Source organism: Hyperoodon ampullatus (genome assembly GCF_949752795.1).
Source record: "Hyperoodon ampullatus genome assembly, chromosome: 11".
Lineage (NCBI taxonomy): Eukaryota > Metazoa > Chordata > Mammalia > Artiodactyla > Ziphiidae > Hyperoodon > Hyperoodon ampullatus.
The window spans coordinates 84,684,863-84,829,041 of NC_136924.1; the positions used below are offsets into that span (position 1 = coordinate 84,684,863).

The 144,179-nt window shown below is 36.8% G+C and overlaps 1 protein-coding gene and 1 pseudogene across 2 annotated transcripts; one reads left to right on the forward strand and one right to left on the reverse strand.

Annotated features, from left to right (window-relative positions):
- Window positions 1-28,860: 28,860 nt before the first annotated feature.
- On the reverse strand, window positions 28,861-96,188 carry ETNK1 (ethanolamine kinase 1; the record flags this gene model as incomplete). The annotated part of the gene is made up of 8 exons (XM_079714278.1): window positions 28,861-28,933; window positions 29,264-29,337; window positions 43,626-43,786; window positions 45,559-45,642; window positions 54,635-54,777; window positions 59,201-59,341; window positions 68,746-69,005; window positions 96,033-96,188. The coding sequence occupies 8 exons, from the start codon at window positions 96,186-96,188 to the stop codon at window positions 28,861-28,863; spliced, it is 1,092 nt and encodes a 363-aa protein (XP_079570404.1).
- A 4,031-nt stretch (window positions 96,189-100,219) lies between these two features.
- Window positions 100,220-101,254, forward strand: LOC307059986 (S-phase kinase-associated protein 1-like; annotated as a pseudogene). Its single transcript has 3 exons — window positions 100,220-100,511; window positions 100,844-100,981; window positions 101,193-101,254. The product of its transcript is annotated as an S-phase kinase-associated protein 1-like (transcript).
- Window positions 101,255-144,179: the final 42,925 nt, after the last annotated feature.

Here is a 144,179-nt window from a genome sequence, read left to right on the forward strand (position 1 = left end):
GATGCTAAGAAACCTAATAGGAAAGTAAAAAATCTAAAAAGCTAATCAAGATAGAAAGAGATAAGCAAACTCTCTTAAAACCTTAACATTTTCATGTCCCTCAACTTTAAAGAAAATAAGAAAATAAAGGTGGCACTAGCTTATATTTTACTTTAGTAAATTTGGTAAAGCATCCATGAAGTATAATCTAGAAGCTTAAAAACTACACAGGACTTCATGAAGTTCTTTTTTATTAGCCTTCCAAAATTTATGAATTGTAGCTAAGTATGTCTGTCTGTCCTAGGAAAGAGAGCAAGGGAGTGGAAATTATGACGAAATATCCTTCCCTCCCTCCTTCCTTCCATCCTTTCTCTCTCCTTCTGTATTAATTTTAATTTTCTAATACTGTATAACAAATTACAAAAAGAAGAAGGAGAAGAAGAAGAATAAAAGAAGAAGGAGAAGGAGATGAGGAAGAAGAGGAAGGAGAAGAAGAAGAGGAGGAGGAGGGGGAGGGGGAGGAGGAGAGGAAGAAGAAGAAGAAGAAAGAAAAAGAAAACCACACAGAAGCTTAAAACAAAACAAATTTATTATTTCACAGTTTCAGGTCAGGAGCCTGGTCACCGGTCAACTGGGTCCTCTGCTCAGAGTCTTGCCAGGCCAAAAATCAAGGTGTGGCCAGAGCTGTGATCTCATCTGTGACTCAGTGTCCTCTTCCAAGCTCATTCAGATTGTTGGCAGAATTCAGTTCCTTGTGGTCGTAGGACTGAGGTCCCAGTATTCTTGTTAAGTGTTGGCTAGGGGGTCACTCTCAGCTCCTAGAGGCTGCCCTCTGGTCCTAGCTATATGGCAGTCCTACAACCTGCAGCTTACTTCTTCAAAGCCAGCAGGAGATAGCTCTTTCATGTTTCAAATCTAACTTCTTTTAAGGGCACACCTGATTGGGTCAGGCCCTTCTGGGATAACCTCTTTTGATTAACACAAATTCAACTGACTAGGGACCTTAACTGCAGCTGGAAATCACAAGTTATTTGAGATGTCTGAAATACAGAGTGACTTGTGACACTGAGGGAGAGAAGACTAAAGAAAAAAGCTCAGTCACATAAGACATTGTAAGCCAATTGTGGGATGTGGCCCTTATCTTAGGAACAGTTAGAACCCATGAAGGAGTGAAGGTTTTTAAGAACAAAAATGTGAGTAAGAATGACAAAGAGGACAAGTCATTTGAGCAAGTATTTGTGGAATGAAAGGGAAACCTGTGGCAAAAATAACTCTAGAAACTACCCCCAAAATAAAACGGCATGCTCTCAGAAATGCTTGAATTTGAAAAACAATTATTATAACCAGAAAAAAAGTCATATGCCCTTCCTCCTCTAGCCTACCACAAATAGACACATATGGCTTTTGATAAAATAGCTGAGAGAGAGAAAAGGCAAAATGCAAAGAGAATAACCTTTAGGGGAGAAGCATACTGCAATCCATACTGTATCTTCATCTACTGTTGCTGGGTAGGGTAAAATTTCATCCTTAAATATCCTTGAAGTCAAAGTCAAAGGGATACAGAAAACTTGGCCAGTTACAAAAGTCATTGTGTCCACAGAATTAATTGTTCAGAAGAACGAACATGCCTGATGGTGAGATTGAGTGAAACTTTTCCTCTGTTATTTTAAGTAATACACCAAGCGTTAGGAGAGGTCAGAACAGAGGAATGACCAATGCACAGGTGAGTTTGATGAAAAATGTCTCCTGATGAAGGGAAGAGAGAATATGGCTCTGCAGAGAGAAGGGGCACATCCTGATCATAAATTTATCTCCATCTGTGGCATTCAATTACTTCTCATTCGCTGTGTCAAAGGCCTTATTTTGTGACTGGAGTATCCTGTGTGTATAATAACTTGCCAGCGTCATCTCTTGGTTCTTTTCAGGGATTAACTACTTGCTAAATTCATTTATCAAAATTAAAACTACGTTTGCAGAATGTTGCCCTCCAAATCCCAAGAAACTATCAAAGATTAACCTTTTGCAGATCCTTCCAGACTGAACACCACTGGGTGACATCAATGCAAGTGATTAATAAGAGCTTTCTAAGGTCCAGGGGAGATGCTGACAGACATTTCCCTCAGATGACAGCATAAGTCATCTCCTAATCAACCTATGAAAACACACACCCTGATACTCTCCATACTAATGGAACACCTCCAATTAATATTTAGAATATCCATAGGAGTTCTGTTTTACGTTAGTACCAGAGGTTTTTTCAAGTGTATCAGACCACCTCGATGCTGTAAAACAGAATTCATTAACTCAGTCTCGTTTAATCATTCTAGAAGCAACAGTAGCAGCAGCAGAATGAAAGTCAAATCCTGAGTGAATTAGTCATAGCTTTTCTGTGATGCTGTTTTTTTTTTTTTAAATGGCATTAGCTAACATTTTTATCCCACTGACCCCTGTACCGTCCGAGTTGTATACAGCCTGTATACTCACCACGGAGAAGCACACTCCTCTTCTGTCTTATTTATTCCTCGTCTCTTTACAGCCCGTGGTGCTATCTTGGGGCCTTAGAGGCATTTCATCCAAATATCCACATTTGCACAAAATGTTCCAACACCTTCCCAGTACAATCCTTGACATTTTCCCTCCCCTCCCTGAGAGGCATGTGCTGTGAACCTGCTCCTTCTTGCATGTGAAATGGCAGCTGGGCTCATTAATGGTTCCCTCAGATCCTCTACGGACTTTATTCCTCAAAACAAACTCTTTGGCTCCGTTCATAACAGGTCTGATAGCACCCTAAATAAAGTGCCAAGACTTTGCTTCCCATTAAAGGGTACGGGTTAGACCTGGATGGAGGTATAAAACGGTACGTCTCCTATCAAAGTATTCCCAGGTTCCTTTAATTACACTTAGGGAGTTGTTCCCTTTGAATCCCCTAAACAGGTGGTGAGTGATGTTTTCTTTTTCCCTCAGGGGCTACTAGCTTACAATATAATCATTTAACTGGGAAACACACGGGTTATGCTGAAGTCATTCATTTTATATATATCTGGTATACCTAGCATTACTGAGCATATATGGTTACCATGCACTGTGTGAAGTGATTTATATGCATTATTTCCACCAATCTATATAACTCTGTAAGTTATGTTTAATTACCAATATCCATTTAAACATAAGGAGACTGAGGTACAGGGAGTGTATTAATGTGTCCAAAGTCACTCAGCTAGCAAGTGGCCAGACCAGGAGTCAGACCTGGTCAGTCTGGCCCCAGAGCCTGAGCCATACTCACTGACTGCCTTCCCCTTCACCCTGGGTGAAGCTCTGCAGTAGGTCCTAGAGTCATGTGGATGGATGCTGAAGACAATATTTCTGCCCCACATCCGCCCAGAGCGTAAATTCCAAGAAAAACACCTTAAAGTCTATTACAGAGCTAAGAACAGAGTGGTGGTCCAGCATGGAAAATGGAATAACTAACTCAGCCTAGAGGATTGAAGAAAGCTTCCCCAGGGGAGTGACATTCAAGCCACAAATGTGACAAAGAATACCTGAGGAAGAACAGACAATATACTATAAAGTACAATGTTATAAAAGGGGATGTACCAGGAAAGGCAAGAAGCTTGATATGATGGCATGAGACATGGGACCATGGAGAGAGGAAGAGGATGAGAGTGACAAGAGACTGAAAGGTTAAGTTAGGCCTTAATTGTGATGCTAAAAAGTCTGCATATTATTTTCAGGTAAGGGAGCCAACTGCTTTTAAGCAAAAGGATTACATTATTAATGTTAACTCTTGGGTTGCTTTTTTTTTTTTTTAAAGAACATTAGCCAAGTTAAAGTACAGATAATGGAGTAGAGAGAAAGACCAGAAGAAAAGGCACCTGTTTGGAAGTCAAGACAATAGCAACAGCAAGACATAAAGAGGGGCGGCTTCCCTGGTGGCACAGTGGTTAAGAATCCGCCTGCCAATGCAGGGGACACGGGTTCGAGCCCTGGTCTGGGAAGATCCCACGTGCCGCGGAGCAACTAAGCCCATGCACCACAACTACTGAGCCTGCGCTCTAGAGTCCATGAGCCACAACTACTGAGCCCGCAGTGCTGCAACTACTGAAGCCCACACGCCTAGAGCCCGTGATCTGCAAGAAGAGAAGCCACTGCAATGAGAAGCCTGCGCACAGCAAAGAAGAGTAGCCCCCACTCGCTGCAACTAGAGAATGCTCGTGCACAGCAACGAAGACCCAACACAGCCAAAAAATAAATAAATAAAGTTAATTAATTTTTTTTAAAAAGCTTAAAAAAAAAAAAAGACATTAAAAGGGCCTGAGCCAGACCAGTGGGAAGGAAAGGCCAGCACAAGACACATGAAAAAATTTCTCCACACTACTTACTCCACCATTTTCATACCATATAGTTACTTAATAATTTGTTTATTTTCTACCTCTCACTAGATTATAAGTTCCATGAGAACTTACAAGGATTTTTGCTGAATCCTTAGTGCCTAGAACACTGCCCCACAGAACCTCCATAAATATGTTTAGAATAAGTGAAGTAAATTCAAAGGAATTGAGGGATAAATTGGATTTAAGAGATGAGAGAGTTAAATGACTGAAACTTCTAGCTAAGGAAACTGAATGGATGGTAATAGAGATCAAGAACCCACAAGTCAGTTTTAAAGTGTCTACAGAATTCAGATTGATGTATGTTGAAGGCTGTTTAACGTTTGGAACTGGAACACCAGGGAAAAGTTGAGACTGGTTTTAGAGATTTTGGAGTCATCAGTATAGAGTTAGAAAGAGTCCTGAAGTCATGGAAATGGACAAAACCAGGCAGAGCCTGTGAGAGGGAAGGAGAAGAGAAGTAAGGAAACCATGAGCAACCACAAAATTTAAGAGATATTATAACCAAGATGGACTCTATGGGGCTTTCTCAGGAAAGACCCCCCACCTCCCCTGCCCATGTCCCCTCTGCCTGCCTCTTGTCTGTAGAAAAACTTTAGCCAAAGAAAAATAAATTTAAACAGAGAAATAAGAAAATGCAAAAAGCAAAGGAAAATAGTCAAATAAGACAAAATAATAATAGTTCAACCATTAAGTAAAGTCAAGGACCTTTAGTTCCTCCTCAAGGGCTATAGATAATATTTTGAGCCATATCCTTTGAGCTGGTTTGCAGATTCTGAAACCCCCACCAGGTGGAAGGAGTTAACTACATGATGACCAGACTGTAGCCATGACATGAGTTGCTCCATCTTACACAATTCTGAGAACAGGCCTCAAGGGAAATGGGAACGAACCAGCCCTGGAACTGAAGATTAACTGTACCTAAAACAATCAAGATGACACTGATCAGACCACCACATGACCAATTTCAAGATGATTGTTGGAGCTGACTGTGCTGTTCTGCATGTAACCCCCTCCCTCTGTCTATACACCCTTGAAACTCCCCTTTAAAGGCTCCTGCCCTGTGATTGGCAGTTGGGAGTTGGTCCTTTGGGACATGAGTCCATCTTCTCCCCAGGTTGCTGGCCTCCTGAATAAAGCAACCTTTCCTTTCCCAACAACACTTATCTCTCGAGCATTGGCTTTCAAAGTGTGAGCAGCCGGACCTGAATTTGCTGACAATAGGAGAGCCAGTAACAGAAATAAAGAAGAAACAGTGAGAAAGCTAAGAGGAAAACTGGGAGAGAAGGGTGTTCTGGAAAAACCAGAGGGGAGAGTCTTGAAAAGCAGAGCCTGGGGATGAGTTGTGCCATTAACCTTATCTGAGTAAAATCAAATGAAGATAGAAATCAACTATACTTCAATAAAATATTGTTTTTAATAAAAATAAATAAGTAAATAGAAAAAATTGAATGAAGATAGAAAATAGGACTTTCTTTCCTTTATTAAAAAAAAAAACCGGGCTTCCCTGGTGGCGCAGTGGTTGAGAGTCTGCCTGCCGATGCAGGGGATACGGGTTCGTGCCCTGGTCCGGGAAGATCCCACATGCCGTGGAGTGGCTGGGCCCGTGAGCCATGGCCGCTGAGCCTGCGCATCCGGAGCCTGTGCTCCGCAACGGGAGAGGCCACAACAGTGAGAGGCCCGCGTACCGAAAAAAAAAAAAAAAACCACAACTTGCACCAGAGCACATGGACTGGCAGGCAGAGCAACACGTCCCCTTGAGCCGAGGATCTTTGTGCAGGACAAAACCTGCTCGACCTCCAGGAGGTGGTCCTTGCTAGGAATTAGGCAAGGAATTATTTCAGGGTAGTGAGACCAGAATGCAAGGACCAACAGAGTCATCCATCTAAGATAACGGAGAAAAGAAAAGTAAAGGAGAACAGGGCAGGAGATGGAAACAATCCATCTTTGAGTTTAAGGAGCATGGTGAAGGTTTGAAACAGAGGAAGATAAAACTTATTAGAGGTTAGAAAAAGGGTGATCTGATCTGTATTGATAGTTCACCTGAGGTTGGATCCTAGTGCCACAAATTGCACAGGTGTGTAATTTTTTCCAACAGGGTTCAGAAGCTCAGTAACAGGAGCAAAGAAAGCAAGTGGTTAGCTTCATCTTAAATTTCTGTAGAAATTTACATAATGCTCTACTACCCATTTTAAAAATTGACAGCAATCACAAAAGTCTAGACTGTAGGAAACTATAGGAAAAATAACTTTAGTTCGCTCAACAAATAAATCGTAAGTTGAAAGAGAGAGAAAGAAAGCAGGAATCTGTACATTGAAAAAATATGAAGAGAAAGAGCAACGCATCACAATGTGGGGACATATTTGGATACTGAGTCCAGCAGACAAATTATAAAGTAATATTTAAAAATCGGCATGGCAGGCAGTAGAAATGTGAACATTAACTGGATTTTGTGCTATTAAGGAATTACTCACATTTTTGGAGTAACGTTGCCATTGTGGTTTTGCTTAAGAGTCCTCAGGTTTGAGAGATTGATACAGACACACAGATGAACTTGGTACAGGGCTGGAGCTTGCTTCAAAATCATCTGGAAAGTGGGAAAGTGGGTGGGGACATAGGTAAAGTAAGATTGGCTATGAATTGATAACTTTGCAGCTGGGTGATATGTACATAGGGATTCATTATACTATTCCGTGCACTTTCATATAGGTTTCAATTTTTCTATAACAGATTTTGTTTAAGGACAAAACAAGATTCTATTCAGTGAATAATGGAAAAATTGCATTACTCCTAATCATGGCCAGTTAGGGAGATAATGAAAGAGAGGGGAAATTTTTAAAGGGAGGATACACAAGTCAGAAGAAGGCAGAAAGACGAAAAGGACTGGAACACAGAGAAATAAAGGCATAAACACAAACAGAAAAAGAGGAAGCAACCAAGTGAAAGACAGACTTGTGAAATGACATTACCACCTTGTGGTCTTTTAGGATATTGCCCCTAAATACGCCAGCCATGATGTTTTTTCACACCTGTAGGCATTTGTGGGGATGTCATGCCTACACTTGCACCAGGTGTAACTGAGGTCATGGCCATACCTAAGCTTCTGTCTGGAGGTTTCTTATTTGTGACTGAAATTTAGTTGACTCTCCTAATATTATCAGACTGTACTTCCACTCATTCTCACAAGGTTCCCACATTTACTAAGTTTTATCATCCTGAATGTCCCACCTTATTTTCAAGGTTAGCTTCTAGTTTGGTATTTCAGGACTTTGTGAACAAATATTTGTTCACCTTATCCAAACCCTTAGTGCATTTTGTTTGTTTGTTTGTATTAAAAAAAAAAAAACAGGGCTTCCCTGGTGGTGCAGTGGTTGAGAGTCCGCCTGCTGATGCAGGGGACACGGGTTCGTGCCCCAGTCTGGGAGGATCCCACGTGCCGCGGAGCGGCGGGGCCCGTGAGCCATGGCCGCTGAGCCTGCGCATCCAGAGGCTGTGCTCCGCAACGGGAGAGGCCACAACAGTAAGAGGCCTGCGTACCGCAAAAAAACAAAAAAACAGTTTTATCGAGATATAATTGATATCCAAAAAATTGGACATATTTAATGTATACAATTTGGTGACTTTGGAGATATGCCAAAACCATCAGGACAATCAAGGTAATAAACCTATTCATCACCTCTATTTGTCATATCATCTATTTGCCACTCTAACTCCAGCCTAATCTTAATTTCTAACTCCTCCATCTCCTTGTGCAGTCTACTCACGTTTCTGTAACCTTGTCCAACTCCACAGAAGTTACTTTTCATTGCAGTATGTGACAGAGCAGCATATGGTATTCATACAGTGTGGGAGTGCCCCACGAGACAAAGGAAAGGATTGGGAATGTGGAACCAAAGGGATTCTATAGCTAAAGTGGCCCCACTAGTCAGCCAGATGACCCAAAGAAGAACGTTCCATCTCATACTCAACAGCCCAAATAGCCCCGATGCGATTGCTATCACCTGGTATTATCTTTTAAATTCCTCCTCCTCTCCATCCACATTCCTCCTGTGTGAGCTCTTGCTGGCCTCCCTGGCATGGACTATGCTAGTCTCCAAGCTAGCTTCCTTGCTTCCTTCCTGTAGTGCCCTCACCTGACCCTCCACACTGCATCTGCTTCTCCAAGATGCAGATCAATCCTGTGATTCTCCGCTTAATACCTTCCAGGATTTCCTAACATCCACGAGAAAAAAATCCTAACTGCAGACCGCCAAGCTCTTCCCAACACAATTCCTTCTTTCTAGACTTATCCACTGCAGTGTCCCCAACGTACACACTCCGCTCCAGCCATGCCAGGCTGCTTGCTATTCCCAACAAGGCCACTGACTGTGTCACACTCCCTTGCCTTGGCACAGATTGTTATTCCTGTCTGAAAACCCATTTTTATGCCTGGTTAACTCCTAATCTTGGTTTGTCTTAACTTAGACACTGAGTTAAGACTCAGACCTAACACAGCTGACCTCACTTCCCACCTGAGTGTTCCCATAGCACCTTAACGCTATTACACTTAACTTATTGTGTTGTGATGATGTGTTTACAGGTCTCTCTACAGCCCTGCCTCTAGCCCCCTTAGACTCAAATGGAAGGCAACTGGAACTGTTCTGTACTTATTTAAGCTTTCCCAGAACTTAGCACAGTGGCCCGCAAGGCGTGGGTATGCAATAAAGATTGGCTGCCTTCTCCTCTGCAGCTATTTGTGGAAATCTGATCTCCAAAGTATAGAGTGGGTGGCCAGAGCTTTAATGAAGAAAAGAGATACCATTTGGGGCTGATTGGGTTGGGTATTTTTTAATGATACTTAGCCAGTGTTAGCAAGGATTCTCTCTTAAACTTCAGCGAGGAAGTAAAAATGTGTTCAAGTCTTGCAGAAGTAAATACAACAAAATATATCAAACATATGTATATCATTAAACCCAGAATTCCACGGGTAGGAACTGAAACTGACAATATGCACAAAAAGCTTGATACAAGAATATTTGTCACTTGACAATATGCACAAAAATCTTGATACAAGAATATTTGTCACAGCAGTATTGATACAGTCTAAAAAAAATCTGGGAACCCAAAATGTCCAGAATAGGAGCTTTAAAAAGCAAATTGCAGTATAACCATATGATGGAATTCTAGGCAGTCATTAAAAATTATATAACATGAAATATAAAATCATTCTCTTGAAAAGCAAAAAACAAACGCTGGTTATAAAACAACTGTGGCCAACTTAATAGTGCATGCGTGTGTGTGTGTGTGTGAGTGTGTGCACACGTGCATGCATGTGTTTATTTCTATCATGGACTAATGCAATAGACTTATGCACATACATACACTTACACACAAACATAAGATACCCATGCATAGTGAAAGTTTGGGAAATATATATAACCGAAATGAAAATAGGCTTATAAATAATGTAATTGTTGGCTCCTCTGTACTTTCTTTTCTTTTCCCCTGTATTTTATTTTAGTTATTTATCTTTTAACATCTTTATTGGAGTATAATTGCTTTACAATGGTGTGTTAGTTTCTGCTGTATAACACAGTGAATCAGCTATACATATTTCTCTGTACTTTCTGATTTTTCTCCAGTGAACAGGTATTGTCTTTAAAATAATAAGAGGAAAAATAAGGGTTGTTTTTTTTTTTTTTAAGAGAAGAGGAAGAAGAGAGGAAAGGCGGCGGAGTCCCTGAGGCCATCAAGAGAGAGCCTAGGAAGCTCACCTGAATCTAAACGAGCATCTGAATCTTTTTTTTTTTTTTTTTTTGAGCATCTGAATCTTAATAACACAAAGACCAATGGAGTTTTACAGAAGGTTAAGCCAATTGGTCATATGTGCCTTAGTGTCAAGTACTCAGATCAATATGTACTTGAGGTCAGTGTCAGTGAATGGAAATGATTTGAAGAGGAGGGAACTAGAAAGAGGAGGTGATACCTGTCAATATTATGGGTCGGACTATTCACATAACCCTTCTTTCCCTGGTTGCCCCAGCTCACCCCTTCACTCGCCTCCATCCTTACTACAGGGACTTGGAGAATACTAGAAACTTCCTTTATTCATGGAGAACAGGAGGGATATCTGTGGAAGTAGTGCACAAAGAATATCTAGGCCAAGTGTCTGCCCAGACTATCTGGATCTTCTTCACTAGACTTGGGCATCCCTCCCCTAACCCAGAGCTCAGTGGACAGAGCTTAGTGCTTGGAAATTTATTAAGTTTAGGTTTCATCAAAAATGTCATACTGTTTGATTTACAAAGAAAACCAATAGGGAAAATCTCCTGTCTCACTAGAATGGATATCAAATATTCATTTTGAAAATTCTTTTGTTCTGACCAAAAAACCCACTAAAATCATACTAGATGAAAGAGGGAGTTGAAGGTTGTGATGGTTAATTTTAGGTGTCAACCTGACTGTGTCAAGCGATACCTCGATGGCTGGTTAAACATTATTTCTGGGTGTGTCTATGAGGTTGTTTCCAGAAGAGATTAGCATTTGAATTGGTGGGCTGAGTAAACCGGATGGCCCTCCCCAACGTGGATCGGCATCATCCAACCTGCTGAGGGAGGCGAAGGAAGGGAAGCTGTGCTCTCAGCTTGACTGTTTGAGCTGGAGCATCAGTCTTTTCCTGCCCTCAGTGCTCCTGGTTCTCAGGCCTTCGGACCCAGGCCGGAAACTACACCATTGACTCTCTAGCTCTCGGGCCTTTGAACTACACCATCGGCTTTCCTGGGTCTCCAGCTTGCAGACAGCAGACCATGGGACTTCTCAGCCATATGTATATGTATATATCTCCTATTGGTTCTGTTTCTCTAGAGAAATCTAACTAATAGAAAGATGAAGAAGTAGAGATAGCAAGAATACACTAATTTTAAAGAACTTTTTGGCTGTGAAGTCGAGAGAGAAGGGTGGAGGTGAAGAGAGGTATGCATTGTTATTTTGTTTGCTTTAAGGCAAAAAGAGACTTTTGCATTCTCGTGTCTCATGAGGAAAGCTATTAGAGGGGAATATTGAACATAAAGGAGAGGACACAGAGGGAGGCCCTGGGATCGAATGACATGGAGAACATTAGAGCATCTCTACTTCCGAGGTTGCAGAAAAGTAAGTTATGGGGATGCATAATATTTGAAGCTTTGAAGATGTAGTGTGGTGGGACTTTTTATTTGATTCTTTGTGAAATTAGAGGCAAGATCAACTGCTAGAGGGAAAGGAGTGTACAGGGGGTGGAATAGTGGTTTTAAGAGCATGATATATTTTTGGATAATGTTTTCTTGGAAAAGATACTTCATCACAGGTGGTGTTCTCTGGGAAGCAGACACTGGGACAGAGTTGGGGGTACAAAGGATCATTAGAAAGTAACACCGGTGAAAGAGGAATTATGCCGTACCAGAAGCTCAGGGTTGTTCTCTATTGTTGGACATTCAGAGGAAGCAGACCCGACTTGGTAGGTAGGAATTCATGCTATTAAGCTCATACATCATAGCCTTCATCACTGTTAATGTGCTCACATCATCTATGTGCCCGTCGTGCTAGCCCTAGCGTGGCCACTGATATAGGCTGGCAACATCAAATGGCCAAGCCTTTTTTTTTTTTCTTTTTGCAGTACGCGGGCCTCTCACTGTGTGGCCTCTCCCGTTGCGGAGCACAGGCTCCGGAAGCGCAGGCCCAGAGGCCATGGCTCACGGGCCCAGCCGCTCTGCGGCATGTGGGATCCTCCCGGACCGGGGCACGAGCCCGCGTCCCCTGCATCGGCAGGCGGACCCCCAACCACTGCACCACAAGGGAAGCCCGGCCAAGCCATTTTGACTGCTTATTTGTTTAGTGCCTCTCCCATGGTGGATTCTATCTGGGGCATGGTTAATGTAAGAATGATCTTTACACATCATATCCACTCCCATACATTCATCCATATGTCTCTTAGATCTTGTCACCAGTCTCCCGATCTTTTTTCCTTCTATCTCTGACCAGCTGTCACTGCCGTTAGTCCTCATACAGTGTAACTTCCTTCCACACAAAGTGGATAGCCTAGTGTACCACCCACTGGGAATATTTTCCTTCACTGTATTTTTTTCAAGACCACCCTGAGTGGAGCAGTAATTCAGCTGCTGCCCACATCAAGCTTACATCTACAAAACAAGCCAAACCGTCTATCAACCAAGCTGAGGATTTTCCGCCTTCCTTCAGCTGGTCCTACAGGCCCTCCCACGTGACCACAGGTGTGAACTGGAAGAGGGGCAGTGGTGCAAATATGATGGATAATGTAGGGGGTGGGTTATCTGCTCATTCATTCTGCTTGAATCTTTTGGTCCTGCTCATATTTGGTCCAGATGTATTATTTCCAACCTATAATGGACTACCACTGAGCCCACCTGACTTTATAACCTGGTATGACCAACATGATCCAGATCATGATGGCCATTTTAAGACACATGGTTACTTGGGGTCCCATGTTCAACTGTTCCATCTCTATTGGGGACTAGTAGCACACTAACAGCTATTTTTCAAAAGGCAATTAATTCTCTGCTGCAGATGCAAGACTTTACTCCCAAACCTCAAGGGGCCAGTTTGTGATTCTTCCACTAGGAGAAACTCCTCATTGAATCTTTCTCTACCATTGACATCTCCAACACTGTAAGGTCTATGAAACCATACAGCCCAAGTAGCCGAGCTACTTACACCAAAGGCTCCATTTGTTGCAGAGGTTACCAGTTGTAAGCCCCACTCAAATCTGGCAGTCTCCCATATCACTCACTATATGGGAGAAAGCAGTATTCTTAGGTGTGGAATGTGGTGCCTCTGGAATCCAAACAGACCTATTATGCATTGTGATTCCTTCTTCGTAGTAAAAAATGCATAATATAGCATTTTCTCATTTCCTTTGGGAGGGGACATCATACCATATTCTGACTACTGGACTCCTAGAAACTTTACTTAAGAGGTAGATCTATGAATCATCTCAGGGCTTATCATGTATGTGTTTTACCAAGGCCTCCAGCATGCTAGCTACCCCTGACCCCGTTTATCTTGCCTCATCAGCAGAATGTCATTGCTGTAATGGATCAATGTGATGTTCCGGGGGATGTCCAGACTATATTATGTCAGAGAATGAGAAAGTTAAACATTTCCTGGATAAAATTACAAATATATATTGTTTTTCCTTCCGTGTAAATGAATACTCTCTCTGATCCCGGCATGGCCTAAGTGTGATTCATGTCAATCAGAGGCAAAAAAGGACATCAATCAGAAGTACCCATTTGCATCACAGAGCAATGGTCTTGAAAGCCCTCAAAGAAGAGAGGTGCAATGCAGTCACCCTGGGAGAACTGCCCAAGCCTAAGGAGTGGAGTAACCACCCTGGGTACCAGCAGAAGAAGGGCATGCAGAGTAAAGGATGCTAAAAACCATGCTCACTGCCCTTGGGTGCTGTAGACCAGAGCCAGTACCATGGTCAAAACATATAGTAGAGAATCAATGCATGGGCCTACAAGTAGTTCAATCCCAGGAGTCAGCAGTAGACCACTGGTAACCCAGAACCCTAAACTCATTCTGGTCATACGTAAGAGTCATTTCAAAAGCAGCACGTCAGAACCCTTCAGGCAGTGGTCTTGAATGACCCGTTGATGTGCTGTAGCTGGCTGATACCAGCTCATGAGAGCCAACTGTTAGCATCTCTTCCCAACTCTGCAATCAGTGACATCACATTAGTAGCCTGAAATTGGCCACGGTGAGAGTTTTTATACCATGGGAACCGGCAAACACTTCAGGGCTTTCTTGTGAGATAGCTGGTTGTTAAAGTGCTCTTAAAGGCCAAGCTACGTTGGAGACTATGAAACTGTAGGAGCATCAGCTAGCAAAATTGTGCCCCCCAGCAGGGCCAGCCCCAGAGGCAAGAGTGGATGAGGCATATGGTTGGATATATCAAAGCCTAAGGATTGGTTAGACAATGATGGGAGAAAAACAGAGGTGGCCAGTAGGTGAGGATGCTGGTAGGAGGGCCTGAGTTGACACACCAGAGTCTAGGCTGTATAATAATGACAGGCCAGAAGAGGGATGTTCGGACAGAAAAGGAAGAGGTCCAAGTTCTGGAGGTTTTAATGAAGGAAGAGAAAAAGTAAGGTGGAAGAAAATGAAAATCAAAGAAGTTAGATGAATAGGAAAGTGTAGCCAAAGACTGGTATAACAGTTTTATATTTCTGTGGTGCATTTTCAGATGACGACCTAGGCACAGACTATGATCAACCAGATAGGATGCTGATATGAAATGGAAATGTTAAAATTTGAAGAGGGTAAAGAACTTCCAGCCTGGGTTGCTGGAGGGACATTCTCAGGTACGGCTAAATTGTCCGTGGTGATGACAGCAGTGGGGATGAGAGAGGACTGTGACTGAGATCCTGAAGTCCCTCGTGAGCAAGGAGGCCTGACCAGAAGAATAGAAAATGACAGTAAGAAGAATAAGTTGAGTATGGCATAGTTCATGAACTTCACATAAGGCAAGTGTCTGCTGGAAAGAAACAGTAGTGGAAGGCTAAGAAAAAATCTACAGTGCTCTGGGCCCGAGGCACACGGATTAAAGAAAGCATGAGCAGCCTCTGCTCTGGGGACTCTGACTAAGTGGTATCCTCAGGAGAGAAGCTGTTCTCAGTTCTGGCGAAGAAGAAAATACCTTGTGAAACAGTTAATGTTTTTATACACTCTTTCCTTAAACCCCACCCGCTAACACACCCACACATACTACCTACTTGCCTTCCCTACGTACAACAGAAAAACCCTAAGATAGTCTGCGTTCCTGCCATCTGTATCAGTCAGCTTGGGCTGCCATAACAAAACACCGGATCAGGTGCCTTAAGCAATATTTATTTTCTCACAGTTCTAGAGGCTGGACATCCATGATCAAGGTGCCAGTTGATTAGGTTTCTAATGAGAACTCTCTTCCTGGGTTGTAAACCCTGTGTGCTCACAAGCCCTTGCCTCAGCGCATGAGCACTTGAAGAGAGTGAGCAAGCTCTCTAGTGTCTCTTCTTATATCGACAGTAATCCTATCGGATCGGGGCCCCAGCCTTAAGAATTCATTTAACCTGAATTACTTCCTTAGAGGCCCCATTTCCATGCTGGGGGTTAGGACTTCAACATATGAATTTGGGGGAACACAAACATTCAGTCCATAAAACCATCCAAATGCTAGGCAAAAGTGACCCTTATTTGGCAAGAACCTACATAATATTTCAGAGATAAAGGACTCAAAAGAAGTGAAACTCAAAGCCCGAGACCTCCAAAGACAAGGTACCTCCCTGCAGTAGCCAGTGTTCAGATAAGGTGAAGCTACGGGGAGAGTCAGCTCATGTACCAGCTGTGTGACTCAGCAGTTTAAGTAGGAGGCACAGCAAAGGAAGGGCAGGGATGTGCCAAAGTGCAGAATAATACCGAAGAGTCCCAGGTTTTATACGGAATCTTTCAAAAGTATTTTGGTTACTGTATTCTAGCATTTTAGAACTAGAAGGGACTCTAGCGGTAATCTCATTTAATCTGATCATTTTACAAATGAGAAAATGAAGCCCACAAGGCTCCTGGTCATTACTGGGAGTTCCTGCCACCTGAACAGAAGGATCTTTCTACTATGTGACACTTTACCTCTAGTTTCTGGCTGTCTCCAAAAAGATGTTCTGAGTTGACAAGGAAAAAGAACAGAAACTAAACTCCACTCAACCTATACAAAGACTGGTGCTATTAGCAACCCCCTCTAAGCTTTCATTTTTTTATTGCAAAAGACAAATGAGCTGCTGTTGTCAACATAGTATCAGGTAATATGAAGACAAAGGAAAAGAACGCTGCTCCTCTAACCTAGGAAGGAAACTCACTGGCAAATGTAGCCAAGTGGTTACTTTTCTTTCTTGTTGATTTTTCTTTTTAGACCATTTCAAAGCTGGAACTCAGAAATCTTTTTTAGCAGGATTGCTTTAAGTTGTCATAAAGACAGCCTTTTACAAGGCACCTACACAGCCTTCTGCTTCCATGTGAAAAAAAAAAAAAGAATAACTGCAAGAAGCACAATAAAATTTTAAATTCTTTTCAAAGTGTTACAAAGAGGAAAAAAGAGAACAGTTTGAGTTACATTTGTAAAATGTGGTGAGAATAAAAAGGCAATCCTTTATCGACTAATTACTAAATATATATAGATTTTAATAAAAGAGACTAAGTCATTTTCAACTATTAAGATTCACAATACAGAGACTTCCCTGGTGGTGCAGTGGTTAAGAATCTGCCTGCCAATGCAGGGGACACGGGTTCAATCCCTGGTCCCAGAAGATCCCACATGCCACGGAGCAACTAACCCCGTGTGCCACAACTCCTGAAGTCCGCGCGCCTAGAGCCCATGCTCCGCAACAAGAAGCCACCGCAAGGATAAGCCCGCGCACCACAACGAAGAGTAGCCCCCGCTTGCCACAACTAGAGAAAGCTCGCACACAGCAACGAAGACCCAACGCAGCCAAATAACTAAGTATTTATTAAAAAAAGGTTCACAATACAAAGAGTTGAGAAAAACAGTGAGAGAAACTGCAGTAGAAACCAGAATGTTTGATTCATAATCTTGTGTTGAATTAAAACAGTGCAGTAAAAATACCTGATATGTCAGAGTAGTTTTAGGTTGATTCCTCTTTTGTGATATTCTGGTTGGGTTAAGGGAGCAGAGGAGATAGTCCAATGCAACTGCCAAATCTTCAGTAAAAAGTAGATTGTTGCCTGCATAACAAGTTATTAATGATGGCCGCTTTAAAAAATAAAGTTCTGGTATAAATCAATCATGTTTGGCTTGGGTTTTATTGACACTTATGCAATATTATGAGAAAAACAATTACAGATTCTGACTGAAACTCATCTAGAGAGAAAAAAATCTTTCACTGCTTGTTTTAATGTTATGGACATACATTTTAAAAAATATACACTGGTTGAGGGGGCTTGAAAAGCTGCTGGGATGCTAGATTCTAAGAACACTGAATTCTGGTCATCTCCAGGAAATCAACAACAGTTAACAAAATACCTACAAACTTTTCCAAATTTGGGCTCAACTAAATAAACTAACATCAAGCCATGCAGAAGTATATGAAAAAAGTAGAATGGATTTCTAACTTCCAAAGTAGTGAAGTACAGCTCCCCTAATGAAATCACTTTTCAGGTATCACATCAACTCAGGAAAAGTTATCCTGGATAGCCATTTCCGAGGCTCATCTCTCTCCAAGACCAAATACTGCCTTCTGATTTTACTTGTTTTTTACTCGATTGGAAATATTTCCTAATTATTCAATACTTTGATTCATTCATTTAACAAACATAAAGTGAAGTCCCATTACATAACTAGCACTATGTAAGGTTATGATACCATAAAGATAAATAAGGCTCATGTTGTGAAGGCTCATAAAGTATACCTGGGGAGGCAAACTTATAGCCAGACAATTATGGATAAGTTCACTGATAAGAGGTGTTCCTGGGCACTGCAGTGAAGCAGAGGAAAGGGCCAGAAGGGACAATAGCGCAAACACGGAGATGGCTTTCTGGAAGCGATACTTCCAAAGTAGTTTGCACAAAGTTTTTAAAAGCTTTAACAAAGTCAAGAATTAACCTGGTCAAGAGGATGAGAAGCATGGAAAAAAGCACAGAGTTTTGAACAAGATTGACATGAACTATGTCCCAGAACTATAAGTAGATGGCTGTTGCTCTATCTGAAAGTATAAGGCAGTAGGTGAGAAGAATCTGAAGCTGAAGAGAAGAGCTGAGACCAAACCAAGGAAGGGAAGTCTTCTGTGCTTGGAGAACCATTTTAAACAGTGAAATCATCAACAAAAAGCACAAAAATGGGAAAACATGGTAATAAATACATAATGAAAACATTTACAGTATGAGAGCTAAAACAAAAGGCAGAACATCAGCTTGTTCAACCTCAGCTGGGAATTCACGTGTCAAGGGACTCAAATGTTTCATCACTCTGCACAGGCACAGGTCCACAAATGACCACAAAAGTGCCCCAAAAATTGACTTTGAAGTTATAAATAAATTTTAGCATGTAGGCGAATTCACAAATATGGAATCCATGGATAATGAAGATAAACTGTGTACTCACACATACACCCATAAATATATACATGTATAACACCACACATTGACAATAGAGAATATGCCTTCTTCAAGAACACAGGTTAACAGTGCCCAAAGTGAATCATGTATTAGGTCAAAACATCAATAATTACCATAAAGTAGAAATAAAAACACTGTCTGATCACAATGGAATAAATCAAGATATTAAGAACAAAACCAAAATTAAAAAGGTTCTTCCACCTAGAAATTAAACAACTTGGGTAAAAAGGAAAATATATACAAATTACACAATTTCTGAATAATTAAAACACTGCAAGTTAGAATATATGGTTTTTGTTAACATCTATGCCAATTTACAGTATCAGTTAAATTCCCAACTGAAAAAGCTACATTAAAGAGGTTTCACATTGAATGATGGAGGAATATCTCCTATTGGACCAAAGTTCTCAGATAACTATAAAATTGGGATATAAAGGCACTAGAAAGCAATCACTAGCAAAAGAAACCAGATCAGGATTTACATTTAGAAAAAGAGCATGTCACTGAGTTTCCCATTTTATTAACCTGAGGGCAAGCCACAAATCAGAGGTTTGTGGGGCACCTAAAACTCAAAAAACCTGCAGTCTTTACTTGAAGAGCCAGAGGACAGAGTTCAAAGCAACCGCAACAGCTGGAAAGTATGGAAAGAAACTGAGAAAGACCCAGAGATGACACTAAAATCTGCATACAGACCGACCAAATCTCTGGCTGACTTCTAAACTACACAGGTGTGGGGCACATTCCAAGCAGCCCAACTAAATCTAAAAACAAAAACAAAAAAACAAAACAAAAACAAAAAATTGATCAAAAATTTTAGCTGCTGTCCACCAAGGAGAGCCAGAGTTTGAGTACAGCCAAGTTACATGCCTGCTAAAACAAACAAAATCAATACTTTTCAGAGGATCATAACAGAATCAAGAGTCTCTACAACATATCAATCACAAGTCCCCGAAACAAATCAAAACTACTAGACATACAAAGAAACAAGAAGATACGAACCATACTCAAAAGAAACCAAATCAACAGATGGTCCCTTGGATGATCCATTGTTGAAATTCGTGGACAAGGATTTTAAAGCAACTATGCTCAAGGATGCAAAGACTATACTTACATTGAATAAATAGAAAATTTAAAGAAAAATAGAAACTCTAAAAACAATGAAATGGAAATTATAGAACTGAAAATAATATCCAAAATTTAAAAAGTCACTGAATGGACATAACAGTAGTTTGGAAATTAGAAGGGAGGAAAGAAGTCAACGAAGTATGAAGACAGATCAACAGAATAATCCAATCTGGAAAACAGAGAAAACAGACATTGGAAAAATAATGAACAGAGCATCAGTGACCTGCCGAACAACTTCAGTCTAACCATGTATAATTAGGGACCCATAAAGGGAAGAGAGAATGAGTCTGAATATATTACTTGAAGAAATAATGGCTGAAACTTCCCCAATTTGGTAAAAGACATAAATTTACAGATTCAAAATGGTCAAAATTCAAGCAGAATCATAAATACAAAGGAAATCACATCTAAATACATCATAATCAAATTGCTAAAAACCTATTAAATACAGGTCTTGCAGGCAGCCAAAAAGCAAACAAACAAAAACCCCAAAACACCACACTACAAACAGAGGACATTCATTTGAATGATCACCAACTCATCACAGGTCAAAACAGTGTTCTTAGGAAATATAAGTATTGAAATATTAAGGGGTAAAGAAGATTTATGTGTGTAAATTGCTCAAGTTAATTCACAAAAAGAAATAGAAAATGGTAAAGCAAAGGAAGTAAAATATTACTGGGGGAATCTGGAAGAGGATATATGGGAGTGCACTGAAGCATTCTTCTGACTTTTCTAGTATTTCCTAATTCTGTCAACTGATGGAATTTAGAAGCGGTAATGCCCAACAAAGAACAATTAAGGCAACCAGGCCTTAATTTCTAAATATTCTCTAAAAAAAAAACAACAACAACAATGTCAGGGATCTGTGAAGAAATAGCTGAATTGAGGGTTGGGGCAGGGAAAGTACAAATCTAGCCTGGAACACTTCATGTTGCCAGAAAAGGAAGTGCTCTAAAAATGAGGTGGGCAATGTTGCAAGAATACAGCAGCCAACTTGAAGGGGCTCTCAATCACCAAGCTGGAACAAACTGAGCCACAGAATGACTGTAATAGAATGATAGCCCACAGAATATCCTTGTGTCCTTACTGGTTGGATAAATAAATAAAGGTAAATAATAAAGGAACAGCTCTTCCTTACAGTAAAATTCCAATTTATGAATGTAGAAGGAAAGAGAGAAATAGAAAATCAACATCATGCAAACATCACAATATTGTTGCAGGAAAAAACTGCCAACGGATGCTAAAATTAATAGCAAAGGAACCGCACAACTTCCAAGTATCCTCTTCCACAAGCTAATTACCAATTAAAAGTAAAACGTGGGGAGAGAAACCTGGCAGACACTTCAATTAAGTAACTAAGGTTAAAACCACTAGTAACATGTATTAACATCTTACACCTCATATGATACACTGAAAAGGGCCTATTTCTATGGTAGTCTTGACAAAAATACATATCTATATTTTCAGAGTAAGGAAATAAGAAAAACAAATGTGAAATGGTAGAGGCAAGGAAGAACTCTGGAAAGCTGAATCAGAAATTGGAGGTGTCAGTAGGGACTCAATTTCTAAAACATACATGAATATGAGCATGTGTGCATGCACACACACACACGTACGTGCGCGTTCCCTTGCTCTGCCAGCTAAAAGGGCCTAAGATAAGTAATATCCCAGGAGCAATGAGCATCCCTAGTTCTCAGATCTAAATTTCTAAATACTAACACCCCCAAAAGGAACCAGGCTCCTTGGAGAAAATGCCTGATTCCAGGGGTCAGGAAGGGAAGTACAAAATTAGTCTGCAATTTCTTGTTTTACTAGAAGGTAAGGAAGTGCTCAGAAAATTTCGGGGTATATCAAAAGGACATAGGAACCAGATTTGATGGGGTTCCCCCAAGCCAAATCTCAGACAATTTAACATCAATATATATAAGTGTAGTAACAAATTATAATGCACTGAGGGCTTCCCTGGTGGCGCAGTGGTTGAGAGTCCGCCTGCCGATGCAGGGGACACGGGTTCGTGCCCCGGTCCGGGAAGATCCCACATGCCGCGGAGCGGCTAGGCCCATGAGCCATGGCCGCTGAGCCTGCGCGTCCGGAGCCTGTGCTCCGCAACGGGAGAGGCCACAACAGTGAGAGGCCCGCGTACCGCAAAAAAAAAAAAAAAAAAAAAAAAAAAAAATTATAATGCATTGAATAAAACAGAAACCCATGAGTATACACTTAAAATACAGTCACATGGATGGTAGATCAGAGAAAGATAACAGACAGATACAAGAGGATGATTCCTTACAGTAAACAGAGATAGATAGATGATAGACAAGAGATTCCTTACAGTGAAAGGTTGATATACGTGAAGCATGCAGCAGCACTAGAAGTGACTAATTTGCAGCCATCACAATATAGACTGGTTTAGATAATTATCAAGTATTGTTAAATCAGGGGAGGAGGACAGGAGATGTTTGACAAGGAGCAAAATACTTAAATCTTAAAGTATCTCCCCACAGACTGCTTATTAGTTACCGCAGGGAAAACAACTATACAGTGACGACACAGAACAATACTTTGACCAGGTGATCAAAATTAACAACAACATTGATTTCCTCAGATGTGATACTCTAACAAGGACAAATCACTTCTGCAGTATTTTGGCTGGAATACATAACCTCAATCTAATCACTAGAAAACACCAGACAAACCCAAATTGGAAGGCATTCTAATAAAACACACAAACACACACACACTGCTGACTATTTTCATTATGGAAAATTGATCTTCATGATAAACGTTATCTGAAGGTAGAAATCATATCTTACCTTTGTATCTCCACCATCTATCACACTACCTGAAAATTAGAAACTGAGCTTAACAAACATTAGTTGAATGGATAGTCCTTGCCTAGACTGTAAGATGCTAAGTCCCAAACAGTGTCTTTATTCCTGCTTCCAGCCCCAAGCACAGTGGAAACAAAAAGTATAGTGGCTAGAATAATGAATTTTTAAACTAAGTAAAGAAAATTTGTTCATAATTTATACAATATTCTACACTCTCATCTCAACCAAATTTTCAAAAGTAAACTTTTTTCAAAACTTTTAAACACTATATTAAAAAACCAGAGATTAGAAATTTAAAGACTCACTTCAAATATACAAATAGTTATACACGAACATTTAAAAGCTTTTTCTACAATAGGAAAACCACAATAATAAGTTGAAGTAACCAGATTTATGGATACAAGCAGTTAGAACTCAACTTTATTGTTACAACCAATTTTTATTTACAGAATATAAATCTCTTCAAAAAGATACATTCCTTCATTTAATCAATGGTAAAAGGCCTTATTAAACAGAAATAAAGCCTAAACATCACTTATATTTAAACAGAAATACAGATTCATTAAAAGTTTATGAACACGGGGCTTCCCTGGTGGCGCAGTGGTTGAGAATCCGCCTGCCAATGCAGGGGACACGGGTTCGAGCCCTGGGCTGGGAGGATCCCACATGCCGCGGAGCAACTAGGCCCGTGAGCCACAACTACTGAGCCTGCGCGTCTGGAGCCTGTGCTCCGCAACAAGAGAGGCCGCGATAGTGAGAGGTCTGCGCACCGCGATGAAGAGTGGCCCCCGCTTGCCACAACTAGAGAAAACCCTCGCACAGAAACGAAGACCCAACACAGCAAAAATAAATTAATTAATTAATAAAAAAAAAAAAAAAAAAAAAAAAAAAAGTTTATGAACACATAGCAAAACTGCATTTTTATTTAAGCAGTTACATGAATGAGGCTGTTTTTAATTTCCTTCACTGGTAACCCCATTTTAACCAGAGAACAAATTTTACTTAAATTAACAGTAGTAAAAATGTAAAAATTAAATTTTAAACATGAAAAGAAGCAACAAAAAACAGGAAGTATCTTCATTACCAAACAGATTAACAAGTTCCCAGACACTCAGATACTTTCTGAGGCATATCAAAACACCTACATCAAACGTTGCATTCATTTGAGAGGTATCAATACATTTTCAGTGCTGAGACTATTTGTAGCACTTACAGTATTTACAGAGCAGCATTATACTACTATGGTTCACATTTGAGAAACATAAATTTAACCTTTATGCCACAATTTCCCAATTCAACATACAGCTAATGCAATGACAATTATTCATTTTGTTTTTTTCTTCTGAAACTGATAAGGACATTGTCATTTAAGAACATGGAATAATGCCAGGTCTTCTTTCTTAAAATAATGGTATATTTTAAAATCCAAATACTTCAAATCATGGAAACTTCAACCAGCTATACAAAGGCTCCTAAATACAGCAGAGTTTAAAAGTTTCCTTTTTGCAGATTCTACCAATTTATAATTACTTTAGTACATGTAAGTAACAGGAAACTTCTTCAGATTGTTGAACAATAAAAATTACAGGGTGTCACTATATAATTTAAGTAGCAGCACAGCACAACCATGCAAGTGCTCTCATTTCCTCCACTGCTTTTGGGGGGTCTTTCCCAGTTCACAGGAGCTAGTTTAAACAGATACTATCAGGTCTTAATCTCTCAAAGTTCCTTTTGAAATTTAATGGAACAATTCAAATCAGCCACCTTTTTCTTACTCTTCACTAACTAGTTCAAATGTAACATGTAATGTTTTCAATTTGTATAAACACCTTGTGTTTTGTTAAAATGATTAATGGTATTAATACCATTAATGGGCAAGGTACAGACAAAAATATGCCTACATTTAGGGATTAAGAGCATTTTACAGAGCAATTTTTTCGTAACTAGAAAGCCATAGGATGCATAACGAACACAGATTTTATTTTAACTTGCTGTTTGATAACATCAGTAGCATAGTAAGTGCATTAAGTATAGGAAAGAAGAGAAAGCAGATTCCAGGACAGAAACCTACTAAAAACTTGAATTCTGAATGCCTCAAAGTCAAAAGGGTATTTTCTATAAGCACTATATTATTTTTTCTATTCAAATAGTTTAAATCTGTCCATTGCAAATTATGATCCAGAAAGGAAAATTTTAGTGTTAAAAACTGTTCAGAAAAGTCTAATTCGTCGTGTAATATATCTTATTAATTTCAGTTTTCAAGTATTCAAGTAATGCAAACTCAAGCATTTTCTTTTATAGCAATACATTTACGGACTAAACTTCAAAGATGGGGGAAAATTCATTTAAAATAATCGTTACACTTCTCTGTCTGAAGACATCAAACCCAAGACATAACATTGTAATCTCACAAGTGGTGTGTAGCAGAAAAAAAGGTGGTTCCATATAACTAATGTCTTTCGTTAAAAAAAGAAACAAAAACAAAACAGATTGCCTTAATATGTAACTAAGTTTCCAGTCAAAGACATTCTAAAAATCTAATGAAGAAAATTCAGAGCAAATCAATTTTGAAATAAAGATAAAGCTGCTTTACCACATACTTATAATTCACTTTCCTCTGTGCATAAAAACTACTAGCATTTGCCTTTTGTGTAAAGTAGTGCAAGTTGCTGCCAGTAACAAAACTCTCCTCCTAGCATAAAGCATTGTTAACTTTGTCTATCAAGTGAATGACTGACTAATATTAAAAGCTTAAGTCTATATCACTTTGGAATGCGGTATAAAATGCTTATTAAAAGCAATTTAAAGCAGAAAATCAAACTGATAGTCTTCTCATTTACATTATGAAGGAATTCAAAAATGGTACAGAAAGCTTTGTGTAATGTAAAAAAGAAATATCCATATAACTTTAAAAGTGGAGGTTTTTAACTTTTAATTGAGAGTGTTTGGGGGGAATTTTTCCTTTAAATCTGGAAGGTTTCATAATAAATATATTTATGAAGTTAAATATTTTTAGTTCAGCAAAAATGGAATTAGCAGTCATTAAAAGAACACATACCTTTTCTGTGTTTTACAATCCCATAATGAACAACTTTATACTTAGAGAAGCCAAATGAGACATGCTTAAGCTGAACTAGGAGCTATTACTTATCATCTCCCTTGTATATGTGGGACTTAAGATTCACACTGAGATATACAAAAACTCAAAGTTTTTTTTTGTAGAAAAAGGTTAACAGCCTTGAAAACAGAAAAGGATAACACTTCAGTCTGCAATCATAAAATTATATTTTTAATTTGCTTTAGCTTAGAATCATGACTCAAATAATGGAATTCTAACAATGTATTAATTTACTGCTTGCAGGAATCTAACCTCCAAAAACTAGTGGTCAACTAAAGATTGAAGAAAAGTCATATGAGGCACTGAGAGGCTAAATAAATAAGTACTGACATTAACAAAAACTGACAAACTCTATTTCCAGTCCCTCTTGTTATCCCACTGTGCAGCCCGATTTGTTGGCTATTTCCAGTCTAAAACCAAAGAGCTGGATCATGACCTTACAGAAAAATGTCTACAAAACGGAAAAGAATGCAAAACAATACACAATCTCATATGCAACATACAAGTCACACTAATTTACAAATTTTTATTTACACTGTTTTATATACATTCCAGGCAGACCTAGTTGATGAGTTTTGTGCTCATATTGATCTCAAATGATCATGTGAACAGTATGATTTACTACCACATCTCTTTAATTCCCAGAAAGTGGTGGTAGCATGGGGTCAGGAGGGAAAAAAAATCAAGTATTACTGGTCAGGTAAGATCATACAAGTATGTAAGGAACAAAGGGAAAACAAATTGTGGAATTTTGCTTGCTAAAGCATCCAGGCCACTATGGTCTATTGACTAACAGTGAGTATACATGAATGCCACTTCTCTAACAACCGTTTTCATATTTACAAAATGAGCTTACTATCAGTTGAGTTATTAGGTAAGGCATTCAAGTTCCCTAGCTTAACATAAAAAGGCAAAAGACATCTCAGCAAGCCACAGGACAAATTTTAGAGGGATGTTTTCCCTTTAGAATCCCTTAAATGATCAATTAAAAGGGAAGCAAATTTTGAACCCTATTATTAGGCTGAGGCATGATCCCAAAAACCTGTACAGGAAGTGGGAACATCGTAATACCCAAAATCTAGCCTAGAAGTGGGGGAAATATCTTAAATACCTTATTTTGTTCCCAAGATTCATTGCCTAGGGCTAAAGTGAGAGCCTTTATTCCCCTCTACATTCACTTCTATATGAATCTCTCTGAACCACTTACAAGAGTATCACAGCTAGCAGCTATGCACAATCTACCAGCAATGGCTCAGTGAATCTCTATTCAAAATAGTGTGAAGAATGTGGAGTAAGGTAGAAAAATGATCTTCTCTCTTCCCACAGTTCTCCAAGATATATCTGCACCTTTAAGAAGTCGGAAAGCAAAAAAAATCAAGAGTACTACATATTCTTCATTGTTCTAAGAAAATGTTCCAGCCCCAGAGGAAATTCCACCAAAAACAATTTTTCAAGTTCACTCTTAACATTATATAAAAAGCTATTCATTGTTTAATTGGTTCCTTTCATTTAGTTAATTAGGTAAAATTCTATTGATCCTACAGTAATACGGTTTATAAAAACAGAAGTGAACATGTGTAACATTGGGGAGGTAGAAAACAAATCTTGGTCTAACACTGTTATAGAGACACAAAACAGATTCTAAGATTCTATTCATGTAACTAGAATTTACCATTTTAAATGGCCTGTGTTTCTACTTACTTTATTAGCTTTAAACATCTTGAGATAATCCAAGTATTTTAAAGCACTTATCTGAGAATACAAGTCACTTGGAATATACATCAGACTCCCCAGAAGATTTCTCAGAGGATTAATCTGTAGCTGCATATTCTGAATATGCAGATCCATTAAGCCAACTTTGTACATGGGCACTTATGTGACCAAAGTGCAAAGCTTGTCAGACTAATTTTCTAAGCAAAGTTAACCATGACTGCTCAACTCTACACAGCAGTCTTCAAAACCGGATGCTTGCTTATCTATCCCAAAGATCTAAGTTCCTTCCAAATAATAACTGCTGTCCTCTCACTCTCAGACAGACAAAAGCAAACAAACAAAATCAAAAGAAATCAAACCAAACAGAAGCCCTCCTACCATGAGTATTTTTGCTTAATTCACATTGTTATATCAGATTTTAAGTGTACAAGATTCATGTTCTAAATGTTCCTTATTTAATTCTTTTAACCACCTCAACTTATTTCTCTGAAACTATTGATACATTTATCAAGTAATCATTTGCTATCATTCTAAAGACATGGAGCCAGACTAAAACATTAAAACCACAGTGTAAGGAATGAATCTGAAGAAGTAGAAAAGAATTAATCTAAATGACATTTTCTTGTTCCCAAGTATGATAAGCATTCTGTCTTTGTTTCAAAAATTAGCAGTTGCTGTACTAGCTACTATTTAATAACAAACAAAATATACAACATCTCAATAAGTAAAACAAAATTTTTGGTTAGAAACAATTTGATATAGTAAAATTTTAAAAACAAACTGTAACTTAAATGACCATATATAGTATATGAAAACATTATTTAATACAGATTTTGGTAACATAAAATCATCATATATCTATTCCAGGATTATATGGTAAATATTAATATTTATACTGCCAGACTATGTAGCAAGAGGGGAATTTAATTCTAAGATGTTCCCCCCGCAAAAATGCTTTCCAGTACTCCAGAAAGATGTACCACTAGCACAGACAGTGAATGTAGTTCACTCTCCTAAACAGATATTTTTCTATGAACATCTTAAGTTATCTAAACCAGTGTCCGGCATTCCAAGAGTAAATGATTCATTTAACTAACAGTGTGTCAAAATAAAAAGGTTACACTGAACACCTAAAATGTTTACTAAAATTAATCTTATTAAAGTAAAACTTAAAAAAAAAATTCTCTCTGGAAAATTTTTGTTGCTTACACTCAACAAACAGATGAAACAGATGAAAACAGTCACAGAATTCATGTTAAATTTATAATAAATAATTCACATATAACATAGATTAAATTATCAAAGGATTAAACTGACATCTTTATACCTTTTTGCTGATTTAACAAACTTCTAACCCACCACATACTGAGAGCAGTAGGTGTATCTCTTAACATCATTCAGACTATTTAAAAAATAAATTGGTTGCTTAGAAGCATAACTTGTAAAGCAAGATAACCAAATTAAAAGAATTTTAACATATACTGGCTTTTTGGAATTTATTAAAATATCCACAAGCATTGTTCAGCTACTTAAGAATAATTAAATGTCTTCTTTACTCAGGCACCTTTAATGCAGTAACCTCAGGCTTCATCTTAAAGTATTGGTTAAAACGAACAATTGCATACCTATTGAGAAAACAGAGTAACAACATAATTACAGCTAAAAACCTTAATCCTCCGTTTATTTCCACCCACCCGTTCTAAACTGATTTTTTTTAAGTTTTTAAATTTTCAAGGGACATATTTTTAGTTTATTGCACCACCTACTGGACACTTTTCTAATACTGAAATCATTTAACAGATTATACCAGATTTCCTTGCAGACCAATTATTAAATGTATGCAAACTCTGCAACATTTGACTAAAAATAATAACTACAATGTCCCCTATAAATTCTAAATGTAAATCCCAAAAGAGTAGAGACAAATGTAATGCATACAGTAAAATTAAACTTACCCAAGGAAATCAAACTCAATAGTGGAGTATTTGGCTTGAATCAAAGCCCACAATCCCCAAAAGAAATGTGAAGCCTAAAAAAAGGGAAGAAAAATCAAGAATTATGATAATGCATTTCTTTGTAAAACAAATATTAAATTGTAAGTTTTTTCCTTTTTCATCAACTCCATGAACAATACTTTCTTGATGCTTTTTTAACACAAAGTATCTAAAACACAGGTAATACTGAAGTGTACAGTTATCTGGATTGCTACAGACCACTTTTGTCCACAAAAGAGGTTATAATAAATTATAATCACTAAAAAAGAAACAGAGCCCAGTTCCCGTACCCTGCTTTGTGTGGGCAGAGTTCAGCATCAGCACTGATACATGTTGTTAGTTAAGTGTTTTTAATGGGTCATAATTGCTAACAGGATTTCCTATAAAATACATTATCAAAGGATTTTGTTTCTTAAAATATATACAAAAAGGAAAATTTAAATCTCAAAAATAAAACGTATACTGAAACCTGAAGATGTTCAGGGGGTGACAAATTTCTTAAATCAATTTTTATTGACCCAACAATTCTGCGCAATCAATGATGATATAAAGTTACACAACTTGACTTATGTTGGAGAAAAATGAGTCTTAGGACTTAAAGAGTAAACAGATGACTGGATAATTAGGAGCTACACAATAATTTTGTATGTGTGCTTTACAATCTATTTTCCTTTAAACACGATATTTTAAGATTCTGAGGGAGGAACCAAGATGGCGCAGTAGAATGACATGTTCTCACTCCCTCTTGTGAGAACACCAGAATCACAACTAGCTGCTGGACAATCATTGACAGGAAGAAACTGGAACTCACCAAAAAAGATACCCCACATCCAAAGACAAAGGAGAAGCCACAATGAGACGATAGGAGGGGCGCAATCACAGTAAAATCAAATCCCATAACTGCTGCGTGGGTGACTCACAGACTGGAGAACACTTATACCACAGAAGTCCACCCACTGGCGTGAAGGATCTGAGCCCCACGTCAGGCTTCCCAACCTGGGGGTCCGGCAATGGGAGGAGGAATTCCTAGAGAATCAGACTTTGAGGGCTAGAGGGATTTGACTGCAGGACTTCCACAGGGCCGGGGGAAACAGAGACTCCACTCTTGGAGGGCACACACAAAGTAGTGTGCGCATCACAACCCAGGGGAAGGAGCAGTGACGCCATAGGAGACTGAACCAGACCTACCTGCTAGTGTTGGAGGGTCTCCTGCAGAGGCGGGGGGTGGCTCTGTTTCACTGTGGGGATGGGGACAATGACAGCAGAAGTTCTGGAAGAACTTCTTGGCGTGAGCCCTCCCAGAGTCTGTCATAAGCCCCACCAAAGAGCCCAGGTAGGCTCCAGTGTTGCGTTGCCTCAGGCCAAACAACCAACAGGGAGGGAACTCAGCCCCACCCATCAGCAGTCAAGCAGATTAAAGTTTTACTGAGCTCTGCCCACCAGAGCAATAGTCAGCTCTACCCACCACCAGTACCTCCAATCAGACTTACACAAGCCTCTTAGATAGCCTCATCCACCAGAGGGTAGACAGCAGAAGAAAGAAGAACTACAATCCTGCAGCCTATGGAACAAAAACCACATTCACAGAAAGACAGACAAGATGAAAAGGCACAGGGCTATGTACCAGATGAAGGAACAAGATAAAACTCCAGAAAAACAACTAAATGAAGTGGAGATAGGCAACCTTTCAGAAAAAGAATTCAGAATAATGATAGTGAAGATGATCCAGGACCTCAGAAAAAGAATGGAGGCAAAGATTGAGAAGATGCAAGAAATGTTTAACAAAGACCGAGAAGAATTAAAGAACAAACAAACAGAGACGAACAATACAATAACTGAAATGAAAACTGCACTGGAAGGAATCAATAGCAGAATAACTGAGGCAGAAGAACGGATAAGCGACCTGGAAGACAGAATGCTGGAATTCACTGCTGTGGAACAGAATAAAGAAAAAAGAATGAAAAGAAAGGAAGAAAGCCTAAGAGATCCCTGGGACAACATTAAACGCAACAACATTCACATTATAGGGGTCCCAGAAGGAGAAGAGAGAGAGACAGGACCAGAGAAAATATTTCGAGAGGTTATAGTCGAAAACTTCCCTAACATGGGAAAGGAAATAGCCATCCAAGTCCAGGAAGTGCAGAGAGTCGCATACAGGATAAACCCAAGGAGAAACCCACCAAGACACACAGTAATCAAATTGGCAAAAATTAAAGACAAAGAAAATTATTGAAAGCAGCAAGGGAAAAATGACAAATAACATACAAGGGAACTCCCATAAGGTTAACAGCTGATTTCTCAGCAGAAACTCTACAAGCCAGAAGGGAGTGGCATGATATACTTAAAGGGATAAAAGGGAAGAGCCTACAACCAAGATTACGCTACCCGGCAAGGATCTCATTCAGATTCCATGGAGAAATCAAAAGCTTTACAGAAAAGCAAAAGCTAAGAGAATTCAGCACCACCAAGCCAGCTCTACAACAAATGCTAAAGGAACTTCTCTAAGTGGGAAACACAAGAGAAGAAAAGGACCTAAAAAACAAACCCAAAACCATTAAGAAAATGGGCATAGGAACATACATATCAATAATTACCTTAAACATAAATGGATTAAATGCTCCAACCAAAAGACACAGTCTTGCTGAATGAATACAAAAACAAGACCCATATATATGCTGTCTACAAGAGACCCACTTCAGATCTAGGGACACACTCAGACTGAAAGTGAGGGGATGGAAAAAGATATTCCATGCAAATGGAAATCAAAAGAAAGCTGGAGTAGCAATGGCAATACTCACATCAGATAAAATAGACGTTAAAATAAAGAATGTTACAGGAGACAAGGAAGGACACCACATAATGATCAAGGGATCAATCCAAGAAGAAGATATAACAATTATAAATATATATGCACCCAATGTAGGAGCACCTCAATACATAAGGCAACTGCTAACAGCTCTAAAAGAGGAAATCAACAGTAACACAATAATAGTGGGGGACTTTAACACCTCACTTACACCAATGGACACATCATCCAAAATGAAAATAAATAAGGAAACAGAAGCTTTAAATGACACAATAGACCAGATACATTTAATTGATATTTATAGGACATTCCACACAAAAACAGCAGATTACACTTTCTTCTCCAGTGCGCACACAACACTCTCCAGGATAGATCACAGCTTCGGTCATAAATCAAGCCTCAGTAAATTTAAGAAAATTGAAATCATCTCAAGCATCTTTTCTGACCATAAGGCTATGAGATTAGAAATGAATTACGGGAAAAAAAATGTAAAAAACACAAACACATGGAGGCTAAACAATACGGTACTAAATAACCAAGAGATCACTGAAGAAATCAAAGAGGAAATCAAAAAATACCTAGAGACAAATGACAATGAAAACACGACGATCCAAAACCTATGGGACGCAACAAAAGCAGTTCTAAGAGGGAAGTTTATAGCTATACAAGCCTACCTCAAGAAACAAGAAAAACCTCAAGTAAACAATCTAACCTTACACCTAAAGGAACTAGAGAAAGAAGAACAAAATAACCCCAAAGTTAGCAGAAGGAAAGAAAACATAAAGATCAGAGCAGAAATAAATGAAATACAAACAAAGAAAACAACAGCAAAGATCAATAAAACTAAAAGCTGGTTCTTTGAGAAGATAAGCAAAATTGATAAACCATTAGCCAGACTCATCAAGAAAAAGAGGGAGAGGACTCAAATCAATAAAATTAGAAATGATACAGACTGCCAACAAACACATGAAAGAATGCTCAACATCATTAATCATTAGAGAAATGCAAATCAAAACTACAATGAGATATCATCTCACACCAATCAGAATGGCCATCATCAAAAAATCTAGAAACAATAAATGCTGGAGAGGGTGTGGAGAAAAGGGAACACTCTTGCACTGCTGGTGAGAATGTGAATTGATACAGCCACTATGGAGAACAGTATGGAGGTTCCTTAAAAAACTGCAAATAGAACTACCATATGACCCAGCAATCCCACTACTGGGCATATACCCTGAGAAAACCATAATTCAAAAAGAGTCATGTATCAAAATGTTAATTGCAGCTCTATTTACAATAGGCAGGAGATGGAAACAACCTAAGTGTCCATCATCAGATGAATGGATAAAGAAGATGTGGCACATATATACAATGGAATATTACTCAGCCATAAAAAGAAACGAAATTGAGCTATTTGTAATGAGGTGGATGGACCTAGAGTCTGTCATACAGAGTGAAGTAAGTCAGAAAGAGAAAAACAAATACTGTATGCTAACACATATATATGGAATTTAAGAAAAAAAAATGTCATGAAGAACCTAGGGGTAAGACAGGAATAAAGACACAGACCTACTAGAGAATGAACTTGAGGATATGGGGAGGGGAAGGGTAAGCTGTGACAAAGTGAGAGAGTGGCATGGACATATATACACTACCAAATGTAAAATAGCTAGCTAGTGGGAAGCAGCTGCATAGCACAGGGAGATCAGCTCGGTGCTTTGTGACCACCTAGAGGGGTGGGATAGGGAGGGTGGGAGGGAGGGAGACGCAAGAGGGAAGAGATATGGGAATATATGTATAACTGATTCACTTTGTTATAAAGCAGAAACTAACACACCACTGTAAAGCAGTTATACTCCAATAAAGATGTAAAAATAATAATAATAATAAATAAAATAAAATAAAATTAGAAATGAAAAAGAAGTTACAACAGACACTGCAGAAATACAAAGCATCCTAAGAGAGTATTACAAGCACCTCTATGCCAATAAAATGGACAACCTGGAAGAAATGGATGAATTCTTAGAAAGGTATAACCTTCCAAGATTGAACCAGGAAGAAACAGAAAACATGAACAGACCAATCACAAGTAATGAAATTGAAACTATGATTAAAAATCTTCCAATAAACAAAGTCCAGGACCGGATGGCTTCACAGGTGAATTCTATCAAACATTTAAAGAAGAGCTAACACCCATCCTTCTCAAACTCTTCCAAAAAATTGCAGAGGGAGTAACACTCCCAAACTTATTCTATGAGACCACCATCACCCTGATACCAAAACCAGACAAAGATACTACAAAAAAAAGAAAATTACAGACCAATATCACTGATGAATATAGATGCAAAAATCCTCAGCAAAAAACTAGCAAACAGAATCCAACAACACATTAAAAGAATCATACACCATGATCAAGTGGGATTTATCCCAGGAAGGCAAGGATTCTTCAATATACGCAAATCAATCGATGTGATATAGCATATTTACAAATTGAAGATTAAAAACCAAATGATCATCTCAATAAATGCAGAAAAAGCTTTTGACATAATTCGACACCCATTAATGATAAAAACTCACCAGAAAGTGGGCACAGAGGGAACCTACCTCAACATAATAAAGGCCATATACGACAAACCCACAGCAAACATCATTCTCAACGGTGAAAAACTGAAAGCGTTTCCTCTAAGATCAGGAACAAGACAAGGATGTCCACTCTCGCCACTATTATTCAACATAGTTTTGGAAGTCCTAGCAACGGCAATCAGAGAAGAAAAAGAAATAAAAGGGATACAAATTGGAAAAGAAGAAGTAAAACTGTCACTGTTTGCAGATGACATGATACTATACACAGAGAATCCTAAAAATGCCACCAGAAAACTACTAGAGCTAATCAATGAATTTGGTAAAGCTGCAGGATACAAAATTAATGCACAGAAATCTCTTGCATTCCTATACACTAATGATGAAAAATCTGAAAGAGAAATTAAGGAAACACTCCCATTTACCACTGCAACGAAAAGAATAAAATACCTAGGAATAAACCTACCTAGGGAGACAAAAGACCTGTATGCAGAATACTATAAGACACTGATGAAAGAAATTAAAGATGATACCAACAGGTGGAGAAATATACCATGTTCTTGGACTGGAAGAATCAATATTGTGAAAATGACTATACTACCCAAAGCAATCAACAGATTCAATGCAATCCCTATCAAATTACCAATGGCATTTTTTACGGAACTAGAAAAAAGCATCTTTAAATTTGTATGGAGACACAAAGGACCCCAAATAGCCAAAGCAGTCTTGAGGGAAAACAATGGAGCTGGATGAATCAGACTCCCCGACTTCAGACTATACTACAAAGTTACAGTAATCAAGGCAATATGGTACTGGCATAAAAACAGAAACACATATCAATGGAACAAGATAGAAAGCCCAGAGATAAACCCACGCACCTATGGTCAACTAATCTATGACAAAGGAGGCAAGGATATACGACGGAGAAAAGACAGTCTCTTCAATTAAGTGGTGCTGGGAAAACTGGACCCCTACATGTAAAAGAATGAAATTAAACACTCCCTGACACCATACACAAAAATAAACTCAAAATAGACTAGAGACCTAAATGTAAGACCGGAGACTATAAAACTCTTAGAGGAAAACATAGGAAGAACACTGTTTGACATAAATCACAGCAAGATCTTTTTTGATCCACCTCCTAGAGTAATGGAAATAAAAACAAAAATAAACAAATGGGACGTAATGAAACTTCAAAGCTTTTGCACACCAAAGGAAACCATAAATAAGACCAAAAGACAACCTTCAGAATGGGAGAAAATATTTGCAAATGAATCAACGGACAAAGGATTAAGCTCCAAAATACATAAATAGCTCATTCAGCTCAATATTAAAGAAACAAACAACCCAATCCAAAAATGGGCAGAAGGCCTAAATAGACATTTCTCCAAAGAAGATATACAGATGGCCAAGAAGCACATGAAAAGCTGCTCAACATCACTAATTATTAGAGAAATGCAAATCAAAACTACAATGAGGTATCACCTCACACCAGTTAGAACGGGCATTATCAGAAAATCTACAAACAACAAATGCTGGAGAGGGTGTGGAGAAAAGGGAACCCTCTTGCACTGTTGGTGGGAATGTAAATTGATACAGCCACTATGGAGAACAGTATGGAGGTTCCTTAAAAAGCTAAAAATAGAATTACCATATGATCCAGCAATCCCATTACTGGGCATATACCCAGAGAAAACCACAATTCAAAAAGACATATGCACCCCAATGTTCATTGCAGCATTATTTACAATAGCCAGGTCAGGGAAGCAACCTAAATGCCCACTGACAGACGAATGGATAAAGAAGTTGTGGTACATATATACAATGGAATATTACTCAGCCATAAAGAGGAACGAAATTGAGTCATTTGTTAAGACGTGGATGGATCTAGAGACTGTCATACAGAGTGAAGTAAGTCAGAAAGAGAAAAACAAATATCGTATATTAACGCATATATGTGGAACCTAGAAAAATGGTACAGATGAACCGGTTTGCAGGGCAGAAGCTGAGACACAGATGTAGAGAACAAACGTATGGATAGCAAGCGGGGAAAGCGGCACGGGGAGAGGGGATGGTGGTGTGATGAATTGGGCAATTGGGATTGACATGTATATACTGATGTGTATAAAATGGATAACTAACAAGAACCTGCTGTATAAAATAATAAATTAAATTTTAAAAAAAAGCAGACTCACAGATAAAAAGAACAAACTAGTGGTTACCACTTGTGGGGGTGGGCAATATAGGGGTGGGGGAAAAAATGGTTATCATGGGGTTATATGAAGTCACGTGTATGAAACTTCTGGAAATTGTAAAGCACTACAAAATTTTTAAAATCTTTCATTCAATAAAAAATTATGTACAATAAAAAAAAAAAACGGGCAGTGTTTTGGTCAGTTCAGTAAAGCTACACAGAAAAGATTGCCAAGCATATGCTGGCTCCTAGTTTTTATGCCTTTTGTGGTTCAGATGCATTTCTTTCATTCTGATGACTTAGGAATACTTATCTCCAGCTTGCTTTTTCCCATTAGTTTCTGTCTACTTTACTGTCTTCAGTTTATCTTGGTTAATGACAGATTTTTAAAGCACTTGGTATTTTACTTTTTTAGTCATCATTCTTTTTATATCCCTACTTATTACATCTTATTAGAAAACCTATTTTGTTCTGTTTCAGTTTTTTCTGCTACGTATTTATGAGCCTTCCAATTGGCTTTCTCTTTGAAAGCATTAAACAGAATATTGGTATAAATTATATTGTACATACAAGCAAAAATAAAATAGTTGCATGTGTACTTTTTTAACATTTACATAGATAGATATTTAGCTTACATTTATCTCTACCTATGCATTTTTTGATTAGCTATAATCCACATCCAAATATTTAGACCATCTGTTCTCATATCTTGAAAATGGATTGATCTATATTTTTCCCTACTGGAAAATACCTTATACCTCATACCTTACTATATATCCAGCTTTAATTTTCATATCTTTCTATAGTGGTCAGATTCTACTAAGTTTTACCATTGCATTGTACTCCTTAGCTTTTCTAGGCTGGGACTACACAACACTGCATTATACAGAGTTAAATATTTGATAATCTAAAAAAAAAAAGTTTCTGATAACACTAAGACTTCACTTCCCAAGAAATACTCTGTTCTAACTAGAAATACTAAAACTAGAAAAAAATTACTAGGTGTGTGGTTGTAAGCAACTTAATTAACCCCTCTGTACGTTTGTTCCCTCATCTGTAAAATGCAAGTGAGATATTATAATTTATAATAAGATACAGACATTTGATCTTCATTCACTGTTCCTGGCTCATAGCTCCTTGGACTTTCCTAAGCATAGAGCAACTGGGAGCATCTTTTGTTCTAATATTTGGTCTTTTGTCATTGGTTCCTGAAATAGTTCCACAGCCATAAATGTGAAAGGAATGTCTTCGTTATTCTTAACAAGCCCCTTTCAACCACATGTTAATGAGGTGTCTTTTGGAAAGCCCCTAAGCTTGAGGGCTGGTTGTCAGGGGAAGTAACCATGTGATTAGAAGGTTGGAACTTTCCGCCCCACCACCTCCAGACTTCCACGGAGGGAAGAGGGACTGAAAACTGAGATGGCCAATGATTTAATCAATCTTGCTTTGGTAATGAAGCATCCACTAAAACCTAAAAGGAAGGGGTTTGGAGAGCTTCCATATTTCGTGAACCAGAACCTACGCACATGCTGGGAGGGTGGTACACCCGAAACTCCACAGGAACGTCAGTTCCCACACCCAGGACACTTCCAGACCTCACTGTACTGTACCTCTTCATCCAACTGTTCTTCTGTATCCTTATAATATCCTTTATGATAAACTGGTAAACAAATGTAAACATTCCTTTGAGTTCTGTGAGCCACTCTAGCAAATTAATAGGCCCCAAGGAGGGAGTTGTGGAAGCCTCCCATTTAAAGCCAGTGGACTTGAGAGTGGCATCTAAAGGGGCGAGGGGGCAGTCTTGTGGGACTGAACCTTTAACCTATGGAATCTGACACTATCTCCAGGTAGATAGTGTCAGACCTGAGTTAAATTTGTAAGACACCCAATCACTGCCTGCTGAGAACTAGAGAACTGATTGGCGTGTGAAAAAAAAACCACATCGGAGCAGCTGGCATACAACAAACATTCAATAAAACGTTAATTATTATAATTATATGAAACCAGAATGACAAAAATGATGAAGATTTTTTTAAATGTTTTTTTTTTTCCGTCTGAGGAAGTGTCTCACGTATTGAAAAGTGATTTATGAGATGAGATGCCTTCCTTCTTTTGAAAGTCTAAATCAGTGGTTCTCAAAGTGGTCCGTGAATCCATGGAAGACTCTGAGGCCCAAAACTATTTTCATAATAATACTAATACGTTACTTGTCTTTTCGACTATGTTTACATTTGCAATGATGAAAAAGCAATACTGGGTGAAGCTCCTGGTACCTTAACATAAGTCAAGGCAGTGGTACCAAATTGAATTAGTATAGTAGTCTTATTCTTCACCACCACCACACACTCACAGTACAAATCCAGTCTCACTAAAGAATGTCCTTTAATAGTTAAAGTCCTTTAACTATTAATTTTATTAAATCTCCACCCTTGAGTACATGATATTCTGTGGGCTGATATAGGAAGTACACATAAAGCATGTCTGATGCATACCCAAAGCATGAAGGCTGTCTCAAGGAAAACCACATATGACTGAGTTGTGACCTAAACTTGCACATTTTTAATGGAACATCATTTTTACTTGAAAAACAACTGACATATGAACTAGAGTTATTAGACTTGGGTATTTGGCAGACACTTCTCAAATATAAAAAAGAGAACTTGTCATTTCAATGAGAATAACTGACAGTATTTGTTGCCAATGACAGACTTTGACTATTCAACCTAAAATTAGAACTTTGGAAAATCTGTATTCAACTCTGTGAGCTTATCAGCTTCTCAATAAAGTACCTAAAACTTTTCTGATACTGGTGGTGATATCAATAAATGTGATTTTTTAAATATCACATAATGAGATGTATCAACTTTTAGAAGATCTATAAAGCTCAATAAATCCATATTTTCCAAATAACTAATGAATGACATTCAAATTACAAAATCACGCATTGGTAAAAGAACCATTCAAAGTGCAAGATAAACTGATGGAGTTTAATGTAATAGAATACAAAAGTTAACTTATGTGTTCAGATTGAACATTACAATTAACCTTTAAGAAACTATCACTTGCTGAGTTTTGGTGAAGCATCAAAAAAGAATATCCACAATTCTCTGAAAAGGCAAAACACTCCTCCTTTCCAACAACCCTATGTGTGTGAAACAGGACAATCTTCATATACTTCAAGCAAAACAATACATTGTAAGAGATGAAATGCAGAAGCAAATATGAGAATACAGCTTTTGTTATGCCAGACATTACAGAGGTTTGCAAAAGTATAAAATTATGTCATCCTCTCACTGAAGTGTTTTTTGATTTGGAAAATAGCTATTTTTCATTTTTAAAATGCTGTTTATGTTAACATGAGCTTTTTAAAAAAACAGGTATTTAATAAATATTTTGAATTTGTTTTAATTTCCAAGATGGTAAATACTGATAATTAAACCATATAAACAAAATCTTGTAGAGGTCTTCAAATAAGTTTTTGAAGCGTAAAGTAAGGTACTGACACCAAAAAGTTTGAGAACCACTAGTCTTAATCACCTCAGCATATTCTAATGATATAAAAATCATCTGCAAATGGTATCATAATCTCTTCCTATTAGGTGGGTTCGGTAGTAGAAAAGACTAAAATCAGGGGACATTCTACACCTAAAAATAACATCAAAACAGCTCTCCTCACCATTTCAAGCAGTGCTGGCAAATTTATTTCTCAATTTTTATTCATATAGTAATGGAAAATAACTAAATGATTCTAAACTAGAGAAGCATTATACATAAAACTTCACTTTTTTGGTAGGTAACACCTTTTATAGGGTGAAAAATTAAAAATTTATATGTAATATTAGACTCATAAAAGGATAAAAGGGGAAGTGAGGAAATAGCCCATTTGTCATTTTGCATTCCCAAAAATGGCAAAGAGAGAATATTTAAGTACAAATAATATAATAATCTGTGATTCTATGATTTACTAATACTACTTCTCTCAGATTTGGAAGTTATGGATATGTAAGTCTCTCTATCAAAGAGTATTTTAATTCTTAGGCTACCCACATCTGTTGCAAAGAAAAATTAAAAGCTTTATATGGTGAACAAATAACTAAAATGAATCCTCAAAGTGTTTCCTGAAAACCTCAATATAACTTTAATATTTTACTTAGAAAGAATCTGAAGTCTGCCAACAATGTGTCTAAAAGCTCCTCAAAGCTTAAAAAACCCCTGTATTCCCTATTTGGTTTTGTAATGCAAATACCTACTTTTGTTTGTCATCTCCTCAACATTAATTAATTATAGTAAACAATTAATTAGAAGTGAAATCTTTTAATATTGAGAAGTCTGATCATACCATTTACCGAACATTTATTTATTTAGAACATTACCAAACATTTATTTACCAAACAATAAACATTTACCAAACATTTATTTATTTAGAACAGCTACACCTCGATCTTATTCAAACTTCTTTTCCTCCCTTATCAAAACAGCTTTATAATGTATGTATGTGCTGTCTTCTTCATGACAAGTGATCAAGGAAAGAGGAGGAAACAGTATTTAAGACACATCCATAAGGAACAAGAGGAACTTGCCAGAGAATACCGGGAAAAGGGCATTCTAGGTAGAAAGGAATAATGTATACAAAAGCATACAGGCTTAGAACACCCTGGACTGTTTAGAAAACAAGATGACTCTGCCAGAGAGGAGGTGGGAGGTGAGAAATTTAGTGGGAAATAAGACAATTTGTAGATGCTATCATTTGGATTTCATTCTGTAAGTCATGGGGAGTCATAAAGTAGGAAAGTGACATAATCAGATTCATAAATTAGATTCTAGTTATTAGAAAGAGCACTTTTAAAATATACAGTGTGAATTACAGACAGAAAAAACCTGGAGGTAAAGAGACCAGTAAAGACTAACATAGGTGAGAGACAAAGGCCTTAATCAAAGGTCATGCAATTAAGGAGAAAGGGTTGGAACTGACAGAATTTTAGAATAGAACCTGAAAATAGAAAAAATGTGAGAAGAAGAGGAACACATGAAAAAAAATTCCTTCTTTCCTGGTTTCAGAATACAGCAACAGAATGGACAGCATTTTAATTAAGTCAAGATAGTACAATAAAGAATAAAGAATGGGACAGAGGATAGGATGCAGAAAATAAAATTCAAGTTTGGACACCTTGTGGTCAAATACTAATGGGACCCTGGATACATACAGTCAGTACTGATCTGGAGCCTGTCAGTGGGATCATTAACAGAAAGGGCAATAAAAGCCATGGGACTAGATCACCCAATAAAAGTATATAAAGTGGGGAACTCCCCAGCAGTCCAGTGGTTAGGACTCCATGCTCTCACTGCTGAGGGTCTGGGTTCAATCCCTGGTCAGGGAACTAAGATCCCACAAACCGTGTGGCATGGCCAAAAAAAAATAAAGTACATAAAATGAAAGGAGGGAGGCCCAAAATCTAAACACAAGGAAACACTAGCATGTAAGAGGGTTGGAGGAAGAGTAAGAAGAAAGAGGAGCCAGAGAAGGAGACAAGCAGGAGGGCACAAAAGAGGAAAACCAAAGAAGAATGGGACCACAAAAATTAATGAAAGGAAAAATTGGAATCAATGGAAAATAATGTCAAATGCTATGGACAGATCAAGTAAGATAAAGACTGAAGAGTTTTAACTGGATTTAGCAATTATGTCATTGTTAAGAAAACCCTATATTCTCTACTTTAAGACCATGCTTAAATAGAATAAATAGAATAAATAGAAACAGCAGGCATCCTAGGACCAACTGGAGAGCATGCCATTAATTTAACCAACAGTTCTACTCAAAATAGACATCTAAACAGCAGGTAAAGAAGTCACATTTCAGCACACCCTCTTACTTAAGATGTATTCTATATGGCTCTGGGGGAATGCTGCTCTTAAGACTATGGAAACAGTACACCTGTGAGCCACCAATAGGGTCTATTTGTGAAGACTACATAGCAAATATTCCCCATGTCAACTGCAGAGAATTATATTAAAACTAAAAAGAAGTAGTAGCTAAAATAACTTCAACCCAGTATTCAATTTAATTAGTCTCAACACCTTAGCTGAAAGCTCATTCTAATGGCATCACATCATTCTCAAAAGGTAATTTAAATGAACTAAAATTTGAAAACTTAAATGCATTTAGAGTAAAGAGAAGTGGGTCTTGAAAATAATAAAGCATTACAATATCAAAGAGGCAGGAAATAACTGCTTATCAAAAGAAGGTCAGTAAGACAAAATACTGGTGGTTATGAAAACATAATTCTACCAGTCCTTCCAATCTACTTTTATCATGTTAACATGATATGTTAACATGTTAACGTGTGATGATTAAATGTATTGTGGAAAAACCTTACTACCCATAAGTCTGTCCTTGATTATGTTTTTTATAACATAAAGAAAGAGAATTAGATATTAAAAAAAACTACTTCACACATTAATCCTAACTCTAACTAGAATCCATTCATTAAACAAATAATTTCACTGAGCACTTAACCATGTGGCTAGGCACTGTTGTTCTAGAGGCTGGGGATATAGCAGTGAATGAAACAAAATTTTTGTCCTCAAAAGCATTATAGTGGGAGAATTTTAAACAATCTCGTTTTGTCATTATTTTAAACAAATAACAAAACTCAAAATGGGCAACTGTTTAAAAAATGATGAAAATTTTTAGTTTTTAACATTATATCAAGAATCTTTCATTAATTGTTTAAATTTAAACTTACCAATGCAAACTGATTGACTTGAATGAAGAGTATTTCTACTTCCTTTTCAGTAACTTCAGACCCAAAACCCTTATATTCTTTGTACGCTTCAAGGTAAGAACGCAGCCACTGGCCCTGCAGTTCTCTATCTGGATAAAGACTATAGTCTACATCACTCACACCTAAAATATAAAAGAAAGTACACTGAGATTTTTAAGAACACATTACACATCTTGTGCTAACTTTAATAATCCCTACCATCTACATATTTTTTCAGAAAAAAATTATTAAATGTTTCCATTTTGGGCTGATATACTAGATATTATTAAGGAAATAGCATTTACTAGAATAATAAACCAATCATAATGTATTCCAAATTAAATTCTAATGAACAATACAGTTGATCACCATAATCAATTCTCATTACCTCAATTTTTCCTCAAAGTATGAAGCTTGAACCACCTGCATCAGAAGGCACAAATCTTCGATTTTAATAAGTACCTCAGGAGATTCTTATGAGATTCTTACACACACTAATATCTAGAGCATTTCCTAGAACTGTGGCTCTAAAGCTTCTTTAATCATTTCTCACAGAGTAAGAAATATATTTTTATATTGAAACCTTATACACACACCTGATATTAAGTTTCACAGAACAATATTTACCCTAAATACACCTTCCAATTCTGATACTTTCTATTTCTTTTCCATTCCTTGCTTTAATTACCCCACGTACCTGATCTCATGATGTATAGTTTGAAAAATACTAATCTAGTTCATAGTATTTTGCCTAGCATTCAAGGTTCTTCCTAAGTTGATCCAAACTTACTTCTCTGGTCTTATGACACTCTATTCTCCTTCATGGATTTTATATCCTACAGAAATAGGTATACTGATCTTGAAGATTTCTTCCTTCTTCCTGCAGTGCCCTCTCTTTCTCTTCTATCTGCACATCCAAACTCTACCTAACTTTTTCAATTTTTTTCTACACAAAATCATATTAAGATCACTCTTTTGTATCCACAGCAGTGACTATCCATATTACTAACATGGTGATATCTCATTATATGCACAACTGCTTTCCCTTCCTATAGATATTTATGTACAACACGTATGTGGGGATACGGCAATGTATAGAGGCTTGGTGGAGGGAAATAACTGAAAACATGTAAACTAAAACTTTCCCCCAACTCTCTTTACCCAGTCTGGTAACTTAGAAGTATATGAAAATACATGAATACATAAATATATAAAAATACAAATTCAGCAATGAAAAGTTCCTGCTAGGTATAAACCACTCAGGGGAATTCCCTAATCTTCACTATTTTAGAGCATTTCATGTTTCTAAATATAGCCATAAAATGTATTTTAAATTAATTATCCTTACATAAAAAAACTTAAACTTTTATCTTTGATGGTAATAAAAGGTTATTTTCAGGGGTAAAAATGACCAGCTTTTCAATTATTCATAGCCAATGACAAAAAAAAAAAATTATTGCGCTCTTTAGTTAAACAACATTCTAAAAGCCCAAGTACACAATAGAAACAGCAAAGGCTTTTAAATGATTAAAAAGTTTGTTTCAAATCTTAGTTCTTTGCATTTTACTGTGACCTTGGTGAGTTACTTTACTTATTTGTAAACTGGGAATATTACCCAACTTATTGTTGTGTAGAAAAAATCAGATGAGATGAGATTTACGAAGCAACTATGTCAATTCTTAACAAAAGCCACACACAGAAAAAGCCACAATCATTATTTTCCTTAAGAAATTAAGGAAGAGGTCATCATCTCTTTCCTCTAATAATAAAGAAAAACCAAAAAGGTCAGGAATAAAAATTGTTGCTCAAACCCCCAGTTGATCTTCTTTAAAGAAAAGAAAAAATAATTCGAAAAGCATCCTTTTAAAATTATACATGCTACTCCATTAGAGGAACATCTTCCTCTAGATTTTACCTGCAAATTCATTGAAATGATTTCCAATGTCATATGCCAGGTAGTTGTATCCAGAATATTCATAATCAATGAACTGTACATCACCTATGTGAGACACAAAAACAGAAACATAAGAAATCACATATAGGATCAGAAAATCCCTATGCTATTTATAATTAAATAGCTTCCAATATTTTGTCTCATTGTACGTGCTTGGTTACATGCACTTCTGAGACAATACAGGGTAAGGCTGTGAATTTTATGGCAATGAGCTTTACAAAATTCAAATTATTTATCTGGGTCAACAGCTTCTTTGTGAACATTAGTGTCCACTACACTAAAGAAAAGTCAAAATACAGTCATTCTCCAAGTTCAAACAAAAGCAAAATATGTCTTTAACCACATGGGGGCATCAGTTACTTAAAAATTCAAGTTTGGTTAGAAATGAAAACTATCTTTGGAAACTTAATAATCTACGCAACTTTAACAAAAAATTAATCTATGATACTCCAACAGTGAATTGACAAGCTAATCTATATATGGAAATAAAATACAGACTTTCAAAGACTTGAATTCTGAGAACCCTGCACTTACGTAACACTTGCTGATCAACATAACAACATGCCTAATTTAAGAAGTTAGTTGCTATCAAACTCTTACATATTCCTGGAATGCTACATAATTAAGGTTTCCAATAGCATATTTGAGCAGCCTTAAGGTGGTTGTTTTATCATTTAAAAAGAGCAAAGGTATAGTTGCTTTTAAATATTTTTTTAATTTGAGAAATTTTTACATAAACTAAAGAGATTCCTATTCTAAATTAGTGCTAAATACAGATACAGATATGCGTATTTCATTATAATTCTCCAAAGACTATCCTGTTCCGCCTGCCCAAGGGACAAACTCCTGCTTATGAACACTTCATTTTCGAGTACTGAGTATTAGAGAGGGTTTGGCTCAACAGAGATATAGGTCCTATTTTTTAAAAGACGAGAGAAAGAGAGACAGAGAGAAACATTAAAACAAAAAAATCAAAATGGGTCACTGTCTACATCAAGGGATCACAAACTCAAAGGCTAACAGGGCTCAACAGTTAAAATGGATACATGAACAGAGATGGCTGTAAGAACAGTTTCTAAGCTGCTGATATTGAGAAAATGCAGAGCATGTGTCTAGTTACATTGTCTTTTAAAACATCAAGCTGAGGTAACAAAACAAACTTCTGGTTTATACACACTGGCTTTTCCCAGATAAAAGAGCTTTTGAACTGTCATGTGTCATACAGATTTATATGTTTAATCTGGGGATGTATGTTGATCATATTCAAACTCAGAAAAAGAGAATTATATGACAGAAAAATGTAATGGCAAGTGGAGTATTTTAGACAAAAGCAAAAAATTTAATGTAATTGTATTTAATATTTAATTCAAAATTTTTATAAGTAATAGTCAAGTCTAGAGTAAAATAAGTGAGATTACCAAAGTATAAAAGCCCAGTTACCAAAATCTATATGCATATTGACAAAATAATATAAGGTTTTTAAAAGTTGGTGACCACATAAACCACTGCAACTCAACCAGTTTAAATTCCTGAATTCACAAAAATTATTCCACAGAAAGTCTTAGAGTTAACCAAATCACTTCACTAAACTGCAGAATGGGAAGACAGAACAAGCTTTAACCAAATCACTTTACTAATAAGCTCCAAAATGAAAAGTCAGAACATATTTTAAAATTTTTTTCTAGGTACCCTTGGGAATGAGAGAGTAAAGACCACCATCATGACAAAATACTTTGCAGCCATGATAAAAATTTCATTTTCAAAAATTATTAAATGACCAGGAGAATTACAAATGTTATATGAAAAAAGACACAAAATAGTAAACACAGTGATCCAAACTATTAAAATATTATGCCTGGAGAGGAAAAAAGAAAAAACAAACATAATGCATAGGGGAAAAAAGATGAATGGAAATAAACCAAAACAAAATGTTTCTACTAGTTTCATTTCAGATGGTAGACAAGTGACCTTTCTTCCTTTATTCTTTGCAATAAACATTACTTTTAGGAGGAAAAAAAAAAAGACAGTTTAAAAAGATTAAGATGAATAAGAGACTAAACACGATTTGGGAAATACCTAACCACCCAGCCTTCAAGAAATCAGGATTCCAGAGGATTTACCAAGTTGCATTACTGAGCCAACCAAATAGTTTTAATAAACAATGTTTTAAATTGCAGCTGTTGATTGCTTTAGCTCTTGTAAACACAAATTCTTGTAGAGCTCATATTAACTGTTACATGCCAATAAAAATACACAGCCCAGTCCTGAAGCTTACTTTTGCCACATAAACAAAAGCTTCAATTTCAATTTTCAAAATTATATTTAGAATTTGGCAAACATAAATAAAATGGCAGGTAAAACATGCCTGCTTATAAATACAATTTAAATAAAGCATAGATCATTTTAACGAAAGTTAAAAACTGTTTCAGTATGAAAATTTTAGCAATGACTTTTTGTAGTAGCATTAATTCATTAAAACTAGCCTTTATTTTTAAATGCTATGTTGAGTTTATAAATAATGAAATTTTAAAAATAAGAAAATGAAGCTAACAAGATACAGATGAGGCTGTTACCAGGCTCCGTGCATGTGAACAAGTGATGCGATAAACCTCCAGTCAGTGCGTTTAAGAAGCACGGGTGCGCCGCCACATGGCAGCAACAATGGCATACCTAATCTGTAGCAGATGAAGAAAATTTGGCAAACTCACATTTTACAAGACACAAAGCTTAAAAGGAAAAAAAATTTTTTTAAATCTGCATTAACTATTCTTTTCAAACAACTGCAAACAAAGTGGAACTCAACCTTAAATTTAATCTTCTGCAACAAAGTAAAATTAAAGAGGCCTGCTTCCCTTATTTTGGGTGCCAGAAAAATCAAATTACTGGAAAATGCTTTCCTACCAAAAAATGCACTGAACTTTTTTCTTCTACAAATTTAACTTCTGAATTCTAAAATTCCCAAGTATTTAGAGGAACATCCACATCACTATAATAATTAATAGCTCATATGGCATGACTATCTTGTTAATTCTTTAAGATACGAATTTTTAATTGATTCAAGGGTGGAAAGGAAACGAGAATACTCCCGAAAATTTTACACAAAATTTTATATAGGCAGATTCTGAGGGGATTCTCAATTTTCCAGATTTTCAAGGGATCCTTGACCCCTAAAAAGTAAAGCATTGCTTTAAGAGCTAAGACTATTTTATCTGTATATAATTAGCACACTGACTAGCACACAGCGGGTAAAGCATAAGATTACTGAATAAAACTATAATCTGAATTTTCAAAAGTGACATTTTTCTTTTTTCGTTTCTTAACGTATCTTCACAGTAATGAAATCCACACTCCACTGAGTTAAATTGTTCAAATTTCAGTACAGTTTAAATAATATTTAAAGTACTTTAAAACCAAAAAAATTAGCTTATTAACTAAGGCTATATAATCCACATGATACATTCATTTGGACTCCTTTTATTTATTGTTGTTACAGAGAAAGGGATAAAGATGAAAAGCAAAATAACCAATATGAGAACCTGAAAATGTTTCCAACTCACTCAACTTGCTCTACACTGTGATGTAAGGCAGAAAGAGAACGGAGAGAAAAAGTAACCATGATTACACTAATGTTGGCAAAATGTTCTCTATTACACAGAAAAAGGAAGTATTCTGTTCTGGGAAACTTTCGCTTCACCCCTTACTCTAGCGTCCAGTAACTTTACCCTGGACGTGTATACCTTCACCACACAGCACTCATTCTGAATGTAAACTTCTGTATTGTGATCTGACTCGTCCACTACATGGCACATGGCTTCCTGGAGAAGCAGTAAGTCCCTTCCACTTTTCCTTATGCAATCCACAGAGCAAATCCTAGCACACAGGAAGTATTCAAATACTAGTGAAATAATGGCGGTTTTGCAGAAAACGCTCAGACACAATGATAACACATGTTTAAGTGGCAGTGGGGGATAAGCATGAAATACTGAGGAACAAAATATGGCATTTCTAACATTCTTATTCCAGTATATGATTGAACATACAGTGGGAGTGAATGTATGAGTAAAGAAAAAACACTGAACTAGTAACTATTTTAGGTAGCTCTTCCTTGACAGTTCAGGTTTTTACAGTCCATTTAAAGTTTTTTATTACCTGATTTAGGGTTATTTTATTTTATACTAAATAGTGATCCAGACTACAAGTTAAAACAAGGTTAAGATTATCCTTCATAAAAATTCCACCCTGGAAAATATAGGTTAGCAAATTAAAAAATAAATTTAAATTTTAAAATAAAACAAAAAACTCTTGTTAAAATATCAATAAAATAACCATATCAATGCCTTTCATGAATAATAATAAAGTGGATAAGATTTAGAGTCAATCAAGTGACTAAGAATGGTGACTCACCCATTTTCTATTCATATTGTTTTATTTAAAACTCTAAAGAAAAACCTGGCTTACTCTGTAATTCCCAGAAAAGCTTCCTTTTTCTTCCACTCATTTGTATTTCCTTAAATAGCTGTGAATCAGCTTCTTGCATTTGCTGACAGAGAAAATAATCAATGGCAGCCATTTTAAGTTACATATTAGGTCTTCAAGTGAGCTTTTTATGAAGCTTTTATGAATGGGGGAAAAGGAGAAACAAAACAGCCACCAATAAACATTCTGACAGAGCATCAAGACATGAGACAACAAACTCAAAAGCTTTAGCAATTACTTCTAACATGTCAGCAGTTAAAGGATTAGTTGAAATTAAAATATTAGATTTGAAGTCAGTCAATAAGTAATACTGAAATTTGTTCTACTTAGTATAAATTCTTTTTAATTAATTGCTGATTAATTTAAAAGATGACTGATATAAGTCTTATCTTACAATTCTGGAGCGAGAACCACTGCTTTTGGTTTTACTATTATATAACAAATTCTATCATATCATTAAGTATACTTTTCTTACCTTTTTAAGATGTCATTTCACTGAAGCCAAGGAATGGGCTGCTGTTTTACCAACCACCTAATTCCTGGCACTGACTAACTTTTCAAAAATCTTGACAGCTACCATCAACTTCAGAAAGGAAGCTTACTCTTCTCCCATATTCCTGAGTCCTGTCAACTGACATGATGAAAACAAGTAGAAGCAGTATTTCTTCTGTGATGCCTACCAGTTCTGTAACATTCGCAGGTGAAAATGCCTATAAACTGCAGAGTGCTCACAGTCTTTGTGTGTGTGTATATATGAGTACGTATATACACATATACATATATACATTTTTAAACTTTAATCACTCAAGTTATAGTTAAGATAGAATCTGTAAATTGCACTTAAAGATAATCTGAATTGTCACCGCATACCAATGAGCCATAAATCCTTCTGGCTTATACTGATAGTAACCATTTTCACTTTTTCAAAATCAGATACATTTTGTATAATGCATCTCCTATAAACATAATAGGGGTTGGCAAACAATGTGTTCTCAAGCCAAATCCACCCCAGTGCCTGTTTCTGTAAACAAAGTTTCATTGGAACACAGTCACACCTATTTGTTCATGAATTATATGAACAGTATATGGCTGTGTTTGTGCCACAACACAAATCTGAATAGTGGAAACAGAAACTATAACATGGGACGAAAAGCCTAAAGTATGTACTACATAGCCCCTTACAGGAAATGTTTGCCAACTCCTATCATGGTATAATAGCTGCAACTGAGAGCTGCTAAGCACCCAGTCTGGTGCTATTTACATTACATGCATCATCTAAAATCTTGCCAGGAACCATATGAAGTAGATATCATCTCCTAAGTTTCAAATAAAGCAAATAAAAGTTCTAGACTATCAACAGTATAAGTACTTCCTAGAAATCTGTTAAACATTCAGAGTCCTAAGCCCATCAGTAGAAATTCTTGTTCAGATGGTCTTGGATAGAGCCCAGAAACCTACATGTTTCCCAAGTACTCTAGGTGATTCTGGTGCAGATGGTAAAGGATCAAATATAAACACTTAATGAAGAGATAAAATGAATTGTCTAATACCACCTACTTCCATATGTGATTAAGCAGGGATCTGAACACGAGTGTGCTTGGTTCCAACATCTATATTCTTTTTGACTTCTCTTTTAAGTTACTTACGAGTTAAGAGTTTGATTACTATTTTAAGAGTAATATATCTGCTTGTAAGAGTTACTTAGAGATTTTCAATCTAGTTACAACATATAAAAAAATCTAATTTACTACGTTTGAAAAGTACATGCAGAGACTTCAAGATGATCCAATATAAATTCATGAAGTTTAACTAAAATTTGTACTTCCAAGAAATTAAGGGTCTGAAACACACTACAGAGAGATACTGAGCTTGATGATGCAAAGGCTAGTCCCATGGCTTTCATCTTGTTATTTTTATATATATCATAGGTGGATACAAAATGGTGAAGTCCTGACCTCAAATCACATGAATGATTTAACAAGTGATAACAAATCAAACACATTTGTGAACATAATACATAGCTTAATCATTTATTCTTTGTAAAAACCATTTTAATTTGAAAAGACTTAACACTTGGCTTTTAGATGCTATAATAAAGTAACAAGTTCAGGTAAAGAACTTTGCAGTGCACATTTCTAATTTTCATGATCCTCCTTGATATTGAAATTATAAGTACTAATGCTATGCTACAGCTCAAATATATGTTTTCTGCTTAATAAACTTACTAAATTTATATAATTTACCTTTTATAAAATATGAGGCATGTTACTTCTCCTTATAACTAAAGACAAATATGTCATAGTCACATTACTTCAAAACCATTAGCTCCTAATTTGAAAGAGTAAGATAATAATAAAAAGAACAAGCTTCTTGCCACATTGTCATGAGTTTCAGATTTTACCTGAAAAACATTCCAACCAAAACTTTTCTTAATGCTTATGTATCAACTAATCACATAGGAATTGATTTTTTTAATGGATGCCACAAAGTCCAAAGGTAGCCTTCCTAACGGACAGTATAAAGCCATTGGTAAGAAAAAAATAACAGAATATCTCCACAACTAACACACAAACATAACCACAAAGACAAGAAGAAACAAATGGTACATAATAGACTTCTGTGAAGGGCAAACTCTAAAACCTATATCAACATATTTACACTTGTTGAACTGCGAGTTTTATTCTTCTGTGTAGGGAAGAAAAATTAGACACAAAAGTATGATTTAGGTAACTCATGGTAAAGTAAACAATGACAACCTTGAACTCTTAAAGCCAGACTGAAGCATAAATATTTTATCTGAAAATATGAGAACTTTTCATATCACTAATCAGTAGTTTAGATAGGCAACTGGTTAAATTAAAAAGTAAAAATTAATTTTTTTACCTAAGACATAGTAATCTGATTTTTTTGGTCCCTTATGTTTTAGATTATAAACAAGTTTGTTCAGTGGAATGAATATTCAAAAGAAACTTATAAAATAAAAATATGAAAAGTTAAAATTATATTCCAAAGGAAATAACAGATTCTCTTGATTAACTTGCAGTTAAAAATAAAGCTGAGTGTCCACTTCAAATGTAAGATGAAGACCCTCACTTGAAATTCCATTATATAAAATAATGTGTTATTAGATCTTGCACTGAACTTAAAAGCTAATATACATCACTTTAATGCATAACTAATACTCTAGTCTCACAAATGGCATTGAGATTTGGTTACTAGTATATAATGTAGTACATATATACTATGACAATTATATATAATAAATGGATAATAATAAATTAAAGGACACTGTCAAGTACTTAATGTTTTGGGGTACACCTGAAGTTTTCAAAAAACAATTCCACACAGACTTCAAGACATTCAAAATAAAGATGTTAGCTCAGAAAATATTTTAAAAATGGAATCTCTAATCCAGATTAAAATATCAAATATAAAAGGTACTTAAGTATGTTTTTGAAAATATGTGCTTCAGTCTACCACCCTTGACAGTGTTCTTTGGTTAGTTTTCTTCAAATTAAAGTCAGTTACAAATATTAAAAGCTTTTGCATTAGAACAGTCTCAGCTTACAATCTGATAAGAATGGTCATAAATAGTAATTTAACATAATATGACCACTTAATCAGAATTCTTTGGCTTCAATATCTTCACAACAGCACACTTTTAATTCAAAATAATCTTCCAACTATGATACCTATGTTCAAAACTGGTTTCCTACAAAATGCAATAGCTTCAAAGTTCCAAATAGACTTTTTGAATTAATAGTAATCTTTCAACCAAAATTGTGTTTTAAAAATGTCAATGTAGTATTGAAGGGCACCTACCGTTTTAGCAACCAAACCTCAAACCACTTTATCCAATAATATAATACAACCAAGTGTTTCTTAACGATAAAAACACAGAGAATTTGAATACAGCAAGATAGGAACAATCCCAAAAAACATTTAACCAAAAAGTTCACTGAGCATCTCAAAAAATGTTAAAACAATTTACTAAATTGTCTTGATTATTACTTTAGTAGATAAAATTTCAGCAACTACAAATAAAATTTCCTCCATCTGTGGCTCCCTCCTTAGCATCAAAATATCTAACAAATCAGTATAATAAACAAGTAATAGGAAACCTGGAGACATATTTGCTTCTAATACTGCTGTCCCCCCCGACACTCAAAAAATTTTCTATATTTATAAAACAGTGCAGTGTCAGCTGGTTTTTCAATAACCCCCATTACAAGCAGGTGCATTTTCAAACCATGAGCTACCAAAAATTTACAATGAAATTCATAAACCAAGTCATTTTATCATTTTTCATTTAAAACTCTAACAGAAACCAAAAACTGTTTCTAATAAACCAATTCTAAGAAACATATTTTATACAGCTATGCAGAGAATATATATTCCTAATTTAGCACAGTTACTGTCACTTTGTAACCAAAAGAAAACATTGAAGACTGCACACGTTTTTAACCCTTGCATTTGAATTAAATTTACTGACACAAAGATCAAAAGATTGTTAAGAACATGAAGAAAAAAACCTTACTCACTGCTAAAGTCAAACACCTACCTTGTTTCTCATTGTAGATTATATTCTTACACAACAGGTCATTATGGCAAAGCACAACAGGTGAGCCCAGGTTAGAAAGAATCTTCTTCATCCAAGTCATTTCTTCCTGAAGAATCTGAGGGCTTGGGATATCACTTAGGAACCTTTCAGTTAAAAAAAAAAAAAAGAGTTATATCTTGTTTATAATAATGGCAACATTTTTTAAAGTTTCATTAAGGAATAAAATCTTCTTTTCTTTTCTTTTTGGTCATATAGAACTTATTTTTTTCCTTCTAGTTTTATTAAGATATAATTGACACACACAGCACTGTGTAAGTTTAAGGTGTACAGCATGATTTGACTTACATACCTCATGGAATGATTACTATAATAAGGTTAATGAGCAGCCATTATCTCACAAAGATACAAAATAAAAGAAAAAAATTATTTTTTTCTTGTAATGAAAACTCATGATTTACTCTCTTAACAACTTTCATATATAACGTACAGCAGTGTTAATTTATCATGTTTTATATTACATCCCTAGTACTTATTTATTTTGTAACTAGAAGTTTGAACCTTTTGCCTACTTTCATCCAATTCCCCCTTCCCCATACCCCACCTCTGGTAACCACAGATCTGATCTCTTTTTCTCTGAGTTTGTTTGTTTTTGAAATATAAATGACCTGCAGCACTTTGTTACTTCCTGGTGCATGACACAGTAATTCGATATTTCTATACATACCAAAGAAAATCTATTTTAATAAGTTCTTTCCATTTAAATGCACAGACTTCTGAATTAAAGCAAGCCAATTATTCTAAAGATTAGAATACAAAAAAACCATTAAAAAGAACTTAAACATGAATAAAAAGAAACAGAGCAACAGATAAAATGCAGGGCAGAAAAGTAAAAAATATATCAGTACAAAATGGGGTGAGGGAATAATATGTATATCTAACAGCTAACAAATTACTAACACTATTCTAAATGTCTTATATTTATCTCCATTTTATAGGTGGGGGAAACCAAGACACAAAGAGTTAAATAAAAAGAAGTTTAAGTATATTATGTAAAATTACAAAGATAGTCCATTAAAGAACTAAAACATCTATTTCAAGCTTGTAAGGGTAAATGTAGTATAAATCAGCTAAAGTCACATTTGACAGTCAATAGATATTATCTACTATTGATAAATCAACTCATTATTATATGATAATCATACAATCATTAATCATATAAAATTATGATACTATCATATGGTAACCACATCACAGAATACTCATCTTTACAGAGAACTGCCTCAGTAGTCAGACTGGGAAGGGTGAGAGTTGGTATGGCAAGAAGGATTAGTGATCATGGCTTTTTATCCTAAACTCTTTTCTGTACTATTTATTGTGCTGTATTTGTAATAATTTGATAAAAATACAATGGAACAAAAATAGGGTGCTACTACTAATTCCTCAATAGCATCATCAGGCTTACAAAATAAGTTCTCTTCATTCTTACTCTATATCGTCTCTCAAATTACCCCTTACATTTCCATTTTATAACACAAAAAAGATTCTGTATCACTGAGTTTACTTTAATGAATTTGCCTGTTCATTGTTCTCCCCACTCCTGCATTCTCTTCTACACATAGCTTCCAACAGAGATCCTTATATGCGCTTTTTAAAATGGTGTAATTATTCAAGAATTTATTTTAAAAGTACTGAGTTGAATGGAAATAATAGGATTCAAAGGATTATTAACATAATTACAATCATGTACAGACAAAAAGGAATGGAAGAAAATATGAAACATATTTTTAATATTTTAACTGTTTCTAATGTTTTAGTTGTATATGTTCTGTTGGGGCGAGGTTCTTTCATTATTTACCACACTGCATCTCCAGCTTTACCCAAGTATCACTAACCTCAAGCATCTGAAGTAACCTTCTCTGACTAATAATAATTTTTAAAATAGCAGCTAACATTTATTTAGCACTTATATGGCCAAACACGGTTCTAAGAAATTTGTATATACCAACTCAATTAATCCTCACAGAACCCCTAAAAGGTAAATATACTACCTTTTTTATTTATGTTTTACGGAAAAAGAAATAGGTAATTTGTCTAAGGTTGCACAGCAGAACTGAGATTTGATCCCAGGCAGTCTGGCTCCAGTCTTGTGCTCTTAATCCATACAGCACCATACTGCCTCTCAACTCTGTACCGCTGCCATCTACTTATTTTAAAGTGATTTTTCCCAAAATCTTTCAATAAAATAGCTATTTCAAAAGAGAATTTTTTTTGTTTTTATGTTATCACTTTCTGAATATCCAATACACCGGACACACTTCCAGGTGTCTGCCTATCCCAGTTAAAGGGGTATAATATCCCTATCCATTCAAAGTTTGACAAACTACATGTAAATAAAGCACACACAGAGTGAGTCAAACTAATCTTTGAAATAATCAAACTCAAAACAATACAGCTATTTTTCGCTAATGGATTATAAAAAGTTAAAAGAAACGAGAAAAAAAAATCCACAGGTCCTGCTTACTTCTGTTGTTCTTAAAACAAAGACTTCCTGAATACAAAAGCTGAAATCTTCATGTACACTTTAGGTATAAAGACAAAATAAAATTTCCAATTTTTGTACTAGCATTAATCACACTATGGAAAAACACGTCTGGTGTGGTTTTGAGGCATGTGACGCCAAGTATTTCAGAAGGTCGCAGCAGGACTGTGCTCTGGGTGTCTGTCAAGAGTGGCTGCGATGGCGGAGGAGGAGGACTCAGCTCACCTGCTCCCACTGGCGCATCAAAATGACAACTACTTACAGAGCTGCTTACTCTTGACGAGAAAGACCAGAAGACTGGCACAAAAGATTTTTTAAAGGTATAAAGAAGAAGCCACAAGACGACGAGTAGAAGGGGCAGAGATGCAGCACAGTCAAGACCCGTACCCCTAGGTGGGCAACCCACAAACGGGAGGATAATTACAATTGCAGAGGTTCTCCACAGGACAGAGGACAAGCCCCACAGCAGGATCCCTAGCCTGGGGACTCCTGCACTGGGAAGACATTTGGCTTTTTAAGGGCACACTTTCAGGAGAACCAGAGGGCTGTGGGAAACAGAGACTCCACGCTTAAAGGGCACATACAAAATCTCACACACTCTGGCATCCAGGGCAGAAGCAGTAATTTGAAAGGAGCCTGAGTCAGAACCACCCGTTGATCTTCAAGAGCCTCCTGGAGAGGCAGGAGGCATATGGAGCCCACCCTGGGCTAAGAGACACTGGCAGCAGCCATTTTGGGGAGCTCACTCAACCAGGAGGACACTCGCCCTGGTAAGTGCCATTTTGGAATCCTCCCTCTAGCTTACTGGCACCAGGACCCAGGCCCACCCTAGCAGGCCAAGTTTTAGGACCCCTTGGGTCCCTCAGGCAGCATCCAGGGATCTTGCCCCACCCACCAGCAAGCTGACACCAACTTCCAGGACATGCTGGACACCAAAGCCAGCTGTGCCAGGAACCAGCTCTGCCCACTGGGGGTCTAATACCAACTCTGGGGAACCCCAGGGCCCTGTAGCCAGAAACGCTGGGACCTGGCTCCACCCAGCAGCAGACCAGCACTAGGCCCAGGACCCTCTGGGATCTGGGTCCTTTCTACCAGCAGGCCGACACTACATCCGGGACCTCTGGTCCCACAACCTGCCCCCCCAGACCCAGTTCTGCCCACCAGAAGGCCAGCACTAGCCCCCTTAACCCTGCTGCATGTTGTATATGAAAGTTGTTAAGAGAGTAAATCCTAAGGGTTCTCATCACAAGGAAAAATAATTTTTTCTATGTCTTTATTTGTTTAGTTATGATGGATGTTCACTAAACTTACTGTAGTAATCACTTCATAATGCATATAAGTCAAATCATTATGCTGTACACAAACTTACACAGTGTTGTATGTCAATTATATCTCAATAAAACTGGAAGAAAAAAACATGTTTAAATTATTTGGATTCTAAATACTGATTTACACATTTTTCTATATAGGAAATGAAATACCTTAGTCACTCTGAACCTGAAGTCCTACAAAAGCTGACACTCCAGTAAATGAATTTTCAACCTCATGAGACTTAAATAGTCACAGTAAACTAAAACCCAAACTTTTTCACACTCCAATATTACTACACTGTCCCCAGTATAGATCTCTAGGCCCCTTCAAAACAGCCTTCCTTTGGGCAGAAGGAATTTTTTTAAAAAGGTCTCTGTTGTCAACTCACACTACGAAAAATGTACCCATTCATAGTAATCTTTATATTATGTTTACTGACAAATAAACGTTCCATATTTGTTTCTTGGCTCACCACTTCCCCACTTTTATAGGGGTTATTTTTCTTCTTCTTCTTTTTTTTTTGAGTCAGCTGTAGGAAGGGAAGGACATTTCTGTAGTGCCTTCTGAGAGTCAAATGAATTAATGCTTATTTTACTTAAATGCAAAGAGATAAACCAAACCAGATTTTATACACAGAAACCTTACAGTTATCTTTGAAACCCTATATATGAGCAAAGCAATGTAAAACATAATTTAAAATGTAAAAGTAATTTTACCTTTTATTAATGTCTTCATCTGCAAATCCTGTGGGAATGAGAGAGAAATATTTTCCCATCTTTAGCCATAGGTTAGATTTGGGAATCCAGCCATTGTGTGCATGAATAGCATGGATTTTAGCAAGCTGACGTGCTATAAGCCTGTTTAAAAACAAAATGGCATAAAAAAGAAAGTGTTAAGCACCATACAGTTCATATCTACTCATAGGTAAACTAAAATAACTAGTGTGCCTTTACCTTATAACATGATTTATTTTTACCATATATAAGATTCAAAATAATTTGGCAAGTCAACTCTCACAAGGAGAGGCAAACAAATGTTTAAAGCATAAGTAGGAAGAAACACCTAAAATTAATACAGTAATTAAATATTGTGTCCAAAAGGGACTGAGTGTCTGGATATAGGCAGCCTATTTTGAATATACAATGTTTGTGACCAGCAGAACAATACACGACTATAAATGATTTCAAGGCACATATTAGATATTAATCACTGATGCATTTAAATTACACAGAGTCATTTTAATTTTGAGCTTTTGAAGTCACTGAAGTTAAAGGGCAAAAGGGACTAAAGTAAAAAGGTAAATGGGCAGATAAATAGGTTCTATGCGTTAATTTCTGTAAGTGTGTTGTTAACAACAAATACTCTGAACAAACGTTAGGATTTTATGATGTCAGAATCAATACTAATATAACAACAAAATAGTTTGAAGCTATGTAGTATATTTGTGTCCACACCATCTTTGTATCGGCAGAACCTAGTACAGCAAATGCTAATGGAGGAATAAGCATACCAAATAGAAATAAGAACTAAATTACCATACAGTCCATAGAATAGTAGGTAGAAACATGACTTAACAATAACCTACAAATAAAAGAACTTAAAACTGGCAAATTTTCAAGATGCTAACAATCTAATGTAACGTTCCTCAAAGTACAGTCCTAGGACCTACAACATAGCACCACCTATAGGAATTTCTAAGGTTCCACCTCGGATCTACTGAATCATAATCTCTATGGGTAGGCCCCCAGCACTGCATTTTAAACAAGATTTCCAGGTGATCCTAATTCACTGTATAATTTGAGAGGCACTGATATAATGCTCCAATTTTGCTTCTGAAGTCACTGAGGTTAAAGGGCAAAAGGGACTAAAGTAAAAAGGTAAGTGGGCAGATAAATAGGTTCAGTGAGTTAATTCCTATAACTGTGTTAACAAGTTCTCTGAACAAACATTAGCTTGGCTATGTACTAAAATCAATCTTTGGAAACTTAAAAAAAAAAAGAAAGAAAGAAAGAAAAAAATACAGAGGCCTGGGTATTACCCCGAGAAATTAATTGGTTTGGGGTGCAGCCAGGGCGTCAAGATATTTTAAAAGCTTCCCAGATGACTAATACACAAAAACCACTTAACTAAATACACAGGGAATCTAGCATTGTAGTAATCCTTCCCCGATCCGTGATTAAATAACACAGTTTATATTATATTTTTATATTATAGTGAATATTCTCATCTATCTAGTTTTTAATAAGAGTCCTGACTTTCCTTTGGAGAAACTTCCATCCCCCTTACTTTCAGTTCACTTTTGGTTCAGTCAGAGCTCATCTCAATCCTAACTCCCTATCCCACCGGCACCACTAACTTTAGGAGCAAAGAGATGACACAGACTTGCCCAGAGCATTCCATCCTTCAGGCCAGAATGATCGGTTCAGGGCATATTACCCAAGCTAGGCCAAAAAGATTTGATCCCAAGACTTTGGTTGAGGTGATCAGAAAAGGAGGGACACACTCCCCACACTGCAAATTGATTAGATAAGCCTGTAACTGCTAAGAATCATAATTGTCACTCCTTAGAAAAGTTTGCCAGAAAAAAAAAAGGTAACTCACAACAAAACAGACAGTGATATTCCTAATGGCACTATTAGAGCCCCTGGATCCACCCATGCTTGAACTTAGTATTCTCAGATATATGAATCGACAAATTCCTCCTTCTTTGAGTCAGTCTGAATTTTCAAATTATGATTCTCAATAAGTCCTAATGCATCTCAGAAGTGTTTAGGCATTACTGCAAGTGAGTTTCAGTTCTACTACAAGAAATATTTGAAGTTTTGTTTGAAAGAACACAGCATTAAAGAACCAATAGATTGACTAATATTCTTCATCTTTCAGTTTGGATGATTGTAATTCAGCTGACCACATCTCGTTTGATGTTTGATGATCTGAAAAATATTTCACAGTAGGGGAAAATGCTCAATGCCTGTTAGGAGCAGAAAACTGTTATTGGTCTGACAGCACTTGATGCAACGAAAAGAGGTCTATAGGACATGGCCCTTGCAAATCTTTGATACCCAAAGCTGTAACTGAATTAGCTGTTACCCTACTGATTCTTTCATGTACCCAGGTACAGAAACTGGTGAGTTTCTCTTGTCTTCAGAGTACCACTGGATTTTATTACTGAATTTAAAATAAGTAATAAAATATTTGTAATGCTGTTCTTTAACCCACCTAAATTTTTAAAGAGAAACCAGCTTATATTGTTATTCTGAAGCTTAAAGTTTACATGTAGATCACATTCAGCAAGCTCCTCAGCCTAAAACTGCTGCCAAGTGTAGTGTCTGATGCATTCAATATTTTCTCCTTGTTTTCTACTCTGGAAAATAAATATGATGAGGTTTCACTGTAATTGAGTAAAATTTGCTTTCGGCCTTTATCTTGATGATTAAGTTAGGATTCTATGGACGCTGAAGTTATGTGAAAGGAGAAACATAGATATCATATCTGAGAATATCTTTTGCCTTTAAGGCACTGCATTCTTGTCTAAAATGGAAAATTTGGCTGATTTGAGAATAAAATATAATTGAGTATGCAACCATGTGAAGAATAAATCTTATTTTTGGGGGAAAAAAGAATCCTAATGCATTACCAAAATATTAAAATCTGTGATCTTTTTAGGTATGTGTGTTTTGGTCCATACCTCTGAAATTACCAAATAAACATTTTTATATAAATTAAATAATTATTGCTTAAATGATCTTCCCCAAGACCATATACTCTACAAGAATATAGGGAAAAAATCTATTTTTATATCAATCTCTCATACAGTATTTGCATAAAAAGCTAGGCCCAAATGAACGTGTAGTACTTTAAGCATCAGGAGGAACCTTCATGACAAAAACCAAGTGATAATAAAATCAAAACAAAGGAGAGTACAAATATACACATATATACACACAAACACACATATACATAAATAGATGTATATGTGTGTGTGACACATATATATTTGAAGCCAGTAAAAACTGGTTTTAAAACTTTAAGGAGGGGAATTGGAACAAAAGGCCTGAAGAAAGGCAATCCATGTTACATAAAACTCAAGGGGCAGTCTATATCAACAGAACATTATGAACTAGAAATGTTTACTCAACAAATGAGACCAGTGATTCAGAAGAAGGGTCACATATTAGAACAGGTATTTAATACCAAAAAAATTTATTTGCTGTTTTAAAAATAAATAATAATGTCTATTTTTTATAGTTTTACCCCAGAGTTCATATGAGACCCTGATTTGCAAAACACAAAATGTAGTCTCAGAAGTTGTCCAAATGTAAGTTATTTAGCTAGGAGTGACTGGAATGACAATTCTAAGGTAAATACTTCAAAATGGCCACAACTCCAAGGGGTTCTTACACGTTAATGGAATCTGTTGAACATGAATAGCTGCTACAAGAAAAAGCACCTACTAATTTTGATTGTCTTTACTCTTCTGGCAGAAAGGTGGCTAACTGGAGCTGAGTCAGGATTTGAACTGATGATGTGATGCAAAGGCCAAGGCCTTTCCACTATAATATACTGCAGTAACACTGCACAGAATTAGTTGGGTTTTCTTCTGACTTTGCCCTTGTATTTTAGGTCTAAACTTAAGCAAATCATTTCATTTCTCTCAGTCTCAGATTTCTTATAAGGAAAATCAAATTACTGGTGTAATCTTAAAGCTCTCCTTCAAATCTAACATGATACGCCCCTGAATACCAGAAAAAAATTTACATAAACATTTACTCAATTTAGAGATTTAAGTTCAATAATGACAACAGGAATTTCACATTGATATTCATATACAAAGATCCTGTAGACTAACTTCCCATTTCATACCAATTTCCTACTAGGTATAATAGAAATGTTAAATATACATAAACTATAGAGTGAAAGGCAAATTTTCCAAATTTGATTTTGATTTTTATCAAAAATTATCAAATATTTTCTCCTTTGAACAAATTTCTGAAATTACAAGTGAAATTATAAAAATTATTTTATATGCAATTTTAAAAACATTTCTGCATAATGCGATATATACCTACTCAAATGGAAAACAAACTAAAATATTAACAACCACCATACAATAGCAAAATTAATATCTGCAAAAAAACTATACCAAAACTTAAGAGCAAATGATTAATATCTTCTAAAGTAAATTATAGATATATTTACCTTACCTACAGGTGCACCGTTAAAATAGAATTCGATTATATAAGGGACAAAGTTAATGTTAAATGATAACATCATGCTTACATAATAGGTAAAACTATATTCAGAATAGCGTTTAAAATATTTTGTAGCATTTTCCTATGTAATTAAAAAAATAGCAGCAAATAATAATAGTATACTTGACATTGCTTTATCAATACTACTGATAAATACTATCACTAAGTTATCATACAAGGGGCAAAGACCATGCCTTATTCTTCTATCCTAGCATTCAGCACTAAGAGGAGGTCCTTAACAGATATTTGATGAATAAGAATAATCATCTTGGCAACATACTCAGGATACATTTAGAAACTTACCAACTTACCAGTGGATTCTACCACTATTAGAGTTTTTCTCTGGTGGATTAAAATTTATCCTGGATTTTAAAAAATCTCATATAATAAGAACTGTGCCAAAATTAATGCCTAGCTACAGAAAAACAAAATGACCATCCATTTGAAACACTGCCTGTTCTTTAACAAGACACATCTTGTATAATAAGCCTTTTTTGCAAAATCTAGGATTCAAGTCAATTTCTACAGGTCTCAGAACTACCAGTGTATCTTTTCTGTAGCAAAATTCACAAGGAAAGGAAGAAAATCTATTATACAAATATCCTCGTGGCAGTAACAAGTATAGTTCAACTGCAAGCATAGCAGCTACATACTTAAAAACTAGGCTTTGCTAAGAGTTTTTAAAAATTAAATAAGTCCTACTTACAAGTTCCATACTCATCTAAAATTTTTGATAAATTGGTGTTGAACAAAACACGCAATTTGTGAAGGATGGCTTTGTTAGGAAAATTTATGGTTTTTACTAGTAAATGAATTCACCAAAGTTGCAGAACACAAAATCAACACATGAAATACATTGCAGTTCTACATTATTGATGAACAATCCAAAAAGGAAATTAAGAAAACAATTCCATTTACAATAGCAACAAAATACTTAGGAATAAACTTAACCAACGAGGTAAAAGATTTCTATACCTAAAACTACAAAATGTTCCTGAAAAAAATTAAATACAGAAATAAATGGAAAGACATCCCATGTTTGTGGACTGGAAGACTTAACATTGCTAAGATGTCAATACTACCCAAAGTGATCTTTAAATTCAATACAATCCCTATCAAAATCCCTATAGCATTTTTTGCATAAACAGAAAAAAATCCACCCTAAAATTCAAATGTAATTTTAAGGAACCCCAGATAGCTAAAACAAGCTGGAGAAAGATTGGAGGTCTCACACTTCCTGATTTCAAAACTATTACAAAGCTACAGTTATCAAAACAGAGTGGCACTGGCATAGCCTCAGACATACAGACAAATGGAATAGACAGCTCCAAAATAAACCCTCCAATTTATGATCAAATGATTTTCAATAAGGATGCCAAAACCATTCAACGGCAAAGGACAGTCTTTTCCACAGCTGGTGCTGGAAAAACAGGATATCCACATGTAAAAGAAAGACGTTCCTTAATTCTTTCCTTAAATCATACATAAAAATTAACTCAAAGTGGATCAAAAATCTAAATGTAAGAGCTAAAAAAACTGTAAAACCCTTAGAAGAAAACATAGGAGAAAAGCTTCATGACACAGAACTTGGTAACAATTTCTTGGATATGACACCAATAGCACAGACAATAAAAGTAAAAACAGATAAACTGGACTACATACATCAAAATTTAGAACTGTGCATCAACGGACAAAATCAACAAAGTGAAAAGACAACTCATGGAATTAAGTATTTGTAAGTCATATATGTGATAAGGAGTTAATATCCAGAATACATAAAGTACTCTTACATCTAGACAACAAAAAAAATCCCATTAGAAAATTGGAAGAGGACTTGAATTGACATTTCCCCCAAGAAGATACACAAATGGCCAAGAAGCATAAGAAAAGATGCTAAAACATGACTAATCATTAGGGAAATAGAAATCAAAACCACAATGATATACCACCTCCTTGCAATTAGGATGGTTACTATCAAAAAAAACAAAATAATAAGTGTTGGCAAGGACTTGGAGAAACTGGAACCCTTGTGCACTGTTGGTGGGAATGTAAATTGGTGCAGCCACTATGGGAAACAGTAAGGCAGTTCCTAAAAATATTAAAAATAGAATGACCATATGATCCAGCAATTCCACTTCTGATTATATACCCAAAAGAATTGAAAACAGATATCAAATATCAAAACAGATATCAGATATCAAAAAGATATTTGCACACCCATGTTCATAACAGCATTATTCACAACAGTGAAAAAGTATCAACAGAAGTGACCCAAGTGTCCATCCATGGATTAATGAGTAAACAAAACATGGCCTACATATAAAATGGAATATTACTCAGCCTTTAAAAGGAAGGAAATTCTGACACACGCTACAACGTGGATGAACCCTGAAGACATTATGCTAAGTGAAATAAGCCAGTCACAAAAAGACAAAAAGGTATGGTTCCACTTACATAAGGTACCTAGAGCAGTCAAATTCATGCAGACAGAAAGTAAGATGGTTGCCAAGGCTAGGGGGTAGGGGAGAATGGGAAGTTGTTGTTTAATGGATATAAAATTTTAGTTTTGCAAGATGAAAAGAACTGTGGAGATTGGTTGCACAGCAATGTGAATGTACTTAACACTATGGAACTATATACTTAAAAAATGATTAAGATGGTAAATTTTGTTATGTGTATTTTATCACAATTAAAAATAAAAAATGTTAACTAAATTAATTAAATGGTCATAAGAAAGAATACAGTTCTTAAAAAGAACTGTATTAGAGCAATTCAATTGTTTTCTATTAGTAAATTTTATATACAACAGAGAAAAAACTAGGTAGTAAAAAATTAAATTTCTGATTTTCACTATCATAGATTGGTCCTTCTTCTACCTAGTCTCAGTAAGATAAGGTTTTACTGCACTAACATCAAGGCAAATGCTACTTTAAATTCCATACTCAATAAAGCCAAATGTTTGAAAATCTCAAGGCTGCAGAGAATCTCCTCAAACACCCACTAATACTCACTAATTGCTCCTCTCTTAGAAGCTTTAAAAAAATTATAATAACAGGCATTTTTTTGAAACTGGAAAAAAGAATCCCTAATCCTACCATCCCAACAGAATTTATTTCTTTTTTACAAACTCCCTTTGAGTTTTCACATAAGCAAATTATTTCCTGATTGTAGCCACAGTTCAACTAGTAAGCTGATTTTTTTCCTCTTAGTCCTGCATCAGACATCTTGCATGTTTTAGACAATATTCAATAGTAACATAACACTTATTTGTACTGATGTACCTGAGTTATATCTAAATATGAGTTGTTATGACACAATCAAGCATATGACTTTCTTTTATGACTTATTATATAATGCCCTATTGATTTCCGAAAGAGAACATTACCAATTTTACTTGCAACTCACAGTGTATCAGTTCCACTACAATACCCTCAGCACTGGAAGTTGGTGTTTTTTAGTTATGCTTCTTGATAAGTGAGCAATAACTCATTTTAAATTGCATTTCTCCCATTATGTCTGTTGCTGAGTGGCTTTAATTATACTTCAGCCAGTATTCCCAGCAAGAGGCAAGTTTTAGAGAAATACCTGATGAGAAAATTCCTAAACACCTTAATTTGAATTAAAAAAAAAATTAAAGGTCTCTGCAATACTTGATTGCTACACAAAGGTTCAAATAAAAAAGATCATGATAAACTTCCATAAGTTGAATTACTAGTTAAGCATTAGCCTGATGCTATTCGTCTTTACCTATCATCTCCCTCAGACTCCTCCATGCTCTGCCTCATCCTTTAAAATCCAATTCAAATGTTACCTCAGTTAAACACTGCCTAATTTCCCAACTATACCACAGTAAATTATTTGTACTTTTTTTGAAAACCTTTTCTGTTCCTCTGTGTCTACTATTTAGCTTACTTTTTCCCCAAGGTTATTGTCTGTCACAGACTGTAAATTACTAGTAGAGCAGCTGACTGAATCATTTTTCCTCCCCTAGACTACATTAAACATAAATACATTCCAATGCCTTTTATATTCAAAGTAGATACTCTTTATTATAATCATAATATAGGCAAGTAGCTACGTCTGAAGAAGACAAAGCAAGAGAATACTGTGGACTTTGATCTATGGCTCAAGACCCTTTCAGGAAGTTTGTGAGGTTAAAACTATTTTCATAAAGTATTATTTACCTTTTTCACTCTCATTTTCTAACAAGTACAGTTTTGAGAAGCTACATGAAGTGGTGTGATGTACAGTACAGTTTTGAGAAGCTACATGAAGTGGTGTGATGATGTCATCATGTTGACCGACAACTAAAAGAACGTGCACTTGATAATCTTTCATTCTAAAACCTTTGTGTTCTAAGTTCTAACATAGTAAACACTGATAAATATAATTCACATAAACAAAAGCTCTTTGGGTCCTCAATAACCTTTTAAGAGTTGTAAAAGGATCTTGAGACTGAAATGTTTGGGAACTTTTGATTTAAACTATCAATGAACTTGCTGTTTTCAAATCAAGCCCAAAAGAAAATTTCAGCAATTTTAGAAAAATGATCGAGCATATGCAAGACATTATTCTTACAGAAAACATAATACTTCGAATTAAATAATTTTTAAGTTTAAAGAGTAACAAAGACGTGTTAACAGAATTAAGACTCATAGTAAGCAAGAATTCTGAAACTATGAGCAGCTGAGTAACGAAACTTAGTAATAAGAAATGTGTAATGCTTTGATTCAAGCACTACTTTAAAAAATTGAGAAGCCTTGACCTTCTGCGACAGGCTAATCCAAAACCTCTCACAGTCCTTTCTTTTGCACAGAGTTAACTATGAGAATTCAGAAAAAAGGAATGTTTTTTTCTTTAGCAAAAATAAAACAAAACCCGAACAAAAAAAAGTTTCTAAATTAACCAACTAGCTGCCTAAAGAAAAGGCAGTTTTAAAAAACACTTCCTTAGTGCACTTAATACTCTTATTTTTCAAAAGGACAAATTATTTAGGAAAAGAAATGTACCTGAAAATGGCGGGGTTGCAGACATGCTTTGGATCCAATGCTTCTCCCTGTATAAATTCATAGCACAATCCATTATTGAAGGTACAGTAGAGTTGTGGTGCGCAGCCGTGAGCCTGCAACACTCGGAAACTCTTCACTTCCTCATCTCGATCGACTAACAACTCAGTCTTATTGCCATAAATTCGCACCAGGACTACATCCTCCATTGTATTACCCACATAACAGCCAATAAGTTTGTTTGTGATTCCATCTGTGAAAAGCTGACCAAAAAAAAAGAAAAAATGGGGAAAAAACAATTATTTACTTTTAAGGAAGGAATAGGAGATAACTTGAAAATCATTAAATACTAATTGAAAGAAAATATCTATTTAATATAACTTTTGAATACAATTTTGCCTAACATGTCTATAATTTTAATTCTAGATTTAAACAAAACGGAATACCACTGTTTACTATGTTGTGTTGTACAATATACACATTCTCTCTCCTGTATCTAAATAGATTGGAAAGTCTCTAAAGACAGGGAAAGTGGCTCTCTTGCTAGCATAGTATATGATATTAAAAAGTCCTTAATAATGTTCATAAGTTTAAATATACAAATATACCATAATTTATATTATGGTAAATCTCCAATTTATAAAAAACTCAACTTTAAATGTTATTTCCAAAGATTACTTAACATAATATGCATTAAAAATTGTTTTAAGTATTCGGGTTATAATAATTTAAACTTGAATGCTACAGCTAAAAAAAAAAAAAGAAGCACAACCTTAATTAGAGGAAGATAGAGATTTCTCAGGTATTTTCTAAAAGGGAGTTTGAGGACTCTTCAAGAGTTTTAAGTACTTACAGTCCTTTTTTAGATTTGAGTACAATGGTATATTAAAAAGTAAACAGATGATTAGCAATATTAGTTCTCTAAGTCTATTCAAAATTGTAGCTTTCATTTTCCTCTACACTAATTTGACACTAAAACTAACTTTCTATTTACCCAATTATAACTCAGAGCTTTTGGAGGCTCTCAGTGGAATAAAGGGATAAAAGGTAAAAGTGAAAGTAAGCGTTAAGGACATTTTTCCAGAGACAACTGGGAAAGAAAAGGAATAATGGACAAAGAATAAGTTTTAAATGTATACACATTTAACTAATGCCTGGGAAAGAAGGTAAACGTTTCTGTTTTGATAAGATTGTTGTAATGATAAATGACATCTGAAAAGGCTTTAGATCTTAAGTTGAAATTTGAAAGAAAGTATTTATGTATCCTTATTCACCTTTGAATATCTATGTTTTTTGGGTATGCAGACATACAAACTTTGCTTTCCACCTAGATTTCAAAAAGATGGTATGTAGGGAGACACTGACAAGAAGCATATGCCCTTAAACTAAACTCCAATCATCATTTTATTAAAATCTATGTTGAAAGCATGTTGTTTCCTATTAAAATGCCATAACAACTCACACATATTATTCTGTAACTCCTCCAGATGTCATGTAGAGATGAAGTATTTCAATTATTGTAATGAAGTTTGAGAAGCTAACATTCTGAAATGCTTGTAATGAAAGACATTCTACACTCCTCAAAAGCCAGGCGTGAAATCTATGTTTTCTACATCCTAACAAATAGTAAGGACTTAATACTTAAACACTAGCTTGTCTTCTTGATCTAGCTTATAACAAATTCATTCTTTCACTCTTGCCTATAATAAATTTCTTTAATTGTGCACGCTATATTGTACATTTATGTGTACATGCAGAAACATACATATAAAGACATATGCACTTAAAAAGGCTAGAAATGTATAACATTACTGGATAAGATTATTGAATACTATATAGACATTTCTAAGTATAACATAGAGTCACAACTCCAATGACACTAACCCTAACATACTCTGTTGCACAAAACAGCCACATACTTGCAATGAAATGATAGTCACAATAAACCCCTGGAGCAAAAAAATAAATATATGAATAACTTCATTTACAAAAGTAGTTTATGTATAAATAAGGATAAAAATGTCTGCAAAGATATCCAATAAAATATTAGGTAGTTTAAATCTTGTCTGCTGTTTTCTTATTTCTCTCTAAGTAGTTTAAACTTTTCTCGTTTGGCTTATATATGTTTTCTCACTTCTTTTTTTTTTTCCTGTAATCAATCTAGTTTACATGTGAAAAAATTAAATAGTGAGAAAAACGAAAGGGGCTAGGAACTGACCTGGCATGTACAGCAAGGCCTGGAGATTCTGCTGAACATAAGCAATTTCATAGAACATCAATATCAGATGAGGCCACTCTGTGACCATAATGCATCAAGACAAAAACAAAGTCACTCTGTAATCATGTCTGAACAAAGACAAAACTATGCATTTTTTCCAAACCACAAAAATGACCAAACACTCCCCTATTCTGGCTAATGTGAGGGACTGCCGTTCCTTTTCAAGGAACAGCTTTGGTCCTGCTTCATTCCTCCAGTCCTCTGGGTAAGATAAGTTACCCACACAGTCATAGACTTGCCCCATTTCCTTCCTGACAACACCCAAATGCAGAGGAAAGCCTTGCTTCCTTGAACCCTCTCCCAAATCACCAAATTCAAATCTTATACGAAGTCCTTTCTAACACCCACATACTGAGAGCCCCACCATTCCCCATGGAATAAGTCTTCCTTAAGGAAGGAGTAATAAACCCAATTTGTTTGGCTTATCCTAATGATCTCTTGATGGAGATTTCTGACTTTAAAGATGTATGGATAATGCTTTTTGCTCTTGTATGGTTCCCACCTCATATATAAACCAACAATTAATTCAAGGTGCTTCAGCCTTCTGAAACACACATTTAAAAATATACTAGGCATATGCTAGGTTTGTGTACTATACTAGATATATACTAGAAATATAAAATTCCACCTCAACGGAGGAGGGACAAAACTACTACAAATCTCATGGAGCTCCTTTTCACAGGGTTTATCCTGCACTGTTTGTCAAGTATTTAAGATAGTACCAGTTCAGAGGATGAGCTATGGAGCAAGACTGCTTGACTATAAATTCGAGCTGTGTTATCTGTAAGCTGGGTGACTTTATGCAAGTCACTTACCTGTATGTGCTTCATTCATCTCATGTTTAATATCAGCACATTAGAATCTGCTTTATAGGTTTTTATGAGAATTAATGACTTAATATACACAAAAGCACTTACAACAGTTCCTGACACAAACTAAGCTCTTATCAACTATGTAGATAACTACATATTTAAATCTGAACACAAGACAGAAAAATAATTCATGATGGGATCATAAAAGTTAATAATTAAGACAACATCTATGTTATAGATTAGCCCTAGACTCTATGCTGCTGCACTGGTATCACCTAGCAAATCTTGAAAGCAAGACCCAAAGATGTAAACTATTCCCAAAGAACTACAAAAACTATCGAGTGCCTAACAAGGTAAAATTCACAATGTCTAATATCCAATTAAAGATTATTCGGCATGGGGAAATCCCTGGTGGTCCAGCAGTTAGGACTCTGCGCTCTCATTGCCAAGGGCGCAGTTTCAATCCGTAGTCGGGGAACTAAGATCTCACAAGCCGGGTGAGGCGGCCAAAAAGAAAAATTTTATCAGGCATGCACAAAGGGCACAACCCACAATGGGGGGTGAGGGGGGGTCAATTAATGGAAACCAACCAGAACTGACACAGATGTTAGGATTAGCAGGTGTTAAAACTGTATTCCAAAAAAAAAGTGTGTTGTATTCTTACAACAAAAAATTAAGCAGAGGGACTTCCCTGGTGGTGCAGTGGTTGGGAATCCTCCTGCCAGTGCAGGGGACACGAGTTCGAGCCCTGGTCTGGGAGGATCCCACATGCCGCGCAGCAACTGGGCCCATGTGCCACAACTGCTGAGCCTGTGTGCTGGAGCCTGTGAGCCACAACTACTGAGCCCACGTGCCACAACTACTGTAGCCCGTGCGCCTAGAGGTCATGCTCCGCAACAAGAGAGGCCACCGCAATGAGAGGCCTGCGCACCGCAATGAGAGGCCGGCGCACCGCAATGAAGAGGAGCCCTTGCTCTCTGCAACCAGAGAAAGCCTGAGGGCAGCAACGAAGACCCAACACAGCCAAAAATAAAAAAGTAATAGAAAAAATAAATTAAAAAAAAAAAAAAAAATTAAGCAGAGTCATTGAAGACATAAAAAAGACCCAAATTAAACTTCTCAAGATGTCTGAAGGGAAAACACACTTAGATGGGATTTAACACTAGGTTAGGTAGTGGAAAAAACAATTTAGCAAACTTGAAGACATAGGAATAAAAACTATGCAAAACAAAATACAGAGGAAAAAAAGAATTATCAAAGAGAGAGAGAGAAGAGCATCCATTAGTTGAGAGACTACATATAAAATTTGAGTCCTCAAAGAAAGGAAAAAAAGAGAACAGAAACATTTTTAAAGAAATGACAGTCAAAAGTTTTCCAAATTTGATGAAAACCTATAAACTCAAGATCCAAGAAGCTCAACAAGCCCAAGCCAAAGAAACATGAAGAAAACTACACCAAGGCACCTCATAATAAAACTGCTTAAAACCAGAGATAAATCATTTAATGGTACCAATTCATTTTAATCTTCCATTCACTCAGGCACATTTCAGTCATCTTGACCCCTCCCTCTCCATCCCCCACATAAAATGTTTTCTTCCTAGGTAATTCTGAAATCCACTCCTGTTTCTCCATCCCCTTGTCAATCTCCTATTTGCAGTATTTTAATAACCTCATTGGTCTCTCTTAAGCCAGTTTAACCACCTTCCCACCTTTCAAAAAAATTCACTCACTAACTGCCACCAAAATAATCCATCTAAAATACAAACATGGGGCCCTCCCTGGTGGCGCAGTTGTTGAGAGTCCGCCTGCCAATGCAGGGGACACGGGTTCATGCCCCGGTCCGGGAAGATCCCACATACCATGGAGCGGCTGGGCCCGTGAGCCATGGCCGCTGAGCCTGTGCGTCCGGAGCCTGTGCTCCGCAGGGGGAGAGGCCACAGCAGTTGAGAGGCCCGTGTACCGCAGAAAAAATAAATAAATAAATAAAATACAAACATGAACATGATGACTGGCAATCTTCAACTGACTCCACATTGTTTAGAGGATAAAGTTTAAGTTCCTTAGGGCGTACAAGTTCCACAATACCTCCCAAGTTATCTAGTGATCTACCTGACAAATTCACCCTTCTTTTTCTTCACCTCACTAACTTCTAACTTCCTTCAAAATTCCAACACAGGAGTTATATCCTCCAGGAGACAATTCCTAAACTCAGATAAGACGTAAATACTTCTCAGTGCTTGCTAGTGCCCTATATATAGTATTACTAAAATGCACTGTAGGGACTTCCCTGGCAGTCCTGTGGTTAAGACTCCACAGTCCTAATGCAGGGGGCACAGGTTCGATCCCTGGTCGAGAAACTAAGATCCCGCATGTTGCACAGCATGGCCAAAAAAAAAAAAAAAAGTACTGTAATTTCTTAATTATATTTGCCACTCCATATTTACTGTGAGTTCCTCTGAGATTTGGAACACATGGAAATAAGAAAAAATAAAGGTGAAAAACAGGAATATAAAAGATGGGTCAAAGAGGAAAAAAAAGTATGATGGTACAGTGAAAAACTCAACCATATAAGTAGTTACATTAAATGTAAAAGAACTAAATAATCCAATTAAAAAACTAAGTATGGGGCTTCCCTGGTGGCGCAGTGGTTGAGAGTCTGCCTGCCGATGCAGGGGACGCGGGTTCGTGCCCCGGTCTGGGAAGATCCCACGTGCCACGGAGCGGCTAGGCCCGTGAGCCATGACCGCTGAGCCTGCGCGTCCGGAGCCTGTGCTCCACAACGGGAGAGGCCACCACAGTGAGAGGTCCGCGTACTGCAAAAAGCAAAACAAAACAAACAAACAAACAAAAACTAAGTATGAAAAAGAAAACTATATGCTACTTTCTACAAGAGACATGTAAAAGAAAGCTGATGTAGCTACACCATATCAGACAAAATAGATTCTAATGATACATTCCAGGAGATAAAAAGGGATGTTTTATAATTATAAAAGGATTGAGTCATCAAGAAGATACAAGAATTCTAAATTGAGTGCATACAATAACATAACTTCAAAATACATATAGCAAAAACTGACAGACTAAACAAATTCCACAATAATTGTCTGAAACTTGAGCACATCTCTAAGAGCTGATTTTTTAAAAACAGGGAAAAATCATTACATCTACAAGAGAGCTAAGCAATAGAATTAAAAATCCAACTTAACTGACATACACAGAACACTGTACCCAGCAAGAGAATACACATCCTTTTCAAGTATACATAAAATATTACCAAAATTGACTATAGGCTTGACTATAAAGCAAGCCTCAATAAATATCAAAGGATTAAAATCATCCAGAGTATCTTCTCAAGCTACATTGAATATGAACTAGACATCAATAACACAACACACATACACATATACACACCTCAAATAAAATGGTTAAGATAGCAAATTTTAGGTTATTTGTTTTTTTACCACAATAAAGAAAAAAAACTTAATATTCTCCCACTTATTTGAAGTGAAGCAATGCACATCTAATCCACTGGATGAAGAAAAAACTACAGTAACTAGAAAGCATTAGAAAGCATTCTAAACTGAATGATAATAAAGTCATATTAAAACTTGTGGGTGCTTTCCGGGACATGTAAATAAAAATATTAAAAATAAAAAATGCAAAAAATTAGTGATCTTAGCTTCTAGCTCAAGAAGCTAGAAAAATAAGTCAATTAACCTTCGATTAAAAAACAGAATTAGGAAGAAAACAAAAGGGCAAAGTTATCAATAAAACAGAAAAACTCAACAGTCAAAAACTGTTCTTCAGGACTTCCCTGGCAGTCCGGTGGTTAAGACTCCGTGCTTCCAATGTTGGGGTGCGGGTTTGATCCCTGGTAGGGAAACTAAGATCCCATAAGCCACAGTGGCGCAGCCAAAAAAATACAAACGAACAAAAAAAAAAAAACTTCTTTGAAGATAAAGTTGATAACTTCCAAGCAAAATCATCAAGGAAAAAGGATACTAATTATCAATAAAGAAGTAAACTTTATTAGAGTACAGACATATATTACTATAAACAACTCTTCCAAAAACAGACAAAAAAGAAACAGATCCCAACTGGATACCAAAACTTGTCAAGGACATTACAAGGAAGGAAAATTACAGACCACTCTCTCTCATAGTTGCAAAAATCCTAATCAAAATATTGGCAACCAATACAACAATATATAAAAAGGAGAATACATCACAACAAAATGGGGTTTACTCCAGGAATGCAGTGGTTCTTAACAAATTGTTTTAAAATGTCATTGTAATTGAGCTCAATAACAGAAAAATGGAGGCAAATCACGTAACCATCATGAGTTGCAGAAAAGTACTTGATAAAATTCAACATTTATTCATGATGAAAATACTTAGCAAGCCAAGAATAAAATGAAACTTCCTTAATCTGACAGAGTATCCAAAGAAAGCCTACAGCAAACATCATACCTAATAATAAACTATTGAAAATGTTCTCCTTCAGAATGGGAACAAGGCAGGGATGCCCACTATCACCTCTTATTTCAATACTGTGATGATGTCCTAGCCAGTGAAGCAAGACAAGACAACAAAGGGCGGAGTCAAGATGGCAGACTAGGAGGATGCAGAATTCACATCTCTGAACAACTAGGGCAGCTACCAGGCACCAGTGGGTGACCATGGACACCTAAGGGGACAGGAGGAACCCCCAGCAACTGGGTGGATGGGGGGTGTGGGGGGGAGTGAAGGGGGAGGAGAAGTGGAAGTGGGACAGGACTGGCGCCCCTGAGGGGTGGCTGGGGGAGGGGAAGGGATCCCATGGCTGAAGGGGGAAATTGGGGGGCCGCTGGGAGGACAGAGGGTCAAAAGGCAGCATGGCCAGGTTTCCCCTGCCCACTTTGCCCCCAGGAGCCTGCTGAGGTCCCAGGCCTGATCCTCTGCCCACCTATGCCCCCTCCGGCCATGTGGGTCCTGAGGGAGTGGGAGGGAGGGAAGGGGAGCAAAAGTAAAGGCCAGATCTAGGGGACCTGCACTCCTGACGGGTGGCTGAGGAAGGGGAGGAGTTCCTACACCCAGCAGGACCCTCCCACTGTTAGGGGTCCAGCAGGAACAGGGGAGACCCTGGGGGAAACCCAAGGGGAGGGGGGGCATGGAGAAACGGAAGGGAATGCAACCAGTGCTTTCGCTGCCCACATTCTACATAGGCACCAGGGAGCCTGTTGGGCTCCTGGGCCTAATCCTCTGCCCTTGGAGCCTCCCTCCTGCCATGCAGAACCCAAGCCCCGCCCCTACACCCCCACCCAGGGCTCCATCTCTACACTCGGAGAGCCCCTCTGAGACCCGCTCCAACCACGCTGGGCCTAAACCCCACCCACACACACCCTGACCCAGGGCCTTACCTCCAAACTCCATAACTCCACACTCCAGAGGCCCCCCCTTTGGACATGCTGCCTCTCCCCTTCCGTGCAGGTCCTAAGCAGAGACCCCACCCCATGCCTGAATGTCACCCAGCCTAGGCTCTGCCCCCAAAGCCTTTTCCGGCTGCAGGGTGTGGGTCCTGAGCCTAAGACACCCACCCCCACCACTACGTCCTGCTCCACCCTAAACCCCACCCCTGCATAAGTTCCAGCCCCGCCTAAACTCCGCCCCCCCAGAGCCAAAGCTTTTTATTTTTTTATTTTTTTCCTCTTTTAGATTGGGGTTCTGTTTTACCTTGTCATTGATTCACTGTTGTTGATTCATTTATATTTTTATTTTTTCTAATAAATCTTTTTTCTTTCTGCTTTTATTTTATTTAGACTTTGTTATTGTTCTGCTCCTTTTGGCTTGTTGCCCGCCTTCCCCCCTTTTTTTTTCCGTTGTGGTTTTGTTTTACCTTCTTGCAGTTGTTTTAATTATATTTTTATTTTTCCTAATATATTTTTTATCTTTCTAACTTTGTTTTTTATATTCTTTGTTATTGTACTGCTTCTCTTGTTTTCTTTTTCTTTTTTTTTTTTTTTTTTTTGCCACACAACGCAGCTTGCAGGATCTTGGTTCCCAGGCCAGAGGCTAGTCCTGAGCTCCCATGGTGGGAGCGCCAAGTCCAAACCGCTGGACTAACAGAGAACCTCAGACCCCAGGGAATATTAATCAGAGTGAGGGCTCCCGGAGGTCCTCATCTCAGCACCAAGACCCGACTCTATCCAACTGCCTGCAAACTCCAGTGCCAGACACCTCAGGTCCAACAACAAGTAAGACAGGAAGACAGACCAACACATAAAAAAAAAAAAAGAAAGAAACGGCAAAAAAAAAAAAAAAATGTTACAGACGAAGGACCAAAGCAAAAATCTACACCACCAAATAAATGAAGACGAAATGGGCAACCTACCTGAAAAAAATTCAGAGTAATGGTAGTAAAGATGATCCAAAATCTCAGAAATAGAATGGAGAAAATAAAAGAAACATTTAACAAGGATCTAGAAGAACTGAAGAGCAAAGAAACAGTGATGAACAACATAATAACTGAAATTAAAAATACTCTAGAAGGACTCAATAGCAGAATTACTTGAGGCAGAGGAACAGATAAGTGAACTGGAAGATAAAATGATGGAGATAACTGCCAGGGAGCAGAATAAAGAAAAAAGAACAGCAAGAATTGAGGACAGACTCAGAGACTTCTGGGACAATATTAAACGCACCAACATTCAAATTATAGGGGTCCCATAAGAAGAAGATAAAAAGAAAGGGTCTGAGAAAATATTTGAAGAGATTATAGTTGAAAACTTCCCTAACACAGGAAAGGAAACAGTCAATCAAGTCCAGGAAGCACAGAGAGTCCCATATAGGATAAAACCAAAAAGAAACATGCCGAGACACATACTAATCAAACTATCAAAAATTAAATACAAAGAAAAAATATTAAAAGCAGCAAGGGAAAAGTAACAAATAACATACAAGCGAATCCCCATAAGGTTAACAGCTGATCTTTCAGCAGAAACTTTGCAGGCCAGAAGAGAGTGGCAGAACACATTTAAAATGATGAAAGGGAAAAACCTACAACCAAGATTACCCAGCAAGGATCTCATTCAGATTCGATGGAGAAATCAAAAGCTTTACAGACAAGTAAAAGCTATGAGAATTCAGCATCACCAAACCGGCTTTACAACAAATGCTGAAGGACCTTTTCTAAGCGGGAAACACAAAAGAAGAAAAAGACCCACAAAAACAAACCCAAGTCAACTAAGAAAATGGTAATAGGAACATACATATTGATAATCACCTTGAATGTAGTGGATTAAATGCTCCAACCAAAGACATAGACTGGCTGAATGGATACAAAAACAAGACCCGTATATATGCTGTCTACAATAAACCCCCTTCAGACCTAGGGACACATACAGACTGAAAGTGAGGGGATGGAAAAAGATATTCCATGTAAATAGAAATCACAAGAAACCTGTAGTAGCAATACTCATATCAGATAAAATAGACTTTAAAATAAAGACAGTTACAAGAGATAAAGAAGGACACTACATAGTGATCAAGGGATCAATCCAAGAAGAAAACATAACAATTACAAACATTTATGCACCCAACATAGGAGCACCTCAATATATAAGGCAAATGCTAACAGCCATAAAAGGAAAAACTGACAGTAACACAATAATAGTGGGGGACTTTAACACCTCACTACACACCAATAGAAAGATCATCCAGACATAAAATAAATAAGGAAACACAAGCTTTAAATGACACAACAGACTAGATAGACTTAATTGATATTTTTAGAACATTCTACCCGAAGGCAGAAGTACACTTTCTTCTCAAGTGCACACAGTACATTCTCCAGAATAGATCACATCTTGGGTCACAAATCAAGCCTTGGAAAATGTAAGAAAACTGAAATCGTATCAAGCATCTTTTCAGGCCACAATGCTATGAGATTAGAAATCAATTACAGGAAATAAACAGTAAAAGCCACAAATACACGGAGGCTAAACAGTGCGCTGCTAAATAACCAAGATCACTGAAGAAATCAAAGAGGAAATCAAAAAATACCTATAAACAAATAACAGTGAAAACACAACGATCCAAAACCTATGGGACACAGCAAAAGCAGTTCTAAGAGGGAAGTTCGTAGCAATTCAAGCTCACTGAAAAAAACAAGAAAAATCTCAAATAAACAATCTAACCTTACACCTAAAGCAAGTAGAAAAAGAAGAACAAACAAAACCCAAAGTTAGTAGAAGGAAAGAAACCATAAAGATCAGAGCAGAAATAAATGAAATAGAAACAAAGAAAACAATAGCAAAGATCAATAAAACTAAGAGCTGGTTCTCTGAGAAGATAAACAAAATTGATAAACCTTTAGCCAGACTCATCAAGAAAAAAAGAGAGGACTCAAATCAATAAAATTAGAAATGAAAAAGGAGAGATTACAACTGACACCACAGAAATACAAAGGATCATAAGATACTACTACAAGCAACTATATGCCAATAAAATGGACAACCCAGAAGAAATGATCAAATTCTTGGAAAAGTACAAACTTCCAAGACTGAACCAGGAGGAATTAGAAAATATAAACAGACCAATCACAGTTAATGAAATTGAAACTGTAATTTAAAATCTTCCAGCAAACAAAAGTCCAGGACCAGACAGCTTCACAGGCGAATTTTATCAAACATTTAGAGAAGAGTTAACCCCTATCCTTCTCAAACTCTTGCAAAAAATTGTGGAGGGAGAAACACTTCCAAACTCATTCTATGAGGTCATCATCACCCTGATACCAAAACCAGTCAAAGATATCACACACAAAAAAAATTACAGGCCAAAATCACTGATGAACATAGACGTAAAAAACCTCAACAAAATACTAGCAAACAGAATCCAACAACACATTTAAAGGATCATACACCATGATCAAGTGGGATTTATCCCAGGGATGTTAAGGATTCCTCCACATATGCAAAACAATCAATGTGATACACCATATTAACAAATTAAAGAATAAAAACCATATGATCATCTCAATAGATGCAGAAAAAGCTTTTGACAAAATTCAACACCCATTTATGATAAAAAAAAAAACTCTCCAGAAAGTGGGTATAGAAGGAAGTTACCTCAACATAATAAAAGCCATATATGACAAACCCATAGCAAACATCATTTTCAATGGTGAAACACTGAAAGCATTTTCTCTAAGATCAGGAACAAGACAAGGATGCCCACTCTTGCCACTATTATTCAACATAGTATTGGAAGTCTTAGCCACAGCAATCAGAGAAAAAAAAGAAATAAAAGGAATACAAATTGGAAAAGAAGAAGTAAAACTGTCACTGTTTGCAGATGACATGATACTATACGTAGAAAATCCTAAAGATGCCACCAGAAAACTACTAGTACTAATCAATGAATTTGGTAAGGTTGCAGGATACAAAATTAATGCACAGAAATCTCTTGCATTCCTATACACTAACAATGAAAGATCAGAAAGAGAAATTAAGGAAACAATCCCATTTACCATCGCAACAAAAAAGAATAAAATACCTAAGAATAAATGTACCTAAGGAAGCAAAAGACCTGTACTCAGAAAACTATAAAACACTGATGAAAGAAATCAAAGATAACATAAACAGATGGAGAGATATACCATGCTCCTGGATTGGAAGAATCAATATTGTGAAAATGACTATACTACCCAAAGCAATCTCCAGGTTCAATGCAATCCCTATCAAATTACCAATGGCATTCTTCACAGAACTAGAACAAGAAATTTTACAATTTGTATGGAAACACAAAAGACCCCGAGTAGCCAAAGCAACCTTAAGAAAGAAAAACGGAGCTGGAGGAATCAGACTCCCTGACTTCAGACTATACTACAAAGCTACAGTAATCAAGACAGTATGGTACTGGCACAAAAACAGAAGGATAGATCAATGGAACAGGATAGAAAGCCCAGAGATAAACCCACACACATATGGTCACCTTATCTTTGACAAAGGAGGCAAGAATATACAATGGAGAAAAGACAGCCTCTTCAATAAGTGGTGCTGGAAAAAATGGACAGCTACATGTAAAAGAATGAAATTAGAACACCCCCTAACACCATACACAACAATAAACTCAAAGTGGATTAAGGACCTAAATGTAAGGCCAGACACTATAAAACTCTTAGAGGAAGAAATAGGAAGAACACTCTATGACATAAATCACAGCAAGATCCTTTTTGACCCACCTCCTAGAGTAAGGGAAATAAAAACAAAAATAAACAAATGGGACCTAATGAAACTTAAAAGCTTTTGCACAGCAAAGGAAAGCATAAACAAGTGAAAAGACAACCCTCAGAATGGGAGAAAATATTTGAAAATGAAGCAACTGACAAAGGACTAATCTCCAAAATATACAAGCAGCTCATGTAGCTCAATAACAAAAAAACAAACCCAATCCCAAAATGGGTGGAAGACCTAACTAGACGTTTCTCTGAAGAAGACACAGATGGCCAACAAATACATGAAAAGATGATCAACATCACTAATCATTAGAGAAATGCAAATCAAAACTACAATGAGGTATCACCTCACACTGGTTAGAACGGCCATCATCAAAAAAATCTACAAACAATAAATGCTGGAGAGGGTGTGGAGAAAAGGGAACCCTCCTGCACTGTTGGTGGGAATGTAAACTGATACAGCCACTATGTAGAACAGTATGGAGGTTCCTTAAGAAACTAAAAATAGAACTACCATATGACCCAGCAATCCCACTAATGGGCATATACCCTGAGAAAACCGTAATTTAAAAAGAGACATGTACCACAATATTCATTGCAGCACTATTTACAAGAGCCAGGACATGAAAACAACCTAGATGTCCATCAACAGATGAATGGATAAAGAAGATGTGGCACATATATACAATGGAATATCAGCCATAAAAAGGAACGAAATTGAGTTATTTGCAATGAAGTGGATGGACCTAGAATCTGTCATACAGAGTGAAGTAAGTCAGAAAGAGAAAAACGAATTATCGTATGCTAACGCATATATATGGAATTAAAAAAAGCAGTACTGATGAACATAGTGGCAGGGCAGGAATAAAGAGGCAGACGTAGAGAAGGGACTTGAGGGCATAGCGGTGGGGGGAAGGGGAAGCTGGGATGAAGTGAGAGAGTAGCACTGACATATACGCTACCAAATGTAAGGCTAGTGGGAAGCTGCTGCATAGCACAGGGAGATCAGCTTGGTGCTTTGAGACGATAGAGGGATGGGATAGGGAGGGTGAGAGGAAGGCTCAAGAGGAAGGGGATATGGGGATATATGCATACATATAGCTGATTCACTTTGTTGTACAGCAGAAACTAACACAACACTGTAAAGCATTTATACTCCAATAAAGATGTGGGGAAAAAAAAAGACATGACAACAACAGAAGTAGGAACAGGAAAGCAAAAAACAAAACTGTCATTATTTTTAGATACAGAGAAAATGCACAAAGTATCTAAATTAAATAATTAGAACATGTGAAAAATTCAATGTATTAACATATCAATTGAATTTCTCTATACCAACAGCAAACCTTTTTTTAAAAATGATATTCTTTAAATAATATCAGAAAGCAGCAAATTCCTGGGGGGAAAAATGACATGAAAAATGCAAGATCTCTACATTGAAAACTTCAAAAGTTTGAGAGAGGGTTTCCCTGGTGGCACAGTGGTTGAGAATCTGCCTGCTAATGCAGGGGACATGGGTTCGAGCCCTGGTCTGGGAGGATCCCACATGGCGCGGAGCAACTGGGACTGTGAGCCACAACTACTGAGCCTGCGCGTCTGGAGCCTGTGCTCCGCAACAAGAGAGGCCGCGATAGTGAGAGGCCCGCGCACCGTGATGAAGAGTGGCCCCCACTTGCCACAACTAGAGAAAGCCCTTGCACAGAAACGAAGACTCAACACAGCAAAAAAAATAATTAATTAATTAATAAACTCCTACCCGCAACATCTTCTTTAAAAAAAAAAAAAAAAGTTTGAGAGAAACTAAATAAATAAATGGGATATACCATATTTATAGATTCTAAGACTCAGTATTGTTAATGAATTCACTTCTCCTCAAATATCTATAGATTCCACAAAAATATCTATCAAAATGCCATCTAGTTTCTTCTGAGGAAATTGAAAAGCTAAGTCTACAATTTACATGGCAATTTAAAAAGCCAAGAATAGTCAAGGCAATTTTAAAGAAGAACAAAGCTAGTGTCTCATACCAAGGATTATAGTAACTATATCATACCAAGACCTAGAAGCAACTTGAGAGTAGTCAAGACACTGTGATACTGGTGCAATAATAGACAAAACAGACTAAAGGAACAGAATTCATAAACAGACTCACATACAGTGCCACCTGGTTTATGACAAAGGTAACACTGTAATGGTGGGAAAATGGTGGTATCAGGTAACACTATAATGGGTAGAAAATGGTCTTTTCAATAAGTGATACTGGATCACTGGATACTGATAGCCATTCGGAAGAAAAATGAGTCATGACCTCCTCCACCTTACATCATAAACTATTTCAGATCAAAATGTAAAATAGCAAAACAATAAAGTTTCTATAAAACACAGAGGAATATCTTCAGGACTTTGGCATAGGAAGAGATCAAGACACATACCCATAAAGAAAAAATTGAAAAACTGGTGTTAAGGCTATCAAAAAACACTACTAAGAGTGAAAATGCAAGCCACAAACTGGCAGAAAACATTTATAATACATTTCTTTAAAAAAAAGGATGCGGGAATTCCCTGGCGGCCCAGTGGTTAGGACTCCGCGCTTCCACGGCTGGGGGGCCTGGGTTCAATCCCTACTAAGATACTGCAAAGCCGCACAGCGTGGCCAAAAAAAAGAAATAAGAACTCAAATATAGAATATGTAAAGAACATCTACAAATCATTAGGAAAAAAATAATCCAGGAGAAAAATTAGCCAAAAAAACTTGAAAAGGCATCTCAAAATAGAAGACATTCAAATATCCAACCCACAGAAAAAAGATGCACTAGTTATTAAGAGAATGCAAATCAAACCCATAACAAGATACCCTTAATGCCTACCCTAATGATAAAAATGAAGACAGATAATAACAATTGTTGGTAAAGATGCAGCACCCCTGAAACACTCATACAGTATTGCCATTAGGGGTATAAATTGACACAACCACTTTGGAAAACTTAAAGTATCTAGTAAAGCTGAAATACATACCAGATGACCCAGCAAGTCTACTTCTAAGTATCTGCCTAACAGAAACAGATATTCACACTCATCAAAAGACTTATACAGCTATGTTCACATCAGCATAATTTGTAATAGCCAAAAACCGAAAACAACCCAAGTGTCCACCAACAGAAGATAAACTGAGGTATAGTCTTTCAATGAGAATAAGAAAGAACTAACTATATATACAGAAATAAATCTCCCATAACTTTAGCATATGCCAACCCCCCCCAAAAAGTATATACCATACGATTCCATTAAAAAAAATTCGTAGAGAGGGAAAGCTACAATATCAAATCAGGATAGGAGTAACACTTGCTTGGGGAGAGTTGATGGATAGTGACTCCAAGAGAGTATAAGAGAGGATTCTGGGGTACCATTTCCCAAATCTGTTTCCTGACTTGGATACTTATTACATGGGTGTGGTTGCTTTGTAGGAAAATTCATCAGGTTCTACACTTAAGATCTGTGCACTTTTTATTATGTATATCACACATCAACAACAAATTTAACTAGAAAAGAGTTAATGTAATATTCAGATCAGAAAAAATGTACTGCCAGTTAATCTTTTGATTACCTTCAACTCACAGTAACCCTAGAGAAAATTTCCTAAAGCGATAAGGTTTTTAAAACTGAAAATAAATGCATAGGTACTTTAGTGCTTTGGTTTAAATTTAATTAATTTTAATTTACTATCTTAAAGAGGAGATACAGATATACATACAGATACATATCCTCTCATATATATATATATATATATAAAATAAAATAAAATTTCTTTCATGTATTACATTCTCAACAGAGATGATACCAAAGGAGCAAAAGTTGGTTACTGAGGGAAGAAAAAAATCTAGAGATATTACAATAGTTTGTGGCTCTCTAAAGCTCGACCCTACCTGCAAAATCCTATTCTTTAGTATTTAATTTCTCCTGTTAGGTAAAAATTAACATAATTTAACCCTCTCTTTAGAGAGTAATTATTAAAACGTTGAGAAAGAGTGGAACAAAGAACATAGAGATATTCAGTAAATGTTTGCTTTTATATAGACTGAATGATCGATTTGTAGAATGAAAAAACTATGACCTAGGTCAGTTCTCATATTTTTCCAAAGTCATACAATGGCAAAACGGGATAAAAACCTGATGTCATGACTCTTAATCTGTTTCAGGGATACACCCTCAAGTTTATGGGTTAGCTAGCATGACCCTAGACTCACTGTGATATTGTTAAGTATTATCTGAAGAAAAGAATAAGGAAGGGGCAGTGGATGATCAATCCCTGATGCCTGGGTGTTTGCCAGATCACCCACAGTATGAAACGGCAGGCATGTTGTCATCTATTACAAGAGGTAAAAGTTAGTGAAACCTAAAAATGATAGCTCCAACCCCAGAAGAGTTGTCCCTGAATCCACAATAAAGTGCAAAATAATGAGAAATTGGCTAAATGCGTGATTGCTTGGCTGCTGTTAGCCATACCACCTACGACAGAAAGATAAAGACTGTTTTAGGGTAGATCTTGATGTTGCACCAACCCAGGTTCCAGATGGTCCGATACAACATCAGGCTGCTAAGCACAGAACTGTCACAAAAGAGAGTTCGTGCTCCACAGCAGGTAACTCTTCTTTGACCTTTGTAACTCACCCTCTGTTTACCAAAATGATTCAGGTGGGAAGGGGACAAAATAAGGAAACTACTGAAACCTGAGGATATAGTGTAAAGTTGTCTCATCATCAGAATGGTTAAGTTAGGAGCAATCTATGGTTTGAAGTCCATGGCATGTTTAGGCTAATGCAGGACCCACAGCTTACTACTGAACAGTCCTGAATGGCTGCAACTAACCCAAACATACAGCAACCTAATCCCAGCAAGACTGCTAGACTGGAAGAATGGATAGAAGTGGCTACCAAGTTTGTTTCCTGAGAAGGGGAATTGTGCGGTCCCTCCTCTGCATGCAAAGTGGATCGATCATTCCAGATGAAGTGGCTGATATACTGCACACGCAGGCCATACAAGCCTGGCCTTACAGTGACCAGGATATTCAACCACTTAATATGCCCCACCCCCAGGTCATGGTGAATACCATGATAAAGGTTTCTGCTTCTACATGGGTCCCCCATGTAACTCTCCTGTTACCAACATAAACTGTTCAGGATGCTGGATCCAATTTGCTGTCTCAAGCTTCCCTTTACGGGTCTTAGGGATGATAGTAAGAAAACTGAATTAAAAGTAAGAGGAAAAGATAAGGGAGATGGCAAATGACTTGTCCCAATAGAGTGAAAGTTTTTCGTGGTTATCAAAAAACTGGATGAATAAAGCAGACATTGATGGGGTTGAAGCAAAGCTTTTTAATGAAGCATTATCAGATTGGATGGACTGATGGGACATGCTAGTGGTCTCCCAGCATTGAGTGCCCCGAACAAATCCACCATATTTACTCTAGCTTGGGAGATTTTAAAAAGCCAGGGTACAAAGATGATATTAAGAGTCTGCCACCAATTCGGAAATAAGCAAATTGACTGTGAGGTCAAGATCTTGGCCCAACCCTCAGCAGCTGGGAACCCAAGGCCAAATTCACATAAGTGGGTAAAATGGCCTAGAGGTAGAGAAGAAACCTTTTGACAGGGAAGCCCAATGCACTTAATCCAAAACCTATGTGAGAGACTCTTAAAGGAGCAACAGTTACCCTGCGAGGACATGAGGATGCCACTGTTGATGGTGAATATTTGTATGCAAAGTGGAGTGCTGGAACAGGTATTATGAGAGGTGGTTCTGTCTCCTTTGCCTGAATGTAATACTGAGATAAATATGTTTTATAGTAACACTTTCCCTATTTTAGTACTGTAACAGAAGACATAAATTCACCCTTCAGCCAGGACTAATTGACCGTATCAATTAGGAACTTAAAGAATTGCCCAAACCTGCACAGGTTGCTCTTTGAAGCAATATAGAATACCCGGTGGACAAAAAGATATTACAGTTTTAATGACACCTTAGAAGTTAAAGGGATTATCAGTGAACTTGAAGGTCATCTTGAGACCCCCAAAACACAATCCAATACCTTCTTTCAGTACGTGACACTGCCCTGCAACTACAAACCCTGAGATGATAAAAATATTAAACTCTACCTTAGCTACTATGAAATTTCTTTAGTCCTTAAAGATGATTAAGATACCAAGCAGAGTTTCGCTATTTATTTATGGTCTAAAGTGACCGATTAACTGAATTCAATACTGAATTCAAATGAATGAGCTTGCACAGACCAATACAACGGGAAAGACAAGCTTCAATTATTCTTTAAGACAATGGCTACTGGACGAGCCCAGAAGCCTGGAAAGATGGAATTAATGCAAGTCAGTTAACTGTTTTGTGGAAGTAACTATTGGATTCCACCATCTTCGAAAATAACAAAATTAAAAGTAATGTAAAAACAAAACAAAATACCATTTTCAGGTATCTAACCGGCAAAAAAATTTTTAATTTAATATCAGAGGTTGGACAAGGTATAGAGAAAAGGATACCTTCCAACACTGTTTTGAGGAGTATAAATTATATGAAAGTGAGAAATAGAATAACAGTTTTGTGTCGACTTGGATTAGCTACAATGCCCAGTTATTCAAACAAACACTAATTTAGATGCAGCTCTGAAGGTATTTTGCAGACGTATTAACCAGATAATTTCAAGTAAAAAAGATTATTCCCCATGAATGAGCCTCATTCAATCAGGTGAAGAGCTGTAAAAGCAAAATTTCGGTTTTCCTGAACATATGCTGCCTTAAGACTACAACATCAACTCCTGCCTGAGAACTTCCAGCTTACCAGAGAATGCCCTACAAATTTCAGATTTACCAGCCTCCACACTTGTGTAAGCCAATTCCTTGAAGATCATAATTTTTTTTTTTACTTTTAATCTTTTAATTCCACTAATAAGAATTTACTCTATGGATATACTTTAAAAAGTTATCCAAAATATATGTATAAAAGCAGATCACTGAAATACTTTTTTTAATACCTAAAAAATAAAAACGACTCAATGTTTTTTTAAAAACATGGGGCAGGTTATATATACTGACATGGAAATGTCTAAGATATATTACTTTTAAAATCAAGATACAGAATAAGTTAATTATGTATACAAAAAAGAATATAGTTATATTTACTATATTTATAAACATAGGTAAATAATGTACGCTGGTAAATCTATAATTTGATAATTTTTTATAAGTTCAAAAGAAATTGTTCACAAAATTACCTTTGGGGAGAATGACTTGGTGTTGGGGGGGCTAGATTTTTTACTTTTCATTTTATAGCCTTGTTTTTTAAGGGCATGTATCATTTGTATTTTTTAAACAAAATCAACAGGGTTAGAATATAAGCCTTTCTAATTTTCCTCTTTATACTCTTTACAATTTTTTTAAAAACCTCACTTTAAAAGTAATTAAGTCACATGATGTTTAACATGACTAAATATTATGTCTGTAGCTATCAAAAATTGTGGTCAATACCATACCAGCATGGGAAAATATTTATGAAAGGCTACATGAAAAAACGGAATACAAATTGTACATACAGATGGCCAAACACATGAAAAGAAGCTCAACATCACTAATTATTAGAGAAATGCAAATCAAAACTACAATGAGGTATCACCTCACACCCATCAGAATGGCCATCATCAAAAAATCTACAAACAATAAATGCTGGAGAAGGTGTGGAGAAAAGGGAACAATCTTGCACTGTTGGTGGGAATGTAAATCGATACAGCCACTATGGAAAACAATATGGAAGTTCCTTTAGAAACTAAAAATAGAACTACCATATGACCCAGAATACTGGGCATATACCCAGAGAAATCCATAATTCAAAAAGACACATGGGGCTTCCCTGGTGGTGCAGCTGTTAAGAATCCGCCTGCCGATGCAGGGGATATGGGTTTGATCCCTGGTCCGGGGAGATCCCACATGCAGCAGAGCAACTAAGCCTGTGCACCACAACTACTGAGCCTGCACTCTATAGTCCGTGAGTCACAACTACTGAGCCTGTGTGCCACACTACTGAAGCCCCGCGTGCCTAGAGCCCGTGCTCCGCAACAAGAGAAGCCACCACGATGAGAAGCCTGTGCACTGCTACGAAGAGTAGCCCCGCTCACCGCAAGTATAGAAAGCTCGCACACAGCAACGAAGACCCAACGCAGCCAAAAATAAATAAATAAATTTATTTTTAAAAAGACATGCACTCCAATGTTCATAGCAGCACTATTTACAATAGCCAGGGCATGGAAACAACCTAAATGTCCATCAACAGAGGAATGGATAATGAAAATGTGGTACATATACACAATGGAATATTATTCAGCCATAAAAAGGAACGAAATTGGGTCATTTGTAAAGATGTGGATGGACCTAGAGAGTGTTATACAGTGAAGTAAGTCCAGAAAGAGAAAAACAACTATCGTATATTAACGCATATATGTGGAATCTAGAAAAATGGTATAGATGACCCTATTTGCCGAGCAGAAATAGAAACACAGATGTAGAGAACAAATGTACGGATACAAAGCTGGAAAGGGGTGGGGTAGAAGGAATTGGGAGACTGGGATTGACACATATACACTATTGATACTATGTACAAAATAGACAACTGATGGGAACATACTGTACAGCACAGGGAACTCTACTTAATGCACTGTGGTGTCCTAAATGGGAGGGAAATCCAAAAGGGAAGGAATATATGTATATGTATGGCTGATTCACTCTGCTGTGCAGGAGAAGCTAACACAACATTGTAAAGCAACTATACTGCAATAAAAATTAATTTTTAAAAGTTGTACATAAGGTTCAATAACAACTATGTAAAATATTTAAGGGAGAAGTAGAAGGTAATAAACAAAATGAAACAGTTGATTTTTTTAAGAAACTATGAATAGGAAGTGGGTAGTTTTCTACTCAAAGTTTTAATATTGTGATACATCTTTTCAGTAAAACTAAATTACTTCATGATCATATAGTCTCTTATTTAAAAAATTCATACACAGTATATTTTCTCAGAGTACTGGAAAAAATGACTAATTCAAAATATTCTGTTTGTTAACAATTTTTTTTTAAACTGCTATTGTGATTATTACCACTAGAGGGAGGGTAAAGTTAGGAGCAAGAAGAGAAAGCGGAGATATTCTGGGCTGCTGGTAATATCTTCTCTTTCCCTGGGCTGGGGCTACGAAGGTATTTATTCTACAACAATTTATGTTTCATTCATTTTTCTGTTTGTTTGTTGTATCTCAAAGTTTTTAAAAGGGTGATAAAAATTTACCTATTTATAGCCCATCAGATATATCAGAGCAAAATAACTCCTTATAAGACAAAATCCTGGGGACTTTCCCTGGCAGTCCAGTGATTAAGACTCTGTGTTTCCACTGCAGGGGACATGAGTTCAACCCCTGGTCAGGGAACTAAGATCCTACATGCCACGAAGCATGGCCAAAAATTTTTTTAAAAAGATAAAATCCTGAAAAATACAACCTGATTCCTTAAATATACGTTTCATTACTTCCCTTATTTTTGTCACCCACAAAAAAAAAAAAAAAACTTAAGCTTCCCACTTCCTCCCTCACCTGCAAGCAATTAACAAGTCCTGCACATTTATTTTCTGAAATGTCAAATCTGTCCCTTATTTCCATCTTCAAGGCCACTGTCCTAATTTGGATCCCAGCACCGCTTGTCTGTACTAACATAACAGTCTCTCCTAGGTTGTCTTTCACAAACATTTTTTAATGCAATACATAGAAAGAAATGTATTTATCCTCTAATTCAGTACATATATACTTTTATATAAAACTAAAAGCTTCACAAGTTAATACCTTATTACTTGCAATGCGCTCTGATCTATCCCATCACATCTTATTCTAACTCATCTTTTTAAACTGTAGTGGTTTCAACCCACTATACTGATTTAGCATCCTCTTAGTGTGCAATAACCATCAGTTTCAAAACCACCAATGTCCTTTGTAAGTGATCACTTAATCCCCAATTCAAAACATTTCCTTCAATGAATGCTGCCTAAATTGTAATCTGCCACTTCTCTAAAATATATATAACTTACCTGCTTAAAAACATTCACCAGCTTCCCATCATGTCCGAGATAATAAAATACCACCTCCTTAAAGAGGCATAAAACCTTCGTATCTAAGCACTCCCTTATTTGAAAATCACTCCCACTTCTATTCTTGTTCATACACCATTCTGTCCAAGATACTCATAGTCTAGCTTTTGTGAAAGCAGTTTTTCTTTGCCCAGAAATACTTCCCCATTCCATCTCCTATCTTTCCTTCCAAGCTCAGTTCGGGTACCCCATTTTCTATGAAGCCTTCCCTTCTCCATTCTCCTGTGCCTACCTTCTGCTACAAGGAATGCTGCTGAAAAGTAGCATTATGCCAGTACAAAAAAATACATGTCAAAATTACTGAATTTTAGGAGCTTACAATTCTTTCATAACAACTTTCCACTTACAAATGGTGGGGGGAGAGCCTGGGGGAAGTTGGAGTACTAAAACATACTATGTATAATTTTACATATTTCATTTAATTCTCCAGATACTCTACTCTTAGTAGTAAAGTAGTAAAATTAGTACTAGTTGTAAAATGACTAAGAGTACTATAGTTGTTAAATTCTACTATTTTCTACTATGCTACTATTTTCCAAGGTAGAGAGTAAGTCCTTTTTATAGGGATTTTTAAATTTGCCAAAGGTGACAAAAGGCTGGAATCAGGATTCAAAAACCATCTTCTTTCCACTACACTATGCTGAGGCCGCAGAGAGGTGAAGTGGTTTGCTCAGTCCGAATCACACAGCTATTAATACCTGAAAATAAACTAGTACAGTAGGCTCCTGACTTTTTGGTCACATGTTATCAACATATATGGGAACCTATCAAACAACACATCTCTCTTAGCCATAGTCAAATAGTCTTAGGTCCTACCACCCACTCAAATACTTTATTATTAGATAGTAACTATCTTAAAAGAAAGCTGAAGTGAATCCCATTTCCAGAATAATGTCACATGTGGAAAAGTAATGCAAATTTATGTTTAAGGAACTTAAAGCAAAATCCTTCTATGAGTCAAAGTTTTAATTTTTAAGAAATTACTGATATCACACAGAAATGGCTTCCCTGTCTTAATCATAATATACAAACATAAACTTTTCTCAAAGAGCAATAATTCATAAGATGAGTTCTCATCTCAGATCTGCCATTACAAACTCCCAAGTTCACTTTCATTTAACTATAAAATACATATTAACAGTCTACATCTATCTCACAGGGTCGTTGGGAGAATGTATGTGAAAGTGCTTCCTTTATAAATAGTAAAATATTATTAAATAAAAAACATTGTGACTGGTATTGTTTTAGAACTACTCTGCCTATTCTAAGATACTACACTCCACAAAGCTCACTCCTTTTATATTGTATTCTTTTAATTTTGCACAGATAGGGAAAAAATAATTAAACTTTTTAAGACTCTATCTAAAATGAGATATATTATCCCCTGTGTCCATAAGTTGTGAGCAAAGACTGGGCCCTCTATTATTCTGAATGCACTGAAGTCTTTTTTTGTTTGCTTCTGGCTTTTCCAAAATGCTCTCAATAGTTCAGCTGTCAAGAGTAAGTGTCAGGTAAAATAAGTATTACTAGAGTAAGCTTCTAAGGTATGTTTAAAGCATTTTATATCACATAAGAATTTTAGAAAAAATCTTTTTAAAATATGGGCTGTATTACTGATACCTGTTTTAATCTGTTGACTATTAGGTTAGGTATGATTTTCATCTTTATACCTCAAAGGAAATAAAAGCAAATCTCAAAAGAAAATATTCCCATTGATATTTACTAAAGAAATCCTGAAGCATCATAAAAGCAGAGTTTATAATGACCTAGAATGTGGGAGTCAGATCTACCATATTGAGAGATGAATAACAATCTACTCTGCTTAGCAGTTGTTCCAGCTTCTGGATCAATAGCTTTGCTTGCAAATGGAGGGATTATATTTCTAAATAACAATCATCCTAAGGGCAAAAAAAAAAAAAATGGTAGTATTTACCTTCACTTACAAATAAGTATATTAGAAGTTTGGACAATGAGTCCAAAGGTCTTCAAGGCAAAAGATGCTACATGGGTATCAGATTAAGATTCAATCCCAAGTACAACAATCAAAAAACAGTTTGATGTTAGCATATTTTATCTTTTTTTTTTTAAACCGATATCCTAGCTTTACTTCACTGAGTTTCACCTAAAAAAACAAAGATAGCACCTATCTAAAATGGTTGTTCGGGGGATTAAATGATTAAAAACACACCTAATGTACCTCTGAGTAGCTATTCCTGCTGTTCTACAGACAAACACATCAACTGAAATTCCAGTCTTCAAAGCTTCAAACTCTTAAGTCTCTGCTTAAAAAGTAATATGGTTTGCCAGTACCAGAGTTTACCATGAAGTAGCAATGTTTTTAATTAATATCTGTTTAATTTATACTTGACTGCCAGACTATAACTCATTTTAATAAATATAAAAATCTTCTATAATAAACTACAAATAAGTTAATAAATAATAAACTAAAGAAGTCTAGAGTTTCAACTTGGAAGTTTCAATTAAACTAATTTTCCTTAATTAAAGAAAATATACTATTTTTTTAAAATTACACATGAAAATCATTTTGGATTCACTATGTCCTACATACTTGGCTAACAAACATTCCCTTAAATTTTCAAAATTTTTGTCTTAACTTTTTTCCAAAACATATGGGTCCTTTTAATCTGCTCCAAACTCTTCTAGGCAGTAAGAACTGAAGCCAACATTCATGAAAGCTGAAGTGTCAAGAACTGTTCTGGGCCCTAGGGCACTGTTCATATTTTATTCATTTTTGTATAGGTGACTACTTTACCAAAGAATCTGAGATACTGTTAAGTCAATTAACATTGCTGAAACAAATCAGTCAACAAAATAAGGCAGATGATGTGGCTACTTCAAATGAATACTCTTACATTATTGCTCAGATTTGAAACAAACCTAAAATATGCCAGCCTTTAAAATTACTTTGTGTTTGCAAGGGAAAAGGAGGTTCATTTTCGATATAGTACCTGAAACTCCAAAAGTTAAATACAAATTAGTATTCAAAATAAATTTCATGTATGCTTAATCGTAACTTATTAGAAATAAGCTATTAAAAATGCATAGGTTCTTAAGGACTTTTTCTCATTTTTGTCTATCTATGAATACAGTGGCTCAGGAAAAAGAAATATTCACAAGCCGCTGATCCTTCTAACATCAGATATTGTTAGTTTCACTAACATGACTAAAACATTTTCAGAAGTACCGATACAAATAAAATAACGTGTGCAGGGCTACCGAAGAACCCATGAGGACCACGGTCATTACTTTGGAATCGAGTACTGTCGCCAATCCCAGGACTTGAGAAGGTAAGACGCAGGGTGAGCATCAATGGGAGTACACCGACGGGGGAGGGGAGGGAAGGGAAATGAAAAGATCAGAGAAGATTAATTGCCACATTATTTGTGAAAGGGGAGGAGATGGTGGCTTGGGCCGATGGGCGAGGACCCCTCGCAAGGGAGTGGAAAAGGTTCTTTTCGCACTTAGAAGGGACAGGGGAGTGGGAGGAGGGGCAACGATCAACAGGAACCTTCCCGAGGTGGAAGGGGTGCGTCACGAACATAGCCGTCTCTGGAAAGAGAAAATCCGCCCTCAGGACGACCTCAGTAAGCAATGGTGAAGGAAGGGGGAGTGACCTTCCCTAGGTGTGACAGAGGAAATACAGGATCACCTCCCAAAGAACGGAGGGAGACGACGTTCCCGTAGGTCCTGCCGGCTCACCGGGGACTAGAAGGGATGGTGAGACCGCCCCCGCCCCCCGGCCCCCCGGGGCCGCGTCAAGGTCGGGGCTGAGGTGTGGGCGTTACCTGCAGGGTCACCTCCTGAGGGTCCCAGTGCGGCCGCAGGTGTCGCAGGAGGCTCAGGGCCCCCTCCCGGCAGCGCTGCTCCTCCTGATCCTGCACCGTGACGTCCAGCTTGGGCACCTCCGGGGAGCCGGGCGGGACGTGGATGTAATTGGCCATGGCCCAGGCTACGGCAGAGACTACCACAACGACGACGGCGACGGCGACCACGAGAACGGCGGGCGCCGACAGGCTGCTGGATCCTTCCGTCCCGGGGCGCCCTCGCGGGAGGGCTGGGGGCGTTCAGACTGACGGCAGAGCGGTAGGAGAATAGCTGGTGGCGGCACTCTCGCCGACCCAGGTCTGGATAGCGGCTGAACTGACCAGGGACTGCTCACAGGGAATATCCGTCTCGTCTGCGATCGGCCGCCGGCGGGCGCGGAGCATGCTGGGACTGGCCTGACGCTGGCGTCATGCGCGGGGCGTGGCCTCGGCTGCGTTAGGATCAAGGCGGAGTTTCTAGCCGCGGGCACAATGGGCCTAGTGCCTGGAGTTAGGTTCCTCGGCCGTTATCGGACAGTGCGGTGCGTGTGCTAGTCTTTAAAACGTGGGGCTCCCTCTTGGAATGAGCCTGAGCCCTGCCAAGCCACGAACGAAAGGCACTGAAGCGTTAGCTCACCTGATCGGGAGGGTCTTGGGGTCTGGATTTGAGGTAGGGCTGAGTTTTTCTGGGAAGCGAGGAAAGTGTCCTGAAAGAACTCCAGGATCAGCCTCTGAATTTGGCCTGAGTCTGGGCAAGCTGGGTTAACTGGGTCGCCTTGATCTCGGAGCCGCTGTGTACTGAGGACTAACCACATAGTTGGGTTGGCAACTAAATTCCCATCAGCAGTATACGGAGATCATGGTATTTGGGACAGTTAAGATATTTGGGTAAGAAAGCGACTTCAAGATGTGTTTTTAAGGTCAGATGTTTGATCATACCGAGAGTTATTCAGAGTCGGCAAAAACAGGTTATAGTGTAGGATGAAGACGGAAGGAAAGGAGTTTTGGGGCTCAGCCGCTAGATGCCTGTTTCAGGGGATCCCTGAGTGGGCCTTGAAAGGGCTACCTTCAAACTTTTAGACTCATTGTCTTATAGCACCTAATTCCCCTGCTAGGGGAATACTGGAAACTGGGTAATCCACGAGTAATTTATTGGGACCTCCTAATTTCCCCTATGATTTGAGGAAAATGGGTTGAGATTTGACCTCTTAATCTGTCTTGCCTGCAGCATTTGGTAAATGGTGAATACGTTTGTCAGTGGTAAATTAAATCGCTAACTAGACTCAGCTTAATTAACAGTCAAAATGTTTAATTATCTCATTAGCATCAGTTTACATTCTGATTGTTTAGAAAGAACCTACTTATCTTTGTAAATCACAAAATAAATAGCTCACTTTCAATAAAGGTAAACTTCATAAATTAAAAAGAAGAGAGTTTTATAGACAGCAAGACAGTTGATTGAACATTTTCCAGACTTAGTCCTTTCTTTTTTAAATCGTATACTAGGAGAAACTCTAAATTATGCATTCCTTTCAATTTGGGGAGAAATAATCAATATACTAATTTCACATTTCAGGTAGTATCTGTTGTTGGGTTGTTTTTTTTGGGGGGCGGCGCCACTCAGGGTGTTGGATCCTAGCTCCCCATCCAACCAGGCCCTCAGCAGTGAAAGTGTGAAGTCCTAACCACTGGATCGCCAGGGAATTCCCTCTATTGTATCTTTGTATAATTTGTATTTTTTATTATTAAACAGTTGGCATTTTAAGAATTTTGAAGCTATGGTTTGAATTGTGAAATGATTTAATAGCAAATTACAAAAATTATTTGGGGGATTATACAAGTTTGTAATTTTAATGAAGCATCCATTAATAACTAGAAAGACCTAAAAAAAAAAAAAAAAAAAAAAAAAAACCTATTAGGTACCTAAGAATAAAACTAGCAAAAGATGTGTAAGACCCTTATGGATGAAATTATATTAGTGGAGAAATGAACCATATCCGTGAATAAGAAAAGATGCTTATTAAAAAGATCTGTTTTCACTGAACAAACCAATAAGTATAGTGCAGTTACAATTAATTCACAACTGCGTATTTCACAGAACTTGTTAAAGTGGCATTAAAATTCACACCAAAACTTAAGGTCGAAGAGAAGCTGCTGTAATTCTTTGTGGGGGAGGGAGGGTTAGAGAATAAGTTGGGAGAACACATCCTACCAGGATTTACGATATAACGGTTTAAGAATGGGCAAATAGACAAGTGGAGCATGATAAAGATTTCAGAAAAAGAGCTACACACGTGTGAGATCTTTGAATATGATAAAAGTGGCATTGAAAATTAGGAAAGGATGGAGAAACAGTACTGGAATAACTGCTATTTGTATGGGAAAATTTTTTTGATCCCATTGTTACCCAAAAACTGAGTTTGCCTCTTCGTGGGTTTCAAGCCGAAAGACACAACCAAGGCAAAGAGCTGGAGAAGGTAGTATTTATTACTTGCAGCAAGTGAGAACACCAGGGATCTTTCCCAAAGCAATGTCTCCTCGAACAGCAAAATTGGAGAAGTTTTAAGCTAAGGGAACATGCCTATTCATGAATATGCTTGAGTTAAGGAGAATTCAGCATATTATTGGGGCAAAGGTCAACAGAGTCCAAGCTTTAGTCTTGGACTAAAGGGGAGGGGGGCTTAGTTCCTGTAGAACAACTCAAAGATATGTATCATTATGTATATCCTTTGAGGAGGAACTAGGACTGTTTTATAGCTGAACTGCGGCTGCTTGACTGCTTTTCCACTGTTGCTACATTCCTTTGTTCCCTTAAGATCGTTAATTACTGAGACCTGTTCAAGGGCAAGCATTGCAGCCAAGCTTAGATCACAAAATGGCTTAGGCCAAAAATGACTTCTCTTATGTCAAGAAAGCCATGCCTGGTTTTCTTTCTCTGGGGACCCCCTAGCCTATCTGCTTACAGACTTAATTAAAATTTAAAACTTCTGCTCTGTGAAAAACTTCTCTGTCTTAAAGGAATGCAAATCTAAGACACAGACTGGGAGAAAATATTTGCAACAACAGATATCTGATGAAAGATTTGTATCTGAAACATGCAAATAACTCTGAAAACGTAACAGTTGGAAAACAACCCAGTTTAAAAATGGGCAAAGGATCAGAACAGCCACCTCACCCCAGGATGAAATACAGATAGCAAACAAGCATATGAAAACATGTTCAACATCATGTCATTAGGGAATTGCAGCTTAAAACTACGAGATAACACTACACACCTATTAGAATGGCCGAAATCCAAAATACAACAAATGCTGGTGAAGATGTACAGAAACAGGACCTCTCATTCATCACTGGTGGGATGCAAAATGGTACAGCCACTTTGGAAGAGTCTGGAAGATTCTTACAAAGCTAAACATAGTCTTACCATGTGATCCATAATCATTCTTCTTGATGTTTACCCAAATGAGTTGAAAACGTACATCCACACAAAAAACCTGCACATGAATATTTATAGAATCTTCATTCATAATTGCCAAAACTTGGAAACAACCAAGATATTTGTGAATAGGTGAGTAGAATAGAAAAAACAAAAACAGCAACAAAAAATACTACTGGTACATCTATTCAATGGAATATTATTCAGCAATAATAAGGAATGAGGGATCAATCCACCAAAAAAAAAAAAAAAAAAGGAAACAAATGCATATTGTTAAGTCAAGGCAGCCAATCTGAAAAGGCTATAAAATGATTCCAACTGTATTACATTCTGGAAAAAGCAAAACAATATTAGACACAATAAAAACATCAGTGGTTACCAAGTGTCCAGCCAGAGGGAAGAAAGGATGAATAGATGGGGCACAGGGAATTTTAGAGCTGTGAAACTACTCTGTATGATACTGTAATGGTGGATAGATGACATGAACTTTACAAAACCCATATAACTGTACAACACAAAGAGTGAACCCTAATGTAAACTAGAGGCTGTATTTCATACTTATGTCTTTGACAAGGCAGTAGTCATTTTTAAAATGTGAATAAATGAATGAAAAAAGTGTATAAGAAAATATAGTGTCGGTTGGCCTTGTTCTCCGCTTTTCTGTTTTTCTTTTTGCAGATGCCGCCCTGCTCTCATCAGCCGCTGGCCCGCCATCTCCTAGAGTCCTAACACCATGCCTTCAATTAAGTTGCAGGGTTCTGATGGAGAGATATTTGAAGTTGATGTTGTAATTGCGAAACAATCTGTGACTATTAAGACCATGTTGGAAGATTTGGGAATGGATGATGAAGGAGATGTTGATCCAGTCCCCTTGCCAAATGTTAATGCAGCAATATTAAAAAAGGTCATTCAGTGGTGCACCCACCACAAGGATGATCCTCCTCCTCCTGAGGATAATGAGAACAAAGAAAAGTGAACAGATGATATCGCTGCTTCGGATCAAGAATTCCTGAAAGTTGACCAAGGAACACTTTTTTTTTTTTTTAAAGGAATTTTGCCCTTTTTTATTTATTTATTTATTTATTTATTTATGGCTGTGTTGGCTCTTCGTTTCTGTGCGAGGGCTTTCTCTAGTTGCGGCAAGCAGGGGCCACTCCTCATAGCGGTGCGCGGGCCTCCCACTGTCACGACCTCTCTTGTTGCGGAGCACAGGCTCCAGACGCGCATGCTCAGTAGTTGTGGCTCACGGGCCTAGTTGCTCCGCGGCATGTGGGATCCTCCCAGACCAGGGCCCGAACCCGTGTCCCCTGCATTGGCAGGCAGACTCCCAGCCACTGCGCCACCAGGGAAGCCCCAGGAACACTTTTTGAGTTTATATTGGCAGCAAACTACTTAGACCTCAAAGGTTTGCTTGATGTTACCTGCAAGACTGTTGACAATATGATCAAGGGGAAAAATCCTGAGGAGATTCGAAAGACATTCAATATCAAAAATGATTTTACTGGGACTTTCCTGGTGGCGCAGTGGTTGAGAGTCCTCCTGCCGATGCAGGGGACACGGGTTCGTGCCCCCGTCCGGGAAGATCCCACATGCCGCGGAGCGGCTGGGCCCGTGAGCCATGGCCGCTGAGACTGCATGTCCGGAGCCTGTGCTCCACAACGGGAGAGGCCACAGCAGTGAGAGGCCCGCATACCGCAAAAAAAAAGATTTTACTGAAGAAAAGGAAGCCCAGGTACACAAAGAGAACCAGTGGTGTGAGGAGAAGTGAAACTTTGTGACTGATGCTGTAACACTGTAAGGATTGTTCCAGATACTAGTTGCACTGCTTTGTTTATAATTGTTAGTATTAGAAAAACGGTCCACAAATGCAGCAGCAAATCAGTTGTATTAGCAGAATGTTGTCCTCATTGCATGTGTAGTTTCAGTACAGATTCCAAACTTATGGCTCAGTTTCTTCTAGTATGATCAAAAGTTCTTTTTTCTTTGCTCTGAATAAAATTGAACTGTGGGTTCTCTATAGAAAGTAGCATTTTGGGCTCTCCCTCTTTTTGTAAAGCGATTTCTGCCTAGTTTATTGTCCAGTTAACTTTAGTTTAGTGACTTTTAAAAGTTGGCATTGTAAGTAAAACAACTTGCAAAAAATTTTCTGAAATAGAATGAACAACGTATTATCTTTATTCATGAGTTGGAAACTGGAAAAAGGCTACTTGAGGTAAATGTTATCAGAGTGGGGTTATCAGAATGTCTTCCAGCTTCCTGGAGTCAGAGTACCACTGGTATTGATTAGCCTGTATGTAGCAGGGCTCCCTTAATTGGATCTGAGGACTTGTTTTTGCATTTTTAATCCTCTCAGCTTTGAATATGTTGGCTAGAGGCTCAGTTACTACTCAGTTTGTGTTTTGGGAGGAAACAGAATTAGACAGTTTGCTGGCTTTTCAATTAAAAAAGGCACAACCCATGTGGTGTGTCATCTTTTTATAATCAGTAATCCTATGTGGGGAAAACCATAAACACTACTTGCATGTAAAAAATAATTTAACCTTTAATGTTAAAATGTATGGCATAACCCAGAAAGCATCAGTCACAAATGCAAAATACTTTCAATAAAAAGTAAGTTACATTAAAAAAAAAAAAGAAAAAGAAAATATAGGATCAAGTCTCCATGACTGCAAGTTAAGGAAAGATTTTCTAAAGCAGGTTCATAAAGCAAACACCCTGAAGGAAAAGGACTGACAAATTTGAAAACATTAAAATTTAAAACTTCATGAAATTAATTAAGTCATAAAAAAGATAAAAGATAATTGTGACATATATGATGAAAAAAGGATTAGTATTCAGAATACCACTAATCAATAAGAAAGCCAAACCACCCAAGAGAAAAATGGGAAAAGAATATTAATTTTCAGAAGAAATCCAAACAGCAAATAAGCTTACAAAAATAATACTTCTATAACTAATAATCAAGGCAATGCAAATTAAAACAACAAGACACCATTTTATATCTATCCATTAGATTGGAAAAATGTTTGAATTCTGACAGTGCCAAGTGTACATTACTGGTGGGAAGATACATTCATTTAAAAAAAAATAAAACTATGGAGAGCAATTTTGCAGTATTTAATCAAGTTGAAGATAGGCATTCTTTACCATCCACCAATTTCAATTCCAGGTATATACAAAAATCCCACATATGTACATGAGGAAGTGTGTACAAGAATGTACACTGCAGTATTAGTCATAATGGCTTATAACTGGCAACAACCCAGCTGTCCCTCAGTAAGCAAATAATTAGATAGATGATTGATAGATAATAGATAGATGGATAAATTGATAAGAAATATCCTACAACAGACTAATTATGGTAGGTTGAATACATCTATCTACTTAGACATATATTCAGGAGACAACAAGGGCCCTAGAAGTCAGAAATCAAACAGCAGCTTTGAGGACCCAACAGCAACCTCTGGTTAGTTTGCAAATAGCTGACTTCTCTGTTTCTTCTCTCTCCACCTGTTTTTGTCTCATTCTCTGCTTCTTGAAATCTCACTCACTCTTCAGAGCTTAACCTCCAGCAATCACCTTCACGGAGCTTATGTGGATTTTCCTAATCTAAATTTACTTCTTTTATGCATCCGTTAGAACACCTAAAAAATTCTGCCTTGTGCCACCCACACTGTAGATTTAAATCATAAAGATTGTGCCACATATAAAAGACTAGTAAAATGTTTATAACTTGCTACATAATAAGCATTTAGTATGAGGGAATAAAAGGATCACTGAATATACATCCAAAGGCTCTAGTCATAAATATTTTAATGACAATGGAGTTAACTTTAGTCAGCAGAGTAGTAACAAAGAATTTGCAGAAGAAGATATTATGTGAAACGAGATTATATGGATGTGTCTAATAGCTAGATCATCCCCCAAACTGAACACATGTTTAAAATGAAATCACTGTTGTACGCCTAACAGAGAATCAGGGTTAGTTAATGTCATTGTAGACTGAACTGAAGATTCAGAAATCCAAAACACCTGTGATCCCTGGTGTTCAAGGATGTGCATGCTCTGCTCCACTGCTCCCCCTCTAAAAAAAAAGAAAAAGAAAGAGCCTCTAGGTGTTTGGATTTTCAGATGTTACATAAAAATGAAGCTACACGTGTTCTGCTCTTCACAACTTTAAGAGAGCCTAAGGGAGCTGGCCATCTATAAAGCTACTATAACAAACACATGTATGCTCAGCTATATTAATAAGAGCTAATAAATATTTAACTCTATAAAACATGTCTATCAGTGCTTGTTCTGGATTGCCTCTTTTTCCTATTCCTAGAATCAGATTATAACTCTATTTCATACAATAGACTAATTCCTTAATAACAAGATTCTATCATTTTTCTCTTAATAGCCTCCATGGTCTCAAGGCAGTATCTTGCATATTGTAAATTACAATTGTGGATTTAGTAGAACAGAGAAATATTTTAAATGATTCCTAATTATAAGAATCTAAAATATGTAAGGGGAAAAATGTTTTTAAAGATATATGGGTAATGAGAGGGAATACACCTTACCAAATATTGAATCATATTATAAAGGCATAAGTTGAGAGGCTGGCACAGAAATAAACAGATCCCAAAAAAGAAAAATCCATGTATAAATGGGTATTCTATACGTAATAAAGATTAATAGTTTAAATCAGTGAGGAAAAGCAGATTAATTAAAAAATAATGTTGAAATCATATTTTTCACAGTATTTGTTAAAATTGATTTAGTAGTTTTTATTATTGTTATTTATTTTTTTCCTATCTTTTTTGGTGTTTTTTTGTTTTGTTTTTTTTGGCCATGCAGTGCAGCAGCTTGCAGGATTTTAGTTCCCTGACCAGGGATTGAACCCGGGCCCTCAGCAGTGAAAGCATGGAGTCCTAACCACTGGACAGCCAGGGAATTCCTTATTATTGTTATTTAAGTGGTATTAATTAGAAGTTCACAAATGCTGATCAATAATTCATCTTAATTCTATATACATCAGTGGCAAAATCATTATTTTAAAAATGAAGAAACAGGGAATTCCCCAGTGGTCCAGTGTTTCACTGCTATGGGTCCCGGTTCAATCCCTGGTCAGGGAACTAAGATCTCACAAGCCATGTAGCATGGCCCAAAAAAAAAAAAAAAAAATCCTGTGGTTTTTTAAATCCATTTTTCCAGGACTTAGCTGATGATTGTCATTTAATAGGCACTTAATAATTATTTGTTGACAATAAAATGGGTGACAGGCTAAATATGTTCTGCATTATACTTTAAAGCAATTTTTTCAGACTCCTAATGTATACTGAATCACTCTATATTGTTTTACTACCATTCCAACTTTCTCCCAAATGCACCCAATAGCTTAAACACCAATTCCCAATTTAAACATTTAATATCTCTATTCTCACTATTCGGTCCTCCATAAGAAGTGTTTGAAACTGTATTTTGATAGTTGGAAGTAAGGATTTCAGAGCAATTGTGTATGCACACAAACTACAAAGGGCTAATGCCTACTACTTGTGTGCCTACAGCACATGAAAAATACACAACAAGTAAGGGCCACTTTCTCCAACTTCAGACTCCACCTTGTTCCAAAGGATGAAACTTTACTTTCTAGCTCATTAAAGCATATTATACAGAGACTGGAGAGACAATGAAGGGGATGAAAAGAATTTGAGCTTTGTAAGTAGACAATCCTGCTGCAGAATTTGAGCAATTTATTTACTCTCCTTTAACCTCAGTTTCCCCATCTGCAAAACAGTGCTAATAAACAGGTCTGCGGAGAAGATTTAAATAGATGATTATCAAACCTTCAGGATAATGCCTGGTCCTAGTAAAGGCTCAAATATTATTATTAAGTTTTCATCTGGATTAAATGAAATGGTACATAATAATTAGCTATTATTAAATGAGGTGGTGCTATTATTATTAGATAATAAAAGGTAAAAGTCTTTCTTAACTTCGACCAGGGGTATTGTTCCAATGCTTAAACCTTAGTTCAGCAAAGGGATTTCAAAATCTAGAACTAAGTTATGGTTTGGGGGGGTCTGCGTAACGAAGGAAGCTTCTCTCTTCTTTCCTTGGGAGAGGTGTATCAGAGACTAGAGGAGAATATTCTGGGGGAAGGGTAAGGAGAATATCAAGGACCTACTTTCTCTGGCCCTTTGTGATCCACTAGGTCAGCTCATGTTACTCTCCTTTTCTTCCCTTTGTATATTTTAAAGCTGCTCTGAGTAACACGACCCGGAAAGAGAGCACAATAGCAGGGAATGAGGAATGAGGCAGTAACTGGCAGCTCAGCGATAATGTCTGCAAGGTACCTAAAACCGGAGCAGAGGCGAGGAGACAGGCCATTATTTTGGAGGATTGATGGATAATGAAAACTCTGAAGATTGCTAAAGAGTTAAAAGAAATACTAGTTTTTCAAGGAAGATGGGCAGAATGTTGCCCTATTAATCATAAACTGGTGAGATAAACCAGGATTGCCTAGGTAACTACTATATACTGTTAACAGATTATTTAAGCCATCCAATAGTAACCATCCAGAAGAGATTTAAGTACAGTAAGGCAAAATTCTGATGGTTTAAAGAGAACAAAGCCTACTATACTAATTAATTAACTTTTATGATGGTGTCAGGCCATTAGCGATAATGAGAAAACATCGGACTTCATGTGTTTGGACTTTGGTGAGATGTGATTCTTTCTTCTTGTCAACACATTAGGACCATATGGCCTAGGATCCAGTTATAAATTAGATAGAAAACTGACTGAATATCTTATCCAAATGGTTAAAAGTACCATGGATGCCAAAATGTGCCAGATGGGGTTACTTAAGGATCAGTTCTAGGGTTTTTTAATATACTTATATGTGACAAGTATGAGACATTGTAGAAAACCAGCAGGAGTTTCTACCCACTCCAGCACCCCTGAGTCAGTGTTCAGCGATAATAATAGCCCAACCAAGGTACACATTCTTGACCCAAAACCATATGTCTGAAACAAATATGTAAGAGGTGGCTAATACAGAGACTTTCATATGGAAAAAATAAAAAGTTGGGTTGAGGAGAAAAGAGGAAGAGGCAGAGTGGTAAAAAAAAAAGTTCAAATAATGTAAAGTGTTCTAATTAGCCATAAAAAGAATACAAAACATGTATTTCTATAGATACAAATTATTCTTTTAATATTAATTGTATCTTGATCACAAAATAATAAATGTTAAAACAGGACACATGCCGGAATTCCCTGGCAGCACAGTCAAAAAAAGAAAAAAAAAAAAGAAATTAAAGAAATAGAAAAAAAATTTAAAACAAAACAAAACAACAGGACACATGACAAATCATAAAAAAGCAAAATTATTAACCTGATGTTAAAAAGAAGGGCACAACATTAGGAGGCAAATGAATATTCCTTTTCTTTTAGAAACTTTCAGGGGTGATAGAAATGCTCTGTTTTTTAAATAAATTTATTTATTTATTTACTTATTTTTGACTGCATTGTGTTTTTGTTGCTGCATGTGGGCTTTCTCTAGTTGCAGGGAGCTGGGGCTACTCTTTGTTGTGGTGCACGGACTTCTCATTGTGGTGGCTTCTCTTTGCTGCGGAGCACAGGCTTCAGTAGTTGTAGCACACGGGCTCAGTAGTTGTGGCTTGTAGACCTAGTTACTTTTGCTCCATGGCATGTGGGATCTTCCCAGACCAGGTCTCAAACCTGTGTCCTTGCATTGGCAGGCGAATTCCTAACCACTGCGCCACCAGGGAAGATCAAATGAATATTCTTCTAAATAAAAACTAAGGCAGAAAGGAAATTTAAAATACAGTAAAAATATTTGGTAAATAATTGATATGAAAACAGTATCACAAGATAGGCCTCTGCTAAATCAGAACTCACACTTGTAGGTTAATTTATGATTTTGTGTTTATCATCAAAATTAAAAAAGAGAAAATAAGCACTGTATTTTTCATTGAAAAAAAAATACCCCAAGGAGGGGAAAGGGGGTGGTGGGCACAAGCCCCATAAAATTAATCTCTCTTTCAGCTTAGCCAAGGCTATCTTAGCTGTTATAGAATATGCAAACATAAATGGGATTCTTATGTACTGCCAATAACTAGTTTGGGAGAAAAATTGTTTTAATCATATTGGCAATTGCAGCCAAAAGAATAAATTACCCAGGAATAGAGATGTGTAAGAATGTTTCTCCTATAGTACGCACTCATTTTTTTAAACTATAAAATATTAACATGTATAAAGAAATATCCTGTATTTTTTTTTTTACTCAGCAATAATTATCAATAACATTAGCTCCAGATGATTTGGTTAAAAATAATTTAATCACCAGAGCAAATGAGGAATTCCCTGGTGGTCCAGTAGTTAAGACTCGGTGCTTTCACTACTGAGGGCCAGGGTTCAATCCCTGGTTGGGGAACTAAGATCCCACAAGCCAAGCGACCAGAAAAAAACCCAAAAAACTGCAAGTGAGCAAAATGACAAAGTGGTCAAAACATATTTCCAGTAATTTTAAATTTCACACACATGACGCCTCATTTAGCAATTTCTTCATACATCGTTTAAAATTTCTGTCTGTTTCAGAATTTTTTCAGATTATTTTTGCTTTTCTTCCCAAGTATTTACAGCTGCTCTGAGCTATTTAAAATAGTGAAGTTTGAAAGTAATCTAAATATTCAAAACTAGATGATTTGTGATATGCCTGTGTAGCATAAATTTATGCAATCAATAAATTAAAATGTGGTTTCAAAATTGTACGTTTTGAAATGAAAACAAAATAAAATGTATATAATGTCTTTTCAATTTAAAACATTGTGTGTGTGTGTCTTTGTGGGAGCAGAAAAGGAATTAGGAAGATAGATGCCATTGCCTTAACAGAGGTCATGATTGCTTTTTCTTTCTTTCCCTGTCTTTCTTTCTTCCTTTCTTTCTTTCTTTCCTTCTTTCAAAATAGTTATTTATTTATTTGGCTGTGCGGGGTCGTAGTTGTGGCATGCGGGATCTTTTAGTTCCTCACATCTTTATCAGCACTTTTCTTTTTCTAATGGCCATACTAACAAGTGTAAGATGATATCTCATTGTAGTTTTGATGGCATTTTCTTGATGATTAGTGATGCTGAACATATTTTTATATACCCATGGGCCATTTGTGTGTCCTCTTTAAAGAAATATCTATGTACAGGGCTTCCCTGGTGGCGCAGTGGTTGAGAGTCCGCCTGCCGATGCAGGGGACACGGGTTCGTGCCCCGGTCTGGGAAGATCCCACATGCCACAGAGTGGCTGGGCCCATGAGCCATGGCTGCTGAGCCTGCATGTCCAGAGCCTGTGCTCCACAACGGGAGAGGCCACAACAGTGAGAGGCCCGCGTACTGCAAAAAAAAAAAAAAAAAAAAAAAAAAAGAAATATCTATGTATTAAGTCCTTAACCTATTTTTAATTTGGATTATTTGGATTTTTGCTATTGAGCTGTAGGAGTTTCTTCTATATTTTAGATATTATTTCTTTTTCAGATCTATGGTTTGCAAATATTTTCTCTCAGTCCATAGGTTGTGTTTCACTCTGTTGATTGTTTGCTGCACAGAAGCTTTTTAGTTTGACATACTCCCATTAGTCTATTTTTCCTTTCATTGTCTGTGCTTTGGTGCCATATGCAAGAAATCATTGCCAAGATCAATGTTATGAAGTTTTTCCCCTAAGCTTTCTTCCAGGAATTTTACTTAGTTTCAGGTCTTATGCTTAAGTCTTTAATCCATTTTGCGTTGATCTTTGTGTTGGTGTAAGAGACCAGTTGCATTTTTTTGCATGTGGATATTCAGTTTTCCCATCATCATTTTTTGAAGAGACTATCCTTTTCCCATTGTATGTAATACGTCTTGGCACCTCTGTCAAAGATCATTTCAATGTATATGTATGGGTTTATTTCTGGGTTCTCTATTCTATTCAATTGGTCTATATGCCTGTGTTTACACCAGTACCATGCTGCTTTGATTACTGTACCTTTGTAATATGTTTTGAAATCAGGAAGTGTGGGGTCTCCAGCTTTATTCTTCTTTATCAAGATTGTTTTGGCAATATAGAGTCCTTTATGGTTCCATGTGAATTTTGATTTTTTTCAGTTTTACTAAATAAACTGAATTTATTGAGTCTAAAAGGAAGGACTATTTAGGTCTCCCTAAATGACAGAAACAAAATATAATTACAGCCCATGCTATTTTATATAATTTTCTCACCTCACTAAACCTTGGCAAAGATTTTTAAAATTAATTTCTATTGAAATATAATAAACAAATAAAATTGTAAAATATTTTAAGGGTACAACATGATGATTTGATACAGCCATTGACATTTTCATAGGGACTGAACTGAATCTGTAGCTTGCTTTGGGTAGTATGGACATTTTAACAGTATTCATTCTTCCAATCCATGAACGCAGGATGTCTTTTGATTTATTTGTGTCTAATTTGTTTCAGCAGTGTGTCATAATTTGTTGAATCATTCTATTTCGGTAGATGTTTTGTTTTTCCCAATTGTCCTCTATTATAATTAACATTTTGAGTAACATCTTTGTGCATGTATCTTTACTTTCATTTCTGATTACTTCCTTATGATAGATTCAAAAAATAAGATGACTGTTCCAAAAGCTATAGCTACGTTTAAGATTTGATTCATGATGTCATATTGCTTTCCCAAAAGTCTTTTTCAAACTAACTTTTTATAAGCCAAGTGCATGCCCATCTGCCCTTATTGTTTAAGCCATGGAGATCTGGGGGACTGTATGTTAGCTGCAGTAAAACCCAGTGTATCCTGAATGTTACTTATGACTTTAAAAGGTTTAGGTTACAGCACCAAAATGGTTAAGGTTTGGGAAGATTTTATATGTTTTTTGAAACTTCACAGCATAAGATAAAATCTAAATTGAATCAAAAGCTTTGTATTGAGGAACTAGCAGAAATTTTATAATGATTTCAAATATCTATTGGAAACTCTGAAATGGAAAGTCAAGAGACATTTTGTGAAGCAGATGAAATGAAATTGGTTATGTCAAATAATATCACTGAGTGTTAAATTCTGCCAAGTAACTGGTAGGGAGAATTTACATGAGAAATATTCCTTTGAATCCCATTTGAAATTCTAGAGCCTGAAGTAAAGATGATTCTGACCATTTTGGTATAGGTAATATAACTTAGTTGTTAATAATAGGTCCTTTAGTAAAATTCTCAAAACCCAAAGTCTCTAAAAACCAAATAAATAAATAAATAAATAAATATATATTTACATTTGGCCCAAACTCGTTGGGTACCAAATTCAGACCTGAAGTGAAATCAAACTACGTAGAGTCCTCATTTGTTCTGCTCCACGTGAATTAACAAGTTTAAGTCAGATATATTCATTTCTTTGCTTAGGGGGAGGTTCCCAGACTCTGCTGAAAATGTTATATAAATTTTGGTAAATGCTCTCATTTACTTTTGTAAAATCTGAAGAATTCCGAATTCTGAAACATATCAAACCTCATGGTTTTCTGGTAAGGGATTACATACTTGTAATTGTTAAGATTTTTTTATAATGTGTACTGTGTGCCAGATTATTCTAAGGGCTATATTTATTTTACCTTAATTTATCTTAAAAAACTTATGAGAAAGATATAGTGGTTATTTCCATTTTACAGATGAGAAAACTGACACACACAAAGGTGAAGTAACTTACAAGGGGTGGAGCCTAAATTCATATCATGGCTCCAATCAGACAGCTGGACTAGCTTAGCTGGCTTTTGAATCAGAGTGCAAGGTTAACTTAGCAATAAAATCAGGCTAGTTTAATGACCACTCACACTCAGTTTTCTCATTGTAAAATGAGAATAATATGATTAGCTAGCTTACCTGATTACTATCCAGATTAAATAAAACAAGTAAATCACTTAACACAGTGGCACATAGTACCTACTCAATATACCTGTGCTGTTGTTATAAATGTTGGTCACTTTAAGTCAACCTGAAATGTCAGTCTCAATGGGGACCTTGAAGTACTTCGAAGCAACTTAGAATTTGCATCAATAAAAAAGTAAAATATCTGTTTGGACTACCTAGGAAGACACCTTAAAAAAATATGAAATCAAATGAAATCCAAATGAAACCAAAAGTTTTGCTTGTGCTATGGTTTGACCTGTAGAACAGTATTTAACACAGAGTGGGTAATTAACAAACATTTCTTGAATGAACAGGGTTGTAAAGTTATAAAGAGGCAGCCACATGCTTCAAATTGTGAAATGATGATATATGATGGTAGATAATAAAAATGTTAATGGGTTCGTTGGCTTCCTATAAACAAACAGTAGAGTCCACAGTCTATATTTCATTAGAGTTGTGCTAAAGATCCTGCCATACTTGTCTGGCAAGACATCTAACAAAGAATAAAAGAATAGAGCTTTGCTTTCCATTTCAGTCCCTCAGGCTACAAACTGGCCAAGACGGGGGAAGAGGGGCACTTGGGTGAGCAGAAGTAGGTCAAATGAGGCTGAATTTTAAATAATTGAATATGATGGGAAAGCTCTGGGTTCTGCCTGGGATGTCCTTAAGAGATGAGGCAGGGGGATTTGATATGAGTTCAAGTCATTTAGAAAAATATAAGATTTATGTTTATACTATATTGAGGGGAGACTATTTAAAACTAGTTATGTATATTTTTCTGACAAAAGGGCTTTGAAAAACTTTGAACCTGTAGAGAGTTTAAAAACCCATAAGATAGTTCAGAAGAAAATAATTTATAATATATATGAATCACCTGGTAGTAACATTAGTAACAAATACATAGTGTACCAGAACTGTTACATTATTTGTTTCACTTAATTTTATCATGCTAGAAATACCACTTGTGAATTGTGATTAATGATTTATAATAAAAGCAGTAGAGCTTTCTCTCCCCGAGAGCAACTCACCCACCCAGGACACATCGATCACTTAATCACTGACGGTCGATTTATTGGGAGCAAATAAATAGCCTGTTTTGGAAAAAGAAAGCCAAAAACAGTAGAACACCCGAAGTTATGTCCCTCCAGTTTGTGCCTGAAAAAAGCTCCTACTTATATTTCAAGACCAGTACAGATCAACAAAATGAAAAGGCAACTTACGGAATGGGAGAAAATATTTGCAAACCAAATATCTGACAAGTGATTACTATTCAAAATATGTAAGGAACTCATACAACTTAATAGCAAAATAAGAAATAATCTGGTTTTTAAATGGGCAAAGGACCTGAATAGACATTTTTCCAAAGAGACATACACATGGTCAATAGTACAAGAAAAGGTACTCAGCATCATGAATCACCAGGAAAATGCAAATCAAAACCACAATGAGGGGCTTCCCTGGTGGCGCAGAGGTTAAGAACGTGCCTGCCAATGCAGGGGACACGGGTTCGAGACCTAGTCCAGGAAGCTCCCACAGGTCGCAGAACAAGTAAGCCCGTGCGCTACAACTACTGAGCCCATGCGCCACAACTACTGAAGCCCGCGTACCTAGAGCCCGTGCTCCACAACAATAGAAACCACCACAGTGAGAAGCCTGCGCACTGCAACAAAGAGTAGACCCTGCACAGCAACGAAGGACCAATGCAGCAAATAAATAAATAAATAAATTTTATTAAAAAAAAAAAAAAACACACGCTGAGCTATCACCTCACACCTGTTAGAGTCACTATTATCAAAAAGACAAATGACAAATAAGTGCTAGCGAGTGTGTGGAGAAAAGGGAACACTTGGGCACTGGTGGTGGAAATGTAAATTGGTGCAGCTACTATGGAAAACAGTATAGAGCAGTCTCAAAAATTAAAAATAGAACTACCATATGATCCAGCAATGCCACTTCTGGGTATTTATCTGAACAAAATGAAAACACTAACTCAAAAAGAGATATGCATCCCCATGTTTATTGCAGCATTACTTACAGTAGCCAAGATATGGAAATAACCTAAGTGTCCATTGATGGATGCATGGGTAAAGAAAATTTGGTGTGTGTGTGTGTATATATATATATATATATATATATATTACATAGTGTCATATGTCAATTATATCTCAACAGAGCTAAAAACAAAAAAGAAACAATTGTTTTGGCACTAGATAGAGGTGGGGGTTGTGCATTTACACATTACATTACATTGTGAATGTACTGAATGCCACTGAATTGTTCAGTTTTAAATGGTTAATTTTATGTTATGTCAATTTCATGTCAATAAAAAAAAGAAAGAAAAAGACCAGTAAAAATGTCACCTTTGGTAAAGTTATAACTAATATGCCTTCATATCATATTGTATTACAATTATCTGTTTATGTTTCTACTTCCCTAACTGGATTATGTTCTTAAGGAGAAGAACTGCATTTTATTTGTTTTGTATTCCTTACCTAGCCCCCTGCCTCAAATAGTAGGCATTTAAGAAATGACTGAGATAATTACTGAATTGAGTAAGTCACATGTATTTCTCATCATTGAAAAGTTGAAGTTAAGTTTTGTATAACTAGCACATTTTGGGAAAGTCATTGATGTTTGTGATCATGAAGTGCTGAATGTGCTGGGTTATTAAGACCTTTTTTCATAAAATTACAGGAGATTTACCTAACAGAGCTGATAATTGACTTTATCACTCATCAAATTGCTGACAATAACACAGCTGCTAAAATTATAAAAAACATCTAAATTGTGTTGGCTTTTTAAAGATTGCTCTGTTTACTTCGGGCTGTGACGAACTTATTACTAAGTCAACGAAGAGTTCTAAGAGATCTTAATTTCCCAGTAACGTGAGAGTGAGCTCAATGGTGGAATATGACCTAAGGCTTGCAATTCTACACGAGTGTTTAACTTCTTCAAGTAACTCATTAACTATTTGCCTTGCAAATAGAAAGGGCATGATGATTCTGAAAGAACTAGGCAGACTAATAAACGTTTCTGGAAATGGGAAATCCTTCACAATTTTACACTGTTATAGTGCTACACAGCTTGAGTTGTCTTTCATTCACTGAGATATTCCCTCAAATTTTTCACTGTGTGTGTAACTATACAAACTTCAAATGTGGTGCAGTTAGGGTTGTAAAGGCTTCATCTGAACTTTGTTTTGTGACTCATTTCTCATAACAAGGAACTTCCAACTTGGCACATACTCAAATATGTGCACAGAAATAATTCTTCAAAGAAATAAACATGGTGACACAGTGATGAATTTAAAAAACATTCTATTAAAAAAGCTAATTTAATATTGTTTTGTGCAGATTCTTATATATGGTTGTATATCTTTTAGAGTCTAACTAAAAGTGACATTGGTATTAATATGGCTATTATCTCAGTTTTACAAGTCTGGCTACAGGTATCTTCATATCTGTTGACTTGGGTAATGTGTCTAATGTAAATATAAAATTTTCTCAAATAAAGGAGAAATATTTTCAAAGTAGTACTAAGTGAAAACCAAGCTTAGCAACAATCTAGACATTTATTCCTGTCTTGTTCACCTTTTGTTTTTCTGTCCAAAAAAACCCCCAAAAAACCCCCTGAATTAATTATTTTACAATTTAAGAGTACTTAAACTGAGCTGCAATTAAAGGATTTTCTTTCTTTTTGGTACATAACTATGTTTTCCGCACATAGATGGGTATCTTGAACAAGGAAAATAATAGCTCCACTGAACTGAGTGCAAATCAGACTTTTATAGGATTGTTATTAATTTATAATGCCATTAAAATAAAGACAAAAGAATAATACTCTTTTAATGAGTATGTGGATAAATATAACCAGAAAATCTAGGCTGATTATATCTGTGCTCCCTGGGAGCTAAAGTAATAACGGTAGTTACTAATATAGAACTAACATTTATTGACCATTACTCCATGCCAGCCAGTGGTCTGCACACTTTGTGAATATCATTAACCTTCACAAACACTATGAAAGAGAACCATGATGAGACATGGGTTCTGAGGGGAACAGGTGTAGGACAAGGAAGGGAATAAAGTTTTGGACAGAGAGGTTAGTCATAATCTTAGCAGGAGAGCTCGGTTTTAGGTGGACTAGGTTTCAGTTCTGTTTCTGTGCATCTGTCCTAGTGAAATGTTCAATAAGAAAGAAGCAGTGAGTACAAATATATTCATCATAGTGGTTTTTAAATAGTAGAAAAATAGAAATAATATCAATCCAATTGTAGAATAATGATGCATTAACTACAGTATATTCATTGGATAGAACCTTATGCTATCATTGAAAAGATGTTTCAAATAATGTGTACCAGTATAGAAAAATGTTTGTTGATAAAGGGAAACACTCTCAAAGAAATACAGTTCAAGTAGGCAAATATTTTTTAAGGAATTCTAATAATTTCCTGAGCTCTCGTCTAAAATTGTTAATAACTTCCCTTTGATACACCCCAGTAACACTTCCTATATCTCTTTTTCTCTCCTCTTCAATTTTCTGTAAACCCATATTACTCTGGAGCCTCTTATTTACAAGCCACACTCCAATACACTTCCCCTTTTCTCAACTGTTTTGCGTTTCTGTTCATGCCTCTTTGTCACTTTTTTTTGTTTTTTTGTTTTTGTTGTTGGCTGCATTGGGTCTTGTTGCTGCTTGCAGGCTTTCTCTAGTTGCGGCGAGTGGGAGCTACGCTTACTTGCGGTATGCAGCCTTCTCATTGCCATGGCTTCTCTTGTTGCGGAGCACAGGCTCTAGGTGAGTGGGCTTCAGTAGTTGTGGCACGAGGGCTCAGTAGTTGTGGCTCGCGGGCTCTAGAGCGCAGGCTCAGCAGTTGTGGTGCATGGGCTTACTTGCTCTGCAGCATGTGGGATCTTCCCAGATCAGGGCTCGAACCCGTGTCCCCTGCATTGGCAGGCATATTCCCAACCACTGCACCACCAGGAAAGTCCCTGTCACTTATTTTTAAATTACCCTACATCAATTAGCTTTTCTCTTCTTCCCACTCCTTACTAATCTTGAACTGTGCATCTCAAAAGTCCATCAATCCAACCTGGCAGAGTGACCTTTTCTCTGGAGGAAAAGACGTGGCGGGGGGGAGGGGGGGCTAGGACAAAACAAAACAAAGCAAAACAAAAACAAAGTCAGCATTTTCTTTTTTAGCAGAGGGAGTGTCATTTCCACATTAAGACTTTTTTTTATCCTGTTCAATTATGAACATGCTAACAGAATTTAAGATATCAAATATTGAAACTTGTTATCAAGTTCCAAATATTGAAACTTGGTATTCAAGTATGATTATCAAACTGTTTTTCTGTTTGTTTAAATGTATCAACTTATAAATACTTGCACCAGAAATCCATCGTATAAGGCTTTATCAACATTGGGTATTTTACTTCTTTGTTTCTTTTTTCATGTGAAACTAGGAAAAATTATTTAAAAATACTGATAAATACACAGTTACAAGAATAGCAACATAAATGGAAGAACTAAAATATAAAGCACTAGAAAGTTCTCCCCGCCATAAGGGCAAGGATTTTGTGGTACAAATGAAAACTTTTATTGGAACTATGTCCTAGGATCCTGCCAATCTGTTGCTTAGTCACATAAGTATGATTTACATATATCCTAGGTACACTGAGAGGTCAGAGTGCTGAGAAGTAGCCAGTTGTTAATAGGGAACATGTCAAGAGGAAGTAACACAGAAGTAGGGGCTTAAAAATACTTTAAATTGCTTCCTTGTTTTTGATTTTTAAAAAAATTTCCATTTCTAAACATAATTGATATCACTAGAGCCCTGCTGCTCTCTTTGATTAAATGAGAAAAGATTAATTACTGCACTTTGCACCACACTAGATACTTCCTGTAATATCCTGTTTTCTGTTAACTACTTAATCAATAATTCAATTAAAACTCAGTAGAATTGTAAGTAGGTGGGATGAAGTCTCATGAGGTCTTGGATTTACTTTAAAATACTTCAGCAATAAAAAGAAAGAAAAAGAGGGTGGATAAAGCCAGGATGGCTAATACTGATAAGTTTTAAAATCTCTGTGTTGCATGTATTAGGGTTCATTATACTAGCCGCTCCACCTTTGTGAGTGTTTGTAATTTTTCATAATAAGATTAAAATCAGTAGTTACATTGAAGGCAATTTCAAGCTCTTAGCTTTAAAGAATAAGATTTCACATTCTATCGATGAAGATTTTTTTTGATTTATGCAGAATAGCATTGAAAATTTCTTATATCTGAAAATATTGTAACCATCCAAGGATGAAAAAAAACCCATGTATACCATAAATATCAGATTTAAGATATTTTGACATTAACAGTAACACCAATGCATTTCTTATTACAAGTGAAAAATCAAACTGCTCCTTGATTCCAAGATTCTTCACTAGCTCTCTCCCACTTCCCACATCACCCCTCTTCTTGCTCTTGTACCTCTGGAAATTTAGCTCTCAATTATTTTTTTACACCATACCTCTACTTTCTTAGGAAAATCACCTGTGTATAAAATAGTGTTGCTTGTATTTTAAAATTAAAGGAAATTAACTTAGAGCAGTTACAGTAGACAAAGCAAGAGGTATTTAAATCCATACCGCCTGTCCACAGCCACAGATTTCCTCATCCTAAAACCTGACTTAATTCCAACCTTGTTTTCTTATCTGAATAGTTCTGAATAGTTCTCACTCTTGATTTCCCCCCGCAAGTCCCATTTTTGCCTTGAAATCTCACCAAGCATCTCCCTTCACAGAGATGTGTTTCTGCCTCCAAATTCCTATCACATTTACCACTTACGTTCATACTCTTCTCTATTGTTACATTTAAGTATCTGAACTGAAATGGAACTTTTCTGAGAGCAGTGACTGCTTTCTAGATCCCTCTGAGGTCTCAAGGGGCTGAATGTGATGTTTTGTACATAGGCTGAACATTAGACTAAAACTCTGCTTTGGTCAGAACACACGCGTTCTTCCCTTACCCCTCTTTGGTTCCTTTTAGCTTAGTAACCAGCACGGACAATCGAATGTGAATCTTAGGGCTGTTATTGGTTTACCTAGCAACCAGGAGGGTTCCCAAGGATACAAACTCTGAAGACATACCCTTTTGATATGGTAATGAATGAAACAAAGGAGGTAGTCCTAAAACAGAGTACAGTTCCAACAAATTGGAATCATATGTCAATATTAGAACTACTGTGTAATGAACCGTGGCTTTCTGGTCACAGGAAGAGCCATTATCGCCCTCTCTATAATCAAACGTTTTATTTCAGTCACATCAAGCAAACATCTCTAACATTTTAAAAGTGAAATAATGAGGACATATAGAGGAGTACCAAGAACGATATTACAACCAGCCATGTTCACATAAGCCAGATTCAGCAAACATTAGCATTTAGCCATTTTTCCTAAGAAATAAAAATTACTAAGTTGAAGCCCTCTTACCTGGTTTTCTTTCCTCTTTCGCCGGAAGAACAGCTATCCTGAAGTTGAAATGTATATTCTTCTTATACATGTTTTTACATTTTTTAGCGTATGTATATATCCATTATGTACTATGTAGTATTATTCTGCATGTTTACAAATGCACAAATGTTACACAAATATTATATAATACACTGTATCCTGCAAACTGCTTTTTCATTAAAAATTATGCACGGGTTTCCCCCGCTGTCTGAAAGTTCATAGAGCGTTCCTCTGAAAACTTTCCTAAGTCAAAATTCTGTAAAGCGAAGAAGCAATTTCCTTAGGACACATCCTGCTAACGGGATGCACAAAATAAGTCGAGATAAAGCACGATACTCACACAGTTCAAAGCTATGGCGGCTTGATGCTGAGTGTAATTCCCAGGGAAGGAGCTTGGCATGCCATTCTCACTGCTCTGGCACACACTGCCTCTATAATCGTTGGCTGCAAAACAAATGCTGAAGGTGATTTTCACTTTTTGCCGTTTTCCTAAAGGTAAAAGTCCTCTTTGGATTTCATTAGATTAGTGTAAACACATACTAATGTAGGTCTTTGGTGAAAGGGAAGTGGCGTAAAGCAAACGTTTGGAAAGCGGGGCATACCTGTATTTGAGATTGATGCCTGCAGATCTATTTAATAGATTCGTTTTAATTGCTGCATAGGATTCCATAGAGTGAATAACATACAATTTGCTTACTTATCGAAAAGCATTTAGATTATTTCCAATTTTTTTGGAAATTATACCAAAAAAAGCCACAGTGAATAACTTTTACATGAGGACACGTGTGAGAATCCCTTTAGCGTGTATACTTGAACATGAAGAAAACGTTAATATGATAAATTGTTACAGATTTTCTGGGGTTGGACCATGCTTATATTCATGGAATAAACCTTATTTGGTCATAACATTTTTTCAATTACTAGATTAGAAACACATTTTGTTTATGATCTTTGGCTCTAGTTCTTGTAGAACACTTAATTAATTTTGGTACCAAGGTTACACAGCTTCATAAAATGATTTGGGGACCTTCGTGGTGGCACAGTGGTTAAGAATCCGCCTGCCAATGCAGGGGACATGGGTTCGAGCCCTGGTCTGGGAAGATCCCACATGCTGCTCAGCAGCTAAGCCCGCGCACCACAACTACCGAGCCTGCGCTCTAGAGCCTATGAGCCACAACTACTGAAGCCCGCACACCTAGAGCCCATGTTCCGCAACAAGAGAAGCCACCGCAATGAGAAACCCGCGCACCACAACAAAGAGTAGCCCCCGCTCGCCGTAACTAGAGAAAGCCCTCTCGCGACAACGAAGATGCAACGCAGCCAAAAATAAATAAATAAATTAAAAAAAATGATTTGGGCAACTTCCCTTCTATTACTATTTCTAAAACAGTTTGATTACAACAGAACTCATTTCACATTTTAAAATCACTGGAGTATCTTTGTTTTGTTGATATGTTTTGAACACTTTTTCAATAAATATTGGAAAGTTAGCTTTTTCAGAACATTACCCATTTAACAATATTTTTATATTTATTGATGAGGTGATTCACAATATTTTTCTTATAGTTTTAACAGTCTAAACTGTATCTATAGTTATATTCTCTTTTCATCCAAATATTATTTATTTATGGCTTCTCTTTATTTTTTATTTTTGCTAGACATACTATTTTATTTATTTCTTCAAAGAATAAGCTTCTCCATTTACTTATTGTCTCTTTTTTCTCATTATTTTCTACTCATTATTATTTCTATTTTCTTTGTCATTGCTTTATTATTCTTTTTGTAAGTATTCCATGTGTGCTTAAAAATATACATTTTTCTGATTATTGTGTGTAGTAGGTCCATTAAAAAATGAATCAAACTCGTTCACTTGTATTACTCAAATGTTCTATATCCTTTAGAATTATATTTGTTTGATTCATCAGTTTCCAATAGCATTGACAGTTTTTTCTTGAAATGTATAGCTAGGAATACATATACCAGTATCTTCATTATTATAACTTTTCATGTGTCAATTCTTTCTCATGGTGCAGCATTGATTTGTAACAGTATTAAATTTTTTGCCTTAAGTTTTTGTCTGCTGTTAATACTTCTATATCAACTGTCTTTTGCATAGTATTTTCCTTGCTAAATTTTTCCTTGTTTAACTTTTTCCATCATTTTATTTTCAGCCTTTTCATGTTGTTTTGTTATCAGTATATCATTTATAAGCAGCATATAACTGTATTTCTATGAATTTCTATTTTGAAATTATTTTGGACTTGCAAAAAGTTGAAAATCTAGTACAAAGAATTTTTATATACCCTTCACAAAACCCTCAACTGTTTACATTTTGAAAAAATCACAATACAATTATCAAAATCAGAGAATTAACACTGACCCAATACTACTAACTAAGCAGTAGAATTTATTTAAATTTTGCCAATTACCCACTGTCATTTTTAAGCCCAGGATTCAATCTAGAACATTAACTTTCCTTAATTCTGAAAAATTTTCAGTTTTCTGGTATTTCATCACCTTGACGCTTTTGAGGAGTACTGTTGTTTCATAGAATGTCCTCAACTTGGATCTCATTTTTCCTCATGATGACATTCAGGTTATGTATTTTTGACAAGAATACAACATAAGTGATGTTTTGTCCATCTCAGTGCATCCTATCATGAAGTGCATAATATTGATATCTCACTAGTGATGTTGATTGTAATCACGAGGTTAAGATAATGCCTGCTAGCTTTCTCCACTGTAAAATTTCTATTTTTCCTTTTGTAATTAATATGTATCTTATGGAAAGATACTCTAAGACTGTAAATATCCTGTTTCTCAACATACATTTGCCTACATCCATCGATGACACTTTTTTAAAACAATTATTACCATGGTGTTTGCCACGTTGTTATTTTCTATTTGCACTATTCTTTCTACATTTGTTAATTAAAGTTCTCCTGTAAAGAAGAGCTTTCCCTCTCCACTTGTGGAATAAGAAGGAAGGTATTTGTTCTTTGTCCCCAGTTCCTGGCACAGCGCACCTAAAACCCCTGGAATTTCCTGAGTGATAAGGGTGTTGTGAGCATCTTTTGTTCTAATACACTGAGTTTTGGCAGGCCCATAGATAGTTTCAGGATGACAGCTGGTCCTCAGAAAGACCAAACTTTGATTAGAAGCTTGGAATGTTCAGCCCCACCCATCACTAACTTCAGGTGAGAGAAGAGGGGCTAAAGACTGAGCTAGTCACCAGTGGCCAAAATCATGCCTACACAGTGAAACTTCCATTAAATCTCCCAAATGACAGGGCCCAGGGAGCTCCCAAGTTAGTGAATATATCCACGTGCCAGGAGGGTGGCGCACCCCAGCTCCACAGTCTCCTGAGTTCAGGACCCTTCTGGACCTTTTCTTATGTACTTCTTCATCTAGCTACTTATTTGTATCCTTTATAATAAACTATAATATTAAATATAGCAATTTCTTGAGTTCTGCAAGTTGTTCTAGCAAATTATTGAAACTGAGGGAAGGTTCGAAGAAACTGACTTTGTGGCCAAATTGGACAGAACTGTGGATAACCTGGGTATAACTTGTGACTGACATCTGCAGTGAGGGCAGTCTTGTGGGACTGAGCCCTTAAATCTGAGGAGTCTAATATTAGTACTAGGTAGTTACTGTCCAGACTGAATTGTTGAACTGTAGCCACCTGGTTGATGTTGTAGAGTTGGACAAGTGATGATGGGAAAGACACCATGTATTTGCCATCATTGTGGATCTGTATTTTATTTTAAAGGTTATAATTAGTGGTGTGATGGAGCCAATTTATACTGGCTCAGAAGAGCTATTTGTTAACTTCTATGAAATTTGTCAGCTGGTTGTTAAATACAATCACACACACACATACTACACAAATGGTAGCATTTTTATGTACTATTTTGACCTTGACTTTTCATTAATGATATATCTTGGAGATTGTTCTATGTTAACAGAACTTTTTTTTTACAGATACATTGAATTCCTTTTTTACTTTTAAGATGATCTAAGTTTGCTTTCATTATGATTGATCTAAGTGTAGATTATTTTATTTTATAATATTTTAGTTTGGACTTTGGTATACTCCCTAATTTTCAAGATTTATGGCTTTCTTTAAGTCTGGAGTATCTTATTTATTATCTCTTCAAATACTAGTTCCCACCATGCCATCTCTTTTCTTGAAACTCCTCTTATTGCTTACTTATTACGCCATTGAATCACATAGATATCAAACTTGCAGAAGTATCATTTCAGTTAGTAGCAAAACCTATGCCCTGTGTTTTTCTTAAGGTAAGCTTTTGTTAAAAAAAGAAAAAGGCACCCCAACATACAGTGGCTTTAAAATGTCATTATTTAGTGCTCTCATATGTAAAAACCCTGGGGTGATTGGGCCACGTTTTCTGGACGGTTCTGCTCCACAACAAGTCATTAAATGAACCTGTTTCCCTCAGCCTGCATCTCCACCATTGCCTAGGGTGAGAGTTCTTAATCATTTTTGTGCCGTGAACTCCTTTGGCACTCTACTCAAGTGTATGGAATTTCTCTCAGAATAATTTTTTTGTTGTTGTTGTTCATTTGTTTTCCACTGTACGCGGGCCTCTCACTGTTGTGGCCTCTCCCGTTGTGGAGCACAGGCTCCAGACGTGCAGGCTCAGCGGCCATGGCTCATGGGCCCAGACGCTCCGCGGCATGTGGGATCTTCCCGGACCGGGGCACGAACCCGTGTCCCCTGCATCAGCAGGCGGACTCTCAACCACTGTGCCACTAGGGAAGTCCTTCTCTTGTTTTTTATTTCTTGGCTAGCCGCAAGGCACCCAGGATCTTAGTTCCTCAACCAGGGATTGAACCTGCACCCCCTGCAGTGGAGGCGTGGAGTCTTAACCACTGGACCTCCAGGGAAGTCCCAGAATAATGTTTTTTAGTGTGTGAAATGAAATACACTTGGATTCAAAGGAAACCAATTATACTGGATTATGGTTAACAAAATAGTGTCCTATTGTGATACAATAAAACATACTTTTCTTCTTCCTTTTTTTTTTTTTTATTGGCTACATGGCTTGAAGGTTCTTAGTTTCCCAACCAGGGATTGAACACAGGTCCTCAACAGTGAAAGCGCAGAGCCCTAATCCCCGGACCACCAGGGAATTTCCAAAAACATATACTTGTTAATTCATTAATCCAACATAATCAATGGGTCTAATCACAACCATAACTCTGAAGTAGGACTGAGTTATGATATTTAAATGTTATTTAGAGAAATCTGAAAAAAATGATAATGTGATATGAAAATATTCTTTTGGGTGGCAAATTCATAGGAATCAATATCACACTGTGGTTTGTGGTCTATACTCATAACTGAAAATATTAATTTTAGCTAATGGCTAGATAAGACAAGGGTGTAATATTTTCCCATTCATGTTCATGAACCTAAGATTAAGAAACCCTGCTCTAGGGTGTCTCTTTGGCTTGAAGCTGAGTCCTAGGCAGCTCAGTGTTGTCACTTACAGAAAGGGGAAGAGTACAAATAAGTAAGTGCACACTCAGTGTTTTAAAGTTCTACTCTGGAAGTGGCATATATTACTTCTGCTCAAAAGGACTTAGTCAGTGGCCACATTTAGCTACAACAGAAGGTAGGAAATGTAGTCTTCAGCTGTGTAGCTGCATGTCCAAATATAACTACGTTACATGAATTTTAGTAAGCAGCTAGCAATCTCCTCCACATTCTTGTAAGAAAAAATAGTTTTTACAAATTTTGACTTATAGAACAGATAAATGAGAAAGTGGGTTTAGCTGATCATTTCTTCGATGCATAAACTTCATAAGTATTTTTGTATAGTTTAGTTAGATGAAATATAGTTTCACATCACAAACCTATAGCAAATAACCTAAGTTAGGATAGAACCAGGGAATTAGCTCACCACAAAGTGGTGAATTAGGTAAGATTTATTTCAGTCATGAGAACATTCTCATTCTTATCCATTTTTTTCAAATACCCTCTCCACTTCTCTCCCATTTTATGAATCTCATCTTTCAATCTTAATTTCTAATATTTTATTTTGAAAATGTTCAAACATACAGGAAAGTTGAAAAAATAGTGCAAATGAATACCTGTATACCCTCCATCTAGATTCAATAATTGTTAATTGTTAATATTTGCCTTATCCTTCTTTCTTTATTTAATATTATATATATATTATATATATATTTTTTCTAAACAAATTGAATGTTAGTCACAGATGTCTGGGAGGAAGAAATTTTCTTCTGTCCTTCTAAGTTCTTCTGCCTGGTCCAAGAATTCAATTGGCATGGGATGGATTAACAGGAGAAAATCAAACAAAAATTTAATAGCATGCATAAATGGGAGAGACCCAGGAAAACTGAGTAACTCACAAAAATGGCTGAAATCCTCACCTGAGATACCATTTTCAGCTAAAGACGAAAGAGGATGTTGGGAGTAGTGGTTTGGGACTTCAAAGAGGAGGAAGGCAACTGACACGGAGATAGAAAAGCAAATGCTCCAGGTTGCAGGTTGGGTGCAGGTGTACTCTATGTGTTTCTACAGCAGCTACCCAGGTCAACTCACCAAAGCACAAGAAGACAAGACAAACTATGAGCACACATAAAGCATGTGCTCACACAATTTCCTATCATATTATATTCTGTTGGCCAAAGCAAATCACATGGCCAAGCCCTAAATCAGTGGAGCAGGAAAATAGAGTCCACTCCAAATTGGAAGAGGGGTAGAGTGAATATTTGTGAAACATTTATTTTATCTATTACACTACGATTTCCAGGAATATGGACACAGAAGAGGATAGAAAGGATAGACTTCAAAGGGCAGGACACAGAGAAGCTTAGCTCTGGCCACGATTGATGTCGGGAAGGGGGAAATTTACCCCTCTACCCTTCTTGGGTTCTCGTGGCTGGACTAAGAGTAAAACTGACAAAAGTCAGATTAACAGGAGTAAAAGGAACAAATGTTAATTCACAGAGGTCTCATAGAAATGTGACCTAAGAAGTGGACAGAGGAGGCAGCTTTTATACTTTTTAGACAAGGAAACAGTAAAACTGTGAGGAATTGACAAGACAAAGAAACTTAGGTTTGGGGTGCTTAATTGGTGAAGAATCTAAATAGAGTTTAGTATTGGGGTAATTAAATAAGTAACAAGGTTTTCAATTATATCTCAATAGAACTGGAATAATTTAAAAAAGGAAAAAAAGTAGTAACAAGGTTGGTTTATAGAGGCTTTTCAGCCTAAATTTCCTACCTCTGGTGATAAAGGTGTCCTCCTCCAGAGGCTGGGAATGCACCTTGCACATGAGACATTTATTTCTTGTTTGACAGAAAGGAGGGTCAGGGTTTCCCTCTTTCACTGGCAGCTTCTTAAGAAACTTTAATTTAAAATAATCAATATGCATTGAGACATATTTTGGGACAGCCTACCCTGGGTCCCAACATAAGAGATGGAAAAGGAGAAACAGCTCCCCAGACATCAAATATCAAGAATTAATGTGGAGGACCTACAATGTTGCATACGATGATAATAGTAATGAAATGATGATGATGCTACAGGTATCACAAAAAATCATAGACACTGATGTTGGGGAGAGAGAGGAAGAATCCAGAAATAAGAAAGAAAAAATAACATTTTATTTTTGATTGTATATGATGAATTATAGTTATTTGTGTGAGCTGCTTAGCCTTTATGATTCACAATCTTTATGTACAATAACTATCACAAACATTGAATACATCAAATTGTGTTATTTTAGTTATAGTAGAAAATTTATAGAATGAGTATTTATATATTTTTGGCATGCAATCTGATTTTTTGCTCATAATTAGAGGTATGCATGATCTAAACTAGGATAGAAACTAAGAGAATAGAAATTGTAAAATATATTTTAAACTATTTTACATAAATTAAGATAGTCAATAATTGGATTAGGTTTAAAGGAGATGGAAGAATGTAAGATACTTATGTACACAAGCCTATGTAACTTCTTGAATAGTACAGTCAACAAATAGTACAGCAAATAAGTTGTGAGGGGTTAGAGATAATCTCCAGAAATGACTGCCAGCAATTCCTGTCCATCCTGTACAACACATGCTGCTCCTCTCATTCAGACTGCCTTATGACTTGTTTTGACCAATGAAATATGGCAAAAGGTATATTGTACAGTTTTACCGGGCAGTTATGGACCTTTCCTTCAAGGAGTGATCTTGAACTTTTCAACCCTAGCTGAGCTCCCAGCTGGCTGTAGCTATAAGGGTAACCCTAGTCAACACCAGGTTGGCAGAGTTACCATTCAACTGAACCTAGTGGAGTCACAGAATCATGAGAAATTATAGTGATTGTTTTAAGCCATTAAGTTTTGGGATAGTTTGGTACTTAGTAATAGATAACTCAAAGAGAAATTGGTACTGGGCAAGGAGTCCAGTCACAACAAAAACCTTAAAATACACAGCATTGGCTTTGGGATTGGGTGGTGGGCAGAGAAGGGAAGGATGCAAGGAGACTGTTGGGGGAGGCTGGAGAATCAGGGAAGAAGCTGTCAATAAAGGCTGGAGAAATTGCAAGAATAACACTTCGTGGAGACTGGAAAGGCAATGAGGAAATTACTACTGGGGACTAGGAAAGAGGAAGTCAAAGTACGTGGTGGCAGAACAATTAGGAAACCTGACAGCTGTAGTAACTTGGAAGAGAAAAAGTACTCAGTGAACCTATAAATTTTTTTATGGAGTTTTCCAGGCAGAACATTGAAAGTACCAATTGGTTTCTACTGGCAACAACAAATGATAAGGTATTACAGGAGAAAAGTGAGAGTTGAAAAAGGGGATTGTTCTGTTTTCAAGCAGAATTTAGAGGACATATAAAGGGCCCAGGATGGTCTTTCCACCAAGCAAAAAATTCTCAAAGCTAAGAAATATCCTCAGAGCAAAGTTAAAATTCAGGGTTCTGCCAGTAAAACACAGTCAAGAGCAAGTCAAGGGTGCAGCTGTAAGATCCTTTGTTAAGACCTCAGAATGCTTAAGGAAGTGTCTTGTGGATCCTAAGAGTTACACAGAAGGGCTTCTAAGAATCATAAGTGCATCTGACCATGGCAGCCTAATATGTCCCAAATAGAAACACATGCCCTAAAATTCAAATGGTAGAAAGCAGGCTGCGAGAATGACTTATGGAAAAGGAATGATAACATAGGTGAAACAAAGATCCCACAGAGGCTAAACCAAGAATCAATTAGACAATGAATTTGGAAAACTCCCAGGGATCAGAACTCGGACCTATCCATGGGGTCTGAGGACTGGGTCACAAGCTGACTTCAGATTGCTATGGACCAGTGACTTACATGTATCTTTCATTTCCTTTTTTAGAACATGAGTTCCTCTTGCATTTATCTTATCCTTTTCTCACCAATGTATACTGGTACGTTGGGGAGTAAGGAGTGGGGATGGGTAGACAGGTATTTTTAACTCACAGGTCTCCAGGTAAAGATGGAATGAACCTGAAGAATCTCCTCCACATCTGGACCTAATACAGATGACAAGATCTTGGACATTTTGCTAGCAGCATAATGGGATGAGATTTGGGGGAGAGGGAGAGATGTATGTATTTTGCATATGGATGGAAGGTAAATTATGCTGCTGGAGGATAGACTGTGGTATATTGTTTCTCAAGGTAGCTATCTTAAGAAACAACTGAGCCAACAATTCCTCCCATCTCTGCATGTGCATGCTCCTTCACCAATTCAAAGGTAGATTCTAATTTCCCTCCCCCAGAATATGGGCTGGATTGTAATTTACATGGACCTATTGAATGTATTAGAAGTGAGGTTCTAAGTTATTAGAGAAATGCAGATCAAAACCACAATGAGGTGTCACCTCACACCTGTCAGAATGGCCATGATAAAAACGTCTACAAATAACAAATGCTGGAGAGGATGTGGAGAAAAGGGAACCCTCCTGCACTGTTGGTGGGAATGTAAATTGGTGCAGCCACTGTGGAAAACAGTATGGAGTTTCCTTTAAAAACTAAAACTAGGACGACCATATGATCTAGCAATTCCACTCCTGGGTATATATCCAGCAAAAACAAAAACACTAATTCAAAAAGATACATGCACAGCAGTGCTATTTAAAATAGCCAAGACATGGAAACAACCCAAGTGCCCAACAACAGACGATTGGTTTAAAAAGATGTGGAATATATATACAATGAAATATTACTCATTCATAAAAAAGAATGAAATAATGCCATTTTCAGCAACATGGATGGACCTAAAGAACATACTAAGTGAAGTAAGTCAGCGAAAGACAAATATATGATATCACTTATATGTGGAATCTAAAAAATAATACAAATGAATCTATATACAAAATAGAAACAGACTCACAGACATAGAAAACAAACCTGTGGTTACCAAAGGGTAAAGAGAGGGAGAGGAAGGATAAATTGGGAGTATAGGATTAACAGATACAAACTACTATACATAAAATAGATAAGCAATACTCATTTACTTTGTAGCACAGGGAATTATATTCAATATCTTGTAATAAACTATAAAGGAAAATAATCTGAAAAAAATTTGTATATAATTGAATCACTTTACTGTATACCTGAAACTAACACAATATTGTAATTCAAATATAATTCAAAAAAAAAAAAAAGAACTGAGATTCTAGAACATCCAAGCACAGGTTGCCTTAAGAGGTTTCTACTTTTAAATTATAGTGCAGATATGGATTTTAGGCCTCAAATCTCTGCTCTTGGTCCTTTGTACATTTTTTATTGTCATTATTATTGTGACAAGCCAAAGTCGAGCACTTGTTCTTGTGTTCAGTATTGTTTGTGGGCATTTGAGGCTACCTTCGTGAATACATTGGTGTAGACTTAATCACTCAATGTCCCTTTTTAAAGTAATAGTTTAACTACCACACACATAGCTATTTCAGTAAACCCCTTTATCTGAGAAATATGGTTAAGTGGTTATGGTCTTAAGGTAAGAGTAATGAATATCTGCTACTGTTTTCTTCCCAGAATCTACCCTATTCAACTGGCAACAGTATCTGAAATTTTCTTAGGGGAAATGAATCCTTTATAAATCGGCAGTGTGGTTACTGTGGGACGTGGCCCTGCCCAGGTTTGATGCATCACACTTTCCCTGCACAGAGAGACTGATTCTGAGGTTGGTGCATGAGCCGGATCAGGCCAATTAGTCAATGTATTGGAACCCTTTGAAAAGAGAAGCTATTTGTCTCCGAGTTACTGCTGGTAGGATTTAAACTTAGAGCTGCTGAATGCCACTTTTATTACCACATGTGTGGAGAGTCTGCATGAAAGTGAATCCTAGAGGGAATAGAGCCAAACCGAGGGATGGAGGGAAGCAGAATCCTGATCACATCATCTGAGTCTTGGAATCTAGCCATGCTTGGGCTTTTCAGTTATGTGTATCAGTCAGTAACAATCCTTTTTCTTGATACATTATTAGTTCTCGATTATTATTTTCATTGTCACATATTATATCATTATTAAGTCTTAATAAATAAAACTTGTTCTTCAGCCAATTTTTTAGGGTTTTTTTGAGTTTTTTAATTGAAGTGTAGTTGATTTACAATGTTGTGTTAGTTTCAGGTGCACAGCAAAGTGATATATCTATATAGGTTATTACAAAATGTTGAGTATAGTTCTCTGTGCCGCACTGTAGGTCCTTGTTAGTTATCTAGTTTATGTATAGTAGTGTGTATATGTTCCAGCCTACTAGAATTGAGTTGTAATTAATGACTGAAGAAGTCTGACTAGAGCTTGTTTGCAGAGCAGAGGTAGAGTCACAGATGTGGAGGGCAAACTTGCGGTTGCTAGTGGGGGGGGCGGGGAAGGGGCAGTGGGGTGGATGGATTGGGACATTGGGATTGATATATACATACTACTGTATGGAAGGGTAGATAACTAATAGGAACCTGCTGTGTAGCTCAGGGAGCTCTTCTCAGTACTCTATAATGACTTGTATGGGAGGGGAATGTAAAGAAGAGTAGATATATGTGTATGTGTGACCAATTTACTTTGCTGTACAGTAGAAATTAACACAACATTGTGGATGAACTATACTCCAATAAAAATTAAAAAAAAAAAAGAAAGAAAGGAAAAGAAGCCTGACTAACACAATGGCATATAAATTCATCAATTCTAGGACTTCCCTGGTGGCACAGTGGTTGAGAGTCCGTCTGCCGATGCAGGGGACACGGGTTCGTGCCCCGGTCTGGGAGGATCCCACATGCTGCGGAGTGGCTGGGCCCGTGAGCCATGGCCGCTGGGCCGGCGGGTCCGGAGCCTGTGCTCCGCAATGGGAGAGGCCACAACAGTGAGAGGCCCGCGTACCGCAAAAAAAAAAAAAAAAAAAAAAAAAAATCATCAATTCTAGAACTTGGAATTTCAGATCATTCTGATCTTACCTCAGTGTCTTTCCAAACTGAATATTGGCTAAGACTGGGCCATACTAATGAATAACACTTTCTCCTTATCTAGAAGTGAGTTGTAAGAACCAGTGCAATTGTGCTGCTGCATCTACATGCATGCTTATCCCACAGTTCCCGCACAATATTTTTTTTTTCCAAAGGCATGGAGAATGTTGTAGTATAATAGAGGAAATAAACAAAGCATTCTCAAGTGACCGGTTTATTCATTTTAGGAGAGAGTATGTATAACGAAATGCAGTTTTGCTCAGAAATGAAAAGGGTCCTCTCTGCTATTGTCAAACTTGTTTTTATAAACTCCTATCTTATATTTTATTTTGGTTTATCAGTCTTGAGTACTTTATTGTCAGGTCTTCATTGGTAAACCCCTTCCCTATGACAGTACAATGTGTACTCAATTTTGGAGCATGGAAAATACATGTACTTGTTTTGGACCTGCAGTTTGGATATATAATTGACAGCTTTGTGCTTTGATGTTTCAAAAATTTTAAGGCTATAATGAGGAGTCACATTTACAATCATCAATATATTCTCTACAATGAATATGCTCCCTTAACTAAATCATGGTGCTGGAAAAACACACACACAAACACACACATACACACAAAGAGGTTTCTACTTTTTTGGGATCCAGCAGCAATATAAATAAGCTTGGGCTAGACCACTGAATAGTGAGAGACCATGCACTTCAAAAGAAAAGCCCTGGCTGCCAGTGCTCCCTGTTAAGGCCCCAGACTTATAAGGGAAGTCGTCCTGGGTATTTCCATCCAGCTTAGCTCTTAGATGCATAAACGACTTCAGCTGGCACTATATGAAACAGAGATAAGCCATTACCACCGAGCCCTGCTCAAACTGCAGAATCATGAGCAAATAAGTGATCGTTTTTAAAAGCCACTAAATTATTGGACTGATTTGTTATGCAACAATAAATAACTAAAACAGGGTGCCTAAGAACATTTTTGGGGATGGTGGAACACATTTAGGGAAACAATGGTTTAATAATTAGGGATTCAAATATGTTGAATTTGAGATCAGAGTGGGATACATAAACAGAAATGTTCTGTCAAATTTATAACACCTTAAAGAAAATAAAACAGGATTATATATTTATAAAATAATTTAAGTACTGATTGGTTTAACAACTATTTACTGATATCTATTATGTTCCAGGCATTCTGCTAGGGGTTGAAAGACAATGTAAATGTTTCAAGATGTCTTAAGTTAAATTAGCCAGTTAGCAATTTTGAGAATATTTTTGTATGTATTTGTAGCTTCTAGCAAAGGTAAACAGGTCTATTTCTCTATTCTCTCTCCATTCCCAACAGCCTTGATATCAGTAGTATCTTACAAGAAAGATAAGCCATAGGCCAAATTCTGACAGATGTATTAAGATTTATTAGAGTATCATTTTGATATATATAAAAATTATGGCCCTTCCATGATGAGAAAGCAGAATTCTATTTAAGAAATGCATATTAAAGTGATGAAGGGAACCAAAATTACAGTATTAATATTTTCATGGTAGGTTTGAGAATAAGTTGTTTGTCATTGGTATATTTTAATGTTTTATGTTTTGCTGCTTTGAGGAGTATGGCATATTTAATATTTTACAAATTATGATTCCAATATAAAAATTTCATTGACTTATGTTTGCAGTTTTAAGTTGAAAGGCATAAGACAAAGTTATTAGGCTTTATAAATAGCATTATAACTTTTAAAATAACTTAAGATTCAATATAAATACATATATATATTTAATTTTCTAGATTTAGGAGTTATTTACATACTTGGGGAGTTTTGCCGATCAGACAATTGAACTATTTAACTAAAACTATAAATGTGACAAATATTAATCAAAAGCCTCTTAAAAGTAATTGTTAAATTTTTTCAGATTTAAAAATTAATAATTTGGTAAGTGAAATTAAAAGCTTAAGAACAAATAAGATTTTTAACTTATAACTTTAATAAATCAAACATTAATTTTAATAACCTCAAGTAATCTTTTGGAGTCATTGTCAAGGACACCAAAATATTCTCATTGATATAATGCAGATCGAGAGTTCATCAATGTTAGGTGCAGTTTTTGCTGAAAAGGAATAAATGCTACCATGTATGTGTGTTCTTTTGCTTTGTTTTTCTATTTGTTTAACAGATAAAATTTAGTTTGAATGTTTAAGTATTTTAAGTAATAAACTGCTAAGAAAGAGATTTTTATTTTCTTTTTTTGAGTACTACACTGTGAGGAGCAGAATTGTTTAAAAATGGCCCAGAGAACTCACTGCAGTTTTCCCAGACAAAAAGCAGCTATCTCCCAGGGGGCAGGGCTGCCATTAACCTCAGCTATCCATCAGCTGGTGCCTTCTTCTACCTAGCAGGAGGGTTACAATTTTCCATGGGTCGAAAGATCTCCAGAAAGGGCTGGATCTAGGATTTGTGGGGCCTGAAGTTTACAGTCTCCTTTTGATAACTTTCATTTTTATTTCCCCAATAAATCTTACTCCTTAACCATATCATGTGACACTGTGGAATTCACTTTGACCCTCTTCTTAAGTTCTGCTGTTTGTGTGCTGATTCAGTGCTATTACTTTACATCTCTTTCACATGCAGCAATGGGAGAAATTAAATTGAAATTTTATCCTGCTCAAATACAAAGGAAGTGTAAGATACAGCCCTGCAGTCACAATTACGTGCAAGTGGAATGTAAGAAAGCTTAGAAAGACACTTGGAATAATTAAATTAGAAAGTGTCATTCCTATGAGCAGATTACAACAGATGTGAAAAATGTTTTAGGAATAAAAGTGGATATTGCTGTAAATTATGTGTTTTTGCACTATACAACCCTTTTTCATCTATGCGGTTAACGTGCCTTTTTTAGTAAATACATGATCTTCAAGAGAAAACCTATCTTGAAAGAAAAAAAACCTATCTTCAAGAAAAAAAATCTAAGTATATGAGCTTTGTTTTCTGCACATGCTTCTGAGTGATAAGTAGTTTTAGAAAGAAGACTCTAGAGGTTGGGGTTTTGGTCCTGGCTCTGTTCTGCCTTTTTCCTGCCATGTGACTTCACTTGCGATCCCAGGTAAAGCAGAGATCATACAGCTTACTCTGCCAACCTGACAAAGTTATTTTGTCGTTTAGCCAAGTGGACGTGAAAGGATCTTTAAAGTTCAGAAGAGAGGTGCTATTGTACCCATCACTTAGTCATTGCTCCATAATGATGAGCACACAGCCTGCCCCGTGCCTGGAATACACTGCTCTCCCCTCTTGCGTATTGGAAGGGCACTTCCCCTTTAAGTCCATGTTCAAGAGCTATCACTTCCTAGAGCTTTCATGTGGGTGTTCAACTTCATCTGAAGTCTTCTTTAGTCTGAAGGCATTTACTGATCATCGGATTATTTAGCTCATACTTTTTGTTATTTCCTTGAATTATTGTATATATATTTTTTAATTTGGCCACGCTGTGTGGCTTGTGGAATCTTAGTTCCCCCACCAGGGATTGAACCCGCACCCTCAGCAGTGAAAGTGTGGAGTCCTAACCACTGGACCGCCAGGGAATTCCCAATTGTATTTTTCTAACAGAGCGTAATGTCACGTATTGAAGGTAGGAAGTGTACAGTATTCAACTTCACAGGCTGAGCGGATGTCTACCTATTTTTTGCTAGGCAATGTGGCGATTCTAAGGTGAACATTCTTCCTCTTTCTAGGAGTATCATAATGTAGTAGTAGAGATGAGACATTTTACTTATTAAATATTCATATTTATTACCACTGAACACTATAAAATCATTAACATCTAGATGGTATCTGAAGCCGTAGGAGTAAAGGAGTTTGATCTGAAAAGATTTTAGAGAGAAGAGAGCCTAGGGGAGAGAGCCTCAGAGATTCAATATCTAAGACATCAGGAGAGGATACTGAGAGTCCAGGGAAGCCTGTGAGCCTAAAACTGCTCTTTCAAAAAGTCTATTTTTAAAAAACGGACACCGAAAAAAAAATTACTCAGTCATAAGTCATGAGGGAAATGTAAATTAAAACCACAGTAAGACACCGCTCCCCATCCGCTAGAGTGGTTAAAATTTATTTATTTATTTTTGGCTGCGTTGGGTCTTCATTGCTGCCCACGGGCTTTCTCTAGCTGCGGTGAGTGCGGGCTACTCTTCGTTGCGGTGCCTGGGCTTCTCACTGTGGTGGCTCCTCTTGTTGCAGAGCACAGGTTCTAGTCTCGCAGGCTTCAGTAGTTGTGGCTTGCAGGCTCTAGAGCGAAGGCTCAGTAGTGGTGGAGCACGGGTTTAGTTGCTCCGCGGCATGTGGGATCTTCCGGGACCAGGGATCAAACCTGTGTCCCTTGCATTGGCAGGCGGATTCTTAACCACTGTGCCATCAAGGAAGTCCCTCTCATGTGGTTTTAATTTGTATTTCCCTAGTGATTAATGATATTGAACTTCTTTTCACGGACTTATTTGACACCTCTAGGTCTTCTTGTGAAGTATGCATTTGCGCACAATTGTGAATATTAGTATACAAAGCCAATTTTTGCTCCACAGATTTCTTAGTTTGTTAGGATCATTGTTTTTACTGTGATGCTGTGATTCATCAGTATTTTGTATTTGAATAAACTTTGCAAAAATTAAGTTTCAATGCTGATATCTTTAAATGGAATTTACAGTAACCTTCACAATCATGTTAGAAGTTTAGATGTTTTACCTTTGACAGAATGACTTTCAAAAACTTAATTTTGATTGCATGAATTGTATTAAAAAATTATTGAAATGAACTGATTTTTTAATTTGAAGCGTCTGATAACACTGACATAAAAACAGGCACCATTTAACTATTTGCAAAGCTCTTATTCTGCTAATGGAGCCAACACATTAACAGCTCTTGCTCCACTTTTCATAAGAGCACAAGAAAACATTCAATAAAAAATGAGTGAAATTAATGGAAACAGTCATTTGACCTAATGCATCACAAAGTGATATGTTAATAGGTTTTCTACACCTGCACATGTTAAATTTTTGGTCTTTGGGCATAGTCTTTTTAAAATAAGTACTTACTTTTCAAGTATACACCAATGCTTCTTCCATTGATTTGTGTCTTCTGGATTTTTAACAGTCATTTAGCAGTTATTACTGTTGTCCCCATGGTAGATATAAATAGTGGCAAATATATTGTGCAAGTAACACTTCTATCATCAATGTTCTTAAGAAATGGAAACACAGTACTTAATTTTTCATTGAACATGCATGTTATGGGTTGAATTGTGTTGTTTTCCTTAAAATTCATATATGTTGACATCCTAATTCCCCGTATAACTGCATTGGAGATAGGGCCTTTATGGAGCTATAAGATCATGAGATCAATGAGATCATAAGGGTGGGGCTATGATCCAATATGATTAGTGTCCTCATAAGAAGAAATGCCAGAAATCATGCTTACTTTCTCTTCAACATGTGAGGACACAATGAGAAGGTAGCTGTCACCAAAGAGCTCTCACCAGAACCCAGTTATGTTGGCACCCTGATCTTGGACTTCTAGTCTCCAGAATTGTGAAAAAAATAAATTTCTGTTAAGTTACCCCCTCTATAGTATTTTGTTAAGATTGCCCAAGCTAATACAGATAGGAGGACACTAGAAGGTTTTGAGACAAGGAGTGACATAATCTGACCTTATATAGGGACTATTCTGGCTGCTATGTTGAGAAAACCTAGACAACCATAGGTAGCTAAGGGAAGAAACAGGAAGACCAGTTAGAAATGTGGTGGAATAATATACATGAGATATGATGGTGGCTTGAATCGCTTGGATAGTAGCTAGCAGATGGTGAGAAATGGTAAGAATCTGGTTTCTGAAGCTGCAAGTGTGCTGACAAATTAAATGTGATGTACAAAAGAAAGAGGGAATCAAGGATGGCTCAAAAATTTTTTGCCTGAGCAAGTGGACAGATGATGAGAACAATTAATGAGATAGGGAAGAATGCAAGCAGTAATTTAGGCGAAGACTTACTAGTAAGATCAGGAATTCTATCTGAGAATGTTATACACATCCAATCTGCAGGAGAGTGATTCTGGCTGTGGATATTTAGGAGCTGTGAGCATTTAAATAATTTTTAAAGCCATGATGTAACATAGAAGAACAAATCTGACTCCATATTGAACCTATTGCTTGAGTTCTAACCCTTGTGCTCTGTAACCTGTGCTTATCATGCTGACTCTGCACCTTTTGTAAAAGAATGTTGCCTATAGCCTGAAATATGCAGGATAGCCTATCCTTAAGGCTCTGACCTTGAAAGGTATAACAATTTTCCATATAGATATAAAAAGTTGCAGAACAGAGAATAACATTTTTGTTGGAGGTTTGTAAGAACGTTATGACCAGATCTATGTGGACAACTGCAAAAACAAAGGATTCTGGCAACAAGAAATTTGCAACAAACAGCCACACTTCTTCCTGTTTTAGTATAAAAGAAGCCTGAATTCTAACTCGGGTAAGATGGTTCTTTGGGACATTAATCTGCCATCTTCTCGGTCTGCTGGCTTTCTGAATAAAATTGCTATTCCTTGTCCCAACAACTAGTCTCTCAATTTATTGACCTATCCTGCAGCAAGCAGTATGAGCTTAGACTTGGTAACTCTTCAACCAAAACAACATAATTCCAAAGGATTGAGTAAGAAGCAGAAATCAGAATCCAGCTGGCTCCTATTAAACTAGACAAACTAGACCAGGAATGGGCAAACTTTTTCTATAAAAGTCCAGATAGTTAATATTTTAGGATTTTCAGGCCATATGGTCTCTATCACAGAAATGCAACTCTTCCACTGTAGTGGGAAAGCTGCCATAAACAGTATGAAAGTGAATGAGCATGGCTATGTTCCAATAAATTTGCATTTACAAAAATAGGCAGTGGGCTGAATTTGGCTTGTAGGCCATAGTTTGTGGACTTCTGGACCTCTAAACTGGACAGTAAAAGAGATTTTCAAAAGTGTAAAACAATGTCAGTTTTCTCAGTAATTTGTTTTGAAGAATACAGTTTTGTTTCATTTTTCTTTCATTAAAAACATGCCCTTGTACACTGTTGATGGGAATGTAAATTGGCACAGTCATTATGGAAAACAGTATGATGTGATCCAGCAATACCACTTCCGGGTATTTATCCGAAGAAAATGAAAACATTAACTTGAAGGCCATATGTACCACCATGTTCATTGCCACATTATCTATAATAGCCAAGACAAGGAAACAACCTAGGTGTCCATTGACGGATAAATGAATAATGAAGATGTGATACACACACACACACACACACACACACACACACACACACACAGTGGAATATTATTCAGCCATAAAAAAGAAGAAAATCTTGCCAATATGAACGGCCCTTGAGGGCATTATGTTAAGTGAAATAAGTCAGATAAAGAAAGACAAATGGGGCTTCCCTGGTGGCGCAGTGGTTGGGAGTCCACCTGCCGATGCGGGGGATGCAGTTTTGTGCCCCGGTCCAGGGGGATCCTGCATGCCACGAAGGGGCTGGGCCCGTGGGCCATGGCCGCTGGGCCTGGGTGTCCGGAGCCTGTGCTCCACGGCGGGAGAGGCCGCAGCAGTGGGAGGCCCGCGTACCGCAAAAAAAAAAAAAAAAAAAAAGACAAATGCTATATAATCTCACATATATGTGGAATCTTAAAAAAAAAAATGAGCTCATAGATATAGAGAATAGATTGATGGTTGCCAGAGGCAGGGGGTGGAGGTTGGTGAAATGAGTGAAGGGGGGAAAGGTACAAACCTCTAGTCATAAAATACGTGTCATGGGGATGTAACGTACAGCATGGCAACTGTAGTTGATAATACAGTATTGCATATTTCAAAGTTGTTAAGGCAGTAGATTCTTAAAAGTTCTTATCACAAGAAAAATTTTCGTAACTATGTGAGGTTACATACCTAGTAACTAGACTTATTGTGGTGATCGTTTTGCAATATATACAAATATTAAATGATTATGTTGTACACCTGAAACTAATATATGTCAATTATACCTCAATAAAAATTTTAATAAAAATAATTTTTAAGTATTTATGTTAACATGTAATGGGTTTTTAATTATCATTTTTAAATGAATTAATAGATTTTCTAAGTCTTGACTTTAATTTTTAGGAGAGTAAATATTAATAGGTATAAGCCACATAACCAAAATCTCTTTGAGGTTCTCAATAATTTCGGAGAGTATAAAGGGAGTCCACAATGTTTGACTAAAGTACTGGTTTAGAAGTTGGGGACTTGAGTAGGAACCAGAAAATGGGACCAAAGAGGACCAGCTCATGAGGAAAGAGGAAAACCAGAAATGTGATGTCCTGGAAGCCAAATGAAGAAATTGTTTCAAGGAGGAGGGTGAGGGTAATTGTGCCAAATGATTGTCAAAATTCTAATGATAAGGACACAATAGGCAAGGAATTGTGGAGCTTCCAGGGAAAGGAGGGCCAATTATTTGTGGTAGAACACTGAAGAAGAAGAAGGTGATGGCATCCAGAGCACTGGTTGAAGAATTTGCCTTAAATGAGTGAAAAGTCCCCCCTTCTGCAGAAACAAGAGGTAGTAAATGAAGGATGAGGGCAACTACTGGCAAATTTGTAGATGCAGGAGCAGGAAACTGAGGGAGTGCCAATCGAAGGGCTTGTATTTTCACCAAGAGGTTAGAAGGGAGACATCTCTTAGGATGAGGGTGTGATGTGTTTGGAGGCTTAGAGAGTGGAAAAAGTGAAAGGTGAGAAGATAGCTGACTAGAGAAATGAGAAGGCTAAGCAGGTAATGTTGAATTTCCACGTGGGGTTAGAGATATGAATGTATCATCTAATTCACCAATTGATGTAATTGATGGATATTCTCTAGCAAATATTTAACAGCTCAGGTGTTGGGACAGAGAAGACAGACAACAGAATGGCTGGACCAGTGATAGGTAAACTTTTTCTGTAAAGAGGTTGATAGTACATATTTTAGGAGTTTGGTTCATATGGTCTCCATCACAGCTATTCAACTCTGTCTTTGTACTGTGAAATCTGTCATAGACAATATATAAATGAATGAGCATTGTTGTGTTCCAATAAAACTATTTATGGACACTAAAATTTGAATTTAATATAGTTTTTTTTAATAGTTATTTATTTAAATTGTTTTTTTTTTAATTAAAAAATTTTTTTCTTGCCATACCATGTGGCATGTGGGATCTTAGTTCCCTGACCAGGGATCGAACCTGCACCCCCTGCAGTGGAAGCACAGAGTCTTAACCACTGGACCACCAGTGAAGTCCCTAAATTAGCTTTTATTATTCTTCTTTTGATTTTTTTCAACTGCTTTAAACTGTACAAGTAAATATTAGCTTGTGGGCCATACAAAAACAGGCAACAAGTGGATTTGGTCTGTAGGGACCAGAGTTTGTGAGCCTCTACACTAGACAATGTGACAGATTAGAAAAAAGTTGCACCCTTGAAGAAGAACTGCCCCTGAACTTTGAGTAGAGCCGGGGTTGGCTTTCATTTGTAGGGTGCACTTGTACAGTACACAAATGCACCTATGTGTGTGATAGTGCTCACAGAGTTAGAGTCTATCCAATGACATGACAACAGGAAACAAAGCATGGGAATTAAGGATATCAGCACAACAATGGCTGAAGTGATGTGTCACTGCAGTGTAAGCTGGATAGGAGTGGAAGTGAAGGTGGAAAGGGGCTGATAGACACCCAGGCAGGTGGGTCAAGGGCCCTTAAGTCTTGATGAACCCAAGGAACTGATGTAGTAGGAATGGTGAAAGGAAGAGTTGGAAGGAAGATGAAAGTCCTAGAGTGGTGTGTTTGAGTTCAAGATTTTAGAGTGAAAGGTTTTCAGATAATAACAGGATGTATGTGGCTCATCCAGGGGTCAAAGTCTGTGATGAGAAAGAAGGAATGACCAAGTTGTCAATAAGTGAATGTACAAACAAAGGTTAGAGGTTGCTACAGCTGATGACATAAACCATAAAGGAATAGTGAGGGTGAAAGTGTAATGATCTGAAAATGGTTCAGAGCCAGAGGGAAATCCATCAGTTGCTCTATCATATGCCTGATAGTCCCTGACCATCTCCCTTCCAAAAATTAGCTCCCAACTTTTTGTTCCAACATCCCAAGGAATTAAGTCCTTCAAGATCCATTTTTTTCCTCCCCAAGAATTGGTCTAGCAGAAAAACAGCAGTGAAGAAACTTAGAGGCTAAAAGGTGAGGGAGTGGGAAAGCTGGGTAATATTTTTTGCTTCATTATATTCATATATTTCAAGTCCTACCAGTGCTCCAGCTGAAAGTATCAGAGGCTTCTTAAACTAAGTATATGCCCAAACAGAACTTAATTTTCTGCTTGACACAGTCTCCCAGCTCCCCCTACCTAAAATTTGCCTCCCCTTGAGTATACTCTATTAGTGAAAGACATCACCAACCCTCCCCTGCCACAGCTCCTTTCTTGGTTCTCCTTAATCCCCAACTGTGTTGAGATCCATTGCTACTCTTCTGCTTTAGGTTCTCATCATCTCTTACCTGGATGACGACAACATCCTTTCAATGATCTCCCTAATAACTCTGACTTTATTTAAAATTTTCATATATTGTTCATCATGGATTTTTTGCATTGATTTTTGAAAATATTGCATTAAAATATCATTGATCTTGTTGACTGAGTTTTTGGGGTCCTCCTTAAATGGTGCACACAAAGTAAGTGCTTCACTCACTTCACCCTTGTCCCAGCCCTACTTAATATCTCTGTTCTTGTCTCCCACAATCTGTTTTCCATTTAGCGAGGGCAGCCAACTAAAATACATATGTAATCATGTCACATTTCTGCTTAAAGTTCTTCAAGGGATTCCTCTCAGGCTAATTCGACAAGACCTCAATAAGCTTAGTCTTTTTCCAATTCCCGCTTACTATTTTAGCCTCTTTTCTAGATTTCCTCCTCCTTTTCTCATCATCACGATGGCTAACATTATGTCTCAGTACAGAATGAACAAGTTGTTCTTAAAGCTTTCCATATATTATCTCACTCTGTATGATGAGGTAGGGTAAATACTTTTATATTATATTATTTATTTATATATTATATTGTACCCAAAGACACTGAGCTATATACTTCCACACCTCCCTTCCTCTAGGTTTTTAAAAGCCTTTTCCATATGTTTCCACTGCCTGGAAGGCTCTCCAATCTCCTTTTATGTTTACTTCTTGTGGTAGACTAAATAATGGCCTCCCAAAGACATCCACAGCCCAACCCTCAGAACCTGTTACTTGACATGGTAAAAGACACTCTGAGGGGCTTCCCTGGTGTTGCAGTGGTTAAGAATCTGCCTGACAATACAGGGGACACGGGTTCAATCCCTGGTCCGGGAAGATCCCACATGCCGTGGAGCAACTAAGCCCGTATGCCACAACTACTGAGCCTGTGCTCTAGAGCCTGTGAGCCACAACTAGTGAGCCCACGTGCCACAACTACTGAAGTCAAGGCACCCAGAGCCCTTCCTCTGTGACAAGACAAGCCATTGCAATGAGAAGCCCATGCAACACAACAAAGAGTAGGTCCCGCTCGCCACAATTAGAGAATGCCTGCACGCAGCAAGAGAGCCAATGCAGCCAAAAATAAATAAATAAAATAAATAAATAAATAAAGAAGAAAAGAAAAGACACTCTGAGGATGTGACTATATTAAGAATTTTGAGGTGGGGAAATTATCCTGTATTATCTGGGTGGCTACAATGGAATCACAAAGGCCCTTACAAGAAGGAGGCAGGAGGATAAGAGTGGGAGAGAATGTGACATAGAAGTAGAGGTCAGGGCTTCCCTGGTGGCGCAGTGGTTGAGAGTCCGCCTGCCGATGCAGGGGACACGGGTTCGTGCCCTGGTCTGAGAAGATCCCACATGCCGCGGAGCAGCTGGGCCCGTGAGCCATGGCCACTGAGCCTGCATGTCCGGAGCCTGTGCCCCACAACGGGAGAGGCCACAACAGTGAGAGGCCCGCATACCGCAAAAAAAAAAAAGAAAAAAAAGAAGTAGAGGTCAAAGTGATGCCACCATTGCTAGAAGGGGGACATGAGCCAAGCAATGCAGGTGGGCTACAGATATAGGAAAAGACAAGGAGCCAATTATCCCCTAGAGCATCCAGAAGGAATACAGCCCTGCTGACACCATGACTTTGGACCTCCAATGTCCAGAACTGCAAGATAATAAAATTATGGGTTTTTAAAACTGAGATGTAATTGACATAGAACATTGTATTAGTTTCAGGTGTACAATAAAGAAGATGTGGTATATTTATACAATGGAATATTATTCAGCCATTAAAAAGAATGAAATAATGCCATTTGTAAAAACGTGGATGCATCTAGAGATTATCATATTAAGTGAAGCAAGTCAGAAAGAAAAAGACAAATATCATATGATACTACTTGTATGTGGAATTTAAAAAAAGTGATACAAATGAGATTATATACAAAACACAAATAGACCCACAGACATAGAAAACAGACTTATGGTTACCAAAGGGGAAAGTGGGGGAAGGATAAATTAGGAATTTGGGATTAACATATATACACTATTATATGTAAAATAGATAACCAACAGGACCTACTGTAGAGCACAGGGAATTCCACTTAATATTTTGTAATAACCTTTAAAGGAAAAGGATCTGAAAAAGAATAGACATATATGTATAACTGAACTTCTTTGCTGTACACCAAAAACTAACACAACATTGTAAATCAACTATACTCCAGTAAAAATATATA